This window comes from Cupressus sempervirens, chromosome 11 (genome assembly GCF_028749045.1).
Source record: "Cupressus sempervirens isolate cs-2001-9-10 chromosome 11, ASM2874904v1, whole genome shotgun sequence".
NCBI classification, from domain to species: domain Eukaryota; kingdom Viridiplantae; phylum Streptophyta; class Pinopsida; order Cupressales; family Cupressaceae; genus Cupressus; species Cupressus sempervirens.
This window is the reverse complement of record NC_143128.1, coordinates 109,359,960-109,504,138: the sequence shown is the minus strand read 5'-3', so window position 1 is coordinate 109,504,138 and position 144,179 is coordinate 109,359,960. Positions and strand designations below refer to the sequence as shown.

Sequence of the window (144,179 nt, the reverse complement as noted above, 5' to 3'; positions counted from 1 at the left end):
GATTTATCAATTAGGACTATAGATGATTAATTAAATTAATCAACTAGGGGATGACAAAGGATTAATTAAATAGAAATTTAATTAATAATGCCTTTTTAGATAACTAAATAGGATTACTAAAATAGTGTAATCAAATTTAGGTGTCTACAAGTACATTATTATATGTTCTATGCAAACCTCTCAATTCAGTGAGATTTTCATTTATCAAATCCTTGATTTGAGGAGGGTTTTGAGGGGGTAGAGGATCATTGTGTGGACGATTTTGTGGGGGTACTAGATCGTTTGGTGGGGGGTTACGAGGAATATTATTCCCTGCCTCAGTGTCATCATTCTGATCAGCAATTCTTATTGAATTGCAAAATGTAATATATATTTAAAAAAAACCTTAATTTTAACCTTTTTTTCAAAAAAACCCTTGATTCAACTAAAAAAAACAAAATCATGCTAAAATCTATTGAATTTAGAGCAAAAATTAGTTTAAAAAACAAAACAAAAAATACCTTAATATCTGATATCCCATCTTATTTATGATATCCGGTTGCGCGCTAATACTGGCCCCCAAAATGTGAGAAATAAGGGCCCACGGGTCTGGTTTTTTTTTTATATGTAATGTTACAGATATCGGATATCCGATATTGAATCGGATATCCAATCGCCCGCATATCTTATATTTTATATATAAGATATAACATATATAACATATAACATATAGCTTTGAAATATTATATTATATTATATTTTATCTATTTTTATATTATATTTTGTATATATTATATTACATTAATATATATTATAATATAAAATATTATATTATATTATTATATTATTATAATATAATATTATTATTATTATTATGTATTATATTATATTATATTATTATAGTTTATAATATATTATACTTTTTTATTATTATATTATATTATATATATATATTATATTACGTTACTATATATTATAATATTAAATATTATATTATATTATTATAATATAATACATTATAATATAATATTATTATTATAGTATAATATTATACAATTATAATATAATAATAATATTATTATTATATTATATTATTATTATTATTATTATTATATTATATTATATAATATTAAATAATATATTAAACTATTATAATATAATGTTTTTATATTATTATAATATTATAATAATAATGTCATATGATTATCGGATATCCGATAATATTGAATATATCAGATATCTGATATTAGATCGGATATCCGATAGGTACCTGGATAGGTGGCAAAAAGTCAGAGCAGATTTTGAAGCACTTTTAGAAGTGTTCAAACTCTATTTTTTTCACATCGCACTTTTTGGGACACCATGATCCTGCACATACCCATAAGTGGATCAAATATAGAGTTTGGATATGTAATGGACTATTTTTATAGTCTATATTTTTATATGCATATGAAAGCTCAAAGTAATACCATTGGCATAAGACCATGAAATTACATCTTGCATAGGAAAGTATATGTGAAATGATTCAAATCTATTTCTATGCTAGAAATTTATGCTTCTTCCTTTCGATAGATATGGATAGTTTCTTATATTCTTATGTAGAGACATGGGATAGGGTCATAGGGGGTGGTGCCTCTTGTATCAACACAACTAAAATGTCTATCTATGGCAAAAAAAGGTAAATCAAACAGCAATGAAAATTGCATCATAAGCTTCATAGTAGTTCTGTATTAACTAAAATTAGTAAATATTATTAACCTTAAAGACAACATTATCTTAACTTCATTTTCCCCATAATTTTTATTCCAAACTTGAACATATCATACCAAACTCAAATAATTTTTAGAAAAACAATTCCACTGATTTCTATGTAAATTTCTAAAATTAAATTTCAACATCAAAGAAGAACAACTTCCTTTCTCCAAACAATCATGCAAAAAGAAGAAGTTATGATAATATGATTAGTGGGTGACCAACGTACCTAGTATGTTAAGTAGCAGATGACCAGGTTATAGTGATAATAGCAAGTTAGTTTCAATACATTCAATCTATAAGCTCAATAGTTAGTGGGTAGCAAGTCCCTTGACTCCCCCCCAATGTTAAGAACACCTTGTTTCCCTCCCCCTTTGATACCTAGATAAAAAAACCTATCCTTGACCCTACCCCTAACTCCAAGTTTATGTAGGTATCTTTTATGGAGGCTGCCAAGGACACTGTTGGTCCGACATTTGGTGGGCTACTAGGAAAGATGAAAGAGAAGGTAGAGAAGCAAGAAGCGACATTGTAGGAGTTAAGAAGAGAGGTTGGTAGCTTCATGAGGATTAAGAACTCCAACGAACTTGCAATCAAAGTCATGCATGCTTGTTTTGTGACATTGAGTGTGTTGCATGGAAAGATCTCTAGGTCAAAGTCAAAGACTGACAAAGACTATAAGGATGTATTCCAATTCCTAAAAGAAGAATGAACTTCCACACTGCTTTCTAAGTAGTTGGGAGGCAATTAAGTTTGTTAGTCTTATGGTGTTGTAGTACTTTTTAATTAAAAACCATGATGGCTTTAGACCTTTTATTACTTGCTCTATGTGGCTAGATACTATGTTTTTATTATTATGCTAGAAGACTCTACTTTTAATAATTGACTATGAGCTATTCGGTTATTGCTTTTTATAAAGGAAAACTATAGGTTGTTATTCTCATGATAAAGTGCTGGTGCTATTAATGTGCTATTAATACACTAGAGTTTGTTTTGGGCCTGCACCCTCTTATTGGATTTAATGTTCACAAAATTATATAAATAAATATTAAATATTGTGTTTATAAACAAATTCATTATTATATTCACATGAATTTTAACTTGATTACAATATACATCACACTCCACATATAATCTTCTTTACTCTTTAAATAACTACATTAATCATTAAACTATACACACATCATTTTGTCTATATTGCTAATACATATTGTAAATCACATTACTAATAATTTATTTCACTTTAATTATATACTTATATAATTGCATATTAGTATTTTTCATAATCTTATGTAACAAATACATATAAACTCATACCTACTATTTATAACCTATTTAATTGTGTGTGTGTGTGTGTGTGTGTGTGTATGTGTCTGTGTGTGTAATTAGTGGACAACTTATTATACTTCTAAAAAAATATCATTTACTAATTATTATAAATATAAATTTTTAATTGCTAATATGTAATGGGCACCCTGGAAATGCCCAAGAACTGAACCAACCGCTAATAAAGATTTTAATGTTTTTGCATAGATTTTGAAACCACATAACATAAACAAGAAGGAATTTATGCAAACTGAAGATTGAACTACTGCTGAAGTAACATTAGTTTTCAAACTAATAAAATTAAATACATGGCAAACTCACTAATTACTCCAACATTATAACATGATATTCTTGTAATGACTTCCCATCTTGCTACTATAGTACTATGAATAGTGTTGTGCTACAATGTTGCTATAGTAAAAACTACCTTCAATCAGTCCAAAACCCTCATAAAATCATCTCTCCACAATGGCATAAGTATCGGACAAGGAGTGAGAATGATATTAGTGAACACCCAATCTGCATATAGCTGGAAAAGCACCCATGTTGCTTGTTAATGAAGCTAATAGCAATGAATTGCAAAGGCCAAACCCCGAGGGAATGATGTCTAGAATGTCACAAGAGAGGATAGACATTCTCTAATGCCCAAAATAGATCTGTAACTCACACATCTATTTTCTTCTCATATCCAACCTACCTAACAATAGCCACATGCTCTCCTTTTATTCCTACTTCATAGGGTCGACCACTTTTCACAAGAAATGTGGGATAAATAAAATAAAATAAAGGAAAAGGCTAATGGTCACGCAATTGGACAACTAGTGAAGTGGGGACATTATAGTCTAACCCCTTGAAATTGCTTGTCCTCAAGAAATCTCAGTCCTATTTGTTATAACACCTACTCACTCTCCCAAGTAGCATCTTCCTCTGGCAGGTCTCTCCATATGACTAAATATTCTTTAATCTCCCTATTCTGCAAAGTCCTCTCACTAGTATCTAGAATAGCCTCAAGAATCGATACGAGCTTCCCCTCCTCATCTAATGGTGGAAAATTTGCAAAAGGCACAACTCTCTAACCAATGGCTTTCTTAAGCCTCGACACATGAAACACATTATGCACCTGATTGCCCTCTGGAAGCTCAATCTCATAGGAAACCTTGCCCACCTTGCGAATCACTTTGTAGGGACCATAAAACCTAGGCTTCAACTTCTCTGCTCCGCTCTTCTTGAGTGATGATTGTCTGTATGGTTGTAGCCTCAAGTAAACCATATCCCCAACCTCAAAGGTGCACTCTATTCGATGCTGATCGGCATACAATTTTTTCTGATTTTGGGCTTGTTGTATATTCTCCTTGAGCACCCTCAAAATATCTTGACCATCCTGCAAGAAGTTTTTGGCTTTGGGAACTCTACTATCCCCCAAAACTAGATCCATGAAAGTAGGTGCTTCATAACCATATAGTGCCATGAATAGAGTCATCTTGATGGACATATGATAAGTGGTGTTATAACAATACTCTCCCATATGTAGCCATTTGACCCAAGCTCTCTGTTGTGCAGTCACATAGTTCCTCAGATATCCTTCCACCCATTTATTCACAATCTTTATGTGCCCATCTATCTACAGATGATAACTAGTGCTAGGTCTAAGATCTGTTCCACACAATCCAAACAATTCCTACTAAAAAAACTCATAAATTTACTATCCTGATCACTAGCATGTAGGGCCCATTTGCCGTTACACCAAAAGCCATGACTGTTAGTGAACATGGAACACCACATAATTAACCACCTGTGGGCAGGGGAGCGCGTCGCATCACCCAACAATCTCCCCCTCGACGTGCATACCAGGTGCTTACGCGGGTCGAGAAGGCACCGGGGAGATTTGAACCCATGACCAGGCCAAAACCAGGCTCTGATACCAATTGTAGGGCCCATTTTCCGTTGCACCAAAAGCCATGACTGTTAGTGAACATGGAACACCACATAATTAACCACCTATGGGCAGGGGAGCGCGTCGCATCACCCAACATAGCAATGACACTAGGTAGCCCATGTAACCTAAATATCTTTCTGAAGAAAAGATCGACCACTTGTGTTGTTGTGTAGGTGGATGGAATAGAAAAGAAGTGAGAAAATTTTTTCAGCCAATCAACTATCACATAGATGCAATCTCTCCCCTATACTCATGGTAACCTGGTGATGAAGTCTATAGAAATACTTTCCCATTTCTTGTTTGGAATGGATAAAGGTTGTAACAACCTTGCAAGATATGTGTGCTCTCCCTTATCCCACTAACAAATCACACACTCCCTAACATGCTTCTAAACATCATCCTTGAGCCCTTTCCATGTGAAGCTCTCATGGATCTACCTGTAGGTCTTAATGACCCCTAGATGTCTAGCTGTAGGTGCATCGTGAAATGCCTTCAGTATTACCTCCCTAAATTGTGATGAAGGAATCAAAATATCTTACCTTGGAATTTGATCAATACATCCACCACCACATAATGATCATCCTGTATGGTGCCTACAATCACTTCAAAAGCCTAAGTGTCCCTCACATACTTTGTATTAATCCTATTTCTCTAATCTCTGGTAATCTCAAATAGAGCACAAATATGAGGTCTCTGGGATAAAGCATCTACCACCACATTCTTCTTACCTTTGAAAAACTCAATGTCAAAGTCATAGACCTGCAACTTCATAATCCACTTATGTTCTTTATCATTCAAATCACACTAGCTCATGAAGTATTTGATGTTGTTGTGATTGGTCTTGATAACAAACTTCCCCCCAATTAGGTAGTACCAAAACTTGGCCAATGCATGCATAATAGCCAACATCTCTCAATCGTAGATGGAATAGCTCCTCTCCACTCCATAGAGCTTCCTACTATCAAAGGTAATGGGATGCTTCTCCTACATCAAGACTGCCCCAATCCCATCACTTGACGCATCACAATGGAGTTCAAATGGCTCCGTGAAGTCTGGTAGCACTAATACTGGACATGATGACATCACCTTCTTGAAATGATCAAATCTTTGCAAAGGCCCCTTTCCTAGTAAGGTCTATCAAGGGTGCAATGATCTATGAAAATCACTTAACAAATCTCTTATGGAACTCATAGAGACCAAAGAAAACCTTAAGTTGTGTAAGGTTTGTAGGAGTAGGCCAATTGACAATAGCTCTAATCGTTTCATGATCTACCCAAACTCCATCTACATTGATGATATGCCCAAGGTATAGTAATTCAATCAACCCAAACTCGCACTTAGATTTCTTGGCATATAGTGACTCTTTCTCCAAAATGGCTAACACCATCTCAAGATGTTGTAAATGCTCCTCCGAAGTCTTACTGAAGAGAAAAATGTCATCAAAGAAAATCAGGACAAATCTCCTAAGTTGCCCCTTGAATACTTGTTTCATGCAACTCTAGAACATAGCAGGGGCATTGGTTAGCCCAAATGGCATGACCAAAAACTTGAAGTGACCATAGTGACACTGAAAATTTGTCTTCTAAATGTCCTCCTCCCTCATCCTAATCTGATGATACCCTAACTATAAATCAATCTTCATAAAAAAAATGCACCATGCAACTCATCAATCAACTCATCTATCCTTGGGATGGGATATATGTTCTTGATAGTCTTCTTATTTAATGCCATGTAATCGATGCACATGCATATCATCCCATCCTTCTTCTTTATCAACACTACTGCTGAAGTAAAGAGGCTCTTACTAGGCCTAATATGCTCCATCTCCAATAAATCCTTAATTACCTTTTCTATCTCATCCTTGTGTTTCTTAGGGTGATGATAGGGAGTAATCATAACTAGTTTGGCTCCCTCCTCAAGTTCAATAAAGTGCTGCATCCCTCTATCAGGATGAACCCCATGTAGAATCTTGCAAAAAAATTTAGCATGCCTATCAAGTATCTCATAGATCTCTAGTGGATGACTCTTCACCTGTGGTTCCTGTGAGGTTGGCATAGTAAAATATTCTATTGCCCATTCTACATCATTATCCTGAAACAGTCTCTGCATTCTCCTCAAGGAGATTACTCTATAGCTCACATATGAAAGTCCTCTAAGTACAATAGTTTTTCCCTCATACTAAAACCTCATCTCCAATTTTTCTAGGTTGAGTGTGAACTTGACTAGTGAGGCCATCCATGTCATGCCGAGGATGACATCATAGTCTCCCATGTCTACTACATAGGACTCATTCTCCAACTCATAGCCATCTCCAAACCTGATGTGAAGATTAGATATCTTCTAAGTGAATAATAATTTATCACCATTAGCTACCATGACTCTAAACCCGACATACTCCTCGGTCTGTAAACCTCTCTTGGCTGCCAATTGTGCATCTATGAAATTATGAGTAGCTCTAATGTCAATGAGTGCAATCACTTTCTACTCCTAGATAGTAACTCTAACCTTAAATGCGATTTCCTTCTAAGCCCCCATTAATCATGCCTATGACTTCTCACCTCATAAATGCTACTCTCCTCTATAGTGCTATCCTCATTTGAATCAGAGTGTTGATCATCCCTCTTTGACTGTGAATCCTCTACTGAGAAATACTCCATTTGATTTTCCTTAACCTTGAGAGGACACTTATGTGATAAGTCCCAAGGCTCTCTACAATGAAAACATAGCTTATTCCTCCTCAACTCATTTAGGGTGTCATTATTTAACTTATTATCCCCTTTTAGCTAAGCATCCTTGTGAAAAGATTTTGTGTCCTTCTCCTTGTACTTTTCATATATGAATCCCTGTGCTGAAATATGCTCCTAAAAGAAGAAGGTGCTAAGTTGTGAGCCTTTTTAGTGGCCTCCTATAATGTAGCTGGGTCATGCCCCTTGACCCAACCCCTCAAGGGATCTGATCGTTTATCCATAAAAAAACACAACTAACCTCCTCTTTGAAATATCTATTACCAACATAGCTAACCTCTAAAATTCACTAACATACATCTCAACTGATCCCCACTGCTTGAGTTGTGCCAATTCCTTAAACTACAACTTAGGATTTTTGGTATCAAATCTCTGTATAAGTCTCTTAGTGAACTCCTCATAAGAAGTGATTTGATTATGTCCTAGGGTTACCATGCCATGGTGCCACCACTCATGCATTGGAGCATCCAAATGAATAGCCATATACTTGATAGCCTCCTCCTTAGGCATAGGATATAGCTAGAATTATGTATATACCTTCTGTACCCAAGCTCATGCAGTCATCTTCCTTGAAGCATCATAATAAGGTAAAGAAAGTTTCCCAACTTTCTTTCTCAACTCAAAGTTTTGATTTCTCCCTCCTGATTTGGGCATGTGTCTCATCCATAAGTCCACATAATCTCTGAGGGAAATATCTACTTGAAACTCTGATCCACTAGCCTCCCAGTCCCTCCTGAACTGATTCTGTAACTCAGTAATATGCCTTTCATTAACTGGTTGAACTAGATCTTTGGGTAGGAAGGTGGGTAGAAGAGGTCTCGAGCTCGTTATTTGAGTTGTGCATGCAACATGTCTAAAGTTATCAACCTCATTCCATTGTTGCCATGTCCCTTATTACCATTAATGTTATTCTCATGACAGTTGTTGTTGCCTCGACCTCCATTATTATCATTGCCCCTATTGTTATCGTTTCCCCCATTATTATTGTTTCCATTGTTGACATCACCTGGATTAATATTGATGCCCATCTGTCTAGCCATAAGCTACAACATCATATCCATTTTCCTATTTTGCTCCTATTGCATGTGTTGCCTCTCCTCTAACATACACAATAATTGTTTGAACATTGCCTCCTCTTGATCTGGACCGGTATTCCTACCTCCATCTATTCTTGTATTCCTGTCATCTTGGTCACCCATATTGTTTTCTTGTTCAAAGATTATCTCCTCTGTGTCTATATGACTGGATTGTATGTCCCTCTGCACGGATGAACTAGATTGTTGGCTCTACAAATCTGAATTCCTACTTTGTCTTGCTCTGGTATTGCAGAAATTATAAAGCCCTTATCACATGCTCAAACATATATGCTTAGCTTTTTTAATTTCTTCTTTTAGTGTTTTGACATTTTGTCAAACATTTTTCCTTCTATCTAGTTGTTCTAAATTCCCTATAAGACCTCCATAGGATGACATGACTAATAGTTCTAATACCACTATAATGGGCACCCTAGAAATGCCCAAGAACTGAACTAACTACTGATAAAGATTTTAATGTTTTTGCATAGATTTTGAAACTACATAACATGAACAAGAAGGAATTTATGCAAATTGAAGATTGAACTACTTCTAAAATAATATTAGTTTTCAAACTAATAAAATTAAATACATAGCAAACTGACTAATTACTCCAGCATTATAACATGATATTCCAGTAACAACTTCCCATCTTGCTACTATATTAATATGAATAATTCCATGCTATAGTGCTGCTACAGTAAAGACTACCTTCAATCAGTCCAAGAGCCTCACAAAATCATCCCTTCACAATGGCATAAGTATCGAGCAAGGAGTGAGAATGATATGAGTGAACATCCAATGTGCCTATAGCTGGAAATGTGCCCATACTTCCTATTAATGAAGCTGATAGCAATGGATTCCTAAGGCCAAACCCCAAGGGAATGACATCTAGAATGTCACAAGAGAGGATAAATGTCCTCTAATGCCCAAAAAAAATCTATAACTCACACATCTATTTTCCTCTCATATCTAACTTGCCTAACAATAGCCACAAGCTCTCCTTTTATTCCTACTTCATAGGGTCAACCACTTTTCACAAGCAATGTGGGATAAATAAAATAAAATAAAATAAAGGAAAAGGCTAATGGTCACACAACTGGACAACTACTAAAGTGGTGACATTACATAATACACTCAAACTAATTCACATGAATGATTTAGTGTATTATCACATCGAATCAATGGTAGATTATAGTAATTGTAGAAAAAACATTTATCACATGACATAATGTGCAATAAATATGTGAATACAGACAAATACATTGTGGGTATTTATCTATTGAGTAAGTGTAAGGAATAAAATTTACAATGCAATAGAGTATGTGATATGATGCGTGTGACAAACATTTATAAATGTGAGTGAAAGATATGTATAGAAAACAATGTAGTTGTCATTATCATACTGATACAAGGATACTTCAATGTATATAGATCTACATATCTAATGTTTGCAACATTGTTCATACTTCTTATTTTATCTCATTCAATTATACTGTAACTTTATCAATGTAATATATTGAAACCTTTTTTCTCTTTACCATGTTTACCTGCTTAGGAGCCACTTCCTAGTCTAGGGATGACTAAAACTTGGAAATATCTTCAGTATCCATATGTTACCATGTGCCTTTCACTTAGCCACACACTAACTTGCCACATGTACCTTCCATAGTGTCATATATTTTTGTCAAGGCATTTGGAACATTGGTGAGATAATTTCCAAGGCTTTACCTCATTTCAACATATTTCTAATAATGTTCATAATCTCATCAATGCTCCAAATGTCTTGGCAAAAATATATTTGAATGTCCAAATGTTCCAAATAGGTTTGACAACTTATGGAATACATGTCTTCCAAATCATAGCCAAAAGCTTGGTTACCATGAAAATGCCCCCTACTCAAAGGTAGTTAATTATTTTTCTTCCACTTGAATGTTGTTCAAACAGAGGAGAAGTAGAGAGCTAAACTACTAACAACCCCCTCCATTTCAGGAGAAAATATTCTAGATGTAATCCTTTTAAGTTGAACAAAAGAATAGGAGACTAAAGATCTAAGCATTATGATTTTAATATTGACCTTAACTTGAGAATGTTGCTATCCTGCATAGATACAGATCGAAGTGACTCCAAGTCCAGTTACTTAGAATCTAGAGATGAACAAGAAACAACTCCCAGTATCTCATGTGAAACTATTTCAGATGTGATCCTTTGCTCTTTTCATCTCCGTTGATCAAAGTAGTTACAATTGCAATGATTCTCATGTTAATTTGATAATAGCTTATGGCTATGTGGATTCTAACACTTTTGATTGGTGGTTTTATATAATTTGTCTTTAAAGATGAATTATATCTTTTCAAATATTTTTTTTGTCTCTCTTTTTTCATTGAAATTTTAGTGCAGCCATAGTAATATTTTTCAATTAAATTTTAGATGTAATGTCAAAATCATCAGATTTATTTATTTATTATTTACTTTTTTCTCGAGTTCCATTAAAGCTGAAATAGACTGTTAGGTATATGCTATCTTGGGGAATCTATTTCTTATAAATCTTTGTATGATGTCTGCTCATACACACAGGCTAATAAATATTGCGCATGTTCGAATCCCATAGCATTCAGCTGCGCAACTTGCTTAGCTGCCATGTTAAACAAAGCCACAACTTCATCTTGCTCATTTCCTCCAAATCTCTCCAACCCAGTTAAAGTTAACTACAATGACCTCACCATTAAAGAACCCTAAAACGTAACAACACAATAACATAAATCAAACCAAATGGGTCACTCCAGAACCCCTCAAATCACATACCAGAGCTTTCAAAACACAATCCTTAAAAGCAGCTCCATGTGAAAACACTCTATTCTCGGCCAAACTTCTAAAACTTGCAACTTGCTCACAATTTTTGTCATCATCAGCATCATCTAGCATAGCATAAGCCACAGTCTCAACCAAAATTGCTATGTAATCCTCCTCCTCATCTGCAACATAGATAATTGTCCACAATTCTTTGGTCCCATCATCTTGTTCTTCGTCATGTCACCAAGAAAACTAGAGGGAAGCCAGACCTCACTGTCGTCCAAATTAAGAGTAGTAGAAAACCCAGTCTTGCCTTGAACTTCCATTAAAGGACACAACCAGAGCACTAAAAAACTTAAAGTAGTTCAAGTTACATCTTCCATTGGCACCATAGAGATAGACAATGTACTGATCTCTTGCAAGACCTCTAATATAAACTTCAATTTATTGCCTCAGAAGTTTCATTGACAATTAGAAAACTAAAAAGTTATTCCACACTTATTAAACATAAAGGCACATATTTATTCACTAACAGGGAGAATCCATGTAAATCGCCGCCATTATGTAGTAATTACATCTAGGTCATACGGTTTGGTGGCAACATGACAAATACCAAGAGGCAACATAATCCAATCAAGCTCCATTTGGCAGTACAACTCGATCCTTGTTGGGTAGATTAGACATATTTATCAGTTGCCTGAAAACCATTTTTAGAAAGTTGTTTAATGGTGGTGTGAGACAACTTCTGGCTGGAGGTAACTCCAGAAGGAAAGCCTATTGGCTAACTAAAAAAAACTATCTATACAATACTCAAATGAATTATGGAATTCTAATTAGTTTTAATAATAATAAATTTTATTAAAGTCAACTAAATAGTGATTTGTTCTCAATAAAGATTTTTTTTTTTTTTAACATTATTTATAAATGTAAATATAATGTTATAATATATTAAAATGAAAACTCAAAAAATATAGTTTTAGAATATATATAATTTTAAAAAAATTATATAGTTTTTTTAAACTTATGTATCCTACAAACTTAAAATATGTATATAACTTTATTTATTTATAGGAATAATTATATTTTATACTTGTTTCATGAGTTTATACAAATATTATAATCTTTATGTTTCTAATCTATTATATCTTTAACATGAATATCTATTTATGATCAGGTAATTTATTCATTATATTTTTAATTATATATATTTATAATCATATTAAAAAAACTACCACTAGTGACATTTATCAAATGATTATAAGATGTATACATCATATAGTTTATATATATATATATATATATATGTGTGTGTGTGTGTCATTAATGATATTGAAAGATTTTTTCTATAGAATAATAGAAAGTTTATATAATTAGAACCAATCAATTCAAGATTATAAGTTACCATGGTAATCAAAATATCATAATTTTTAAATAATAAATAAGATCTAGATTTTCATTATATGGCTAGATTTTAACTTATGATAAATCAATTGTTGAAACTTTTATTTTTGAACTCTTATTGAATTAATCTTTACATTTTCCTAGAGATGAAATTTCTTTTTGGAACTTGTATCTATAAAGTGTTGTTTGAAGTTCTCATCTCCTAGATTTTGGGGATGTAAAATTTTCTAGTGTGTTCATTTTTTGAATATTTAAAATGCTATTTTTTAAAACCAAAAGAGGGGTAAAAATATATTAAGACAAAAAAAGAAAAAAAAAGGAGAGCTCAACAAGGAGCTCTATCCTGAGCAAAAAGGTCATCTAACTCACGAGACAGATCCAAGGGTAGTTTCTCCCTATCCACAATATTCCAATCCTAAACATGATCAGAAGCCCATTTGGCTAGACAATCAACAACTCTATTCCACTCTCGAGGAATGTAATTAAAACTAACGTACTCTAGAGAAGTACAAAAGAGAAGAGTTTAATTAACAACTAAAGCCAATTGCCAACTAACATCCTCAAGCAACTACAAAGTTAGCAAATTCACCATCACTTGAGAGTTAGATTCATAGATAAACTTGCGTCATCCACTCAAACAACATATTGATGCAGGTGCATCCTAGATTTTAGGGTAATCCTGCTCTTTTGTTCATTTTGGCATCTATCACCAAGTTTGTAGTGGTAGCCAGTAGTGTTAACCAAGCATCAACAGTGTTAACTGAGCACCAATAGTGTTAACAAAGTACTTGTAGTGTTAATGTTAACCAATAGTGTTAGTGTTAACTGAGTTTCTATGCTAACTAAGCTATCCAGTGTTGACTGAGTGGTCCTTTATTTGCTAAGTGAACCCAATATTTGTTGATGCTTGGGTCCTTCTTTCGTTGAGTTTGTCTATGACTGGTTCTTTGTTTCCAAAATATTTCCTCTCAAAGTTCCCACTCTTCCACATCTCTAGAAGCAAGGGATTCTAGATCCTCCAAGAAACCAAGATCCCTAACCTATTTGATCATGATATCTAGATGCTCCTAAGAGAGCCTCTTCATGGAATGAAGGTTTCCAAAACAATCTCTGTTTCATCTCTTAAACTTCCTTTTGACATATTGAAGTTTTTTAGAAAAAAGAAACATAGCAGTACCAAAAGATGGGGCACCATCCCTCCACTAACAAGGAATAAGATCATGAAGAGAGCAGTCCTAAAGCCACATGAGCTAAAACTTAAAAAGAGGACTCTTAGGTATAGTTACCCTAGTAGTAGAAAATTTAATTGGCCAATGATCAGAATCCCTCCAGTCCAAAATTTCAGAAGAGAGAGTGAGGGCACCACTAACCCAAAAGAAAGAAACTAAAAATCTATCCAGATGCTCTAAGATAACATCAACTCCAATCATTCTATTACTCCAAGTAAAGAGACCATTAGTGGGCTTAATATTATAAAGATACAAAAGATCTATCTTTTGAAGAAGGAGATTAGAGGAAGGCCCTAACTGAGGCAACCCACCCCACTTCTCGTCTAGACCTAAAACTGAATTGAAATCTCCTACAAACACCGAAGGATGGTAAGGATGGAAGTTTCTAACATACCAAATATGCATCTAGAGTTCTACCTTTCACATAACATTGACATGTGCATACACACTAGTAATCAAGACGACCTCACCAAATTCCAAAGAAGAAGCCACCATAGAAAGAGCTAAACAACAAGACACCCAGCTAATGGGAGAAATTTTTTGAGCGTCCCAAAAGATAGTCAAGCCACCAATAGTCTCCATAGCCCCAACACATTGGCATTGCCCATGAGGCCAAATACTAGAGGAAAACTAAACCATAGACTCCACTAAAAGCTTAGTCTCCTGGACACTAAAAATGTTTGGAGAATGACCAATCACCAAATCGTGAATAACCTTTTGTCTAGGGATTCTACTCAACCCCCTAACATTCCATGAGAGGATGATCATCACTAAATAGAATGGGGGAAATGAGCATCCAAGGGTTTCACAACCCTAGAATCTATTAGCATATCTTGTGCAAATCTGAGCTTCTCCTAATTTTTTTTAAAACATGGAGCTCTTCCCCACATAAAATGATTCAGATCCCATTACATGCATGTTCGGAAAAGAGACATGCATATTTGATAAAGAACCATATGTTACCACTAATGCAGAAGAAATTTTAGACCCATGATGCCAACTAGATTGCTGATCATTGTTGTTTGGTGGAGTCGTAGATGCTACCGTAGCTTTGGCACCATCAGATTCCATAGTTTTCCCCAATGCATGTGGTTGATCCGTCAACACTCTTTGCCTGGTTGAATCTGGCTCAAAACTACCTCGTTCTTTGGCTTGTTTCTTCAAGTTATTCAAACCTACAACCATTTTTTCATTCTCCATTCTTCATTCCCCTAGATCTACACTCTTTGATATTACTTCTTCTTTTTTATTTTCCTCTTACACAAACTGAACTCTTATTGATGCTATGAATACTATATGTTTTTTCTTATATTATAAGCTTAATAATATATTAATAATAATATTATACTAATTTATTGTCGTTTTTGTAAAAAAAAAAAAAAAAAAAATTTAGTTATAACATTTTAAACAAATCTTCTTCAATATATAAAGATATTATCTTTATAGATTAAAATTCACTTAATTAGTTTGCATTAATATACATTTTAGAATTCTCTATAAATAATATAAATAGTCAACACCCATAAATAAAAAAAATGTCTACTTAAATTTACCACTTAAACTTATATTTACAAATCTATGAATTATCATTTGTCTAAATTAAATTCACTAATTTTTAAAAGCTTAAAATATATAAACTTCTATTAATAATACAGATTTATAATTAAAAAAATTATATGATAATTATATGCCACAATTGTGTATAAAGTGTCGAAAAGAATTGCATTTTGAGCTATTTAATATATTTGTGACTGTTTCTCTGTTTTTAAATCTTTATTTCAGATTCAATTCAATTTATTTAGATTTTCAAATTGTACATTTAAAAATTATTATTTTAAAAATGGAACAGCGATAATTGAAGAGAAAGTGACCGAAAGAACTAGGCTACTTCTTACACTGCATAAGCTTTTGCACGCAACCTTCCATGTGACTTCATCTTTTGAGGATCTAGCATTTACACGTATGTCCATACGTCAGCCATGCAATCTTCTTTGACATAATTCTTTTCACATTGGGATTAAAAATAGCATATTATTACTAAATCTAATTGGTGTGGTCACTGGTCAGTTTTCTTGTAATTTAGTCTTTGTAGCTTTTATGTGCTTTGATCAATATATTGAAAAAAAGGTTGACTATTTAAAAAAATATATATTTAAGTTGAAAATATTAAATAATCAAAATTAATTTATTTTTCTAATTTTCAAATTAAAAATATTAAATAATCAAAATTAACTTACTTTTCAATTTAATTTATTCTTTAGTATATGATATTTAAGACTTGTTATCCATATCTTCCTTATTCTCTTTCATAGGTCCACATGTTTAAGAAATAACATATGGTTCTTTACATATTCATTATATAAGTGTTTTTTCACATATTCTAATTTTAATTTCTACGTAAACTCTGTACACAAATTTCTTGAAAGGATACATATGGAGGCGTCAGGCGAGTTGAATTGGCCTTTTTTATATCTCTAATATTAGTAACTCTATTATTAAAAATCTTAGGAGGCGTGACTGTATGTTCAGCCTCAGGTACGGCTGGCTCTATGTACCCATAACTCAGAATAATTTAGTATTAAAAAATATTTAGGTAGGCAACTGCTTTGACTTGTATGCAAGAGCCTTTTCCAATCACAACAATATGTTATCTTTCATGCCTTCACATTGCACACTTTGTTACCATGCCTTTCTCTGTGTTTTTCCTTGATTTTATCCATCTCAATACTCAATATATATTTGTGAAGCCAACACCCTTGCCCTCAAAAAAGCCTCTGAAGCGCTCACCTTCAACCTCTTTGATGTGGATCTGCAGCTTCAGCTTGCCAAGCTTTGCCATGAAAAACAAATTGCTGATAACTATGTTGCCCGAGGAGCTCAAATCAAAGCCCGTCTCCACTGGTTGGAGGTTGGCGACAAAGCCTCGAAGGAGTTCTTCCAGGCTCTCTGAGCCCATCATACCAATATTGGGATTAAAAAGATAAAACAGGGAACTGATGTTCTTTCCAGTCTACCAGACATCCTGCAAGCTTTTGTTCTTCACTATGAGAATGTTTTTGCTTCGCAAGGCCAATCGGTTGCTCAGGAGGAGGCTCTCAGAAAGTGTATTTCTATTACTCCAAACTGCCTCACGGTTGAGCAACGTGCTTTCTGTGAGCAACTTCTTTCCCTCCAAGACCTTAAAGAGGTAGCTTACTCCATGGCGGATGACAAATCCCCTGGGTGTGATGGATTTCCCTATGAATTTTACAAACATCTTTGGGAGCAAATTGGTCCTGATCTGCACAAAGTCTATCTTGAAGCATACCATTCTAAAAGCTTAGGAGCGATCATAAATAAAGGCAATATTAAATTCATACCTAAAGCTGGTGATCTAAGGACATCTGCAACTGGAGGCCCATCACCCTCCTCAATGTGTCTTATAAGATCATTGCTAAGGTGCTCTCTCTCAAAATCCGCCATATGCTACCTCTAATTGTGCAGCCTGAACAAACTAGCTTCATCAAATCTAGGTATATTCTTGACAACATCATTGCTGTCTGGCAAGGTATGGAATGGGCCCGCAAGTCCAAGCAGCAGGCTATCTTTTTAAGGATAGATTTTGCTAAAGCCTATAATCACATTGAATGGCCTCTCATTTTGGCTATGTTTCAGGCTCTGAGTTTTGGTCCCAATTTCCTTCAGTCCATGGAGATGCTCTTTGGTGACGCTAATGCTTGCATCACCATCAATAATTTGCAATCTGAAGCTTTTGGACTTTTTTGTTCCATCAGACAAGGTTGTCCGTTAGCTCCTGCGCTTTATGTCCTTGCTGTCGAAGGCTTTGGTTATTTACTTGCTCACTCTGTGTCTTCTGGGTTGGTCCGTGTCATTTCCTTGCCTGATTCTTCCTCCCAGTTAGTCAATGGTCATTTTGCTGATGATTCTTTTCTCACTCTTCTTGAAGATGAAGAAAACATCAAAAATGTGTTAGATTGTCTTGAGACTTTTTGTCAAGCCTCTGGCTCTGCCATTCAATGGCATAAAACGCTCTGTTACCGACAGTCTTTTTTGCCAGCTCCACCTTAGCTCAGTCAATTTCAATGGAAATGAGTTACTCATGGAGAAATTTTTCGCTTTCTTCGCATTCCCTTTGCTTTCTAGGCTTCCCCTGTGGAACTTTGGAATGCTGTGCTTACAAAGATTACCAAAAAGCTTGATTATTGGATCTCTAAGCCACTTTCTCTTGCTGGTAAATTCCAGATTTGTTCTAAGATTTTGGCTACCACCCATGTGTTTTATTCTTCTTGTTGGGCTCCCTCCAAAGCTTCATACCTCAAATTAGAACGTTTGCTCAGAGATTTTCTTTGGGCCTCTGGTTCTGACCATCATGGTTTTCATAGAGTTGCTTGGGATTTCTATTGTCTACCGAGGGAATCTAGGGGTCTCAGCCTGCTTTCCACTTGGAAGCAGGGCCTTGCCCTCTGTGCTAAATGGATTATTAGAGCTATTTCTGGAGATGAAGCCTAGAAAATTCTTGTCAAACATTGCATCTCTTAAGTCTTCCCTGCTAATAGACCGGCCTGGAAGGGAATTGGTTTTCAGACCCTTCTCACTATGCAAGAACCAGTGGTCATACAGGGCTCTTTCATTATAAAGAGCATCTGGAAAGCCTAGGAAGCTGTTAAACCTTGGCTTCGTTGGGCTGGTAATGAGTTTCGCAATGGGCTGTCCTTAAATCAGCAGAACATTTGGTGGTCTCCCCTGTTTGCCTTCCAGGGTATTCCTCTTACCAAGACTCAAGGTGCCACTGCTCTGCGTTTCTACAAACGTGGCATTCACACTACTAAGGATATTTTTTCAAGAGTCACCATGAATTTCAAGTCTTGGGAGGATATGCAAGTTCAATACCACCTTGTACGTGCCGATCGCTAGACTTATGAGCTTCTGTTGTCTTCCATCCCTGTGCACTTACTTCATAAAGTGGGGATTCAGTTTGTTCGACCTTGGTGGTATGATTGGAAGTGGTTTCCTGCCACTCCATTTACCAATTATAAGCCCAATATGGGATACAGATGGCTTTCGCCCCACCTTCCGATGGTGGAAACGCTTAATCAATGGTGGCATTTGCATTCTTCGCTTTCTTAATGGAAAAAATGGTTCGACACCATTTGGAGTGCCATTACAGAACCTAAGATTGTTCACTTTGCTTGGTGCCTTGCTTTCCAAGGTCTTCCCCTGGGGCCTCGGCTCAAGCACATTGGGGTTCCTGATCCCAGATGCCCCTTCTGTGGCCAACCTGAGTCTTTTTTGCATATTTTTTGGTTTTACAAACATGCTCAGAATTATTGGCACTAGATCTATGATTTTTTCAAGCCTTTCAGGCTCGAACCTTTTTCATGGCACATGATCCTTCTGGGTGATTTCTCCAAATTTCCTCGGAAGTTTTCTCAGATTTGGCATACTTTTAGGATGAAAATTTTGTTTTCTCTATGGAACGATAGGAATGCAGTTTTATTGACTCACAGTTTTTTGGATGTTAACATTGCAATGTACACTAAGGCATGCATTTGTAACAATGTCATTATGCAAATACAGGTGCAAGCTAATAAAGTTGCCCTGGAGGTTGTCCACTTACAAGAATTGTTAAACCACTGGGGCAATGCTCCTTGTACCATTGCCAGAGTGCTTGCGGATGTCTCGACTGATGCTTCCTCATTTCGCGGTCGCCGTTCCAGAGGCTAGTCCTCTGGCCGCCATTCGCACACGCCGCGCTCCCAGGGTCCCCGCCATCTCTCTCCCAGTGGTGGTCATGGCAGTTGGAGGCGCCGCTCCGCTTCCCCACCATATGGTGGTTCTGGCTGGTCCCCGGCCCCCCCCCCCTAGGCGGGCTTCTGGCTGGTCCCCAGCTCCTCCCCTTGGACGGGCGCACTCTGGCAAGTTTCTCCAGCTAACCTTGGCAATTTCTCCTCCAAATCCAGACAAGAAGGATGCGGAGACTGCAACTACCCCAGATCCTGTAGATGTTGCTGACGGCTGGACTATTTCTAATCCGCCTCACAATCCCACTGATGCGTGGGGATTTCATGATAAAGATGATCCTCCTCCCTCTGCTGGTACTGCCTTGGCAGCATGAGGTTGTTCTAAATTTTTTTTTTGATGAATAGTTTATAGTTGTTGGCTGCAGCCATGTTGTTTGCTCCGGCTTTGGCCGATTGAACTCATTCGTAGGGTGATCCTGTATCCCCCGACCCTTTTTTGTGAATTGTAATCTTAGTAAATTTTATTTATTGAAAAGGACTATTCATCAAAAAAAAATATATTTGTGTGTGCGCTCATTATAACATATCTACAGTCATGGACATAACAATTTTTTTGATGTCCTTTACCCTGGTAGGAGCTACCACAGCCATAGTTATTATTGTGGCAACAATTATAGTAAAACACAATGGAGAAAATAGGACCCATCTTCCTCCAGGCCCTAGAGCTCTTCCTGTAATTGGCCACTTTCATCTTCTCATAGACAAAACCAGGCCAATTCATCAGATTCTAAGTTCACTTTCAGCACTATATGGACCTGTTATGCATCTCAAATTTGGTAGCTGACCTGTTTTAGTGATAAGTTCTTCAGATTTAACCAAAGAAATTTTCACAGTAAATGACAAGTCTTTTGCATCTCCCCCTAGGCTTGCACAAGGTCAACATTTGGGCTACAGTTATTCTATGCTGGGTTGGGCTCCTTATGGCCCCTACTGGAGAAATGCTAGAAAGATATGTGTGCTTGAGCTCCTCTCTTCCAAAAGAATTCAATCATTTGGACCCAAGAGAATGCAAGAAATCAAGAAATCGGTATACTGTTTGTTTCAGCAGGCACAGGTGGAGGGTGTTGTAAAGATGAGAAGTGTTCTTTCAAGATTGACTTTTAAAGTTCTAATGAGTATGATTATAGATGAGAGGTATTTTGGAGAGGCATCAGCGATTTCGGAAGATGTAGTGACCCATCTGATTGAAGAATCATTTATGCTTCATGGAGTAATTGATATTGGAGATTTTATTCCCTGGTTGAAGAGGCTTGATTTGCAAGGGAATGTTAAGGCTATGAAGAAGGTATCTGAGAGATTAGATTCGTATATGCAGAGGATTGTGGAGAAGCACAGAGAGAAAAAATTAAAAGATGGGGCAGAGATGGAAGACTTTGTTGATGTACTCATCTCTCAGGCAGAAGATAACGGTGAAGCAATTCCTGATAAAGATGCATTTATCAAGGCAACTGCTATCGTAAGCGCTTCTTACTTTGACAGTTTTTTCACGTGTTTGATTTATGAGTTTTTATGTGTCTCATGGAGATCAAGATGGTACCAAGCACTAGGACTGTCTGGACTTAGCTATTGAACTTATATTAGAACTCACATAAGGTGCACCTGATTAATTAGTCAAGACGCTAATCTTTTTTGTGTTGAAATGTGATTAGCTTGATAAGTAGGAGATATTTTTCATAGGAAAATTATGATAGCAGTGGAAGATATTTTACATAGCAAGTAAAATTATGATGTTGCTATCAGTAATCAATTATGGTGTTCGAGTCAAACTTATTGATTCTATTGATCCATGTTTCATGAGTAAATGACTCACAAGAACCCATCTCTTCTAAGAATGGAGTAGTACTGGAAGGGTAAGCTCAAGAAAGGTCCAATACTTCACAGTTCTCTTCTGCGAGCTAAATTTAGATGTTATCTTTATACCCATTTTCATCAAAGGTGAGTTCTTGTGAAACATTACTCATAAAACATAAACAAACAGATTTGAGTTGAATACTATATAGATGAATTTTGATAACAATATAATTTGACCTTTTGATGTATGCTTAGTTTGGCTTTGTTTTGCCAAGATTTTTAGTTCATGTACTAGCTCTTCAGCTTGCAGATATATTCATCATACACCATATATTAACATTCCTCTGCATGCTTTGGCTTTTTTTTCCAAGGTTTTCAGTTCATGTTTTAGCTCTTCACCTTGCAGACATATTTGAACATTCCTCTGTATGCTTTGTTTGGCATTTTTTTTTCTAGAATTTCAGCGCATGTACTAACTCTTCAGCCTGTATGGATATTTGTCATAAATGATATTTGAACACTGAACAGTAGCAACGTGCATGATTGATGGATTTCTTAAATAGCGGTTAAATTTATAAGTGTTCATACATTTATGCATTTTTTTTGGGTTGAAACACCATGAACTCTATTTCCTAAATGGCTTTTGTCATCTTCTAAGTTTCCTTTTCTGGCACTGACAAATACTTTGATCCAAAGACCTATTAAGTCTTGAAATTTAGCAATGATAAATAGTATGATTTATAGAACTTTTGATTTAGAGGAGAGATTAAGGGATGACCTCGCACCAATTTAGTAAAAGATCTCCTTGGACCATGTACTAATCCTCTCTCCCAATATCAATTTCCCTTGGATAGAGACATAATGTCATAAAGCCTTTAGCTTTCTTCAATCATCCAGTGATTAGAATATGAAAACCACTCGATAACAGTTTGGGCAAGCGAAATGTTAGCATTTAGAAACACATGGTTTTTTTTGGCATCCGTACCCAAAAGAACACTTGAAGAGTAAATATGTTGCAAGCAAGTTTTGGTTTTATCTCTCTTTTTCTTGTTATTAAAATTCCTGGCATTGCAGGTTATGTTTAGTGCAGGGGGCGATACAACTTCAGTTGCCCTGGAGTGGGCATTATCATTGTTATTACAACATCCAGATGTAATGAGGAAGGCACAAGAGGAGCTTGATTTTAATGTTGGACGGAGCAGATTGGTAAAAGAATCAGATATAGCCCAGTTAACATATCTTCAAGCAATAGTGAAAGAGACCTTGCGCCTTCATCCACCAGGGGCTTTGCTAATGCCGCACAAATCTAGTGAGGCTTGCAAAGTGGGAGGCTATCATATTCCTCAAGGAAAAATGCTGATGGTAAATGCATGGGCAATTCATAGAGACCCGAAAGTGTGGAATAAACTTCTGGATTTCATACCAGAACGTTTTATGGAGAAAGGCATAGAGATGGACAACACACAAATGAAAGGGACTGAGTTTGAGATGCTTCCATTTGGGGCAGGGAGAAGAGGATGTCCTGGTACTGCCTTGGCAATGTGCTCAGTGCAAACAACTCTTGCAATTTTATTGCAGAGCTTTGAATGGTTTTTTCCGGATGGAAGAGTGATTGACATGAGTGAAGGAGTTGGCTTGACAAAACCAAGGGCAGTGCTTTTGGAGGTTATCATCAAGCCCCGCCTTTCCCATCATTTATATAAAATATAGATATAGTGTTGGTGACTAATTCTATCTATATGTGATGCATGATTTCTGTTTCCAACTCTATGTTAAGTCTGTTTTTTTCCCTATTTTACGGATATGTAGTTGTTTAAATTCAGCTTTAACAGTGGATAATTATCCACATGCATAACTCTCTATTGAGAACAATAGATCAATCCTAGGATCATTTCATAGTTAAAAAAATAAAATGAATGTTTTAGATGAAGTTCCACAGAAAATTGTGTCAATATTTTTCCAACAATGACAATTACCAACCCTACTAATATATTCTTAGTTACTTGTAAAATTGAACATATAGAATCTTAGGGAGTTTTAGAAAAAATATTCAACTTAAGATTCATCATAAATGAAATAGCTAAATGATTATAAAAGAACCAATTTATAAATATTATCGTTGAATTCTTGAATTGAAGACTCTGCCTTGATTTGAATCTATACCATCATACACCTGATTTACAAATCAATAGTTATAAGTTTCAAATCAACCTAAAGATTATTAAGACAAACAATTATTTTAGATTTGAATATGTAATTAGAAAGTCTAAATAAATAAAATATAAGATATTCATATAAGTAACTAATACGACATACACATCAGGAGTGTTATATCAATATATATCTAGTTCATATTTTGTTCACTTTATTTAAATTTTACAATTCTCAATAATTAAACAGTCAATCATATAAAAAACAAAATATAAATAACTGTCCTGCATTAATTGCTTTCAGTTATCTAGCTTTGAGGCAATCTATGTTATCACAGGTTTCAGGGGACAGGATAAGAAATTAGGTTTTCAGGATGGATTTTTTCTTGAAGCAGGGGACTGCAGTAGACAATTTAAAATACATTGAAAAAATTTAAGAACTTATATGAGAATAGAAGTCAAACAAATGATCAAATTTTAAATATTAATTTAAAAAAAAACAATTTCAATATATTCAAGTATACATCATAATATTTCTTATAGAATATACAGATAAGCAATCATGGACATCAATTTCTTAGTATGCGTTATTCTGTTAGGATCCTCCACAGTTTTTCCTCTGGCAGAAATTACACTAAAAAGACAATGGAAATCATAAGATCAACCTTGTGCTGTAATTGGACCAATTCATCACATTTTAAGTTCATTGTCAACACTATATGAACCCATTGTGCATTTTAAATACTAGAGCTCCCCTGTTTCAGTGATAAGTTCTTCAGATTTAGTCAAATAATGTTTCACAGGAAACAATAAGTCTTCTGAGTGCATCTCGCCCTTGGTTTGCACAAGGTTGACATTTGAGCTCCTCACGGCTCCCATTGGTGAAATACCAGAAAAAAACTATGTAAAATTAAGCTCTTGTCTTCCATGAGAATCCAATCAATCTGACACCAGAGAATTCAACAAAGTAATAAAGCACTATTTTTTAAAAATTTGTTTCAACAGATACAATTGCAGGGTATTGTAAACTGAAGAAGTGTTCTTTCAGAGTTGAATTTTGAAGTTCTAATGACTATGATTAGGGGGTATATTGAAGGGAGATCAATGTTTAAGGACTAATAAGTTTCCCGAATGCATCGGATAAATTAGTCAACCACCTAATGCACTAGACAACATAATTGCAAGACAGGTGAGATGAAGTTTGTGTTCAAAATATCAATGGGCTATTTTTAACTTCCTAAAAAATTTCATATGCATAATTGTCATTTATTTTTCCCAAGTTTTTCAACTTACTTTGCAGAGATATTTGTCATGTATTATGTTTGAAAAAGCAGTAAAATTGTCTGCTAGCGATTTCGTAATTATAAATGTTCGAAAGGATTTGTACATACGTATATTTCTTGGGCTAGAACATCTAGTATTTAACATAAAAAAATGCATCCAGCCTGACTTATAGGTCAAGATAAAGATAATATATTTTAGCCCAAATGATAAGTTTATATAGAGATAACATTTAAACACTCAAGTAGGAAATATTGCATTGTTATTGATATTTCTGCACTATAGGCTATGTTTAGTGCAGAGTAAGATATATCTTGAATTTCCATTATATGCTTTTGTTAATGGCCTTATCTTGGATAATAATGCTCATATGTGCATGTAAAATATGAAAGTTTCTTTTTCTTGCTGTACAAAGATCCTGAGAATTTTTTTCTATCCTGAATACATTCCCTGCTGATGGAGCTTTCAATAAGACATACATTTATTTTTTCATTCATCCATAGACGTGTTTAAATTACACATTTATATTCAATTCCATCAACATCTGACAATATAAGATAATTGCAAGGACTGAAAAGAACATTTGATTTCATACTAAATTTCCAAAACTAACCAAATTGGAAGGGATATGTGTAGAAGCATAAAGTTGAGATAGTAGTGAAGTGTTTTGAGAAATGGTTTGGAATTGACTAAAATGGAATATTTTCTTTGGTAATTTGAGTAAACAAGATAAGAAAATTAGTAAGAACAGAAACTCAAAACAAGCTGCAAGAAGGTACTATGCCAAATGGATACAATATAGTCATTTTAATTAGCATTGTGGAAGCTCAGTATATGTGGAAAAATCATCAAGGCCTGAGATCTTATTCACTCAAGCAAGAACATAGTACGGTAGAATTTATTCTTACTAGTTACAAAATAGCTTTAGCAGTAGCAACGTTGAGTACTTTATACTGTATAAAAAGATGAACGGACAAAGATCATATTCTAATTATATATTTGTTTGTCATTTTAAGGAGTTATAAAGAAGGAATATAACATAATTAATTTATAAAATCTTTCAATTTTTTTTTGATGAATAGTCATTTTCTATTAATAAATAATATATTTAGTTACGATTCACAAAAAAGGGGCCGAGGATACAAGATCACTTTGTGAAAGTTCACACGGTCGTAGCTGGAATCAACAACTATTCATCAAAAAGAACACTTATAAGAAACAACCTTTAGGTTGCCAACGCAATGCCAGCTGAGGGGGGTGGTTCATCTTGATCATGAAATCCCCAGCCATCACTGGGGTTGGCAAGCAAGCTAGGAACAGTCTAGTCGTCAACAACATCATTGGGGGCTTGGTCTTCATCTTTGTTATCAGTTTGCAGAGGTGAAATAACTAACTCCAAGTGAAAGGGCCATTTACTAGAAACAACACGCCAAGTATTAGGAGGGGGAGCCACCAGGCCCAACGACCAGCCTATGTCACCACGGGGTAGGGAAATCGAGCGGCGATGCCAACCACCGTCACCACCACTGGGAGAGTGGTGGCGGGAAGCTTGCGAGTGTGGCGTGTGTGAGTAGCAACTAGAAGAGCTATGCCCCCGGTGGCAGCCACTGGGCGGAGTAGTATCAACCGAAGCATTAGGAGGCACTCTAGCAACCATACATGGAGAATTACCCCAATGATTGAGAAGCTCTTGAAGATAGGCCACCTCTAGAGCCACCTTGTTGGCTTGTACTTGAATTTGCATCATTACATTGTTACAAATGCATGCTTTAGTGTACATAGCAACATTTATGTCAAGAAAAATGTGAGTGAAAATAATAATATTTCTATCTTTCCACAGAGTAAATAAAAGATCTATTCTAAAAGTATGCCAGATCTAGGTAAATTGTCTAGGGAACCTCTAGGAGAGTCACCCAAAATAACCATATGCTAAGAAAAAGGTTCAAGCCTAAATAGCTTAAAGAAATCATGTATCTAGTGCCAATAGTTTTGAGCATGTCTACAGAACCAAAAAATTATGTAAAAAAGTTTTTGGCTGCCCGCAAGAAGGACACCAAGGACCTAGAACCCCAACATGCTTAAGCCAAGGTCTAAGGGGAAGACCTTGAAAAACCAAACATCAAGCAAAGCGAGCAATCTTGGGCTCCGTAATGGCACTCTAAATAGTGTCAGAACACTTTCTCCACTGAGAAAGGGAAGATTGCAAATGCTAGTGCTAGTTGAGGGTATCCACCATCAACAAATGGGGAGAAAACCATCAATACCCCAAACATGGCTTTTAGCTAGTGAAGGGAGTGGAAGGACACCACTTCTAGTTTGTCCACCAAGGTCAAACAAAATGAATACCCACCTTGTGAATTAAGTGATTTGGAATTGCAGAAAGTAATAGCTCAAAAGTCTATTAATCTGAATGGGCAAATTGGAACTTGACTTGCATATCTTCCCAGGATCTAAGACTCATAGAGACCTTGGAAAAGAGGTCCTTAGGTGTCTTGATGCCATGTTTGAAAAAAAATAGAGCACTAGCACCTTAAGTCTTGGCCAGAGGAACACCTTAGATGGAAAACAATGGAGAACACCAAATTTTCAGCTAATTTAAAGAGAGCCCATCATGGAACCCATCATTGGACCAGCGAAGCCAAGGCTTGACAGCTTCCCAGGCTTTCTAGATGCTATTGATAACAAAAGAGCCTTGTATGTGCACAGGTTCTCACATGATAAGAAGGGTTTGAAAGCCAACCCCCTTCCATGTAGACTTATTAACAGGAAACCCAAAAGAAATGCAATGCCAAACCAAAACTTTCCATCCTTCATCTCTAGTAATGTCACATATAATCCATTTGGCACAAAGAGCAAGGCCTTGCTTCTATGTGGAAAAAAGGCCAAGGCCTCCACACTCTTTGGGGAGACAATAAAAATTTCAAATCACTCTATGAAAGCCATGATGGTTAGAATTAGAAACCCAAAGAAAGGCATAGAGCAATTGCTCTAATTTTAGAATTTTAACTTTGATAAATTCAAAAAATCATATTAATAATACTAATATATCACAAATAATCAAAATGATTTCATTATAATATATTAATCATAACATTTTACTAAAGAAATGTCAAATAAATTTGTAAATTAAAAATATTAACTATAATTTGAGATATATATATATATATATATATATATATATGGTTATAGTCAACTTACAAAAGAAAAGTTGAAAAATCAAATGTTTGCCTACACTGTTTTGCCTCAACTCTTGTGAAAAAATAAGCCTTTATAATCTCCTATCATGCACAAAAGGAAACACAAACTTCAGAATTGTATTAACCCCCTTGATGTATTTCATTCTCCACTTCTCTCTTACTAAAAGCAACAACACTACAACTATCACAAAGCCTACTCCATATGACCATCCTACTCCAATTTGATACCAGGGAATCTACTCGCTCTCCTCTTCTTCTTTATCTTTATGTTCAAGAGGAGGAGGAGGAGAAAATGTTCACCATTTGTACTTCTTTGGAAGTGGGCATCCTTGCAAATATGGGTTTCCAGAGTATGATGTGTTATCAAATGTGATCATTTGTCCACCTTATGGTATACTTCCAAAAAGATTGTTGTTAGATAAATTTAAATTTAACAAATAGTTCAGGGATTGGAACTCTGAAGGAATGTTTCCTTGAAACTTATTTGAGGAAAGGCACAATGATTCAAGTTGACTCATATTCCCCAAACTCCATGGAATGATTCCAGTGAGATTTTTCATGGATAGATTATAAAATTTCAGCCCCTTTAACTTTCCAAAATTTGTTGGGATAAGGTCACTCAACCTTACCATGATTTATTGTTTTATTTGTGCTTTCATGGAAAGTTGCTAAATAACATTGGATTCTTCCACAAGAAAAGACTTAGAGTAGAAAAACAAAAAGCTTCTATTTTTTGGTGATTTATTCTATTATACTTTATTTTTTATGCAAGGGTCGTGCATAAGGAAGTTTCTAAAATAAATTATAGATGCATTGAATGTAGATGCTTTAGAAACTATTTCCTCTTGTACGAAAACTCTATAAGTACAAGGCATTGTTGTAGAGAATTATGAGAGAGAGAGAGAGAGAGAGAGAGAGAGAGAGAGAGAGAGAGAGAATTGTTTGAAGAGAATCATTATGTTGTTGGAATTTTTGTAGATTTTATATCACTTTGTAGATTGTCTTGTAATTGTTTTTGCTGATAATACAGTTCAGTTTGGCTTTGGAATGGTGGGTTCTTTCTTGAGAAGGGTTTCCCCTGTATATCTTGTGTTCTGTGTTTATGAGTTGAATATTTCTATATGTATTTATTTAGCTTGCAATAGTTTAAGGTTTTGTGAGATAAATTTCAACATCATCTTTCCTATTAGATTTAGCATTTGGAAGCATTTCCACACTTAGGCTTCCTTTCAATTGGTACCAGAGCCTTGCCAGCTTTGTTATTGTTGTTGGGTAGACAGGTTTTTTGTGCTGATCTAGTTTTAGTGGGAGTTTCGCAGAGGTTTTTTTCATAATCTTATTTCAGGTTAGATATGGCAAGCACATCTAGTAGAGTAGAGATGGATAACTTCAATGGCAATAATTTTGAGTTGTGGAAACTTAAAATGGAGGACATGCTTGTAGATAGAGATCTATGGGATGCCTTTTTTTCAAGAAAACCTCAAACTACATTGCAAGAAGACTAGGATAAGGCTGATAAAAAAGCCAATGGTTTGATAAGACTCTGTTTGGCTGATTCTGTACTCTTGAATTTTCATAAAGAGAAGACTGTAGCTAGCCTTTGGAAAAAGCTTGGTGATATTTATCAAGGAAAATCCTTGGTAAATAAGTTATTTCTAAGAAAGAAGTTGTATTCTTTGAGAATGGATGGAGATTCTATTGTTGATCACCTAAATGCATTTAATAAGTTGATTTCACAGTTGAATTTAGTTGGTGATAAGATTGATGACCAAGATAAATGAATGCTTAAGTTATGCTCTTTGCCAGATTCATGGGATCACCTTGTTATGGCTTTTGGAAGCACAACAATCACTTTCAAATTGTAGGATGTGGTTGATTCATTGATATCTAAAGAGATGTGAAGAAAGTTTTTTGAGATAGCTAAGGAGGCCCTTGTTGCTCGTGGTAGAACAACACAAAAAGGCAAGAAAAAATACAACAATGAAAAATTCAAGTCTCCTAGGAGATCTAAGTCAAAAAATCTAAGGAAAAATGTTGGAACTATAGGAAACCTGGTCATCTTTGAAGAGACTACAAAGAGGAGAAGAAAAAGAATGGCAAAAAGGAATTTTTTGATTCAGATACTGATAAATCTTCGCAAGATGATGTAGATTCTTTTGTTGTAGCCTTGATAACACATACATCAGAAGATGTTTGGTTGATAGATTTAGGCGCTTCTTTCTACATGACATCTTATAGAGATTGGTTCTCAAAGTATGAAGAGTTTGATGGTGGAAAGGTGGCAACACATATATAAGAAGATGTTTGGTTGATAGATTTAGATGCTTCCTTCCACATGACATCTCACAGAGATTGGTTCTGAAAGTATGAAGAGTTTGATGGTGGAAAGGTGTATCTGGGTGATAACTCCCACCTGAATATTATTGGTCATGGTACAGTCAAGATTAGATTCTTTGATGGTAGAGTGAATGGGATTGATGGTGTACTGCATATCCCTAGTTTAGCAAGAAACCTACTTTCGGTCAACAAGCTTGGTGATGTGGATGTGCAGATTATTTTCTTGAGTGATGGATGCAAGATGAAAAGAGGATCTATGGTGCTTGCTAAGGGTGTTAGGATGGGCACCTTGTATAGGCTGGATACATGCATGATCCAGTGCAATAGTGCTTCTGTGAAGTCCAAGAAAAGGACTTTAGATTCTTCATCATCACCAATAGATCAAGAAAAGAAGAAGACCATTGTTTCTACATCTAATGGTCGTTCTTTTTGGGTATCTAAGGGTGCTAATACTTAGGAGATGAAACTCACTGCTAAGAAGACAATGTTATGGCACCAAAGACTTGGTCACATTGGTGAGAAGGGTCTTAGAGCCCTAAAAAAAAGAGCCTTGTTGAAGGCCTTGATGATTGTAATATGGAGTTTGACATTTGCGAACATTGTATTTATGGCAAACAACGCCATGTTTCCTTTTATTCTAGTTCTCATAAGTGTTTTGGGGTTTTGGATTATATTCATTTAGATGTCTAGTTAATGTTCCTTCGATATCTAGATCTTTGTATTTTGTCTCATTCATAGATGATTATAGTAGAAGGACAATTGTGTATTTCCTTAGAAGTAAATCTTAAGTTTTTAGCAAGTTCAAGGAATTTAAATCCTTTGTTGAAAATCAAATTGGTAGAAAAATTAAGTTTTTGAAGACTGATAATGGTGGTGAGTTTTGTTTAGTGGAATTCGACAGGTTCTGTAAGGATCATGGAAATGAGAGCCATAAGACAACTCCATACACTCACAACAAAATGGAGTTGTAGAGAGGATGAATAGAACATTCATGGAGAGGACTAGGAGTATGTTGAGTCATGTTGTTCTTGAACAAAAGTTTTGGGCTGAAGTAGTAACCGCTACATGTTATTTAATTAACAGGTCTCCTTCTTCAACACTTGTTGAGAAGACACCCATAGAAGCGTGGTCTAATAAGAAGCCCTCTTTGAGACATCTTAGAGTCTTTGGTTGTGACGCATATGCTCATGTGCCAAGTGTAAAATGATCAAAGTTGGAGAACAAGGTAATTAAGTGTATCTTCATTGGCTATGGTGTCAGTGTAATGTGATCAATGCTAGGGTAGACCAAGGAACAAGGTAGGAATCTTATATTAATTGAAGTACTTTGACAACATTTAAATATGTCCAAACAAAAGCCCACTTGCACATAATTACTATTGTTGTTGAACAAAGGAGGATAAGCCCTGCTGTGAGGAAAGTTGTAGTTGTAGATTGTCCCCTCTTAGGCTACAAGTCAATTGAAATGACACATGGAGGATAGGACCCACTTATCAAACATTGTGGAACCTAGTTATTACTCTTTAGCTTTGGACATTTGATCCAATAGAAACATACACTGTTCATCTTTATAATTATGTGTTCTTGGATCCTCACATCAATCGTTGGAACACAATACTTGGCATGACCTTGAGCTTCCCACAATATTGACACGACCTTCCCACAATATTCAAAAGTAAAGATGAATTGACTTTTGGGAAAGTTTTATTACGGAGTGTGGAGTGGTTGAAAAGTGTCATTTCAAAACACATATCTTATATCTTATATGTTCACCTCTGAATAGTCGCACACCAAAAACCCCAATACTTATAATTAACAGTACTTGTAATTAAATGTCCTAGTAGTCGTTACGAAATTGTTCAAATAGTGATAAACAAATTGATCAATCACCTAAAAAGTTAAAAAATGATCGACTATTAGTACATGTGGGATCATCTATTAAAAGTATCTATGATAAACTCTATCACAATCGGTTACTGAGTCTCTTCTCTTATCATGGTTTTCTATTAAAGCTCTAATTTTAATCTCTTCTCCTATTCTGGTTTTCCATTAAAGCTCTATTTTTGATGTATTTGATAGATTTTTAATTAAAAACAATTGAAAATTGATTTTTTAAAATGGTTTTTTCCTATTTGCAATCTACCTATCATGGCCTTCCCTTTAAGCTCTAGTTTAAATCGAATATTTCAATTCTATGATCCATCATCGCAAAGAACAAAAATTAGATTTATGCGGGTAACAAAATTCATTTAAAAATATTGAAGTTTAATGCAAATTCAGACTAGACACTTCGTACGTACTACATAAGATGGCTTATCTAGTCTACGTCTCAGAATCCAGGTAACAGAATTCATAATTTCCGTGAGTTAGATGATATTTCGAACTGAAAGGGGTTTCCTCATGTTATCTTTGATAATTAATTTTATATATTCCGGAAACATTCAATCTGAAATTTCAGAATTAAAGAGTAGATTGCAAATTGATTGAGGTTTAGGGCACCCAAATAAATGGTTCTGGAACCCCGTTCTGTAGGGCTCTTCTATTCTTTATTTAATTCACCCCATAAATATTATTAAAAAATATATTTATAAATCTCCTTGTAATCTTGACAGCTTCTGGATTTTAACAGTTTTATCTTTTCCAATTAACATTTCTAACCATTAACCATTGACCATTACTAATATGGACAATAATGAACTGTAAAAATTTAGCGACTTAACATTCTTCGAGAAAGAAAAGGTTCGTAGTGATTTAATGTTAAAAATAATATTTATTATAGTAGCTGGGCATTTAATGCACAGTCCAGAACTTTCTACTTGGAGCTTCTCTCTTTGTGCAAAATGTGAATTTAAAATTATGTAGAAATCTTTAGAGTGCTTCCTTTCTTGAAGCTTCTCAAGAACCCTCTAGAAATATGTATGAGCTCTATAAATAGAGCATTCCTCCCAGCTGTAATAACATGAAGAAACTTTATAGCTCTTTGATATATTTGAGTTTTGTTTTTTGCTGCTCTGTTTTTTAAGCTATGTTTTTATGCTCTGTTTTCATTCTTTGTGCTGCTATTTTAATTCATCATGGTATCAGAGCATTTTCAGTTCTTTGGGCTGTGAATATATGATGCTTTTGGAATGAATATATGTGTTTTTCTTGTGTGAATCTTTACATTTGCAGGCTGTAACTAAGGAGTGAACAGCAGTTTGGTTTGGGACAAAAAAACTACATCAAAGGAAGGATATTGCAGCAAAAGAAAAAGTTTTTTCTTCAACAAATTGGTGAGATTTTTTTAGTTTCAAGCTTGGGTGTTCAAGTTTTTAAATATCTTTCATTCTCATCCAAAAAAAAAAAGAGGAGAGAATTTAACAATGGAATCACTTGGTGTGACTTTGCCTACAGTTAAATTAAATGAAAAAAATTATTACGATTGGGTATCTCATGTTGAAATTACTCTAACCCTTCAAAATTGTTATGATATTGTGACTGGTAGTGAACAAAGGCCTACAAATCTAGGAAATGATCAAGATAATTAGGATAAACGGGACAAGAGGGCAGCAGTACTAATCAAGCTTACACTTTCAGAAGAAGTTTTTTCAGAAGTTCGTAATGAGAGAAGTGGAGTCAAAGTTTGGGAGATTTTGAAAGATTTATATCAAAATTCAGGTGATGTATGGATCTTATCTCTCACAACTGAATTATACAATTTGAAATTATCAAGCTCACAAGAGATAGTCCCACATTTAAGTAAGTTAAAGGAAAAGAAAAATGAGCTTGCTTCTCTTGGAAAAGATATAGATGATAAAGATTTTGTGCAAATTATATTACAAAGTCTTCTAGGATCTTATCAATCATTTATAAGGGGTTTAGATACTACAGATAAATTAAAAAGTATTAAATCAAAAGAATTGTGTGCTAAGTTGGTTCAAGAAGAGAAAATATAAGTTAAAGAAAAAGAATCATTTGATGGTGAATCTCAAACATTTGTAATGAAAGGAAAACAATATTATAAGAAGTCACAAGAAAATGAATCTAAAGAAAGAAATTGGAAGAATGAAAATAAGAGTATTTCATATATAGATCATAATAGAAGTAAATGGAAATGTCATTATTGTGGTAAAATGGGTCATAAGGCAAATGAATGTTTCAAGAAGAAAAGAGATGTAGAAAAGAAAGTAAATAATTATCCAAAATTAGGAGATTCTAAAAGAAATGCATTTTGTGTTGCATTTAAAGAAAATAATACTTTCAAAGAAGATTGGGTTATTGATTCTGGTGCTACACAACACATGTCTCATAATGAGAATCAATTTGAATCAATAAGTGAAAATAATATAGAGAAAATATATTTGGGGGATAATAGTGCTTTAGAAGTTAAAGGGACTGGTAATGTCAAAGTTGATAATGGTGTTCAAAAATGTGAAATTAGTCCCTAAATTAAAAAAAAATTTGCTTTCAGTATCTCAAATTACAAGTCAAGGACATAAAATAGAATTCTACAATGATAAGTGCTTAATCAAGGATGTCAATGATAATTATATAGTCATTGCAATTGGTAAAATGGAGAATGGATTATATAAATTTCAAGAATTTACTTCTAAATGTGGAGATAAACATATGTGTGCTATTGCCCAATATGATGATATGAGCAGGTTATGGCATGAGCGTTTGGGGCACATCAATTTTCAAAGTCTCAAGCTTATGGAGAAATTACAAATGGTGCATAGGCTGCCAAAGATATCATTAAGCCCTAAGGTGTGTGAAGGATGTGCAATGGGAAAACAACATGTGGAAAGTTTCCCTCAAGGTAAATCATGGAGAGCAAAAACTTCTCTACATTTAGTCCATAGTGATGTAATGGGTCCTTTCAAAACATCATCAATTGGAGGATCAAGGTATGCCCTCACTTTTATAGATGATTATAGTAGAAGAATTTGGGTGTATTTTCTACAAAAGAAAGATGAAGTGTTTCAAAAGTTTAAAGAGTTTAAAGCTTTGACTGAAAAACAAAGTGGAAAGTACTTAAAGATACTAAGAACTGATAGAGGGACTAAATACATGAATAAAGCTCTTTTAGATTTTTGTAAAGAACATGGCATTAAAAAGGAATCAACTGTCTCTTATTCACCCCAAAAAAATGGTGTTGCTGAAAGGAAAAATAGAACTATAATAGAAATGGTTAGGTGCATGCTTCATTCTAAAAATCTAGAAGCCAAATTTTGGGCTGAAGCAGTTCATACTGCCGTATATATCTTGAATAGAACACCTACTAAGGCAGTTTTGAACATAACACCAGAAGAGGCATGGAGTGGAAGAAAGCCTACCGTATCTCATTTTAGAATTTTTGGTTGTAAAGCATATGCTCACATTCTTGATGAAAGGAGGAGCAAACTTGAAAGGAAAAGCGAGAAGTGCATAATGGTTGGATATAGTGAGGAATCGAAAGGATATAGGTTATACAATCCTAGAACTAATGAAATCTATATTAAAAGAAATGTATGGTTTGATGAAGATGTTAAGAATGATAATTCTCCAACATTATCTTTCTTTCCAATTTTGATTGATGAAGAAAATTCTACTTCTACCAATAGTCAAAGTCAAGGTGTGCAAACCACTACATGGGATGAGACTCAAGTTGAAGAATCAAGTGAAAATGAAAATCCAAAGAAATTTAGAAGCATCAAAGAAATTTATCAAGAAGGTCCTAGATATATATTTGCTAACTATGCTCTTATGACTAAGGTGATGCAGGTTGACACTCCAAAGGCATATGAAGAAGCAAAAGGAAAAGAAGAATGGGAAGCAACTATGTAAGAAGAATACAATTCTTTGATGAAGAATGGAACATGGGAACTAACAACAATGCCAGAAGGAAAAAATGTGGTTGGTTGCAAGTGGACCTATAGAACCAAATTCACATCAGATGGAGCTATTGAAAAATACAAAGCAAGGTTAGTGGCTAAAGGTTTCTCACAAGAAGAAGGTATAGACTATACTGAAACCTTTGCTCCAGTAGCTAAGATGACTTCCATTTGTACAATAGTTGCTTTAGCTGCAAAGTTTGGTTGGAAAATTTTTCAAATGGATGTAAAAAGTGCATTTTTGCATGGTGACTTAAAAGAAGAAATTTATATGCAACAACTACCAGGATTTATTAAGTATGGAGAAGAGAATTTGGTGTGTAGATTAAGAAAATCACTCTATGGTCTCAAACAAGCACCAAGGGAATGGTACTCAAAAATTAATAAGTACTTCCTAGAAGTTGGATTTAAAAGAAGTAATGCTAATCCAGATGTGTATGTAAAATATTGTGATAATAAGGTTATTATCATTGTATTGTATGTGGATGACTTGATTATTACAGGAGATCACACACATGATATTGAGATAACTAAAAATCAACTCAAACAAGCTTTCGAAATAACTGACTTAGGACTAATGCACTATTTTTTGGGTATGCAAGTATGGCAAGAAGAAGGAAGAATCATGCTCTCTCAAACTAAATATGCTCTTGATGTACTTAAAAAATTCAATATGAGTGATTGTAAACCATGTAATACACCATGTGAAATAGGAGTAAAGTTAAGTGCTAACTCTACTCAAAAGAAAGTGGATAGAAAATTATATAGGCAGCTTGTTGGAAATCTTTTGTATCTTACTATAACTAGACCAGATATTGCATATGTAGTTGGTATTGTATCGAGATACATGGGAGATCCACACATTGAACATTGGAAAGCGGCTAAAAGAATATTAAGATATATTAAGGGTACTTACCAGCTTGGCATTGAATACAAATATGGAGGAGAACCTACTTTAGTTGGATATACGAATTCTGATTATGCAGGTGACATTGATGATAGAAAGTCAACTTCAGGATATATCTCCCATCTTGGATCGGGACCGATTTCGTGGAGTAGCAAGAAGCAATCAATAGTGTCACTCTCATCTACAAAAGCTGAATATATTGGTTTATCAAAGGCATCTCAAGAAGCATTATGGCTTAGGAGGTTACTTGAAGAATTGCATCATCCACAAGACTCTCCAACAACAATATTTTGTGATAATCAAAGTACTATCAAGCTAGCAAAAAATCTGGTATATCATGCAAGGTCCAAGCATATAGAAGTGCATCATCATTTTGTTCGAGATCTAATTGAAAGACAAGAGGTGGAGCTTCAATTTTGCGGAACAGAAGATCAACTTGCTGATATATTTACAAAAGCATTGTCTATTGTAAAATTTATGAAATTTAGAGATCTATTGCAGCTCAAAGATGTTTCTACTCTCTCCAAATAAACATTATGGGGGGGGGTGTTAAAAATAATGTTTATTATAGTAGCTGGGCATTTAATGCATAGTCCAGAACTTTCTACTTGGAGCTTCTCTCTTTGTGCAAAATGTGAATTTAAAATTATGTAGAAATCTCTAGAGTGCTTCCTTTCTTGAAGCTTCTCAAGAACCCTCTAGAAATACGTATGAGCTCTATAATAGAGCATTCCTCTTAGCTATAATAACATGAAGAAACTTTATAGCTCTTTGATATATTTGAGTCTTGTTTTTTGCTGCTCTATTTTTTAAGCTTTGTTTTTATGCTCTATTTTCATTCTTTGTGCTTCTTTTTTAATTCATCATTTAACATTCTTCAAAAAAGAAAAGGTTCATCCACAATGCCAGTCATGTGTTTATAGATCTATTTATTCTGACTGGAATATGAGACTGCCCTCTGTTCTTACAAGATCTTAATATGAGAATAGAAGTCAAACAAATTATCAAATTTCAAATATTAATTAAAAAAAAATTAATTTCAAAATATATTCAATTATACATCATAATATTTATTATATAATATACAGGTAAGTAATCATGGACAACAATTTCTTAGTTTGTTATTATGTTAGGATCCTCCACAGTTTTTCCTTTGGCAAAAATTACACTAAAAAGATAATGGAAATCATAAGATGCACCTTGTGCTGTAATTGGACACATTCATCTTTTCATAGATAAAACCATACCAATTCACCACATTTTAAGTTCATTGTGAACACTATATGGAACCACTGTGCATTTTAAATACTTGAGCTCCTCTGTTTCAGTGATAAGTTCTTCAGATTTAGTCAAATAATGTTTTACAAGAAAGAATAAGTCTTCTGAGTGCATCTCACCCTTGGGTTGCACAAGGTCGACATTTGAGCTCCTCACGGCTCCAATTGGTGAAATACTAGAAAAAAACTGTGTAAAATTAAGCTCCTGTCTTCCACGAGAATCCAATCAATTTGACACCAGAGAATTCAACAAAGTTATAAAGCACTATTTTTTTTTGTTTCAACAGATACAATTGCAGGGTATTGTAAGTTTATATAGAGATAACATTTAAACACTCAAGTAGGAAATATTGCATTGCTATTGATATTTCTGCACTGTAGGCTATGTTTAGTGCAGAGTAAGATATATCTTGAATTTCCATTATATGCTTTTGTTAATGGCCTTATCTTGGATAATAATGCTCATATGTGCATGTAAAATATGAAAGTTTCTTTTTCTTGCTGTACAAAGATCCTGAGAATTTTTTTCTATCCTGAATACATTCCTTGCTGATGGAGCTTTCACTAAGACATACATTTATTTTTTCATTCATCCACAGATGTGTTTAAATTACACATTTATATTCAGTTCCATCAACATCTGACAATATAAGATAATTGCAAGGACTGAAAAGAACATTTGATTTCATACTCAATTTCCAAAACTAACCAAATTGGAAGGGATATGTGTAGAAGCATAAAGTTGAGATATAGTGAAGTATTTTGAGCAATAGTTTGCAAAAAAAAAAAAAAAGTTGAGATATAGTGAAGTGTTTTGAGCAATAGTTTGGAATTGACTAAAATGGAATATTTTCTTTGGTAATTTGAGTAAACAAGATAAGAAAATTAGTAAGAACAGAAACTCAAAACAAGCTGCAAGAAGGTACTATGCCAAATAGATAAAATATAGTCATTTTTATTAGCATTGTGGAAGTAGTATATGTGGAGAAATCATCAAGGCCTAAGATCTTATTCATTCAAGCAAGAACATAGTATAGTAGAATTTATTCTTATTAGTTACAAAATAGCTTCAGCAGGAGTAGCGTTTAGTACTCTATACCGTATAAAAAAATGAATGAACAAAGATCATATTCTAATTATGTATTTGTTTTTCATTTTAACGAGCTATAAAGAAGGAATATACATAATTAATTTATAAAACCTTTCAGAATTTTAACTTTCATAAATTCAAAAAATCATATTAATAATAGTAATATATCACAAATTATTAAAATGATTTCATTGTAATATATTAATTATAACATTTTACTAAAGAAATTTCAAATAAATTTGTAAATTAAAAATATTAACTATATATATATAGAAAGAGAGAGACATACATATATATATATATACATGGTTATAGTCAACTTCCAAAAGCAAAGCTGAAAATCAAATGTTTTCCTGCACCATTTTGCCTCGATTCTTGTGGAAAAATAAGCCGTCATAATCTCCTATCACACATGAAAGGAAACACAAACTTCATAATAGTATCAACCCCCTTGATGTATTTCATTCTCCACTTATCTCTTACTGAAAGCAATAACACTGCCACAATCACAAAGCCTACTCCATATGACCACCCTACTCCAATTTGATACCAGGGAGTCTACCCACTCTCCTCTTTATCTTTATCTTTATGTTCAGAGGAGGAGGAAATGTTCCCCATTTGCACTTCTTTGGAAGTGGGCATCCTTGCAAATATGGGTTTCCATAGTATGATGTGTTATCAAATGTGATCATCTGTCGACCTTGTGGTATACTTCAAAAATGATTGTTGTTAGATAAATTTAAATTTGACAAATAGTCCAGAGATTAGAGTTGTGAAAGAATGTTTCCCCAAACTTTGTAGAATGATTCCAGTGAGATTGTGCATTGACAAATTCAGAAATTTCAGCCCCTTTAACTTTCCAAAATTTGTTGGGATAAGGTGACTCAGCCTTATCACAATTTATTGTTTTATTTGTGCTTTCATGAAAAGTTGCTAAATAAAATTGGGTTCTTCCACACGAAAAGACTTGGAGTAGAAAAATAGAAAGCTTATATTTTTTGGTGATTTATTCTATTATGCTTTATTTTTTATGCAAGGGTTGTGCATAAGGAAGTTTCTAAAATAAATTATAGATGTGTTGAATGTAGATGCTTTAGAAACTGTTTCCTCTTCTAGGAAAACTCTATAAATACAATGCATTATTGTAGAGAATTATGAGAGAGAGAGAGAGAGCAGTGTTTGAAGAGCATTGTTATGTTGTCAAAATTCTTTTGGATTTGATATCACTCTGAAGATTTAATTGTAACTGTTAATATTGATAATACAGTTGATTTTGGCTTTGGAGTGGTGGGTTCTTTCCCAAGAAGGGTTTCCTACGTATATGTTGTGTTCTGTGTTTATGAGATGAATCTTTCTGTATGTATTTATTTAGCTTGCAATAGTTTAAAAGGTTTTGTGAGATAAATTTTAGCCTCATCTCTCCTTTTAAATTCAGCATTAGCATTTGGAAGCATTTCCACACTTAGGCTTCCTTTCAATTGGTACCAAAGCCTAGTTAGCTTTATTATTGTTGTTGGGTAGATAGGTTTTTTGTGCTGTTCTAATTTTAGTAGGATTTTTGAAGAGTTTTTTCATAATCTTATTGCAGGTTAGATATGGCAAGTACATCCAGTAGAGTAGAGATGGATAAGTTCAATAGCAACAATTTTGAGTTGTGGAAACTTAAAATGGAGGACATGCTTGTAGATAGAGATCTATGGGATGCAGTTTCTTCAACAAAACCTCACTACATTGCAAGAAGACTGGGATAAGGCGGATAAAAAAACCAAGGGTTTGATAAGACTCTATTTGGTTGATTCTATACTCCTGAATGTTCATGAAGAGAAGACTACAACTAGCCTTTGGAAAAAGCTTGGTGATATTTATCATGGAAAATCCTTGGTAAATAAGTTATTTCTAAGAAAGAAGTTGTATTCTTTGAAAATGGACGAAGGAGGTTCTATTGCTAATCACTTGAATGTATTTAATATGCTGATTGTATAGTTGAATTCTGCTGGTGATAAGATTGATAGTCAAGATAAATGCATGCTTATGTTAATATGTCCTTTGCTAGATTCATGTGATCACCTTGTTATGGCTATTGGAAGTACAATAACCACTTTCAAATGGGAGGATGCAGTTGATTCCATATTATATGAAGAGATGCGAAGAAATTCTTCTAAGATGGCTAAGGAGGCCCTTGTTGCTCGTGGTAGAACAAAAGAGAAAGGCAAGAAAAAGGACAAGAAGGGAAAATCCAAGTCTCCTGGGAGATCTAAGTTTCCTAGTAAAAAATCTAAGGCAAAATGTTGGAACTGTGGGAAACCTGGTCATCTTCAAAGAGACTGCAAAGAGGAGAAGAAAAAGAAAGAAAGAAATGATTTCTCTAATTCTGATACTAACATATATTCTCAAGATGATGTAGAGTCTTTTGTTGTAGCCTTGGCAACACATACATTGGAAGATGTTTGGTTGATAGATTCAGGTGCTTCTTTCCACATGACATCTTACAGAGATTGGTTCTCAAAGTATGAAGAGTTTAATGGTGGAAAGGTGGCAACACATACATTAGAAGATGTTTGGTTCATAGATTTAGGTGCTTCTTTCCACATGACATCTCATAGAGATTGCTTCTCAAAGTATGAAGAGTTTGATGGTGGAAAGGTGTATCTAGGTGATAATTATCACCTAAATATTGTTGGTTGTGGTAGAGTCAAGATCAGATTCTCAAATGGTAGACTGAAGGGGATTGATGGTGTGCTACATATCCCTAGTATAGCAAGAAACCTACTTTCAGTCAACAAGCTTGGTGATGTGGGTGTGCAGATTATTTTCTCCAGTGATGGATGCAAGATGACCAGAGGTTCTATGGTGCTTTCTAAGTGTGTTAGGATGGGCACCTTGCATGATTCAATGCAATAATGCTTCTATGAAGTCCAAGAAAAGGGCTTTTAGATTCTTCATCATCACCAGCATATCAAGAAAATAAGAAGACCATTATTTCTACATCTAATGGTCATGCTTTTCGGGTATCTAAGGGTGCTAATGCTTTGGAGATGAAGCTCCTTGTTGAGAAGACAATGTTATTGCACCAAAGACTTGGTCACATTGGTGAGAAGGGTCTTAGAGCCCTAAAAAATAAGAGCCTTGTTGAAGGCCTTGATGATTGTAATATGGAGTTTGGCTTCTATGAACATTGTTTTTATGGTAAACAACACAGTGTTTCCTTTTATTCTAGTTCTCATAAGTCTTGGTTTGGTCTAGTTAATGTTCCTTCGATATCTAGATCTTTGTATTTTGTCTCATTCATAGATGATTATAGCAGAAAGATATTTGTGTATTTCCTTAGAAGTAAATTTGAATTTTTTAGTAAGTTCAAGGAATTTAAATCCTTGGTTGAAAATCAAATTGGTAGAAAAATTAAGTGTTTGAGGACTGATAATGGTGGTGAGTTTTGTTTAGCAAAATTTGATAGGTTCTGTAAGGATCATGGAATTGAGAGATATAAGACAAATCCATACACTCCACATAAAAATGGAGTTGAAAAGAGGATGAATACAACATTCATGAAGAGGACTAGGAGTATGTTGAATGGTGTTGGTCTTGAACAAAAGTTTTGGGCTGAGGCAATAGCCACTGGATGCTATTTAATTAATAGATCTCATACTTCAATGCTTGTTAAGAAGACACCCATGGAAGTGTGGTCTAATAAGAAGCCCTATTTGAGACATCTCAGATTCTTTGGTTGTGAGGCATATGCTTATGTGCCAAGTGTAAAAAGCTCAAAGTTGGAGAACAAGGAAGTTAAGTGTATCTTCATGCCAGCTATGGTGTCGGTGTGAAAGGTTACAAGCTTTGGGATCCAGTTGCAAATAAGGCACTCTATAGTAGAAGTGTTATATATCGTGAGCTGAAACCTTCCACAGTTCTTTTGCAACCAAAGAAGGAAGATAAGCAGAAAAAGGAAGTAGTTCATTTTCCTACTACCTTTAACGGAGAAGAACTACAAGCTCTTGATAGACCTAAGAATGAGGAAAGCTTAAGAAACTTTGAAAGTTTTGAAGATGATAGACAATGACCTGATAGATTTGGCTATTCACTTGAGAGGTTTGGATATTTTTTGTTGTATTCAAATTGTATATTTTCTTTGATTTCTAACACTGATGAGCCTAGGACTATTAGAGAGGCTATGAGTATGAATGATGTAGATTCTCGAATAAAAGCCATGAATGAAGAGATGGAAACATTGAAGAAGAATGCTATATGGGATTTGGTACCTTTGTTTGAAGGATGAAAACTTGTCGGATGTAAATGGGTGTTCAAGAAGAAAGTTGGTCCAGATGGCAGTGTTGGAAGTATGAGGCATGATTGGTTGTGAAGGGCTATTGATAGGTGAAGGGAATTGATTATGGTGAAATATTCTCTCCTATAGCAAAGCTAACATCCATTTGATTATTGTTATCATGTGTAGAAGCTTATGATTTTGAAGTTGAGAAAAAGGATGTGAAGACAACATTTCTTCATGGTGATTTGAAGGTGGAAATTTATATGTCACAACCAGATCAATTCGTTAAAGAAGGTAAAGAAATTCTTGTTTGTAAGTTAAAGAAATCTCTATATGGTTTGAAGCAGTCTCCTAGAATGTGGTATCAAAAGTTTGACACCTATGTGTTGTCCTTGGGATTTTTGAGATCTAAATGTGACCATTGTGTGTATTATAAATCTAAAAATGGTCACATTTTTATCATAGTTCATGATATTTCATTTATTGGGAATGGTGAAAGAATGATTTCAGATTTGAAGTCTTAGTTAGTAGCACAATTTGAGATGAAAGATCCAGGTGTAGCTAGATATCTTCTTGGCACTGAGATCATTGGAGATAGAGCTAGTAGAAAGCTTTGGATGAGCTAGAGGAAGTATGTTAACTCTATGTTGGAGAAATTCAGCATGATAGCTTCCAAGTAGTTAGTTGTTCCAATGTTATATGGAATAAAGCTATCTAAGGAGGATTGTCCAAAATCTTCTACAGAGATGGAGGACATGTCTTGAGTACCTTATGCGAGTGTTGTTGGCAGTTTGATGTATGCTATGGTCTATACAAGACCATGGATTGCCCAAGTAGTGGGAGTCCTTAGTCAATAAATGGCTAATCCTAGAAGGGTGCATTAGGATGTAGTTAAGAGAGTGTTCAGATATTTGAGAGGCACATCTGAGTATTTCTTGTGTTTTCAAGGTAACTCTTCTGTATCTCATTTTTCTATTTGCATTTGTAGATATGTGGATTTAGATTGGGTAGATGACATTGATAGCAGAAGATCCACCAGTGGATATATTTTTATGGTGTTTGGTAGTACAATTAGTTAGATGAGTAAGTAGCAGGCTGTAGCTGCTTTGTCCACTATGGAAGTAGAGTACATTATTGCTACTCATGCTTTCTACTCATGCTTCTAAGGAGGCCATTTAGCTTAAGATAATATCTTCTGATATTGGTTTTTTTCCAAGACAAATTACTATCTATTGTGATAGCCAAAGTGCTATATATTTAGCAAAGAATGCTACTTTCCATGCTAGAACAAAGCATATTGATGTACAATATCATTTTGTTTGTGATATGGTGGAAGATGGAAAGGTGAAGTTAGAAAAGGTTGCAACTTTGGAGAATTTTGTGGATGCATTGACAAAGCCAGTGAACATTGAGAAGTTCAGAAGGTGTGTTGATTCTATGGGCCATGGTGCATGTGTTGTGATATAGTAACTCCTATAAGGTCTTCATCAAGTGGGAGATTGTTGGGATAAGGTGACTTAACCTTACCATGATTTATTGTTTTATTTGTGATTTCATGGAAAGTAGCTAAATAAAACTGGATTCTTCCATAAGAAAATACTTGGAGTAGAAAAATAGAAAGTTTTTTTTTTTTTTTTTGGTGATTTATTCTATTATGCTTTAATTTTTATGCAAGGGTTGTGCATAGTTTCTAAAATAAATTATAGATGCGTTGAATGTAGATGCTTTAAAAACTATTTTCTCTTGTACGAAAACTCTATAAGTACAAGGCATTGTTGTAGAGAATTATGAGAGAGAAAGTTTTGTTTGAAGTGCATAGTTATGCTATCAGAATTGTTCTGGATTTGATATCACAACTGAATACACTTGGAGAGTTGTGGCTTTGTAGATTGTATTGTAACTATTGTTGTTGATAATACAGTTGAGTTTGGATTTGGAGTGGTGGGGTTTTTTTTCTCGAGAAGGGTTTCCCATGTACATCTTGTGTTCTATGTTTATGAGTTGAATCTTTCTGTATGTATTTATTTAGCTTGCAATAGTTTAAGATTTTGTGAGATAAATTTCAGCATCATCTCTCCTATTAGATTTAGCATTTGGAAGCATTTCCACACTTAGGCTTCCTTTCAAAATCAAGAGGCACATCTCTACTCAATTGATTGTTGGACAGATCTATGCCAATGAGTGTTGACCAAATATATGGATAGTATAGTTATGTACCTTTGGGAGTTATATCTAGCCCACCAAGTGAAGAGTTCATGATATCATCACCTTGTACTACTTCACCTATTTGCAACTCGTAGCCTTCACCTCTTGCTATAGATATTGTTTCCAATGATACAATGTTGTGTGGAATAGAGCTTGGTAAGCTGTTAGACAAAAAGTCTAAGATTTGGAGAAGCTTCTTAGATAACCCAAAAGAGCATTTTAACCTTTTATTTATACTAAAAACTATAGTGTTGAGAGCATATAAATCAATATCAATCGAGTACAAATTAATTTCTTCCTACTTCTTAGATAACCCAAAAGAGCATCTTAACCTTCTATTTATACTTAAATACTATAACTAACTAGTTTAGCTTATTGGCCACTTCCAATGGAATTGGATGTAGCTATTACATTAAAACATAAATGAGAAACTTTCTCAATAAGAATAAAAAGTAGTATTGAGCATATCCATAGAAGAGAATATAAGGTACCTACTCCCTATATTTTACCGTTAATTAAAACATCACTAACTAATTGAAACAAAAAGATAGGTGAATTAGTTTGGTCTTCAATGTTGTATTGATTTATCTCTTTACTCTGAATGACTTGGTCCAAGAACTTGATGTAATATGCTAGATTCCTATTGGGTCATTCCTAATTGTTGACATGTTCCTATAATGAGGGGTTAGAAGGCACAAAATGTGTAGATATATTTATTTCCATAATATAGTGCATTCATTAAACCTTGGATCTAATGAATATGCATATATTGAACATGGATACAAGAAAATAATCTACTTGACTACAGGAACGCATTATGTTGCAATCATTTGCAAAGGGCCAAGATAAAGATACCTATGATTCAAACTATCAAGTATTTATCTAAAAATAAGGTATGCACAAGATCATGGTATGCCAAAAAGTGGTCATGTGAAAAAAATCCTCCTTTCACTCATCAAAAAGTGCACTAAAAATCTTATTGACTTTTTAGTAGGCTTGGGTGTTAGTAAGCTCGGTAAAAGAAAATACCAACCCACAAGGCCAATTCAATACCCAATGTTTACCAATCAACATTTTTTATAAACCTACATCCCATATTCTTAGTTCTCATTGTGTAAGTGCATGGACGACAGTCACACTTAGGGAAACTAGGGAGAATCGACCAAGTTGTGCTCGATTGAGTGCGACTTGACCAAGTCCACCTGGGTGCCATTTGGCACCAATGTGTCATGGGGGACTTGATCAAGTCCCACTTGAATGAGTCGCCATCACCTTATAAATATTGGTATGTGTACTTTAACCCCTTATTTGTGCACAAATGGACTAGAAGACCATCAGAGAGAGGCTACAAGGGCATTTGGCCGAGTTTGAGGTAGGCCTTGTTAATTTTTTATTTTTTTTGTTGTTTAATTTGATTAATGTAATAATAAAAAATTAATTTTCCAATTAGAACTTAATTAAATGTATTAACTTTTACTTATATCAATTACGAAATAGGTAGAATGTTAATTTTTACTTTTAAACTAATTAATAGTGTTATTTAATAATGTTAGGTAGGAAATATATAATTTCTTAATAGTTTGGTTTTTAAAAACACTAGGAAAACTTGAAATTTTTTTAACTTAAACTTATAGAATAACATTTGTAAGCTTATATAAAAAAAAAATCTAGTTAAACTACATGCTTAAACACTTAAAATAATTATACTTGAATAGTTAAACTATACATGAAAAAATTTAACACTTAAAACATTATGCCTTTAGTTAAACTACATGCATAAAAAATAAAAATACTAGAAAACATTTGAAACCTCAAACTCTCCCTCCTCAGTATTTCTCATCACTTTGTCTCTTGTCCCTTGAGCTAGATCTCTTCATGCTCTCTTGAGCAAGTTTTCTCTCGCCTTTATTTCTCTTTCTTCTCACTTTCTCTCTCAACAAGTTTTTTAGGTCTCCTCATTCACTTTCAGGTCTCTCTTCCCACTTTCTATCTCCTCATTTACTTTCCTCAAGTTATATCTCTCCTTGAAATTTTTCTCTCTCCTCAAGTTCACTTTCCTCGATCTCTCCTCACTCTTTCTTGTCAAGTTTTCTATCTCCTCATTCTCTCTCTTTACTTGAGTTGTCCTCATTATCCCTCTCCTTGAAAATTTTCTCTCTCCTCAATCACTTTCCTCTCACAAGACTCATTCTCTCTCTCTATCCTCAAACTTTCTCTCTTCTCACTCTCTTTTATGTGTCTCATCTTGTGCTATCTCTCTCCTTGAAAGTTTTCTCTCTTGTTAGTCACTTTCCTCTCTCCTTAAGCTTTCTTTTTGGACTCACTATCTCTCCTCATTCTCTATAGATCCCATTTCTCTCTCCAAACTAATGTTCAAGCTCTCCAAGCACTCTCTCTTAGTCACTCAGGTTACTCTCTCTCCTCATTTTCTCTCTCGTCATTCTCTTCACTCACTTTCTGTCTCATCGTTATGTCCTCACTATCTTTTTTTATTTAGATTCTAAGCATGTTAATGTAAAGATGTATGATTTTAAATGTTCATGTCTTAAAGGGATATCTATGTTTAATTTAATCATATTAAATTAGAAAAATATGATTTTACTATCTAATGCTTTTAAGTTTAGATTATGTTTAATTTTAGATGATTTGAATGTATATAGTTTGAAGGATGTAATTTGTACACATTATATATATGCGAATGTGGGTATGTGCAAGATCATGGTCAACCAAACTATGGACTTAAGTGGTAGTGAAAAATGAGAAAATTAGGGTTATGCCAACTTGACATATTATTTTAGAGTAGTTAGGATGTTAGATAAACATGGCTTAACTCGTGAGGTGATTAGTCAAATTGTCTGGTGATCAGTCAAATTCTAGGTGCTAGATAAAAATGGCTCAAACACATTTTTTGAGTTGACCAAATAGGCTTGGTAAATATCAAGCCTAATTGGGTACTTGAAACCAGACTAGGTACCTAATTAGTGGCAAAAAAAGAAAAAAATTTAAATTTTAGGAAATTTGGGACCATATTATACATTTAAAACAAAAAAGTTTTACAAGTTACATATATAAATATGTTTGGTAGTTCAACATAAGATATAATAATATGTAAAATTGATATTTCATATTTTATTATTATATATTACATAATAAATATTATTATTATAATATTATAGCTTGTATTAAATATAATTACATACTATATTAGGATCATAGAATTATATAGTATTACATAGTACTCTATATTATCTAATGAAATTGACTAGATTAGATCATAATTTTTTTTTAAAACTCGAGAATGACTCCACCAAAATGAAGCAAGATGGTCTTATCATGGATAATTCTCAAAAGGCATTTTGTAATGGATGAAACATTCTTATTCATAATTATATTCATCTTGATAAAAGAATAAAAAGATTCAATATGCAACATTGATATCCTTGAATATAACATAATACCAAAAATTTCAAGTAAAATTCTACTTTTAATTATATATATAACTAGTCCTTTGCACATTTATTCCCATTCTGCACATACAACATGCATGTAGTACAGATTTGTACATAAATGAAATTTTTTAAAACATCTTTCATATTCACCCATGTAAATGTTATTTCATATATTTGGTACAACATCTTTCAGATTCACCCATCTAAATGTTGTTTCATATATTTTCATCGCATCCTCACTACGTGTGACAATTTTGACCTCCGTTCCTTCTTCCTATCAAACTCCATTCTTAGTCATTTGATACCTAGATTTCCTATCAAAAGATGAATTAGCTAGTATTAACCTACCTACATGCTCACTCGATCATCATTTAGAGTGGAGAGTACATTTCAATCAGATACATTATTTTGATGCAATTGATTAGATTAGATCATATAAAAAAGATTTCAACCCAAGAATGAGTCCAACACAATGAAGAAAGATGGTCTTATTATGGATAATTCTCAAGAGGCATTTCATAATGGATGAAATATTCTTAATCATAATTATATTCATCTTGTTAAAAGAATAAAAATATTTAATATGCAACATTGATATCCTTGAATAGAACACAATACTAGAAATTACAAGTGAAATGCCACCTGTAATTGTATATATAACTAGTTCTTTGCATATTTATTCCATATATGCACATACAACGTGCATGTAGTATAGACTTAAATAAATGAAACCTTTTACAACATCTTTCATATTCACCCATCTAAATGTTGTTTCATGTATTTGCATCCCATCCTCACTACATATGATAATTTTAACCTCCTTTCCATCTTCCTATCATACTCCATTCTTAGTAATTTGATACCTAGATTTCCTATCAAAAGATGAATTAGCAAGTATTAACCTACCTACATGCTCCCTAGAACATCATTTAGAGTGGAGAGTACATTTAAATTAGATACATTATTCTAATGCAATTGATTATATTAGATCATACAAAAAATATTTCAAGTCAAGAATGAATCCACCCCAATGAAGCAAGATGGTCTTATAATATATAATTCTCAAGAGGCATTTCATAATGAATGAAACATTCTTAATCATAATTATATCATCTCAACAAAAGAATAAAAAGATTCAATATGCAACATTGATATCCTTGAATATAACAGGATATTCAAAATTTCAAGTGAAATGCCACCTGTAATTATATATAACTAGTCCTTTGCATGTGTATTAATTCCATATACGCACATACAACATGTATGTAGTACAAATTTAAACAAAAATGAAACCTTTTACAACATCTTTGATATTCACCCATCTAAATGTTGTTTCATATATTTGGTACAAAATCTCTCAAATTCACCCATTTAAATGTTGTTTCAAATATTTGCATCCCATCGTCACTATCTGTGACAATTTTAACCTCCCTTCCTTCTTCCTATCAAACTCCATTCTTAGTCATTTGATACCTAGATTTCCTATCAAAAGATGAATTAGCTAGTATGAACCTACCTCCATGCTCACTGGAACATCATTTAGAGTGGAGTATACATTTAAATTAGATACATTATTCAAATGGAATTGATAGATTTGATCCTACAAAAAATAATTTCAACCTGAGAATGACTCCACCGCAATGAAGCAAGATGGTCTTATCATAGACAATTCTCAAGAGGCATTTTGTAATGGATTAAATATTCTTAATTATAATTATATTCATCTCTATAAAAGAATAAAAGTATTCAATATGCAACATTGATATCCTTGAATATAGCACAATACTAGAAATTTCAAGAGAAATGCCACCTTTGATTATATATATAACTAGTCCATTTCATATTTATTCCATATATCGACATACAACATGCATGTAGTACATATTTAAATAGAAATGAAACCTTTAACAACATCTATCATATTCACCCATCTAAATGTTGTTTCATATATTTGGTATAACATCTTTCAGATTCACCCATCTAGATGTTGTTTCAAATACTTGCATCCCATCCTCACTATGTGTGACAATTTTAACCTCCCTTCCTTCTTCCTATCAAACTCCATTCTTGTTCATTTGATACCTAGATTTTCTATCAAGATGAATTAGCTAGTATTAACCTAGGTACATGTTGTATTGGCTAAACAATCAAATATTTGCACTAGCTTGAAGCTAGTGCCATTACTTCCATCACTTCTCCATTAGCATCAAAACATGCAAACATGTGTCAATATCTATTTTTTATATCCTATGTATTTTGTGAGATTGTACAACCAAGTTGTAGAGATAGCTTGTGTGGACTCCACTTATCTTTGAGTTATCAATTCAAAGCTCTCATAAATTCCTCCTTTCCTTCATATCCTTGTGATAAATTTTACTCTTTCACCATAAATGGTGAAATTGGTCAAATAAATTAGGGGTTAGTGGTATAGTGCTTTTAAATTTTTTATTTTTTTTGATGAGCAGTCCTTTTCTATTAATAAAATATACAAAGAATAAAATTCACAAAAGAGGGGTCGGGGGATACAAGATCACCCCATGAAAGAGTTCACATGGTTGAAGCCGAACTTAAAAACACAGCCTTAGCTGAAAACAACATCTATTCATAAAAAAAAGAATAAACAACCTCAAGCTACCAAAGGTAGTGCTAGCCGAGGGAGGAGGATAATCTTTATCAGGAAATCCCCATGTATCAGTGGGATTGTGGGGCAGACTGGGAATAGTCCAACCATCATCAATAGCAGTAGGATTAGGGGTAGCCTCCACATCCTTAACCTCTAGCTGCAGAGGAGAAATCACCAAAGCCAAGTGAGGAAATTTCCAAAATTGCACTTGCTGAGGCCCAAGAGGAAGAGCCGGGGACCAACCAGAACCACCATGGGGCAGGGAAGCAGAGTGGCACCTCCATCCACCATCATCACCACTAGGAGAGCAGTGGCGAGAAGCTTGGGAGCGCGGCATGTGCAAGTGGCAGCCTAACGACTAGCGATGAGAACAGTGGCCACGAGGCGTAAAGGCATCAGCCAAGGCATTTGGAGGAACTCTGGCAATGGTGCAAGGAGAATTGCCCTAGTGATTTAACAATTCTTGTAAGTGAGCAACTTCTAGGGAACCTTTATTAGCTTGCACCTAGATCTGCATAATCACATTGTTACAAATGAATGCCTTAGTGTACATAGCAATGTTAACATCCAAAAAATTGTGAGTGAACAGAACAAAATTCCTATCTTTCCACAGAGAAAACAAAATTTCCATCCTAAAGGTATGGCAAATCTAATCGAATTTTTGAGGAATTCTGGGGGAATCAGCCAACAGGATCATGTGCCATGAAAATGGTTCAGGCCTAAAAGGCTTGAAAAAATCATGAATCCAATGCCAATAATTTTGAGCATGCTTACAAAACCAAAAAATATGCAAAAAGGACTCAGGTTGACCACAGAAGGGGCATCTGGGATCAAAAACCCCAATGTGCTTGAGCCGAGGCCCTAGGGGAAGACCTTGGAAGGCAAGGCACCAAGCAAAGTGGGCAATCTTGGGTTCTATAATAGCACTCCAAATGGTGTCAAAACATTTTCTCCATTTAGAAAGCAAAGATTACAAATGCCACCATTGGTTAAGCATGTCGACATCAAAAGATGGGGCGAGAGCCATCTATACCCCATATTGGGCTTATAATTAGCAAATGGAGTGGTAGGATACCACTTCCAATCATGCCACCAAGGTCGAACAAAGTGAATCCCCACCTTATGAACTAGGTGCACAGGGATGGAAGATAGTAGAAGGTCAAAGGTCTGTTGATCCATACTGACAAGGTGGTACTAAACTTGCATATCTTCTCATGACTATAAACTCATGGTGACTCTTGAAAAGAGATCCTTAGGAGTTCGGGTGCCACGTTTAAAAAAATGCAGAGCACTGGCACCTTGAATCTTGGCTAGAGGAGTACCCTGAATTGCAAACAGGGGAGACCACCAAATGTTTTGTTGATTCAAGGAGAGCCCATTGCAAAACTCATCTCCAGCCCAACAAAGCCATGACTTAAGAGCTTCCTAGGCTTTCCAGATACTCTTAATAAAAAATGAGCCCTGAATGGCCACTAGTTCATGCATGATGAGAAGGGTTTGAAAACCAATCCCCTTCCATGCAGGCTTGTTAACAGGGAAGCCGAAAGAAATGTAGACCAGAATCTTCCAGGATTTGTCCCCAAAAATAGCTCAGATAATCCATTTTGCATAGAGAGAAAGGCTTTGTTTCCAAGTGGAAAAGGCCAAGACCACCAGACTCCCTTGGGAGATAATGAAAATCCCAAGCAACTTTGTGAAAACCATGATTGTCAGAACTAGAAGCCCAAAGAAAATCTCTAAGAAAACATTCCAACTTGAGATAGGAAGCTTTGGAGGGTGCCCAATAGGAAGAATAGCACACATGAGTGGTGGCCAGAATCTTAGAACAAATCTAGAATTTACTAGCAAGAGAAAGTGGCTTGGTGAGCCAATAGTCGAGCCTTTTGCTAATCTTGGCAAGCACAACATTCCAAAGCTCCACAAGAGAGTCCTGGAAGGCAAAGGGAATGCCAAGAAAGCAGAAGATTTTCCTGTGAGTAATCCATTTCCATTGGAACTGGCTGAGCCAAGGTGGAGCTAGCAAAAAGGACTGGCGGTAGTAGAGCATTTTATGCCATTGGATGGCAAAGCCAGAGGCTTGACAAAAGGTGTCCAGACAATTTAAAGAATTTTTTATGTTCTCTTCATCCTCAAGAAAAGTAAGAAAGGAATCATCAGCAAAATGACCATTGACTAACTGGGAGGAAGATTCAGGTAGGGAAATGCCATGAACCAGCCTTGAAGACACAGAATGAGCTAGCAAATAGCCAAAACCTTCAGCAACAAGGACATAAAGCACTAGAGCTAGAGGGAAACCTTGCTAGATTGAACGAAAAAATCCAAAAGCCTTAGATTGCGACTAATTGATGGTAATGCAAGCATTAGCATCACCAAAGAGCATCTCCATGGACTGAAGAAAATTGGGACCAAAACCCAGAGCTTGAAGCATAGCCAAGATGAAGGGCCATTCAATGCGATCATAGGCTTTAGCAAAATCTATCTTTAAAAAGATAGCCTGCTGCTTCGACTTGCAAGCCCATTCCATACCTTCCTAGATAGCAATGATGTTGTCAAGAATATAAATAGACTTGATGAAGCCAGTTTACTTAGGCCACACAATTAAAGGCAATGTGTGCCTGATTTTGAGAGAGAGTGCCTTGGCAATGATCTTATAAGACACATTCAGAAGGGTAATGGGCCTCCAATTGCATATGTCCTCAGGATCACCAGCTTTAGGTATGATTTTGATATTCCCTTTATTTATTATCGCTCCTAAGCTTTAGTATGATATGCTTCGAGATAGACTTTGTGCAGGTCAGGACCTATTTGTTCCCAGAGGTGTTTGTAAAATTCACAGGGAAAGCCATCACACCCAGGAGACTTGTAATCTACCACGGAGTAAATTGCCTCTTTAAGGTCTTTGAGGGAAAGAAGTTGCTCACAGAAAGCATGTTGCTCAACCGCAAGGCAGTTTGGAGTAACAGAGATACACTTTTTGAGAGCTTCCTCCTGAGTAACCAAATTTCCCTACGAAGCAAAGACATTCTCATAACGATGAACAAATGCTTGTAGGATGTCAGGGAGATTGGATAGAATAGTCGTTCCCTGTTTGATCTTTTTAATCCCAACATTGGTATGATAGGCCCAGAGAGCCTGAAAGAACTCCTTTGAGGCTTTATCGCCAACCTCCAACCAATGGAGACGGGCCTTGATTTGAGCTCCACGGGTAGCATAGTTGTTAGCAATTTGCTTGTCATGGCAAAGCTTGGCAAGGTGAATTTGCAAATCCACATCAAAGGGGTTGAAGGAGAGAGCCTTAGAGGCTTTTTTGAGGGTGAGGGTGTTGGCTTCATAAGAGCATTTCCTAAAAATTTTCAGTTGGCGCCCATAGATGCGCAAAAATTGAACAGTTCTGGTAATGGCATCATTCCACCGTTGAATCCATCTCTGTTGGGATGGTAGACGTGGCTCTAAATTCTAGACACCTTGGATGTGTGAGATGGTGGAAGCATGCAGCAACACAGACGTGTTGAGGAAGAATTGAGACTTGGCCACCTTGGGGATAGCTGTTTGCCAAGAAATGAAAAAATAGCTGGGATAGTGGTCGGATAATGTCACATTTGTTACGGGAATGACAGGCAAATCTTGATCTTCAAGAAAAGAGAAAAAATATTGTGCAGAGATCATAGCATGATCGAGACATTTTAAAATGCGGTCAGAGCCAGCTCAAAAGTTGGATCAAGTGTGCCAAACCCCACTACCCTGGTGGTGGTTCGTATTGCGATAAAAAAGGCCCAATTTATTTCACATGTATTACTAGGCTTCTCTTTCCCTAGTTGTCCACTGAAGGGGCATAATGTCATCTTTGTTAGATGCCACTTCAACCATATTGAAGTCCCCACACATGACCCAAGTAGCAGGAGGCAAGTTGTTAGCTAGCCAAACCCACATCTGGGACCTTTCCACAACATCATTGGAGGCATAAACATTAATGACTCCAAAAGAATGATTGTGAATGGAAAGTAAAAGCCAAAGAATTCTATGTGTGGAGTCAAAATCGTGCAAAATAATAGCAAAATGAAGGCAAGGTGACAAGAGAGTAACTATACCACCTAGACTAAGTTCATGTTGAGAGGAAAACATAATGCCATCTTTCCAAATGATGCAACATGCAGTAGAAAGCATGAAACCAGAAATCTTAACTTCTTGTAGGTAGAGAAAATCTAAATTACCAAGTCTATGATGGGAGTCTCGGACATAGAATTTTTTGGGGAGGTCTATAAGAGCTCAAACATTCCAGGAGAGGAAGTTCATGAGACCTCTTTCATATCATCCTCATCCTCAAGAGAGGAGTAGCTATTTTGCAAGAAGGTAGAAACTGGGTGGAAGTCAAATGAGAGATCCTCTAACCTTACAGCCTGCAGTTTCACTTATGGTATCTCCACACATCTAGGAGGACTGTGAGAATGCCTTGTCACTAATGGCACGATGGAAGAAACTACAAGAGGAGCACGAACCCTAGCCAAGGTAGAAACCCTAGCAGCTGCCTTAATCCCCTGCATACTAGCAGGGTTTGGAACCTACGAAACCCCCAAAATAGGCACCGTGGAAGCCGCTTGTGTCCCCATGCTAGCCGGTGTGGATGCTCCTATGGGAATGGGAGGAACCGTGACGACCACCACATAAGATTTCTTGGGGGACAAGGGATTCAAGGGAACCTTGCCCTTGCGTCCAACATTAACCCATTTTTCCTTTTGTCCTTTGGCCTATTTGGCAGGTGCTTCTTTAGGCATGGGCTTGACCCTAGGCATAGCCAAAGGGAAATCCTTGATCTTGTGTTTCGTGGAGTGGCACCTATAACAAGTGTTAGATAGATTCAAGTAAAGCACCTTCTGGGAGAAGGTTTAAGCTCCAATCTGGATTTCCACAGAATCCTTGAGATCCTTGAAAAGATCAACTTCGATGCAAACGCGTCGTTGTGGGTGAGAATTAAAAAATTTCTCAGGCTCCTTGGTGACAACTTTACCAAGGGCCTTGACAATGGACTTAATGAAAGGCTAGCATGGCAAGGGAAGACCTGGAAACTCGACCCACACAGGAACCCTAAGCTTTTTATCATTCGAGACTGTGAAGTCTTGGGACCATTTTTGGAAAAGAAAACCTTTGGTAAGGTTTTGCACAACATCAAGGCAAACTCCATGAGGATTCCAACATTTTTTAACCCAGTCTCGAAGCATAGCTTCAGGAGGAGTCCTACCAACAAAATAACCTATCAAGGTATGTTTCTCTAACTAGTCACAAGCAGCATCAAATTCTTGCAAAGGAAGGATAATGTTAGGATTACCTCGTGAAAGATCTTCGGGACAAACTTGTGTGGGCATTTTTTCTGAGGCAGCGCCATGGTAGTCTGAAGTAGCAACGTGAATACTAGAAACAACTAGTTCACTGCTAGTTGGAGCCATAATATCCTAACCTAAAAGCTCCTGTAGTAAATGTGGTTTGACAAATGGTGCCTATAGAAGGAAAGCTCAGACGAAGAGTCGTACACAAGAAAACTAAAAGTTCGCATGAAGCAAGAAACCCTCACCGCTCCAACTTTTACAACTTTCCTTAATTTAATTTTTTTATTTTCACTTTGTAGCATTGTGTATAAGAGCACAAAAACATTTTCTATATAATATAAGTTTGCTTTTTAAAATTAAAACATAGGTATTTACTAGTATGTTTTACAATTCATCAATTTAAAAAATATTTTTTGAATCTTTTTTTTTTTCAATTTAGAATATTTTTATTAAAATAAATACATTTATAATAAATGAAAGAATATAATTTGGTATTTATAATATTAAACTTGGAAATAATTTTAATATGTTCAACCTATTTTATAATTCAATTTGATTTTATAGGAGCATATATTTGTTCATTGCTTAAGAATTTAAAATGTGGTTTATGTTTAATTGCCTATAAAAATATAAAAAAAGAAATACATTATTTAATATTATTGTAATTAATACTTTATACAATAATATATTATTTTTAATTTATTTAAATATAAGATTTTAATGTATTTAAATATAAGATTTTAATGAAAAATAAAAATGTAAGAGTTAAACAAATTTACATTCATAATTATAAAAAATACCCAAACATCACTACTATTGGCCATAAACATATGTTTAAAATGTCTCAATCTCTACAAACATATGTCCCTATCCTGTACCCTTATCTAATGAATTTTTATGACATACAAAATAATAATAATATAATTAAAATATTATTATTGAAATGTAATATTAGTATGTAGATTGTTAAGATAAAATATACTAGTGTTTAGATTTAAAAAAAACTTATTTTGTTAGATAATTTGTTTTATAATGTAAAATGGTACTTAAATATGGCATATGATTATTTTTTTATCCATCAAGACACCCTCTATTTTCATAATAGTAGCCTTGTATAGTGTAGATAGATAATTCATCTTATATTTTAGAGATTGTCTTATAGGACACTCCCTTCTTATCATTTGGATTTCTCTAGATAATTGAAATTATTTGTACTTGTACATTATAATTGGTACTTACACAAATATTATAAAGTTAATTCTATATAACATGTGTGATGACATATTAAGAATTCTAACAATGTTGAAATAAACTAAGATAAATTAAATTAATTAAATATATAAAAAATTATTATAAATTAAAAAATTTTAACTGCAAAACAAAATTATATTTATATAAAATCAACAATATTATTAAATTGAAAAATAAGTATATTGAAATATTGTTTAAATTTAATAAATTTTAATTATAAAATTAAAGTCTTTTATTTATTAAAAATAAAATAGATCTATTTCAATTGAATTATTCTAAATCAAAAAACAATTTATATTAAAATTATTTTTACCTTGGTTTAAATCTATTTTTTTTAATGATTAGTATAAAGATATTAATACTAATATTAAATAGAAGAATTATGTAAAATAATTATTTTAATAAATTAAGAGCTTTAAAACAAAAAAAATTACGATTTAAAGAAAAAACATCATATAATTTATATTTTCAATAAACTATGCTCTTGGTATAAATGCTTGGACATTACCATATAGAGCATGCATTCATTTTGTACTGGCATAGGATGAGCATAAATATAAAAAATGAATGATGTTAGAGGTCTGAATGTTTTGTTGGAAACATAGAATGAAAGTAATGGCACTAGCTTTAGGCCGATACAAATATTTGACTATTTAGCCAGTGCCCCTACATGCTCACTGTAACATCATTTAGAGTGGAGCATACATTTAAATTAGATACATTATTCTAATGCAATATATTAGATTTGATCTTACAAAAAAAGTTTCAACTTGAGAATGACTCCACCACAATGAAGCAAGATGGTCTCATCATAGATAATTCTCAAGAGGCATTTCATAATGGATGAAACATTCATAATCATAAATATATTCATCTCATTAAAAGAATAAAGAGATTCAATATGCAACAATGATGTCCTTGAATCAAACACAATACCAAAAGTTTCAAGTGAAATGCCATCTATAATTATGTATATAACTAGTCATTTTCACATTTGTTTGATATATGCACATGTACAACATGCATGTAGTACAGATTTAAATAGAAATAAAACCTTTTTACAACATCTTTCATATTGACCCATCTAAATGTTATTTCACATCTTTGGTACAACATAGATTTCAGATTCACCCATCTAAATGTTGTTTCAAATATTTTCATCCCATCCTCACTACGTGTGAAAATTTTAACATCCCTTCCTTCTTCCTATCAAACTCCATTCTTAGTCTTTTGATATCTAGATTTCCTATCAAAAGATGAATAAGCTAGCTACATGCTTGTTGGAACATCATTTAGAGTGGAGAGTACATTTAAATTAGATACATTATTCTAATAGAATTGATTAGATTAGATCTTGCAAAAATGATCTCAACCTGAGAATGACTCCACCACAATGAAGCAGGATGGTCTTATCATGGATATTTATCAAGAGGCATTTTGTAATGGATGAAACATTCTTAATCATAATTATATTCATCTCGGTAAAAGAATAAAAAGATTCAATATGCAACATTGATATCCTTGAATAGAACACAATACTAGAAATTTCAATTGAAATGCCACTTGTAACTATATACATATAACTAGTCATTTTCACATTTATTCCATATATGCACATAGAACATGCATGTAGTACACATTTAAATAGTAATGAAACCTTTTACAACATCTTTCATATTCACCCATCTAAATGTTGTTTCATATATTTGGTACAACATCCTTTAGATTCACCCATCTAAATGTTGTTTCATGTATTTGTACCTCATCCCCACTATGTGTTACAATTTTAACCTCCCTTCCTTCTTCCTATCGAACTCCATTCTTAGTCATTTGTTACCTAGATTTCCTATCAAAAGATAAATTAGCCAATATTAACCTACCTACATGCTCCATGGAACATCATTTAGAGTGGAGAGTACATTTAAATTAAATACATTATTCTAATGCAATTGATTAGATTAGATCATGCATAAAAGATTTCAACTCGAGAATGACTCCACCACAATGAAGCAAGATGGTCTTATCACAAATAATTCTCAAGAGGCATTTTGTAATGGATGAAACATTCTTAATCATAATTACAATCATCTTGGCAAAAGTATAAAAAGATTCAATATGCAACATTGATATCCTTGAATATAACACAATACCAGAAATTTCAAGTGAAATGCTACTTGTAATTATATATATAACTAGTCCTTTGCACATTTATTTCATATGTACATACAAAATGCATGTAGTATAGATTTAAACATAAATGAAACCTTTTACAACATCTTTCATATTCACCCATCTAAATGTTGTTTCATATATTTGTTACAACATCTTTTAGATCCACTTATCTAATTTATTTTTCATATATTTGTATTGCATCCTCAGTAGTGTGACAATTCTAACCTCCCTTCCTTCTTCCTATCAAGCTCCATTCTGAGTCATTTGATACCTAGATTTCCTATCAAAAGGTGAATTAGTTAGTACTAACCTACCTACATGCTCGCTCGATCCTTAATTTCACAAATAAGTAGGGAATCATGTCAACACTTTTATTTTGATTAACATCTATGCCAATTTTGTGTTAAATTACATTGCATTTCAAAGATAGAAAAAAGGTAAAATTCTAAAATTTATCACCTCTTTGAATGACACAATTGCATCACTACTTTTACTAATCATATTAAGCTCTTTCAAGCACCATTGACATCATTTTAACACTAATTAATTAAATAAATTATTTTAAATTAATTTATTAGATAGAAATCTAACTTCCAGTATTCTCCATCAATGAAAATTCAGTGAAACATGTTATATCTATTTGATTAAATAAGAAAAACCTTTAAATTCTAATATAATACCTATTAATAAGATGATAGGACTTTATCAATATGCTAAATTTAAAATAAATAAGATTCATCAAATCCAAAATAGACCTAGTCATAAAATATATTCATCCAAATATGAAGTTCAACAACCAAATCAATCCCAATCCTACATGCCAGCTAGCTTGACTTGACTCTTGACCTGACTTAGTGAAAGTAAAGGGCCAAATACATTGTCTACTTTGAATTGAAATCTTTACTATGACCTTTTACAAATAATTTTCAGTCCTAACTCTAAGAAACCTGTTCGTATTTCTATTTGCACGTGAAATATGAAGTATTTTCTATCGTAAAAGGACAAACTTTGTATCTGCATTGATTGTTTTGTAGATGGAGCATATTGTTAGGCATAGATTGCTCTCGTTTCCTCCTCAATCTCTATAAAATGGATTACACCACTCTATTTTTCGAAGCAGCCATGGTAATCTCTAAAGCTATTGAAATGACAAGAGCTCCACAAAATTCTCTGTTGAAGTTCATTATTGTTGCTTTAGTGTTCACTACCCTATCCAACAAGCAAAATCTATGTCTCTGTAGATGCCTTGATTATGAGTCTGAAGCTATTTTAACCTTCAAATCTTCCTCGAACGACTCTAGTGGGAGATTCAATTCATGGATGAATGGAACTGATTGTTACACGTGGGACAAGATTGCTTGCAACAACATAATGAACCATGTAAAATACATTGGTGCCTTTGATTTTTCCCTTTCTATCCAAGTGGGCATAATTTCTGATACTTTATTTAACCTCCATTTTCTCAAAACTCTGGATTTGGATGGCAATGGCTTAACATGCACTCTTCTTTCCTGCTCAGGCAAACCTTCGTACCTACAATTTATGGGTTTAGTAGGTCATAGGTTGAGTGGGGAAATTCTTTCTACATTTTGTGAGTTCACTTCGAAAGATTTGTGTGGGAAGTTGAAAGTGGTAATTTTGGAAGCCTTTGCATTTTTTGGTTGATTGGTTCTTAAGAAGGCTAATATCAAGGCGTGGTCTTTGCTAGATGCATGATGTTTGTGTGATTGTGTGCATGTGAGTTGGTATTTGATTGGAAATTTAACTATGGCTGGTGAGATGTCTAATCTTGTGGTTAGTGAAAAATTGGATGGTTCAAATTATGCTAATTGAAAATGTGAGATGAAGTTAATTTTACAAATGAAAGATTTATGGGAAGTAGTCACAGAAGAGGAGGTAAAGGATCAAGATGAACTTAATAAATGCAATAAAAAAGATATGAATTCATGTGCTACAGTTAAATTGTGGCAAATTAGTCCAAGGATTAAGCCTCATGTTCAAGCTTTAACAATAACAAAGGCAATATGGGAAACTTTACAAACAATGTATGAAAGAACAAGTAAGTTAAAAGTAATGGATATTAAGAGGCAATTAACTCATTAGAAATGAAAGTAGGAGATAGCATGAATGACCATATTGCTAAATTGAAAAATTTAAGAAATCAACTTGCAATGATGAAGGTTGAGTATAAAGAGTGATGAAATCGTAGAATTTTTAATTAAAAGTCTTCTAGAGGAGTATAATAATTCCATTCATACTTAGAATTAATTGAAAATTTTGAAAATATAAAACTGGAAGAAGTATATGGTGCTTTGTTAAATAAGAAGAAAGGCTTCACAAGTTTACAAGTGAGTCTAGCAAGAGTCAAGCATTTGTAGCTAGAGGAAAATACACGAATTATTATCAAGAAAGAACATATCAAAATCAAAGACCTAATCAAGGGAATCAATATAGAAATAATCAAAGACAATGGTGTAGTGCCTCTTCCATTTGACTTCTATAAGTCATCCTGATGGATGCAACCTTGTTGATCTTTCATTGAGAAGGGATCATGATTATGACCATGAGTGGTCTACACCGTTGAGGTGATTGGATTTATGTTATTGTATCAATTGTTTTGATTATGCTTTGGCTAATTTATGAGATTATAATTTGATTTATGGTTTACTAATGTTTGTGCTAGTGGTTACTGGAATCGATGTAGTATCGTGAGGTTTTTTCGTGATGACCTTGAGATGTGTGCATATATTGCACTATGTGCTATTACCATGCTACATTGGACTAGGTTCCTATAGCAGTGGTTAGTAATGTTTATGACTATGTTCACTTATATATTTTAAGTGCCTTTTCATGTTGTTTTAATAGCTATTATTAAATGCTTTAATAATTAGAAATGGATTGTCCATGTTGGATTCATTGGTTATGTGCTACAGATATTTACCTTGTTATATTTTGATCTGAGAGATATTTTGTTACTCCTATTGTGTTTTACATTTGAGATGACCTGAGGGTTAGATGTTATACTTTGATTTCAGTATCATACATGTTAGATTACTATGCTGTTTATTTGATCATATTGCATGATGATGCCTTTTTGAGATGGCAATGTGTTTTGTGATGATATTTGGTTATCTGATATTTAGATATATATGTTATGTGGTGGATTTAATGCTATGGTTATTTACTTCATTCTTGTGTTGTTATGCTTTATGCGTACATGAGTGATATAAATAGATTATTTTGAGATAATTAAACAAATGATTAAATTAGGTGATTTAATGCATTTATTGCTTTGGCTATGTTATTATATGCAATTACACTTGATCATATTGTTTAGTGTGTAAGATTTATATCCCTGGCAGTGGCACATGGAGTTAGTGATTCAACCATTCATATTTTACCAATGTCATCCTTGTATGGTTGACGTACCCTTATTTTAATTGTTTAATTAAACCTTTCGATGATTATTAAATCCAAACTCATTTGCATTATGTGATTAGACCGGTGAGCATGTCTATACATTTAGAGTTTTGCACTATCTTGAAAGTTGTTAAGGAAATTTTTTTGTTTTTGGGTTTTCGAGTTTTTAAATTAATTTATTTTATTTTTTAGAAGCCTTACCATAGATGAATTCCTATTTCTAGGAATAGCCTATTTTCATTTGGGTCAATTCAGAGTTTAACTAGGTTGGTTGGTTATTTGCCCTAAGTGATTATTCACTAGAAAAATAATAAATATCCGAAAAGGAATTTAATTCCTCACTTCTCACTTTTGAATTTGAATGTTTGAGAGTAAAACCCAAAATCTTCTTCATGAGGATTTACTATTTTGTTCATTGTGGGAGCTACAGGCATGGGATCATCACGAGTTTGAGCTCGTTGGATCCAGCTTGGGGAAACCTTGGATTGTACTGATTTTCAGTTACTTCTATGGGCTATTTATTTTATGTTCTGATTTTTATTTTTCCCTTTTGGTTGTGAGGTAGGGCTTTCCTATTTTATTGTTTTGGCTTTTGTTTTTGGTAGCCATTTGTTTGGAGGCTAAGAACTAGTGTTTTCCTCTATTTCTATATGCTAGTTTTACCCAGTTGGGCAGATACGAACATTTTCCTATTTTTTGAGATGAGGGTTTGGAGTTTTGCACCGTTATGTTGGCCATTTTTGCATATGGTGTCCAAACTCAGTTATTTTTTATTTTTTGAGGTTTTTGTACCCAAAGGTCAAATGGATTTTAATTTTAAAGTTTTTCAAAATTTTGGGGTTTTTACCTTATTTTGCATACTACCCTATTTTCTTGGGCTTTCTTGGTTCACTATTGGTTGTTGACTTGGATCATCTGTTTGGATGTTAGTTAGACCATTGTTGCACTTTTGTGTTTGCATGGGATGTGTGTCACATCCGTACTACCAACTTTGTGTTTGGTTGAGTGATTTTATATTTGGTGTTATGGTTTCCTTTAGACCTTTGTTATTGTTTTGTGGACACTAGGATTCGTGTAGAATCCATGCTCCTAGATTGAGGTTAGTTGAGTGAGTTCATGATGTTTGGTCTTGTTGCATCATTGGGATTCGTGCAGAACCCAAAATCTCAGATTGAGGTGAGTTGAGTGATTTTATGATGTATGGTTTTATTGGCTTTGGGATTCATGAGAATCCATCCTATTGAGTTGATTTCGATTGGGTGTTATTTTGCATTGTGTTCTCATCTAGTCCTTGTGTTATGATCTTCGTGATGGTGGTGTGCCACACACAAGTACATATGCATACATTTTTTAAAGGACTTGCGGATCTCGACCTTCTATGGTACTTCCAGAAGTTATGTTCATTGGGGTTGGGATGGGAGTATGCATTCTCATGGGCACTTTTCGTAGGATGAGCATGGGTAGAATAGGGTAGCATATAGAGTGGGATTCTATCTCTCAGCTTGGTGATTATGGGGCCAGAGGTTGGAAAAGGAAGTTTTAAATAAGTGATAACTAAAGAAAATGTGTTTGTTAATAAAACTTAAGATAATAAAATGTATGTGTGAGAGCCTTTCCGTTGAGGGATGTTGTATCTGCACAATCCAAGCTTGGGCTTGTCGATGCCAAGAGACTCTCCATGATGTCAACCCCTACTTAGTAGTCTTATGAGTGTTTGAACATGGCCTGTACCACTTGCATTGTCTTAGGTTCTTGGTTACAACCATCATATTGTCTAGTGTGAGTGTTAGCCATGGATGTTGTTTTTGTGTGTTTGTGGTTAGATCATTATCTCCATACCACTACTAGGGACCGGTGTAGAGAGATGGTCTATTGTTCTAGCGCGATCATTGTTGGATGTTTTCACTTGGTACTTCAAGTTCTGGAGTATGCTTTCTTGTGATTTATGCTTTCATTGGAATGCTTGGATATCATGTTTAGATGATGTTAGTTTATTTGATGCATTCCCATATTATGATGTTTAACATGTGACTAGATGATGTGAATTGTTGTATTGGATTATCTATTGCTTATTGGTTTAGCATGTTAGATTTTCTTATTATGATGATTCACATGTGAAAGGTGATGTTATTTACTTGGAGGATTATCTTATTCTTTACTACTAGTATGTTATATTTCCTTATGCTTATATTGTAGCATGTTTTCGTAGTGACATCCCTATTACAATAGTACCGATGATATGATTGGTAGCTTGGGATGCTACGTGTGGGGGATAGCTAAGATCTATGATGGTCTTATGATGCTATTGATAGTAAGGAGGAATTGTGCACTTAGTTTGGTTGTTTGGTTATTGCTATGTCATTTTCTATACATTTCGATGTTATTTTTGTACACTGTGATGTTGCTTTCAATAGGTGCTTTTGCTGCTATGGCTTAGATGGATAGATATTCCTCTTTCTTGTTTATGGCATCTTGTTGTTTATGCACTCGAGTGTTCACTCCTTGATCTATGAGGATTCAGTACTCCCTAGTGTGGAGGTTTGTTTTCCTGTTTCATTCTTTGTTTTGGCCTTTAGAGTAATTCTTTCTTTCTTTGGACAAGCATGCATTAGCATTGGTTGATACTTTAAAGTATCGCACGTCCATAAGAGAAGAATCTTGTGATACTAGAAAGTATTGCATGCCCTTGTTAACTCTATTGTGCGACACTCTATTGTATCGCACACCTCTTGGAGAAAGGTCATGTGATACCGGTAAAGTATCACATGCCTTCTTGGGAAGTGTCACCCAATCCTCAATTGTATTGCACACCTTCATTAGAAAGGTCATACAATACTAGAAAGTATCATACGGTGCTGATCTAAAGTATCACTTGGGTTTTAAAAAAACCTATCCAGGGGGATAGTGGGCACTTTCTAGTTTGTTTAGATGTTTTTCTAAGATGTTGTGGATACCCATTATGGTGTTCTCAAATACCTTGGGATTGCATTTCGAATTTGGTATGTTTTGGTTTTGTTTTTGTTTTCATCCTTCCATGGTTCATCATTTATGTTTGGTTGTGATGTTTGGAGATTCATTGGTTGCTCAAATTTTTGATGGAGTCTTCCGTTGCAATTTGTGTGATCCCTATATGATGTTGACATGTGCATTCATACTTGTAAAAAAAAAAAATCTTTGCTTGAATTGAATCCTTGTTTCCAAGGATCTCCAGACAAGGCATTACAAATGGTCTCAACAAAGAGATAATCAAAATAGGAAAAATTATCAAAAGCCACAAAATGAATGGAGAAATTACAATAAGAAAGGAGCAAATACTATCAAATGTTTCAATTATGGAAAAGAAGGGCATACAAGTGATCAATGTTTTAAGAAATGGCAAAAGAGATTTAATCAAAGAAGACAATCAAATTTTGTTCAAGAAGAGGGTGATCATCATATAATGATACCTTCTTTGGCCACTTAAGAAGATTCAAGTAATGTATGGTATATTGATTCAAGAGCTAGCCAACATATGACTCACAACAAAAATATCTTTCCCTCTTTAGAAGCAACGAGAGGTGCAAAAATATTTCTTGGTGATGATAGTTCACATGACATAAAAGGAATAGGTATGATTTCAATGAAAGGTAATGATGGTAAAAATTTGGAAATAACTAATGTGAATTTTACACCTAGGTTGGCCAAAAACCTTCTATCAATGAGTCAAATAACACAACATGGTTATAAGGTTGAGTTTTATTCAAATAAGTGTCTAATCAAGAATATTAATGATGGATACAAAATAGTGGCTAGAGATGTTGAGAGTTATGGACTATATAAATTTCTAGCTAGTGTTGATAAGAAGGTTTATATCATTACAAGATCCATCCTTAAGTGAGTTATGACATCAAAGATATGTTCATTAAATTATCAAAGTTTGGCTATGCTTTCAAAGATGAATATGGTTGATGGATTACCTTGGATAAAATTAAATACAAATGTGTGTGAAAGATGCATGGTTGGTAAACAACCTATAGAAACTTTTGAGAGGTCTACATGGAGAGTAAAGAAAAGTCTAGAATTTATCCATAGTGATTTGTGTGGTCCTATGAATCCAACATCAAAGGGAGGAGCTAGGAATATCTTGACATTTATTGATGATTTTTCAAGGAAAGTTTGGGTTTATTTCCTGAAACAAAAGGATGAAGTGTTTAACAAATTTGAAATGTTTAAAGCTCTTGCGGAAAATGAAAGTCGAAATAAGATCAAGAGAATTAGAACTGACAATGGTGGAGAATATGTAAACAATAGGTTCAAATCATTTTGTGAGCATCATGGGATCAAAGGAGAAATGACTATTAGATATACTCCTCAAAAAAATGGTATTGTTGAAAGGAAGAATAGGACTTTAGTGGAAATGGCATGTTATATGCTACAATCTAAGAATTTTCCTTTGTTTCTATGGGCTAAAGCTATTAATACCACATCTCATGTTTTGAATAGATCTCCCATAAATGTTTTACAAAACATTACTCTTGAATCTTGAAGAAGCTTGGAGTGGAAGAAAACCTAATGTTAAGTATTTTAGAGTGTTTGGATGTGAAGCCTATGCCCATGTACCGGACGAGATTAGAGAAAAGAAATTTGATAAGAAAAGAATTAAGTGCATCTTTGTGGGGTATGATGACCAAAGGAAAAGATATAGGTTGTATGATCCTAGTGGGGAAGATTTGTTTACAAGTAGGGATGTCAAGTTTAATGAGGGGTTTGATGATATGCCAATATCCACTCCTATTCCACACATGGCCATTGAGAATCATGAAGATCCTAATGATTTTGAAATTGGTGAAAGTTCTAAGGAACCCTTCGACATGGATGAAGAATCTAATCCTCCTCCAAAGACTAAGAGCATTCAAAAAATTTATCAAAGGACTCATCAAATTAATTATGCTTTAATGACCACCATAATGAAGACTAATGATCCTCAAACATATGAAGAGCCCAAAGGAAAACATGAATGGGAAGAAGCTATGAAAAATGAGTATGATTCCTTGATAAAGAACAACACTTGGGAATTGATAGAGTTGCCAAAAGGTAAGAATGTGGTTAACAATAAGTAGGTTTATAAGACCAAGTTCAAGTCAGATTGGAGTATTGAAAAACATAAGGCAAGACTAGTGGCCAAAGGGTATTCACAAAAAGAAGGGATTGATTACATAGAAACTTTTGGCCCAGTAGAAAAGATTAGTACTGTCAGAGCTATTATAGCATTAGTAGCTCATTTTAAGTGGCCTCTACACCAAATGGATGTTAAAAATGCATTTTTGAATGGTGAAATTGATGAAGAAATTTATATGACTCAGCCACACGGATTTGAAATTCAAGGGAAAGAACATTTGGTTTGCAAATTAAGGAAGTCTTTATATGGTCTCAAACAGGCTCCAAGGGCTTGGTATGCTAAAATTGATGAATATTTTCAAATTCAAGGCTTCCATAATAGTCCTCATGATCCAAATTTATACGTGAAAAAATTTGATAGTGGTGGTATCATAATCATTGTGCTTTATGACAAAATAACAGAACTCGTTTTGGTTGAACTTATGTGGCTGGGCATGTATAAATGTCAAAAACTGATCTTCTTGTACATACACTCAACAGGAACACAGAATGAAGTCGGCGAGGCTGTTACATTGGAATATGATGCATATGCCATTGGAGATATGTTTAATACCCTTAAATGCAAGAAATACACTCTGAATCTTGCACAAGCCTTAGGCCAGGCAACAATGTTACTGTCATTGGGAACTAAAGGTTGCTGTTACACTCAGCCTGGTACTGTGGTAAAATTGCACTTGCCAAAAGCGATTCCCAAGGGTGGTCAATCTATTGACATGTGGATAAGGGAAAAAGAATTGGTAATTGAAATAGATATATTCCTCAAGTTTTTGTTCCAAGGAATTGGCAAAACCAAGGAAGAGCTTGCAAATGACCTTGTAAAACAAAAGGTATTTAATGCAGAGTATGTGATTCAATATGGAATTGTTGATAAGATAATGAAACCTGAAAAGGCTCTCATGGATGTAGAGGAATATGATCTAGTTAGTTATGAAGGAAAACTTCGACAGATGAAAGCTCGCAGGGTTAAGCGAAAGCAACATAAAGATTCAGCAATGGTACATTAGTGTAGATGCCGGTCGCGTTAGTTTTTCTAGTTAATGATTTTTTGTACACACATTTGTAGTCCCCAAAATTGTTAGTAAAAAGGACAATATTATAATTCTAGTATTCTTAATTTTAATTGCTTGTTAGCTAGGATGTATCATTTTACTAGTCATCTCATCTACACAAAAGTATTGTGTATTAGCGAAGTTGTACGAGAAAATGTTCAAGCTTCTATTAGTGTGGTACCCCACATAGCAAGCAATCCTAGTAAATGTTAATCTGTAGCTTTTAAAATTTCTATTTAACAATCAGTGATCATAAATTTCACATTATTATAGAGTATTGGAAAGTAAGTATATCTTGTTTCAAATGCTCTGATACCATGAAAAAGAACACTGGAGTGTTTAAGTGAAGTCAAGTTTGTATCTCTTCGACATCTTTTGGACTTAAGAGTAGTGACATAATTGTCTCATGGTTGTCATTCAGAGATTCTTGTGAATTCCAACCATTGTATTTAGGAGATAACTGATTGTAAATGGGTACCTAACAAGGCTTTAGGCCAAGACCCATCATATGTAGATTATGGGGAGATATTTAGATAGTTAGTAGATATTAAGTATAGCTATTGTAATTAATTTAGGAGGGATGTTAAAGTAAATTAATTACTTTTCCAATAGTATGGTTGACAGAGACGTTTCTAAAAACAAGCATTTAACATGCCCTCCAAATAAGAGGTTTCAAGATAAGGTCCACAACCGTCCATAGCCACCTCGAGTTGTATTTTTCAACTACTCTCATTAATAATACACCAAAAAATAGTTTAGATATTTCTGTACATTTATTACAATTGCTGTTATAAATGGAATGCATGAGCCTGGTGTTTTCAACGCTCAAGTTTGGAGTAATCTTCTCTATATTGCATTTTTGTATTCTTGGAACAATTCCTCCCAATTTGGTGAATTCTCATTATTTTCTTTGAGTATTGAATTTGAGAGGTAATAGTTTAGAAGGAACGATACCCCAAGAGTTTGACAACCGTAAACTCTTCTCCTTGGTCATTAAGAATAATAAATTATATGGAGTGTTTCCCGGTTCAATCCTAAATTTTTCAAGATTAAAGGTTCTTGATATTGGGCATAACTCCTTTGAAGGTCAGATTCCAAAGACGATTGGCATTCCTTCGGAGCTTCGAATCTTGATAATGAAGGGAAATCTCTTTAGTGGTAGCATTCCTCTAGAAATCAGGCAACTGAAGCAGCTTCAGATGTTGGACTTTCCAACAATTTGTCTGGCTCTATTCCATCAAGCATTGCATCTTTGCAAGCAATGTCTGTGCTAGCAAAGGATAGAAATATCTTGCAGTAGGATGATATGGAATTTTTTGGTCATTATGGCATGGGTTCCTATCAAGATGATTTGAATAGGAATCCCAAGGTACACATCTATACTTATTAATACCCATATATTCTCTCCACACTGATCAGCATAAGTCTCTGCGACAATCAATTGAATGGAGACATTCCACTTGGTTTTGGGAAGTTGAAGACGTTGAGATTTCTGAATCTATCCATGAACAATCTTAGTGGAGTGATTCTGCATAGTCTGGGGGATATGACTCAACTTGAATCATTGAACCTTTCTTCAAACAAATTTTCTGGAGGTATTCCTTCAAAACTTTAATCTCTGAATTATTTGGTATATTTAAATTTGTCCACCCACAATCTATCTAGAAGTATACCATAGGGAGTAAAGTTAATCACATTTGAAAATACATCATATTTAGAAAATACAAATTTATAGGGATGCCCACTTCCAATGAATTCCTCTTGGCCAAAATACAGACCTCCTCCTCCAAACAGTGGTGGAGATGGTAAAGATGAAGATGACAGGGAGAAAATACCATGGTATCAAATTGGAGTAGGATGATCATATGGTGCGGGCTTCCTTATTGTTGTTATCTTGTTGCTTTCAATAAGAGAGCAGTGGAGAAAGAAGTACTTCAAGGGGGTTGATGATGTTTTAAAGTTTCTGTGTCCTTCCCTACGCAATAGGGAATTTTAAAGAATTATTTCTTCACATCTTTTGAAATTATTTCATAAGTTTAATATATGTAGTATAATTTTTAAATCTGGAAAAAAATTAAACCATTTTTATCATCTTTGCAAGCGCACAATTACTAATGGCTTTCTAATTACTTTGTCATTTTATTAGATGATTATACAAGAAAAGTTTTTTAATTCATTTGTTGTAAAACACAAAATTATAAGGCTTTTCTAAATTTAAATTACTCAATTTTTTTACATTGTTAATTAGATTGGAGTCAAGATTAAGTACTTGAAAAGAGACAATTGAAGAGAATTTTGATCTCCAGAATTTAATAATTTTGGCAGTTCTTGGTAATTTTTGATAGAGCTTGGAATATGCTTCTCTAATATCAGATTGGGAAAGTAATTTTGATCTTAGGCACGTAATACAACTATATGTTGAATCAACTGAAATCTTTTATCTCATTTTAATTTTGACGTTTTGAAAGAGGAATGGTAGGGAACAACAATCTCTTATACACATATCTGGCTCTTTTGGTGTGAAGCCTTTGCACATGTCTCTAAAGAAAAGAGGACCAAATTGAACACCAAATCATAAAAGTGTTTTTTTTGGGTTAAGAATCATTCCAAATTTAAAGAGGACCAAGTTGAACACCAAATCATAAAAGTGTTTTTTGGGGTTAAGAATCATTTCAAATTTAGATTGTAGAATCTAATTCTCAATAATGTTCAAACATCCATGCACAATCTACTAAGAATGTAATTTCTTCTCCCTCTCAAATTAAAATTCTAAATAATTCTTAGTAAGTTTTACTCATTTAATCTAAATGAATTTGGACACGATTCATCCCCATCAAATCTAAAAATCTCTCTTACCTCAAGCTATTTTCAAGTGTAAAAATTAGATATAATTCAAAGCCGTTCAATATGATTGTTGAACAATCAAATCCATCCTCTCTGTCCAACAAGTTAAAATAACTATAACTTCATTATCACTACATGCAAATTAATTAATGTTAAGAAAATGGATGACAGAAAGAGAGAATAAATATGACAAGAAAGTTATGATTTTGGTATCCACTGGACTGTAATGCTTCCCTAATCAGCTAATAAATTCCTCAAAACATTCAACAAATTGACTTTCTAAAGGCATTGCTAATATATATGTTCATGTATGTTAAGTGCACCAAGCAATCTACAAATGACACTGATGATAAAACCAAGCAATCTACAAATGAAACTGCTGATAAAACCTATTTTTTAAAGAAACAATTGAATCGCATTCACTCTTGCAAGTTATATATACATTTTGAAAAAAAAGGTTTTAATTTTCAATTATTTTGATGAGCACATGAACATGTATCAAAATTTTAAGATGTAGTCTATTCAATAACTCATAATCATAAAATTACAGAAAATAACACAACTTCTAGATATGACTCTTAACTATCATTCTACCATAGGGATATGCAAAATATTAAATATAACTATATCTTTTGTGTTGTACATGTAGAGTTTGACCCACCTAATCTTATCTATTTTGTAAAAACTCTAGTAGTTTAAAAAGTAGATTCAGAATACTACAATTTATATATTTTACGTATTTTGTCATTTTTAGTAGATAACTCTCAAATGTCTCGACCAAGTTCAGGTTTACCTGATTTTAGAAAAAAAGTGCCCACTTATACCTCTCTTTGTACACCATCTTGGTGCACGTACGAGTGCACCAAGTTTGTGTACAAAAACGTGGACACTAAAAATAAAATAAAATAAATTTCAATAACCCGATTGGGTTCTCAATAACCCGATTGAATTTTGAATAACTTGATTATGTTATTTAAAAGTGAAATGCAGGCCAGACTTGGTATTCAAGCCCGACCATTATACTTTGAAAAACCTAATCGCATTATTAAATCATATAATTAAAAAAAATTGATCAGGTTTTGGGACGTATATATATTTTTTCCTACTACCCACATTTGAGGGTATTTTTATACCCTCAAATGACAACAACATCATAGAGTGTAAAGAAGAAGGTCAAAACCTGATTGGGTTTAGGAGAGAAATTGATTTTTTATTACATTTCCATCCATGGCGCCCTGCGTAGATCTTCATCGTTTATGTATTTTTCCATCAAATTTTATAATGTGGTTTTGTACTTTATAATTTTGTAATTATTTTAATTTTTTTATAATATAGATATATCAAGAATCCAAAAAAATGAGGGAGAGAAGAAAACCACCTCCTACATAATCAAACCCTCCACCGGTTGTGGCACAACCACAAAACACTTCGCCTATTGTGATACAACTACAAAACCCTCCACCTATAGTGACACAACCACGAAACCCTCCACTTAATGTTCCCGTTCAACAACCATCGCCTCCTATAAACCCTCTACGCATACAATTACATCATTTTACCACTACACAAGAGGACCTCACAAACCACCTTACACAAAATAGTGCTAACATTACCCAAATGGTCGATAGGTTGCAGTCATCTACACTTTCTCACCACTCAACCCTAGCGAATACAACAAGTGACCCAAAATGCAAATGAGATGTCTAGAGAGTTTACAAAATAATGAGGTACATGGGGGGATAGGTGTTGTACATTTTATGCTGATGGGTTATCATATCAGCAAGTGAAAGATAAAGACATAAATAAAGGTACTATATGTATATATAGAGACATTTCTAAATAGTTGTTGATTTCCTTTGGAAGATTCTAACTTAAAGCGTTTGCTCCGATTTGAATCTATATCACTTATCTTAAACTTCCTAGTGTAGACACCCAATTCACAGATCATTAATTGTAACTTGTAAAATAACCTGAAAACATTATTCAGATAAACAACTATTTTAGATCTGCAATCTGTAATTAGAAAGTCTAAATAAATACATTATAAGATATAAATATATGTAATTGATTCTGATATAAAAATAAGGAGTATTATATCAATAGTTCAATTTTTTTTCACTTCATTTAAATATCACACTCCTCAATAGTTAAACAGTCAGTCATATAAAAAAATATAAATAACTATCCTGCATTGCTTCAGAGTCAGTCTATGTTGTCACAGGTTTCAGAGGACAGGAGACAAGGAATTGGTTTTCTGAGGATAAATTTTTTCTTCAAAGCAGGGAACTGCAGTGGAGATAGTTATATAAAAATAAGGATAATTGAAGAGTTTTCAACAGATACAATTGCAGAGTTTTGTTAAACTGGAAAAGTGTTCTTTTAGAATTGAATTTTGAAGATCAATATTGATGGATTGGGAGTATTGTGAAGAGGAACAAGTGATTTCGGTAGATTTACTAACCCATATAATTGAAGAATCAGTTATGCTCCTCGAGGTAATCGATGCGGGGAGTTATATTCCCTAGGTGAAATGGTTTGATTTGGAAGGGTATGAGAAGGCCACGAAGAAGGTACAAAAGAAATTATATTTCTATTTCCAGAAAATTGTGGAGAAACAATTTAAAGATAAGGAAATATAGAAGACTTGGTTGATATTATGATCTCATAGGCAGAAAGAATAGTGAAGCAATTCCTTAAAAAGATGCCAGAACCATTGTAAGTGTTTTGACTTGAACAGTTTTTGATATTTTTGGTTTATAAATTCTTGTGGAGATGTTGCTAGGATAGTCTAGAGACTAGATTATTTTACCTGTAATAGGACTCGCTGAAGTGTCCCTAATGCACCTTATAAATTAGTCAACTTAATACAGGTGACACTGTAATAGGACTCGCTGAAGTGTCCCTAATGCACCTTATAAATTAGTCAACTTAATACAGGTGACATGAAGTTTGTATTGACAATTATCAAAGGGCCATTTTTAACTTCCCAAGAAATTTTGTATGCTTGTTTTGCCTTTTATTTTCCAAGTTTTTCAACTTATTTTGCAGAGATATCGGTCATGTATGATGATTGAACAAGTAGAAAAATTGACTATTAGTGAATTTCTTAAGTACTAAAGATTCACTTAAAGATTTGGAAGTATTTGTACAAAAATATATTTCTTGCGCTAAAATATCTAGTATTTAGCATCAAAGATATGCAGTTGGCCTGACCTGACTTATAGGTCAAGATAAAGATAACAATTTAGCCCAAATGATAGGTCTATAGAGAGATAACATTTAGACGGTCAAGAAGAAAATATTTAGCATTATTAATATTCTAGCATTGTAGGCTATGTTTATTGCAGGGTTGATACATCTTTATTGTCATGATTACAAATGTTTTTGTTAATTTTCTCATTTTGGATGATTATGCATATACGTGCATATAGAATAAATTTGCCTTGGCTTAGCTGTACCCAAATCGTGCAAACTTTTTTGCTGTCCTTCCCTGCTGATGGAGCCTGCGAGATGAGATTTTTTTTATTCATCCATCCACAGACGTGTTTCGATGAAACATAATTTATATTCAATTCCATTATAATAAATATAATCAAAATAGCATTTTATTTCATAATAAATTTCCAAAACTAACCACATAGTAAGGATATGTGTAGAAGCATAAAGTTGAGCTAGTAGCAAAGTGCTTCTAGCAATAGGTTGGGATTGACCTCTGGTAATTTGAGTTAACAAAATAAGACTATTACTAACAATGGAAACTCAAAATAAGTTGTTAGCACACAGTATGCCAAATGGATACAATATAGTCTAGTATTGAAGCAATATAGTCATTTTTTATTAGTATATGTGGAGAATTCATTAAAGCCTGAGAATCACACAAGCAAGAACATAGTACAATAGAATTCATTCTTATCTCTTACAAAAATAGGTTCAACACGAATAGAATTGAATCTATATCGTATAAAAGATAAATGAATAGAGATCAAATTTTCATTTCACATTTGTTTGTCATTTTAAGGAACTGTAAAAAAAATCTGAGATAACTAATTTGTATGATCAGAGGAGAAAAAAAAACTTAACAATATAAAATTTATAAGACCTTTCTAACACAACTTTTCAAATTATCAATGCACAAAAAACATATTAATAATACCAATATATCACAAATTACCAAAAGAACTTCATTACAACATGTTGATAATCATGATATTTTAATAGAGAAACCAAAATCTTATAAATATTAAAATATTTGTATATCTAGAAATAAATCTATTAAAAAATATATATTACAAATATATTTGTACTTCACTTTAGTTTTGTAAATCCAATCTTAATCTAATAAATTTATTATACCATATAAAATATTTTAATAAATAAAAATATTATATAGTTATAATATTTTAATAAATCAAAGATGTGTGTTGGTAAACAGATTGGTTCTTTTTAATTTAACTCTCAAATGCTCAAATTTGAAAGAACAACCCGATACCAATAGTTGGATAATCTATCATCAAGTTGATAGACTTCATCTGAGTTGAAAGGTACAGCTCCCTTATCAAATGATATTCAATGGATCTTGTTTGTTCCTAAACTAATTGGGTTCGTAAACCAAGCTAGCACTAGACAAAACTAACTCAGGCAGATTTTAACTCCTAAATCTAGCCGACACCAAGAACCCACAATTCCTATGACTTCTCGATACTCGTAATGCAATATGAATGTAAATTATGTAAGTGTAATGAAACTAAAAGAAAAGAAGATTAAACATTCTAATCTTTGCAATAGAAACAGTTGAAAATACTCTGATCTACAACCCATTTGCCATTCGACTCAAGATGCAAAAAAGTGCTCAAAACTGAATACAACCATGCTCCGATGGACTATAATCAGGAAAGTAATTACCAAATTCTCTGATTCAACATAAAACCTCTTTTCACATTGAACACAACAAATAAGAATACTCCAACCTTATTTGCTTACAATCCTTTTGTCAAATCAATTACAAAAATTAGAATACAAATCCCTTAAGTACATGAAATGAAATGCATGAATGAAACTACTGTCTCCCCCTACTCCAACAATCCTACCCTTTTCAGAAAAGAAGAACCCCCCTAAATGAAAGAATTCACAATCAATAATGGCCTTCCATGACTGTTCTGATTCTTCCATAACCATTTGGTTCACCTCTTCTCGTGACTTTTCAGTTTTCATGGTGGCCTTTCAGCTTCATAATTGATTCTTTTTGCCTTTTCAATTTTCTATTTAATAGAAAACTTTTAATGGAGTAAGTTAAAAATCATTCTTTTCCTTACTTTAGTGTCTTTGTTCCTCTATTTTGTATCAAGACTTTAGCTAACTGAAAGCAATGTATTAAATGCATGTCCTTTTGACATATGACATATGATTAAAGCTCTTTTTTAAGTCTCGGTGTCTTCCATGCTGTCGGCTTTCTTACTCGCTTGTTGTCTTGATTGTGTTTAAAAATTACCATGAGCGTCTTCGACATGTCTTCAGGTCCACTTATAATAAACAAAGGATGCCTATACGTATCCTCTGAGCTTCAAAGGTAAAACCAGATGCTGATGGTCGTATCATATGTGGTGGACTTTGAGGGCTGATTCATTCCACTCATATCTTCATCTGCAAATGCGATGATCACTGTTGCTTTGGTCACACTGTAAAGACTCATTCTAGGCATGGGTAACCAGCCTTCCACAGATGCTTTCACTACAACCCTCCCATTTCTTCAGCGCAAATGGGGAAGAGCAAAGAATGTAGGGTACACGCTCTCCCAAAAGTTTATATTCATCATATATGCAAATCCTGAAGTATCACCCGCCTCTTCAAACAGAAAACTCTGGCCAAAACCACTATTATTCACCAAATGATCCAAGTGGCCATATTGGATAATGGTGTCATCGATGAATCTCTTGCATTCTTCTTCCTTCACCACGTCTGCAGCCATAATTGAAACACTTCTGGCTCCTAAAGATAGAGCTCTATCTCTCATAGATCTCAGCCTCTCCTCCCTCCGAGCTACTAGTACTGGATTGGCTCTCCTTTTTGCATACTAATACACAATTTGCTCACCATTCCCAGATGAAGCTCCAGTTATAACAACCGCCTTTCCTTCCATATTCTCGCTACAGATGGCGTGAAGAATCCAATCACAAGTATTAAGAAATGCCAAGGAAGGCCATGCAAATGCCAATATAATCATTCCCGCAGGGGGTACCACTAAATTCAATTCATCAACTTCATCCTCTTCTCTTCACCTCACCACTGTAACGAACAATCAAAATCAGCTCAAAGTTCAAATTTTTGGAGTTCTACAAAACAAAGCCTCGTTATGTTCGAAAAATGTGCGAGCTTTGCATTAATAGAATCAGTAGTAAAGGTGGTAAAGAGGCCAAAAGATAATGATGGCATCAGAGATTCGATGAAGGAGGAGATGTATGTAAGAGGTGATAGGAAGAAAACACATTCAATCGAAATTGCCAAGTGGAAGACATGTGCACTCTTTTCTTCTAATGCAAATAAATTCCCCCGAGATAACCACAAGCCATGAAAATTTGAATTTTCGTACTACAATGGGAAGTTTGACCTTTTCATCCTCTTGTTTGAGAGGTGAGATTACCTCAGTCCCATCCTCTTGCAATAGAAGTTCATCATTGTAATTTGGATCCCAGTCTCCAGGATCTGGTGGTGGTGAATTACGTTCCAATCCCTCAGAAGCCAACTCTGTTGAGGTGAGAAGAATACCCAATGAACCAGAGGCACGTGGGTCGGCATTCTTTTCAGCATTAGATACAACTGATGTTGTATTGGTTCCATTTCCACCTCTTTGTTTTCAATGTTGAAGATGAGCATTTCCTTGACCACCACGAGGGGAACCCATATAACCACCTCTAGAAGTCCCATCTGTAGAGTTAACAGCACCTGCTTCCACATTTCAGTGAAACTGGCTTGATGACGCTGCCAATGTTGTGCTACATTTTCTGAGGTGGCACATGCAAACTGATAAGCATCCCCAATCCCCTACGTTTATGATACTATCCTACGGCAGCTACTTTACCCAAACCTATCACATGGATGTCACTCCTTGCAGGTGATGTTGGACCATACCTATCAGGGGAACCTATTGGTGGGCGAGATGGACCTTGCATCTAAGAGCTTGGAAGAGTAAACTGAGAGGGACTGGCTCCCAATAACATTGGTTTGAACATGGCACTGGAGGGACTTACACCAAGTGCATGCGCAGGAACAACTTGTGACAACCTCCATCTTGTGTCAAGGCTTGTTCCAAGACCGGTACTACCATGGGTATTATGAGTCTGACTCAAAGTAACAAGAATCGGAATCGGATCGAAATCGGCAAGGCCAAATCAAATCGTGAATTGGCCATGAATCGGAAAATTTAAAAAACCCTTCAAATTTAGTGAGTAACTTATTTCATAAACCCTTTATCGCTGATCCGATTCACCGATTCACAAAAAATCGTTTGTCTTGAATCGAATCGCTGAATCGCGTGAATCGCATGAATCGCCGTGATTCTTGAAACTATGGTCTGACTATTGATCCCAACCGCAGTTGGCCGGTACCCAGTATAAATATTATTGGAGTCACTGTAGCTATTGGCGGGTTTTCACATAAGCACTTCGACTAAGTGCCATAGTATACGTTTTCCACCTTGGCTTCATTAGAGTGTTTTCGCTCTGTTATGGAGGATTCACAGGGCCACTTTTGGTGAGACGAAGCACATAAATAGATTTATTTTGATAGCCATGCTCTTTGCTATGAATTTGATGTTTGGTGGAAAATGGGAATTTGGCTTCTCTAGTGGAGAATATCAAAATGGCTTCTCTGGTGGAAAATGAATATGGGAGGGCATTTTCTGCCAAAACAACTTCTTCGTGCTCGGGTCGTTCAATTTGGTATTTTAGGTGCCAGATTTCAGTGCTGATTCTTGTAATCTTCAGCTTCATCTTCTATGGGTGTCATGGTCTCCTCACTAATATTGCTTTGGCAAATAGCACCATCTTCACAATTCTTCATGCAGCATTCATCTACGAGTGATCCATCATCCATAATTGGATCCAATTTCAAATCAGATAATCGATTACTTTCTTGTTAATATAGTGTCTTTAAACCCTTCATTTCAAACTCTTTTCTAAGAAACTGATTTCAGATTTTATTATATTTAATTTCTGCCTCTATATTGGCCATTTGCAACTGACAAACTTCTACAAGCTTTTGAAAAATCCTTTGTTCAACAAGGTCTTCATTTTCTTCAGCAACACAATAGCCCTTTTTAGTTTCCTCCATTTGGCAACAACCAGTTCTTTATCAACTAGTTATTTATCAGGCATGAAGGCAGATAAGTCTATGATTTTGAAGCAACTGTACTTTTCATAAGACACTAAGATAAATTGCAGATGCCAGACTGGAGAGTTTGAAAGTCGGATTTGTAGGGTCTAGAATCTCTTTACAAACTTGTGTTATGATCTGTGGAAGAGATTCAACACCAGTACCAATAAGAGATTTAAGACAGTCATCCAATTCTGTATTTTCCATACTTGAAGATGAACACCGAGGAGGCGAATTTTAAAGTTTAAAAATGGTGTACTAAAAGTGCACCTACAATGTGTTGAGTTGTATCAGTGCAAGGATTGATTAGCTGGTTGTGCTTGGAGTGTTGGACACAATCAATCCTGCAGAGGCTATCTTCGTGCTTGATGTTGTCAATACTTTGCTTGTAGGAGAATGAGGAAGTGAGGCTATAACCGCTGCAAAAATCTTAATTGGGTCAATTTTCTCTGTATCTTGAGTTTCTTCCTCAGTAGCCTCTCGCTCTTGTTCCTCTTTATTATCAATGTTGTCAAAATGTGTTGTCTCTTCATTTTTTTCTTCTTTATCATCATCATTATCATCTTTGTCACTTATAGTGATTTGAAAATCACCTAGTTTATGAAGAAGATATACATTCTTCCATGTATTTGTTGCATTCTTCACAACATGCTCTATGTTTTTCATCAATACAAGGAAAGTGTTGAATTTCAAGGTTAGCTTTTCTTCATTCTTCATCATGGATTCCTTCACTTCCTTGTCAGTTAGACTTGGCATAAGCTACCTTAGGGTTTTCTCATATATATCTTTAGCAGTTTGCTTTGCAAACTCCCATCTTGCCTTAACCTTATCCATCAAAACACTAGGAATCTGAAGTGTATGCTAATCAGGTAAGTATTTCCACTTACCCATTTTATCCATCACCAGATCTTCGATCTGCTTTAGTCTTGATCTCATACTTCAATTTCTTGAAGTTGGTTATGTCAGCCCCTGACTATAAATTCTTCAATCTATCCTAGAAGGTGGCTGGAGGTTTCTTGAATATTATGTCTTCTCCTTGTCTGATTTCTTCCTAGAGGATCTCTTGGTGAACACTACAGTGGATGGCTTAGTAGGCTTGGTAATGATTACCTTGCCCTTTTTCTTTAGTGGCTCTTCCTCTAATTTTTCCTCATCCTCTGCTTCTTCATCTTCACCTTTCCCCTCAGTTAACAAAAGAATAGAACTTGTTTCCAGTTTGGCAATTCTCTTCTTGCCTTTATTTATCGCCTAGGGGAGTTTTATCTCCAATTCTATCCTGGCTTTGGCTTCATCTTATGTACCAAAATAGGCTACCTTAGGATCAACTGGTTCATTTATCAGTGCCTCAATAATATCTTTTGTTTCATCAATATTAACCTCATATCCAAGAGGTTTCACCCATGCAATTCTAGGCCTAACTGCCTGAATGTATACTTTATCACTATCTACCATAAAGCATATATCATCCTTGTAATCCTCAACTAGTTTCTTAGAGATTCTAAATCTATTATTCATTTTCTCCTTGAATGCATCAAAATAATTATCCATAATACTATTATAATTTTCACCCATCTAAGCAATGTACTCATTAATTTGATAAAGTACAGGCACATGTTTTCTCCATACAATAGTGCCTTTTGAAGGGAAGAATTTTTTAACATAAAAGAATAAGCATTTCAATAGAGATCCAAAACTACATGGATTTTTCTTTGATGTTCTGATGCTCTCCATGTTCTTGTCAATTTTTTTCAACTGTAGCTTGGCAAGGTCAAGAGAAAGGTTGTTCTTGACAACTTTGAATGCCAGGTCAACTGCTTCACATGACACACTATTCAACCTACTTGAATTGTAGATTTTGTGTGCAATGATATGGATGCCAAACTTCAATTCTATATTAGTTACATTGCTTATTTTCATACGTCTTCCATCCCATTCTACTAGGATTTTCTTCTCTAGTTTAGCCTGACTTAGGGTTTTGGTCATCTTAGCTTTTGCCAGTATGGGGAGACTGGTGATCCTATGAATCATCTTCTTTGTGATCAAAATTGGTTGCTCCAACCATGGTTGTCCATTATACATTTGACTGAGAATAAACCTAATCCATTTCACTTGGAATTCATAGGGCATGTGAGGAATATGGGTTAATCCTATAGCCTCAAGATGTTGATATTTGGGTTTCAAAATTCCATTCACACATAGCATTTCCAGGGTTTCATCCATTTCTACTGTACTAATTTCTTGAATTTCACATTTAAAATGAGAACAAATGTTGTTAATTAACAGTACCTTGGAAGGAATTTGACATTGTACTCCACTCGGGTCTAGGGTTTAAGTGATTGCAGGAGTGAGCTTGAAGTATGGTGCCTTCCATTCCACACCACGAACTAGCATGTCTAAACCTCACTTTACCTTGCTATTGCTAGATGCCATCTTCACTCGGTAGGGTTTGAGAGAATTTTAGGGTTTTGTCAATAGTTCACTCAAATCGCTTAAATGCCCTTGAAGATTGCACTGTGCAATGGCTCTTGAAAATTTCATAGTAAAAATGACTTTGATTTCATTCCTTTTATCAAAATTTCACCATAAATACTTGGTACAAATGTTAGATCAAATTGACAGACTATCATCCACTTCCTTTTATTGAATACTCAACGAAGTCTTCATGACTCAGTGACTATATGTATCTCGATTACTTCCAACCTTGCTCGGTAGAGTTTGTAACTGATTCTTGCTCGGTAAGACAGTAACCCAGCCTTGCTAAGTGATAACTTTTATTTGTTACTCAGTGATCCCTTTTGCATCTTGAATGCTAGTTTGGATCTTTCATCCTACTAACTGGAATTGATATATGATGTCTCATTTAGTATCATAATTCCAATACTTCTTTAAAAGATCAAGTAGAAATGGTGGAGTCACCCAATTCTTGAGTGACTTGTTCATCATTGCTTGGACTTGTATTCTTGGTAGACTTTGGAACCTATTCTTGTCTCATCTATTTTCTCATGTTTTCAGCCTTTGCCTTCTCTTCATCTTCAATTCTTTCAATGTTCATGTAGTTCTTGATAAGATGACCAAGTTTAGTACAAATGAAACATCTTTTAGTAGTATCTCTTTTCCTCAAATGATGCTTTACACAATTCATTCCAATGTGTCCAAATTCTCCACAGTAATGACATCTGCACTAGGTGTTGTAGTCCCAACCAAATATAGCTTTCACAATTTGTTCCACTAGATTTAATATCTTGATTTTGCATTCTGATGATTTGTGCCCCATGCTTCTTACATTTGTGACATTTTCCTTCAAATCTTTGTTTCTCTTTGCATTCATTTGCTCTATGACCATGTTGATTACACTTGTAACATTTTCTATTGAATTTTTCCTTCCCATTGCTCTAACATTTATTTGAAGTATGACCTATCTTACCATGATGATTGTAAGTAGGTCTTTGATTTTTTTGAGCTCCTTGCTTGGATGATTCTCCTTCTTTTGTATATCCTATTCCCGCTTTTTCTTTTTGTCTATAGAGATTTTTCTCATTCAATTGATTCATGTTTGCTTGGGATTTCATCATTCTTTCATTGATTTTCCTTTCAAAGTTTAAATCATTCTACAATCTTTCATTCTCTGATCTTAGGTTCATGATTTCTTCATTTCCATTGGTGAGGTGTTCAATGAAGTCTTCTTGTTGAAGGGATAGGTGTTGGATTCCATTGTTCTTTTTTTCTATCTCTTCTCTTATCTTGTTTTTCTCCTCCATAACTTCACATAATCTTAATGACTAAATTTCTTGTTGTCCTCTTAGTTTTGTTACTTCTTCTTGCAATGAATCATTCTTTTCTAGGAGTTCTTTGATTGCTTCATTGACTTCATTTGGATTTCATGAATGAAGGTCTTCAATTCTTTCTTCAATGTAGAGATGATCATTCATTTGAATTGCAATATCTTTTATTTTTTTAGGGATTGAGAGAGTTTCTCCTTTTCTTTCTTGAGTCAAGGGAAATAGCCATTTCCAAATCTAGCTTCTCATTGTTAGCCTTGTCAAGTCTGAATATCTCCATGGCCTTTGATCTTTGCTCAAGCTGTTAAACTTTTCTCTAAGAACCACAATGCTCTGAAACCAATTGCTGGAAATATTATTACAAGCTAAGTTACTGATAGGGGAGGGGTGAATTAGTAACTTCTAAAACTTTCAACCCAATTAGCAATTAATCCTTTATCATACATATCCTTGTTATTATTCTCTTATTCATTATTGCATGTTTTGCATTTGAGAAGTTCTTTGTTGAAATCTTCATACTTTAGCTCTCTAGTTTTAATGGTGGAAAAATTTATGTTGTAAGTTTAGTTTAAAACCCACTCGGTTTGGTCTTTACCGAGTCTTTTTCATTTTCCTTCATCAAGTTCTCTCTCTACAATTATTATTAAGTCACTTGGCATCCTCTTTTACTAAGCACCACTTTGTAGTGGTTGCTGAGCTCACTCGGTATATACTTGCGTTAAGTTGCCCTTTGTTTTTTGAGTTCACTTAGCTTCCTCTTGTACTGAGCTTACTCAATGAGTCAGCACCCTCCTGCCACTCGACATCCATTGGTGCCGAGCAAAACTGCCACTCAACACCTTCATGTGCTGAGCAAAACTAGCATTCGACAATAGTTGTTACCGAGTGAAACTTTTAGGGTTGTGATTTATTTTTCACATTACTTTACATAATTCTTTCTAAGTTAGGATGAAAAATAGCATATTATTGCTAAATCTTATTAGTATGGTCAATTTTCTTGTAATGTAGTCTTTCTAGCTTTATTTGCTTTAATCATTAAAAAAAGAAGTTGTCTGGTTATCTCTCAAATATCTAAGTTAAAAATATTAAATAATCAAAGTTGACTTAGTTTTCTAATTCTTAAGTTAAAAATATTAAATAATCAAAATTCACTTACTTTTTTCAATTTAATTTATTCTTTAATGTATCATATTTATGACTTATTGTCTATATCTTCCTTATCCTCTTCCATAACTTCACACCTATAAGGAATAGCATATCACTAAATAAATGTTTCTCTTCAAGTTTAAGGAGTAATATATCAATATATAAGCTCTGCAACTGTTGACTCATTACTGCCTAGTTTTGAATTTGAATTTTGAATTGATTCCATGGTGGGTCCTAAGCCTTCGGATCCTCCTCCTTGCCCAGATCTGCAAATGGTGCTTGCATTATGGGTAAGTGGACAGAGTTGTGGTGCCAAAAGGGGGGTATAAGTGGACACCTTTTTCTTGAAATCAGCAAATTCTGGACTTCAACAAGAATTTGAAGATAGTTACGTTCAAAATTTTAAGATATGACAAAAACAAAAGTCCTAGTCCTTTGAATCTAATTTCTAAACTACTAATTTTTTTCCAAACTGGTTTAGTTTTAGGTCCTCAAAAAAGGGGGCCACAAAAAGTGGTACTGTTTATTCCAAAAAAACATAACATAGTACAAAGTGTGAACCCCCTAAAATTTTAACTTTTTTTTTGAAATTCTTTAATCCCTCCAGTCAAAAGTTACCTAACACTATGTAGTTTATCCCAGATTTTTTGGGTAATTTTATAATGTGTATTTTTTTTTAATGAATTTTTTAATTAGACCCATCCCAAAAACATGAAATATCTGTGTGCTCCCCCTAGAAATCATTGAAAACTAATCTAAAATCAAAACTTCTTTTTTTTCAAAGTGTGTAGAATGGAGTCTAGTTTCTAAAAAACTAAGTTGTTACAAAATTCGATGAATGAGCTAAAATCTACAGCCCAATTAGTACATGGTGATTTTTGACAAAAAATGAACATACATTCAAAAGAAATTATAGATCAAAGACTTAAAATAGTTCAAATTAAAAATAAATTATATGGTTAGATAGCTAACACAGAGACCTATAATGTTATGTAACCTGATCTTATTGATACCCAACCACGAGGAATCTTGAAGGGGAGCACACAAGAAAAATCAATCATTTTTTGAATGTTTGCTAGAAAACACGTCTCATACGTGTTTATAAACTCCAAACCTTTGGGTTGGATCTCCAAGGCAAAACCAAGCCTTAGGCTTGGTTTTAATGCAAAGCTTTGAATAGCACGTGTGCCCTATAGAGCGCACGCGCTATTAAAATGCTATTGAATTCAGTGCGCACGCGCTATAGTGTGCACGCGCTATAGAGACCTAAATTGAAAACCAAAACCAAAAGAGAGCTAGGGGGGTGGGGTAAGGGAATGGCTATTTGTGTGTGTGAGAGAGATAGAGAGAAATTAGGGGATGGGAGAGGGGAGAGAGGAAGTGAGAAAGAGTAGGGGTGGCAGAGAGAGTATAGGATGGGAGATAGAGGAAATGTGAGAGAGTAGGGGTGGCAAAGAGAGTACAAGATGCAAGAGAGAGGAAGTGTGAGAGAGAGTACAAGTTGGGAGAGAGAGATTGAGAGTAGGGGATGGGGGAGAGAGAGAGTAGGTGGTGGGAGACGAAGTGGGAGAGGAAGAGCGAGAGAGAGGAGGATGGGAGTGCATGTGTGTGAAAGAGAGAGAGTAGGGAATGGGAGAGGGAGAAGATAGAGTAGCTTGAGAGAGAGTAGGGGATGGAAGAGAGAGTAGGAAATGGGAGAGGGATTGGGAGAGGGAGAGAGAGAGGGGGGATGGAAATGTGTGTAAGAGAGAAAGAGAGAGAGTGTGAAAAGGTGAGAGAGGGTAGGGGGTAGCAGAGAGAGAGTAGAGAGGGAGAGAGTGAGAGAGAGAGAGAGAGAGAGAGAGAGAGAGAGAGAGAGAGAGAGAGAGAGTGAGAGTAGGCAGTGGGAGAGGGAGAGCGAGTGAGAGAAAAAGTAGAGGATGGGAGAGGAGAGAGGGGGGATGGGTGTGTGTGAAAGAGAGAGAGTAGGGAATGAGAGAGAGGAGAGAGAGATAGAGAGAGTAGGGGATGGGATAGAAAGAGAGTAGGTAATGGCAGAGGGAGTGGGAGAGGGAGAGAGAGGATGGATGGAAGAGAATGAGATTAGGCAATGGCAGAGGGAGTGGGAGAGGGAGAGAGAGGGGGGATGGAAGTGTGTGTAAGAGAGAAAGTAGGGGATGGGAGAGAGTGTGAGAGTGTGAGAGAGAGTAGGGGTGGCAAAGAGAGAGAGTGAGAGTAGGGGATGGGAGAGAGAGGGAGAGAGTGAGAGAGAGATCGATAGTAGGCGATGGGAGAGGGAGTGGGAGGGAGAGAGAGAGAGGGGGAATGGAAGTGTGTAAGAGAGATAGATTTGGGGATGGGAGAGAGTAGGCAATGGGAGAGGGAGTGTGTGTGAGAGAGAGAGAGGGGGGGGAATGGGAATGTGTATAAGAGAGATAGAGTAGGGGATGGGAGAGAGTGTGAGAGTTTGAGAGAGAGTAGGGGGTGGTAGAGAGAGCTTGTATAGGATGGGGGTGAGAGAGAGAGAGAGAGAAAGTAGGGGATGGGAGAGAGTGTGAGAGAGAGTAGGGGATGGAAGAGAGAGACTAAGAGTAGGGGATGGGAGAGAGTGTGAGAGTGCGAGAGAGAGAGAGTAGGTGGTGGCAGAGAGAGCTCATACAGGATGGGAGAGAGAGAGTGAGATTAGGGGATGGGAGTGTGAGAGAGAGTAGGGGATGGGAGAGAGAGAGAGTGAGAGTAAGGGATGGGATGGGAGAGAGAGAGAGAGAGTAGAGAGGGAGAGAGAGAACTTGAGAGAGAGAGATCTAGTAGGCGGTAGGAGAGTCAGAGGGAGAGAGATAGGGGGGATGGGAGTGTGCGTGACAGATGTAGAGAGTAGGGGATGGGAGAGAAGAGAGTGGGGGGATAAGAGTGTGTGTGTCTATGAAAGAGAGAGAGTAGGGGATGGGAGAGAGTGTGAGAGTGTGAGAGAGAGTAAGGGGTGGTAAAGAGAGAGTACAAGATGGGAGAGACAGAGTGAAAGGATGGGAGAGATAGAGTGAAAGGATGGGAGAGAGTGAGAGAGAGAGTAGGGGGCAGCAGAGAGAGAGTACGGGATGGGAGAGACAGAGTGAAAGGATGGGAGAGAGTGTGAGAGAGAGTAGGGGATGGGAGAGAGTGTGAGAGAGAGTTGGGAATGGGAGAGACAGAGAGAGTAAGAGTAGGGGATGAAAGAGAGAGAGTATAGAGGGAGAGAGAGAACTTGAGAGAGAGAGATAGTAGGTGACTTGGGAGAGGGAGTGGGAGAGGAGGAGAGAGAGGGATGGGAGTGCGTGTGACAAATCTAGAGAGTAGGGGATGGGAGAGAAGAGAGAGGGGGGATGAGAGAGAGAGTGTGTGTGTTTCTGTGAAAGAGAGAGAGTAGGGGATAGGAGAGAGTGTGAGAGTGTGAGAGAGAGTAGGGGGTGGCAAAGAGAGAGTACGAGATGGGAGAGATAGAGTGAAAGGATGGGAAAGAGTGTGAGAGAGAGTAGGAGGTGGCAGAGAGAGAGAGTATGAGATGAGAGAGACAGAGTGAAAGGATAAGAGAGAGTGTGAGAGAGAGTAGGGGATGGGAGAGAGTGTGAGAGAGAGTTGGAGATTGGAGAGAGAGAGAGAGTAAGAGTAGGGGATGGGAGAGAGAGAGAGAGTAGAGAGGGAGAGAGAGAACTTGAGAGAGAGAGAGATAGTAGGTGGTGGGAGAGGGAGTGGGAGAGGAGGAGAGAGAGGGATGGGAGTGCATGTGAGCGATCTAGAGAGTAAGGGATGGGAGAGGGGAGAGAGAGGGGGATGGGAGTGTGTATCTGCAAAAGAGAGAGTTTAGGGGATGGGAGAGGGGAGAGAGAGAGTAGCTTAAGAGAGAGAGAGAGAGAGTAGCGGATGGGAGTGTGTGTAAGAGAGAGTAGGGGATGGGAGAGAGTGTGAGAGAGAGTAGGAGGTGGCAGAGAGAGAGAATGGGATGGGGAGAGAGAGAGTGAGAGTAGGGGATGGGAAAGAGTGTGTGAGAGAGAGTAGGGGATGGGAGAGAGTGTGAGAGAGTAGGGAGAGGGAGATAGAGAGAGGGGGATAGGAGTGCATGTGAAAAATCTAGAGAGTAGGGGATGGGAGAGAAGAGAGAGGGGGGATGGGAGTGTGTGTGTGTGTATATGATAGAGAGAGAGTAGGGGATGGGAGAGAGTGTGAGAGTGTGAGAGAGAGTAGGGGGTGGCAAAGAGAGAGTACAAGATGGGAGAGACAAAGTGAAAGGATGGGAAAGAGTGTGAGAGAGAGTAGGAGGTGGCACAGAGAGAGAGAGAGAGAGAGAGAGTGCGAGATGAGAGAGATAGAGTGAAAGGATGAGAGAGAGTGTGAGAGAGAGTTGGGGATGGGAGAGAGTGTGAGAGAGAGTTGGGGATTGGAGAGAGAGAGAGTAAGAGTAGGGGATGGGAGAGAGAGAGTAGAGAGGGAGAGAGAGAGATAGTAGGTGGTGGGAGAGGGGAGAGAGAGAGAGAGTAGCCCAAGAGAGAGAGAGTAGCGGATGGGAGAGAGGGGCGGATGGGAGTGTGTGTAAGAGAGAGTAGGGGATGGGAGAGAGTGTGAGAGAGAGTAGGAGGTGGCAGAGAGAGAGAATGGGATGGGAGAGAGAGAGAGAGAGTGAGAGTAGGGGATGGGAGAGAGTGTGTGAGAGAGAGTAGGGGATGGGAGAGAGAGAGTAGAAAGTAGGGGATAGGAGAGGAGAGAGAGAGGGGGATGGGAGTGTGTATCTGTAAAAGAGAGATTTTAGGGGATGGGAGAGAGAGAGTAGTAGATGTGAGAGTGTGAGAGAGAGTAGGGAGATGGGGGAGAGAGAGAGAGAGAGTAAGAAGTGGGAGAGGGAGGATGGGAGTTTGTGTGAGGGATCTAAAGAGTAGGGGATGGGAGAGGAGAGAGGGTGAGAGAGATAGAGAGAGTAGGCGGTGGGAGAGGGAGAGTGAGAGAGAGTAAAGGATGGGAGAGGGGAGAGAGAGAGAGTGTAGGGGATGGGAGAGGGGAGAGAGAGTAGGAAGAGAGAGAGAGTAGGGAGGGTGGAGAGTGATGGGTTCTCACATAGTGCGTATGCGCTATAGCACATACACGCTATGTGAAATCACCTAAAAATGGTCAAAAAACAACTTTGGGGCCCATTTCATTCATTCTCTGCTTTTGTTCTGTTCTACACTCTGTTATCCCAACAGAAATTGCGTGTTTCAACACAACAAACACTCTTTCAAGGTGGCAAACACTTTTGGAAGCTAGCAAACACCAAATTCAATCATTGGATACATGATTTGAAGACTTTTTGAATATTCCTTGTATAGAAAAGGTTAGTGCAATCTATTTTAAATATTGTTTGTTGATATATAGATACAAATTTGATTATAATTTGACATGTTTAATATATAGTGAATTCATTGAAATTTGTATGTTTCAATGAAATGTTATTTCGAAATGGTTAGAAATTTGACAAGTCATTTTATATATATTGTGTATTCATTCAAATAATTATAATTTTTATATGTATTTGAATAATTTGTAATTTACACATTTTAAGTAATTCAAATGTTTGAATAATTTGACATGTAGAATTCATCATCATGCCAAGGAAGAAACCAAAAAATCAAACAAATGAAGATAGGGAGAGAGATTTGGCAATTAAAAGAGACAAAATGAAATTACTACGCGAGCAAAGAAAATTGCAAAGCAATAATGAAGAATTGACTTTCAAAGAGGATCAAGAACCACCAGTACCAAGAAACAAAGAGGAAGAATTGGAAAGACAAAGAGAATGAATGAGACTGTTATGCTCAAGAAGACAATTGAATTGTGAAGCTACACCATCTTCTAAAGTTGGAGTCATATTGTCCACTACACCATCTTCCAATGTTGAAGTCATATCATCCTCTCATGTTGAAGAGACATCGATTTGTAGATCCGACGATATACACACTCCATCATGTCATGTTGAAGGCACAACATCAACACATCAAGTAGGTAATATTCCATCTTTTGCATCTTATTGCCAAGACACATCATCTTTGGTTCAAGGTACGCAATAACTCAACCTTATGTTGATGTTCAAAATGTTGAGAGAATTGAAGAGATTATAACACCTTCTAGAATTCGTTTTAGAAGACCAAAATATTTGATTGATATTGATAGTAACATTTTGAAATCAATGCCTGACAAGATTATCAAGCGTACTTGTCAAAGAAAAGTTAATCGTATGTGGAGATTATTTTTTGATGAATTAAATATTACAAGTCAATGTCAATTATTTGTTGAAATGATGAGGAATTTAAAATTTAGGCCTATCATGAAGATTCTTGGGCTAAGAACGATGGATGATTCAAATGAAAAAAACATTGTAAAGAATCTAATAAATGCTTATGACAATGTGGGTTGTAAATCATGCACCAAAGATAGTAATATCGCAAGATGAGTACTTACATCGACAATAGTAAGTAGCCAAATGAAGAAATCTCGACTCATGAGAAAGACAAGAAAAACATTAAAAATTGGTAGAGGTACTCTAAGGAGAGCCATGCTAAGGTGTGAGAGATTGGAAGATCCAACAAAAAATGAGTTATGAACATTTAGCGATAGACTACCGTGAAAGGATAAAGAAATTAGTGAAGCCTTGAAATCATTGATCGAAGATTTTTGAAAAAATAACACACGTGCTTCCCCTAATCAAAGAGATGTTGTAAGAAGGAGGATTGGTAGCCAAAATCGCGAGCCACATGCGAAACATTTTTTGGACACAACTCAGACACAATTTTTTGCAAAATTTATTGGTATGTATCCTCAAATTCGAATAAGTCAAAGATTTTTTGAGATGGGTAAACCTTTTTATGTGAAGATAAATCACACACGCACAACTTGTTGTAGGATACATATTGAATTTTCTAACCATTTTGATGTTTTTAGGCATATATGCGTAATTTTGCATTCTCAGTTTGTTTTGTAGGATTTTGACATAAATGAGCCACCAAGATCTTCAAGGGAATTCATATCCAACATTTAATGTGAAATAAGGGACGGCCAAATTTTACAAGACATCATGCTTGGATGGTACGTGCTTATTTTGTGGTTCTTTGCAACTTTTATCAACTTGTCAACATATGGATAGTACACATGCAATTGGAAATGAAATAGTAGATTAAAAAAAATTTAAGACAGTGACATATGCTCTAAAATATGGAAAACATGGTAAAAGATGTGATTTAGTCATTGAAAAGATTCCAGTGTATGAGTTCATGAAGATTTTTCATGAAAACATTATTTATGAGTATGCAAGGCATACCCATAGAGCTCGATGGCTGGATTTGCAATTCAAGTTGTGCAAGGATACGTTTCCATTGGATACCATTGTTTCGGTTGTAGATTTCACAGAGAACTACACACTACAACCACAAAATGAGGTGCAAGCAAAGTATTATACTTCTCAACAAGTTTCCATATTTGTTCACATAACATTCATGCATTCACCTACAAGTACAGAGGATGACAGGAAGATTTTGAGGGAGTACCATTTTTACATCAGCAATGATCGATCACATTCTACAGAGTTCGTACATGGTTGTTGTCAACTATTTTATGGAGATTTGGCTAACAAGGGCATCACATATCGTCAGCACATTATTTGGTCAGACAATTGTGCATCTCAATTCAACAATGCATGGATGTTCTATTGGTTGAGCAGGATGCACAAGTTATGTAGAATTCAATACATGTGGAATTTCACAGAGGCTGGTCATGGAAAGGGAGAGCATGATGGTGCAAGCGCATGCATCAAAAGAGCCTTAGCTCATGAAGAACTAAAGTACAAAGATGGAGAAATATTGACAGATGCAAAATCCATCGTCCAATGGTGTAACGCTACAATGGGTCTAGGTAAGGAAGGTGAGTCTACGGTTCGTAGATTTTTTTGGTTGATAGATAATACTAACATTGCACCATATCAGGATTGTTGCACACTAAAAGGATCTAGTGAGTTGCACTCTTTTAGAAGCTCTGATGCAGGTTCATGGAGTATCCACACATGAAAAATGGCATGCTATTGTCCATCATGTGCAGAGGAAAATTGGGATGACTGTGAGTCGACTGAATGGGTGGACAAATGGGATATACGGGTTTTGGACCCAATTGACACCTATCGTCCCCCACAAGCACTGGAAATGGTACAGATAGAATTTTCTATTGACTTTGACCGCTTGTCTGCTCTCGTGCAACCTGGTAATATATATATATATATTTATATATCTTTGTAGTTTCAATATGTAACTTTATAACTTTTACGCAAGTATTTTCTGAATTAATGACCACATTTTGTACATTTGTCACTGCAGGCCATGTTTTTGCTATTATTGCACCTGAAGACAATGAAGAAGGGACAGATTATTATTTGTGTCGTTGTGTTCAAGCCAAACAAAAATTGGATTACTCGGTTATAGATGGTGAAGGTTTAGAGTACCTTGGGAGCAATCACATACCCCTTTTTATGCACTCAAATTTTAGGGAAAACTATGCAAATACTTCTTAAATGGTTTCGAAACTCAACTTTTTAGATGGAAATGGTTATTATAGACTCAAACCAACAAGAAAAATCCCAAACTTGAGGTTTCTCAACACTCAACAATCAAATTTCAAAACTGTTACCAGAACTTACTACTAGGACAATTTCTAGTTTTAACGGTCAAACTCCCAAACCATACAAAGGACCCCCCACTATTTTTGTATTTTTAAACACTATTTTTGGAGACCTACAATAAACTCTCTCACTTTTTGGAGATCACACTCCATTTTCATTTTACGACACCATCTCGGGTGATGCTAAAACTTGCAATGTCGGCTAGTACAAAGTTGCCAACTGCCAATCTCTCTCACCTTTCCTCGTGGGATCGAACTGTCTACTCTATTAGCTTTACGTGGCTAGGTAAACCCTATCCTGAACCTCATACTATCCCCTTCAATTCTTGAACGTTCTCAGGCACGCTGAACCCGAATGTCCCTAAGGGTCACTAAATGCCACAGGGCTGTGATCTTTGATGGGGCATATCTCGGAGCTCGTGTGAGATATGGATGAGATTCCAATTCCTACAGGACCATGTTATAGAGACCTACAATAACCTCTCTCACTTTTTGGAGATCACATTTTATTTTCATTCTACAATGCCATCTCAGGTGATGCTGAAACTTGTAGTGTTGGCCAGTACAAAGTTGCCAACTGCCAAATCTCTCTCATCTTTCATCGTGGGATCAAACTGTCTACTGTATTAGCTTTGGGTGGTCGAGTAAACCCTATCCCCAACCTCTTCCTATCCCCTTTAGTGATCGAACATTCTCAAGCATGCCGAACCCGAATGTCCCTAAGGGTCACTAAATGCCACAGGGCTACGATCTTTGATGGGGCATATCTCGGAGCTCATGCGGGATATGGATGAGATTCTAATTCCTATAGGACCATGTTATAGAGACCTAAAATAACCTCTCTCACTTTTTGGAGATCACATTCCATTTTCATTCTACAATGCCATCTCGGGTGATGCTGAAACTTGTAGTGTTGGCCAATACAAAGTTGCCAATTGCCAAATCTCTCTCATCTTTCGTCGTGGGATCAAACTGTCTGCTCCATTAGCTCCAGGTGGCTGGGTAAACCCTATCCCCAACCTCTTCCTATCCCCTTCAATGCTCGAACATTCTCAGGCACGCTGAACCAGAATGTCCCTAAGGGTCACTAAATGCCATAGGGCTGCGATCTTTGATGGGGTATATCTCGGAGCTCGTGCGAGGTATGGATGCAATTCTAGTTCCTATAGGACCGTGTTGTAGAGACCTAAAATAAAATCTCTCACTTTTTGGAGATCACATTCCGTTTTCATTTGACAATGCCATCTCGGGTGATGCTGAAACTTGTAGTGTTGGCCAGTACAAAGTTGCCAACTGCCAAATCTCTCTCATCTTTCGTTGTGGGATCAAACTATTTGCTCCATTAGCTTCGGGTTGCCAATTAAGCCCTATCCCCAACCTTGTCTTGTCCCCTTCAGTGCTCGAATGTTCTCAGGCACGACGAACTAGAATGTCCCTAAGGGTCACTAAATGCCACAGGGCTGTGATATTTGATGGGGTATATCTCGAAGCTTGTGTGAGATATGGATGAGATTCCAATTCCTACAGGATTGTGTTGCAGAGACCTACAATAACCTCTCTCATTTTTTGGAGATCACATTCCATTTTCATTCTACAATGCCATCTCGGGTGATGCTGAAACTTGTAGTGTTGGCCAGTACAAAGTTGCCAACTACCAAATCTCTCTCATCTTTCATCGTGGGATCAAACTGTCTACTCCATTAGCTTTGGGTGGTCGGGTAAACCCTATCCCCAACCTCTTCATGTCCCCTTCAGTGCTCAAACGTTCTCAGGCACGCTGAACTAGAATGTCCCTAAGGGTCACTAAATGCCACAGGGCTGCGATCTTTGATGAGGCATATCTATGGGCTGTCAATACTTTGACTATACTTTAAGTCAACGATTATCAATATGTGAAAACATGGAACTCATTGTATTTTGAAGTACTGAGAAGATGGCCTTGCCCTTCCCCAGGAGTTTCAAAAATGGGAGACATTAGCTAAGAGAGTGAAAATGTTACTATCGCTTCAATGCACATGACGCAATTGGAAATGCAAATTTTGATGGTAATCATTTTGTGATAAGGGAGAGACTAGGGATGATCATTGTTACTATCTCTTTAGTAGTGGAATTTTGTTTTCTCTTGAATTTGGTGGTGGGGGATCAGTGGTAAGTCTCCTTGGATATTCCTTCTTATGATGTTAGTGACAAGTGTTACTCTTTGAAAACACTTGTACAATCTTTTTTAAATTATTAGATAAAAATAGAGAATTGTAAGTGTTAAACATGATTAGCCTTTAGTTCCTAGAAGATCTTTATTTCCCCATCAATGCATTTAGAAAGTTAAGTTTTAAGAAGATCATAAATAGAAAAAATTAGAGAAGTGATTTAAACATTTATATTGATTGGAAACACGCGAGTCTTGAGTTTCCTCTACCTTTTAAGTAACGCTCCTTAGCTAGCAGACCTAATTCCACATTCCATAAGACTGTCATTGCGCTAAAGATTTAGGAAACCAACTGCTCTAAGATAAAGCTTCCTGGTCAATAATAATCTAGCCTATTGAGGAACATAATACTTCTCAATTAAAATTGTGTTAATTCAGTATTAATTTTGTAATTAACTACAATTTCAGTATCTGTGTACAGGGGGTGACTGAGAAAACTATTTGAGGTCCAATTTGAAAATATATTTGTAAGGATCTTGACCAAGGTTCGCAACTTCAATGATTAATACATTCATTCAAGCCAGAACCTCACTACAAAATAATAATATATAAAAAGGGTAGTGAATAACGTCATTTCTAGACCCAAATCAACCAATGAAAGTCAAATTAGCATAATGTGGAACAACAATATATGCATTGAGTGGGTTGTCATAAAAAGGCTTCATAATAAAATTCATGTCTAGAATGAAAAGACCTTAAAGAACATTTATGCTTGTAACATAAATGGCCATTCAAAACTGAATATGATTACAATATGTGAAATAGCATTACAAGAACTTGTAATGCTCTTGTGAACATCGTGTTAATTCTTGTAAGAATCCCTAAGATGCTTTGTTATACTCAAAATTTTGTTGAAATTGAATTAATTTTTATCCTGTCGGTTAATTGGCTTAGGGTGATATATGCTTCTTGGATGGAATAATGAGTTCATGATTAACTCTGTATTAAGATTCATAGCATCTTCTAGTTATTTGCAAAGGAAATTTATAAATTACTTGCTAATGTCATATGGCTTGCTTGAGAAAGATGTCCGTGTTCTTATTGATGGGTACTAATGACTATCCACATTTAGTTCTTCAATATCCTATTTGACAACCTTTCCATAGACATTTCTTTGCCATACTAAGTATTTTTGAAAACATATTTGAGTAGAAGGACTACAGTAGATACTACATGATGTTTTAACAAATAAAGTAATGGGTTAAAGATTATTATTTCCAAGGTATTATGTCATAGTATTTTAATTGTAATGATCTTAGACTAATGATATTCTTGAAGGTAACTTCGACATGCAACAAGAAAGACAACCTACAGCTAAGGCTATATTGTGCCTACAACCAAAGCCATAAATGCTCATAGCCAAAGCCACTAGTGCACATAGCCAAAGCCATCGATGCTTATAGCCAAAGTTACAAGTGTTCATAGCCAAAGCCATGAGTACATGAAGTCGATGATCACAATTGTTTACAACTATTCACCAGAAACAGCTTCTTTGCAGTTTTTGAGAAATACTAATAAAGCAAAAAAGAACATCTACTAGTTGGTCGACATAATGACAACTCTCTAGCAATTGAATTTAATTTCATACATGCACATATCTAATTTAATGTCATACACGAACATATCTAATTTAACGTCATACATGAATAAACATATAATATAAAATGATAACCAATAATGTCATATACATTAACAAACACATAATATATTATGATAACCAATAATGTCATATATGAACAAACATATCATATATTAACCAATAATGTCATACATCAAACATGTCATACATCAAATATAGAATGTCATATGTGCATCAAATGTGTATCGAATATGTCTCTCAGATGCCTATATATATACATGGGGAAGGAAACAAGTCTCTAAATATATGTATCAAATATCTCAACTACATCTTTTCCTTCCCACAAGGGGAAGGAAGTAAGTCTCTCGACGTCCTCTGCCGTCGTGTGGAGGGAGATAGTGGAGATGATGGGGCCCTCCTAACACACTCACTTGACCTCTTGTTGAGGGTCTTCTCCAGGTCCAACTGATACAAAGAAAGTAGATATGAATCAATATTTATTATACATTGAAATCAAATATATGTACTCACAAAATTAATTATTTTCTTACCGCCAACAAATAGTCACTCTGTAAGTCCACCTTAAATGCTCATGGATGATCAAGTGTGACAAGACCCTACAAAAATTTAATAAATATAATCACTTATAAATAACATTAGAAATTTTGAGATTAACTATTAAAAACAACAACTAAAACGAAGAAAATTCTTTCATACCTCTGTCAGTGGCTGTGAGCTAGCCACAGTTGCGGCCACTCCACTATCAACAGACTGTCGCAGATGAGGAGGTGTGTCCAACATCATGAGCTGCATGTCATACAATACATGTTATATCTAACATGAAACATGGAATAAATATAATCAAATGAATTAAATTAACATGAAACAACTGTACCTGTGTGAAGCTCATATGATGTCTCTGCTCTGCGTCTGTGGTAAAGGTTGAGGGTCTTGTGGAGAACTGATGCACATGCATATTTTTTTTGGTCAATCCTTAATATGATTACGTAATAAATATATGTATTAATTAAAATGATTAAATTGATACATACCTCAGGACTTGTCGAAGGGACAAAAACTGGGCCTAGAGGATCGCTGCTAGGCTCAAGAACACTTTAACCCTAAATTTTGAACAATGTCAATAAATCCTAATTAATTAATCATTCACTATACATATGAAATGTGATCAAATTAGTAATTTACCTGTGTGTCAATGCCAAATGTCTAGTTCAGGAACTGATCGGTGAGAAGCCCATCATCTGCACCATCTCCGACATGAGTGCCAAATGTGCATAGGGATCCGAATGAAGTTCACATGTGATCACGACGTATAGAAGGCTCCCCCTCAACTAATGGGTTCATGGAATGGATGAGGGTCTGCGTCAAAGCATTAATGGTCCCTAGTGTGCTGGCCTCTACATGTTCCTTCACAACTGAAGGAATAATCACATGCTCACGTTGTGGATGGACCACGGCTGCCCTAACTACATTAGGGTCATGATGTGCTCTTGGCCTCTCAAATGATGACCCCCCACCTCTACCCTGGGAGTCTAACATATCAAAATAATTGGGGATCTCCCCAAGGACAAACTCACAATATAATTTCTTCAAAAAATACATGGGGACCTTGTGATTGTTGCAAGGAGGGGCATCAAAAACCATCTACCATCTATCCCAAAAATTATTTCTAATAGAATCATGTATGCACTAATGGATGGGGAATTGTTTAGTACCCTCTCTAACAGTATTTTGCTCACCGGGTTTTCTAAATAATGCACATATACTACCTTTTGGTATTTCCTTTTTTCTAACATCTTCATATGACAATTTATTTGCATAAAATCTTTTTTGTTCATCCCTCTTAGCCCGCCAAATATCTAACTGACCACTAACTGAGGCTATCTGAGTGTTAATGGATTCGAGGGATGATTCCAATTGAGCCCTCATTGGATTGGTTTGTCCGAATTCTTTCAACCGAGCAATGATTCCTTCTAATTCAGTTTTGCCTCTCTCTATTTCATTTGTTAGATTTTCTTGTGTACCTGGTGGAGGTCTTGCAATTGGTTCGGATTGTGGAATTTGTTCTTCTTCTTGAGGAGGGTTTTGGTTTTGGGGTTCTTGAGGGTTTTGATGTTCTTGTGGATTTTTCTGCTGATTATGAACATTTCCTGATAAAAAATCAATTAAAATTCAAATAAATAAACAAATCTAAATGAAATTTGTAAAAAACCTACAAAAGAATATAAAAAACTTACAAAACAATATGAAAAATATATCAAACAATGCAAAGTTAGGTTTATATCACTTATGGCATCGTCGTGGGTGCGCTTGTGGTCTTGGATTTCATCGATGAGGAGGCATTTTCGCAAATGGTGAAAAAATGTTGAGTCTTCAACTCGCGTACGCGCTGCTCGCTGTAGGAGTAGAAGAAAATGTTGATGAAAATGATGGGCTGTGGGTTTGCAGCCCATCATATATACTTTTTATTTTTAAAAAGCGCGTATGCACTATAGCACGCACATGCAATAGTGCGTACGTGCTTTTTAAAATAGGAAAAAAAAATTTCCTTGTCACCTTTTTGGCACCACAACTTGGTGCATATGCCCTTATGTAGGGATTTAGGACATGACAGATAGATTTGGGTCCATGGAATATGTAGGGAAGACCAACACTATTGCTTTGGGTAGTGTTGGTCCTATAGTAGTGTTGGTCCTACTAGTTGTCCTCTGGATGGTGGTCAGAAGCTAGTAGATGGGAACCCAAGTGGATGGAAGAATGCGCTTATGGGTTCCTTAATGGTTAATGTCCCTATGAAGGATCCCATAATTGCCCATGGCATAGATGGTCCTATGATCTCCCTCCCTAATAGCTTGGTGGAAAGTGTGACCTTTGGCCTCAAAATTTGTGTTGTAGGCAGATTCATTTCCTTTAGACCCATAAACGAGATGGTTCATAAATGGGTGAATCATAAATGGAAAGTTAGGGGTAGTGTGGGAATTTTTGCTATGCCTAGTGGCCTCTTCTATTTCAAAATCATGATAGAGGAGGCTATCAATCTCATACTTTTAGGGACCTGGTATTATGGGAAACATTGTCTTGCCTTAACTAAGTGGTATCCAGGCTTTGATACTAGTGCAGAGTTAAATAAGCTAGCTCCAATCTAGGTTAGATTACCTAAATTGCCCCTTGAATTTTGGGATGAGAAGATCCTAAGGTGGGTGGGGAACTCTTTTGGTCATTTTGTCATAGTGGACAAAGTGACTATGAAAAAATCATGACTAGTTTATGCCATATTCTGTGTGAATGTAGCCTTGAATTGAGCAATCCTAACTGTGGTTACTCTAAAGACCAATTGGGGTGAGAAAGTCCAACCCATTGAATATGTAAATGCGGGCCTATTCTATCAAAAATGTGGTCAATTTGGACACCTTATGGTTGATTGTAAGGTCCAAATACAAAAGGATAAAAAAAAGGAGGGCTCCCCAGGTATTGTTATGGAATTTGTGGGAGAACTGTCGAAAGTCCCAAGATTGGAGGAGGGAATTACTGAAACATACATTATGAAGGATACCCTAGAGCTATCCACCCTAGATAAAGGACCAACAGAGCATATTGATACCAGGGAGGGGGAAGCTTTAGAGGATAAGAAGAAATTGAAAGAATACCCTTTTAGATAGGAGTTGGAGGAACTATTGAGTTCACGCATGGGGGGAGTTAAGGAAGGAGATTTGTTGGAAGAAGGAAAAATAGTAGTTTTCCACCCCCTTCCTTGTTCCCTAGCAAAACAAGTAAGTAAGAACCTACAGGAACTTATGGCCACAGAATGTGACACCCAGGACAGGGTTTGTACCCCCCTAAGGATGGTTAAAACTTCCCCAGTGGAGATTGCAGCTAGAGTAATGAAAAGCATTGACAAGGCTGAAAAGGAGCTTAGCCCCACCTCACCATAGGAGGGGGATAATGGGGAATGGGAGGTTTAAAAAAAGAAGAGAAGGGGGTAAAAAATCTAGATATGGGGGCATCTAGGATAGCTAGAAGACTATCTAGCAGAGCAACTAGGACAAAAACAAGCAGCAAGGGATGTGGCTAGTGGTAAGCAACTTACATTGGAGACCATAACTAGAGGTAAGAAATGAAATTCCTCTCTTGGAGTTTAAAGGAGTTAAATAATCCCTAGAAGCAATATGCTCTAAAACAATGCATATATCAGGAAAAAGTTGATTCTGTGTTAATACAAAAAACTAAGATGTCTAGTGCTAATTTTGATAAAATTGTTAGCCATGTTTGGCTGGGTGCTACTTATATGCATATGGAAGCGGAAGGAGCCTCACAGGCTATTGCTATGCTATGGAACCCATATTCCATGATGGGAGTTGAGGTTTGGAAGGACAACTTTTTCTATAATAACTGATTTCCAAACTAGTATTTAACATTGGGGGCTCATCAATATTTATGCTTCTAATAGCAAGGTAGGGAGAAAGGAAACATATGATAAGCTGGTCAAGATTTTAGAAACAATGAAGGATAAACAAGTAATGTGTATGGGAAACTTTAATACCCTCCTTTACCATTCAAAGAAATTAGGAGGTAATAGGGACTTCCCTAAAAGCTTGTAAGATCTTAATGATTTTATGAGCAAGATGGACTTTACTGATGTGGAACTAAGAGGGAATCCATTTACTTGGACCAATAATAGAAAGGGGAGAGACCTTATCCAGGTTTGAGTTGATAGGTTAATGGTGACAGGGAACTAGAATCGAATTGGCAATTCCCTTCTGGAGAACCTCACTAGAACTGCTTCTGATCATTCCCCCTTAATCTTTCTATGGGAGGATGGTTTTAAAAATGGGTCACATTTTAGATATGAAAAAATATGGTAATCTCACCTAGAATTTAAAGACACAGTTTAGGAATGGTGGAATATAAGGATAGACAGTACTACAATGTATAGACTGACCCAAAAACTTGATAACATAAGGAGAAATGTTAAGGGCTGGGCTAAGAGCTCCTTTGGATTCTTGTTTAAAGTCAAAGGTGAAGTGGAGGAAAAAATGAAAAAACTCCAAGGGGAGATTGATGAAGGAATTAACCTAAAAAGTGCTACTCAGGAAGAAGAGGAATATAGAAAAAGGTGGAAGGATATTATTTTGAGGGAGGAAATTTTTTAGAAACAAAGATCAAGAATCCAATGGTTAACTGAGGGTGATAAAAGCACTACATTTTTCCATGGGTCAACCTCTAACCATAAAAGAAGAAACACAATCAGCAAGTTGGAAGGTGAAGAGGGAAGGATTTATATGGATCGAGAGGAGAAGGGAAGACATGCAGTGGAATACTTTAGCATGGCTTACATTAAGGACAATAAAGTAGGAACTCTGGTGATCAAAAGAAGCTTGATTAATACGATCTTGTAGGTGGTAGGCGTGTTGGAAAACCATCACATTCTAGGAAACATCACAAAGGAAGAGGTGAAATGTGTGGTATTTTCTATGAAAGCATATAGGGCCCCTAGTCTGGATAGTTTCCCTGCAGCTTTCTTCCAACATTTCTAGGAGGTGGATAAATCTAAACTGGTTTGGGCTACTAGAGATTTTTTTCAAACTGGGAAGATGCTAAAAGGATCAATACGACTTTTATTGCTTTAGTCCCTAAAACTCTGACACCTTTGAGCCTTTTGGATTTTAGACCTATAAGCCTATGTAACATTGTTTATAGGATGTTTGATAAAGTCCTAGTTAATATAATAAAGCCTTTTTTGGAAAAAATTATTGGTGCTCCACAGAAAGGATTTGTTTTGAGGAAAAAAATCCTAGATGCGGTGATAACCAGACATGAGATCATTCGTTCAATGGAAAAAAATAAAAGACCTAGAATGGCCTTCAAACTAGATATCTCCAAGGTCTATGATAAGGTTAAGTGGTATTTTCTATATGATGTGCTTGAAAGGGTGGAGTTTAATGACAAGGTACCAAATTTGATTAAGATGATGGTTGGCTCAGTTCAGTACTCTGTTCTTCTAAATGGTTCCCCCTAGGGAAATTTTGGAGCACAGAAAAGTCTACGATAGGGTGACCCACTTTCTCCCTACCTTTTCATTATGGTTGCTAAGGTCTTAGGGAGGTCTTTCTCTAAACTAGTCAATATAGGTTGTGTCAAAGGGGTGAAGCCTACTACTACTGCGGATACTAAAGTCTTGCAACATTTTGTAGATGACACATTCATTTTCAAAGAATCTTCAGTTATCAAGGCTGAAGCTTGGAAGACTATTCTTTGCAATTATGAAGAGATCTTAGGTTAGCAAGTTAATTAGAACAAGAGTAAGATCCATTTCTTTAATACTAATGCTTCATTACAAAGTAGGATTAAGAACATTTTGGGTTGTCAGTCTACCAACCTCCTAGATACTTATCTTGGCCTATTGCTAACTACTAAAGAGGTGACTAATGACTTCTAGAATACTATAGTGGAAAGAATTTGGAAGAAACTTACAAGCTAGAAAGGGAAAATTTTAAGCAATGTTGGCAAATTACAATTGCTCTCGGCAGCACTACAGGGTATTCCTACTTACTTCCTATCCCTATTCAAAATCAACCAAAATATGGCTAACAAGATTGAGAGCATACGAAGTAATTTTCTTTGGTCAGGAAAAGAGGAGAAAAATAAATTGAGCTTGGTCAACAGGGAAGAGGTTTGCAAGCCATAGGAGAGAGGGGGGTTGGGAGTAAGAAGAATTTCTGACCTTAATAAGGCCCTCCTTATGAAGATTGGCTGGAGATGGTAGAAGATAATACAGATTGGGGTAGTATTTTGAAAGCTAAATATCTGTTAAATTCCCCTTTCAATTGGAATCTCTTCAATAATGGTCTTCTAGGAGGCTCCAAAATCTAGATGAATATTGTTAATACTAGAGGATTATTGAGGGAAGGGACAAGGTGGATAGTGGGGAATGGTCATAGCATCAGATTCTGGAAAGACAATTGGATGGGAGGGAAACTGCTGGTTTTTAGTAAATTTAAAAGACTAATGGGCTTACTAAAGGAAGACATGGGAAGGAAGGTGGAGGACTATATTGATTAGGCGAGGAAGTGGAGGAAATTATATAAAGATACTTACTCCCAGGAGGATATTCAACTTCTCAAGGAGTTGGAAGAGCTGATAAGAGCACAAAGACCCCCAATTCTGATCCACAAGGATGCAAGAGTTTGGGACTTAACTTCATGTGGTAAATTTATAGTCAAATCAACTTACAAGAACCTCTATCCACCATCATGGAGTAATGTATGGATTAATAAACTTCTCCCTAAAATTAATTTCTTTTGGTGGATGGTTCAACATGGTAAAATTTTAACTATAAACAATTTGAAAAGAAGGAGTTTTTATATAACAAACCGATGCTATCTCCACAAGGAAAAGGAGGAGAGTATTTCTCACCTATTCCTTGAGTGCTAGTATGCATTAAGGTTATGGGCTATGGTGTGGGAGACATTTAGTCTAAATTGGGTTATGAAAGATAAATTATGTCAATTCATGAAGAACTAGTGCTACCCCTTCTACCACCCAAAATTGGTCTTTCTATGGAAAATTGTTCCGCCATATATTTGTTGGCATATATGGAAAGAAAGAAATAACATAATATTTTGGGAGGAGGAAAAACCAGTGGAGGTGGTTTTTGAAATAATGGAGAAATTGCTGAGGGAAAATATCAAGGTTGCCAAATGTAAGATACCAAAGGAAGAACGAGGTAGGCAAGAAGGGCAATTTGCTGAAAGATGGGGTATTCATGAGGATTTTTATCTTTTTGATAACTCAAAAATGTTAAGGAGACAAAAAATGAGATCAAAACTACTTACCCTTACACAATTCAAACTAAATTTCAATGCTACCGCTAGAGGAGGTATAGGAGCAGCGAGTGGAGTGCTGCAGGATGAGAATGGTGATGTGCTACTATTCTATGCTAGGAAGGTGTGGAATGGAAGTAATAATTTGGTTGAGGCAATGGCTTTGCTTTTCAAGCTTTAGTTAATTAGAAAAATGCAACTTAAGGAAATAAACATAGAGGGGGACTCTAAATTAATTATTGATTTGGTTAATGGAGTGTCCCAATTGGGGTGGAATATGTGTACTCTCATTATGGACATTGGGCATATTTTAGAAGGGATGGAAAGTGTCCAGCTGTAACACATCTACAGGGAAGGAAATAGGGTGGATGATGCGGTAACTACCATGGGGTTTAAATTAATGGTAGTCACGTGCTGCAAAAATATGGAAAATCTAAACAGGGATATTAAGTCCTTGGTATGGAAGGAAAGAGAGGAGAGTATCATTTAATTAAGGCTATTAAATTTAATATTGGGGCCAAATTTGGCAATCTTTTCCTTGGAGAATCGAAGCGCGCTAAATTTAATAAAGGTTTTAGGGAAATAAGGAGAAGACGTGGCCATACTAATGGAAAAATAAATGAATGCAATTTAAGAAGAGTGTCATTTCACCATTATGGTAACACATTGCAAAATTCAAATTACTTCCCTTTTGAAAATATGAAGGATATCATTGTTCAGATTGTCAAAGATTTTCGGGGTGTTAAAATTATGATGATAAACAAATGTGATTCCCATAATGAATTCACAAGGGATTTTGAAGTTTATCGAGCATGGGCTTGTACAACCTTTTTGGTCATAGTTGAGAGACTCAGGGATGATAGTATTCATGATGTTTTTGCAGACAAGGAGGTTCAGATGCGAATCACTGAGTTGGGGGAACTGGAAATTGGCGGGGAAGATATGGGTGGAGATTTGAATAAGCTGGAGCCCACAAAAATTGAGAACTTCAAAGACAAGATGGCTACCTTGTTTCTTTTAAAAGAGGGGGGTTTTCTACCTTACATGTAGTTGATGGTGAGGTATGACGAGAATTATGCCCTCCAGTTCGTCAATCGGTGGAATGACCACAAGGAAACCATTAATGGAATCACATTTCAAGTTAATGAGGAAGTAATTGCCATGGCTACTAGTCTTTCAATGAAGGGGGAAAAAATGGAGAAAGGTCACTAAAACTTTTGACGAGGCTAGTATGAGTAGTTTTTTTGTGGAGAATGAGGAATTGGTGCACTATAGAGGAGGATTTAAGAGGGATAGGTTGCCAGCTCCATGGGATGATGTTTGCTTGGTTCTCATGAAATAACTCACACTGGAGGGTAGTTTTGGTGTTTACTACTACTACCATTTTCCCTTATTGAAGCATTTTAGAAATAGGGATTTTATTTCTATCCCATTTTTTTTGCTACATTCTCTAGAGGATATGGTCATTAATGTTACATAAAAGAGGAATAAGGGGCTTAACTTCACCATTATCCACCAAGGCCTAATCTTTCGCCTATACCAATTCCATCTTGCCCTTTTCCCCCTTAGGGTGGTGGTGGTTGATAACCAGCACCACCGGAAATATTCACACCTGAGTACCAATGCCAGTACCAAAATTCATACCCCGTGACCCCCCTAGTTGTGAAAATAAGAAAATGAAGAAACCTGATATGACTGTGGAACAAAAGGGCAATAAAAAAATTAAAGTGGAAAAACCTATGGAGGTCGAAGAGGAGGGCTCAGAGGAGGAGGCAGGCAGAAAGGGTAGGAGGAGATCAGGAAGACTTGCCCAATCTCAAGCATGATGCAAGAAAAAATCTAATAGATTCAGGGTTGAGGAGATGGAAGAGGAGAGCTCAGAAAATAATGAAGAGGAGAGGGAGGAGGAGGATAACTCTAATTCCAAGAGAGAAAAAGGGAAGGAGGAGGTTGAAAAAAGTGTTAACTCTAAGGACAATTGTGTTGATAATGCCCAGATGTCTGCGAAAAATACTCAGCTGCCGGTTGGAAATGCTGTTACCACAGAGACTACCCATGTGTTGGCCAGCTTCGCCTTACAACCCATTAATTTTTGTGAAGATAGTAGTACAAAGTGGATTCCTCCCCCATTACCATTTCCTCCCCGATTGAGGAAAAATCTAAAGTTTTAACTAACCCAAAGGTTTTGTAGGTTGATAACCAAGTGGAAAAATCTAAAAAAGAAGCGAAAAAGGTAGGAATGGAAAATAAGGAGGAGACTAAGGAGCAATTGGAGGGGTATGCCAAATTGGGAAAGCAAGTTAAAATTTTAGAAGAAGGGTTCACCACCTTCTCTAAATTTTCTCTAAAGGTCACTCACGCTACTGCAACCATCCTCCAACTACTAGGACATGAGAAAGAAGAAGCAGGAATGGACATGGAGGATCATAAGCTTCTTTTTAAATTCCTTGCTGATGATTGGACTCAGGTTCTTCTAGCTGGGAAGGGAAAGGAAAAAACTGAGAATTAAGTTTGTTAGTTTTAAGGGATCCTTGGATCCAAGTTGTTTTATGTTAATTTATTAGTACTTGTTTTGCTGGTATCCAACTGTTGCTCAGACTTGGGTTGGCCTAGTTGTGCCAATAGTTTTTATGATGAACTTAAGTAGTATAGCAAACATTATAGACCTCTACTATAGTTTAGTTGTTTCTATTCATAGTAGTATGTTGGTTAGTTACTTGCATAGTATTTTTGTGGCTAAATTGAACTTTAGTATGTTTTTACTTTAGTAGTGTTCATTGTTGGTCTCTACTGGTGATGTGCTGGTTACCAGCATTTTGGTTGTAAGGGCCGATCCCCTTGTTTTTGGTTTCTTTTTATTTCAAAAACATATCACTATATAATTTTTTTTTTACATATTCATTATATAAGTGTTTCTTTACATATTCTAATTTTAACTTTTGCATAAATGCTGTACACAAATTTAATGAAAGGATACATCATACATATGGAGGCGAGTTCTTTAAAAAACCCTATATGGAGATAAGTTATTCTTAGTCAATATTGGTAGGTTGAGTTGACCTTTTTTAATATTTATAATATTAGTAACTCTTTTATTAAAATCTCAAAAATGGTCGTGAGACTTTACAGTCTCGGATGATAAAAAGCTTAGGGTTCTTGTGTGGGTCGAGTTCCCAGGTTTACCCTTGCCATGCTAGCCTTTCATTGAGTCCATTTCCAAAGCCCATGGTAAAGTTGTCACCAAGGAGCTTGAGAAAAATTTAAATGCTTTCCTGCAACGATGTGTTTGCGTCGAGGTGGATCTTTCTAAGGATCTTAAGGATTCTATGGAAATTCAGATTGGGTCTCAAACCTTCTCCCAAAAGGTGCTTTACTTGAATATCCCCAAGACCTGTCATAGGTGCTAGTCCATGGAGCATAAGATCAAGGATTGCCCTCCGACTATGCCTAGGGTGAAGCCCATGCCTAAAGAAGCACCTGCCAAATAGGCCGAAGGGAAAAAAGAAGAATGGGTTACTGTTGGGCGTAAGGGCAAGGCTCCCTCGAATCCCTTGCCCCACAAGCAATCCTATGCTATGGTCACCGTGGTTCCTTCTATCCCTATAGGAGCATCAATTCCAGTCAGTGTAGGGATGCAAGCAACAGACAAAGGAACTACTCCCGAAGGTTCATAGGTTTCAAACCCTGCTAGCTCGCAAGGGAGTAAGGCAACTGCTAGGGTCTCTACCTTGGTTGGGGTGTGTACTCCTCTTGCTGCTTCTTCCATAGCACCACTAACAATGCGGCATTCTCACAATCCTCTTGGATGTGCGGAGATACCAGTGGTGAAACGTTAGGCTATAAGTCCAGAGGGTTTTTCGTCTGACTTCAACCATGTTTCTACCTTCTTGTATAATAGCTACTTCTCTCTTGAGGACAAATATGATATAGAAGAGTTCTCATGAACTTCCTATCATGGAATGTTCGAGGTCTCACAAACCTCCCCAGAAAGTACTATGTTTGGGATGTCTGTTATAGACTTGGTAATTTAGATTTTCTCTATCTACAAGAGGTTAAAATTTCTAGTTTCATGCTTTCTTCGACATGCCACATAATTTGGTAGGATGGCATGATGTTTTCTTCATAGCAAGAAGCTGGCCGAGGTGGTGTATTTGCTCTCCTATCAGGGTATGTGTAGGATAATGGTGTGCCAAAAAGTGGCAATCTAAAAAATCTATAGTTCTAAAATATCTCAAACAATTTCAAAATCTATTCCAAATTTTTTCCCACCCACCTTGATACTAAATGAAAACAAATAATATCTTTATAAGGTGTACTATATCTTTTGATACGAAACCTATATGGTCAACTTTAAAAAATCCTTAAAATGTGCTTTTGGCCTATTTTTATGTGATTTTTACTTCAAACATCTAGTTGATGACTTTTTTTTCACCAAAATTTGATGAAATGAAAAGGGTTTCTTAAGAATGTTCTTATCTTTCCATAAATGTAAGGTTTTTCAAATTAAGAGTTTAGTAAGTAATTATTATCTATTTTCTAATGAAGTTACATATAAAATGTTGACTGACACACTACCTAAAAAACAACTATAATTTTCAAATGGTACAATATTTTTTAAATCCAAAAGATGTGTCACATTCTATGTTTCTTTTGCTATAAGGGAAAAAAATGAAAATTTGAATTTTGTAGAGTTTTGAATCAGTTAAGGTGTTAAAAAATGAGAGTTTTTTTATTCCAAAAATACTAAAGTCAAAAATTAATTAATTATTGTTTATTTGAAATAAAAATACCCAAAAATATGTGTCACATCTAGGCATGAGACTACTACTTATATCTATAATATTATGAAAAATAATTATCATTTGATTTTGATCAAGGTGGTCAAACATATGTCTACTTCTTATTTTTGTTCTAAAATTTTTGTAATATTACATTAAAATTCAAAATTTTGACCAATCAATTTTTATTTTTTTGAAATAAGTCCTAGTAATATAGAAACTAGATTAATTTTGCTAGAGATTCTTTTCTCTCAACTTTTTGATATAAAGTTAATAACAAGTATAAAATTGCACATCAAGTTAATATAACTCTGATTTTCTAATTTTTTATTGCCACTTAAGAGCATAGTTTGGTTGACCATGATCCTGTACATACCCATCACCTCACCTTCATTCTGCTGTTATTTCGCAAGATTCTGACTCCAAGCATAGAATTATTTGGCTTTTACTTTCCATTAACAATCATTCTTTTGGAGTCATTAATGTTTATGCTTCCAATGATGCTATGGAAAGATCCCAGATGTGGCCCTGGCTGGCAGACAACTTGCCTCCAGCTACTTAGGTCATGTGTGAGGAATCTAACATGGTTGAAGTGGCCTCTAACAAAGATGGCATTCTACCTTTTCCTTGGATAGTTGGGGAAAGACAAGCCTAGTATTACATGCACAATAAATTGGGCTTTTTTGATCCCAATACCAACTGCCACCAAGATAGTGGGGTTTGGCACACTTGGTCCAACTTTTGAGCTGGCTCATACCACATATTAAAATGCGTCAATCATGCTATGATCATTGCTCAATATTTTCTCTCTTTTTTTGAGGATCAAGATCTACCTATCATTCCCTTGCTAGATGTAACATTATCTAACCACTATCCCATTTATTTTTTCATTTCTTGGTAAACAACTATCGTAAAGGTGGCCAATTCTCAGTTCTTCCTCAACATGTCTGTGTTGATGCACGATTCCACCATTTCACACATCCTATGTGTCTGGAACTTGGAGCCACATCCACATTCTCAAAGGGGATGGATTCAATGGTGGAATGATGCCATTACCAAAATGACTCGATTCCTGTACATTTATGGGTGACAATTGGCTATGTTCTAAAAATGGTCATATGAAGCCAACATGCTTGCCCTCAAAAAAGCCTCAGAGGCCCTCACCCTAAATCCTTTTGATGTGGACTTACAAATTTAGTTTTCCAACCTTCACCATGAAAAAAAAATTGCTGATAATTATGTTTCTTAGGGAGACCAAATCAAAGCCCATCTGCATTGGTTGGAGGTTGGCAACAAAGCCTCAAAGCAGTTTTTTAGGCTCTTCATGCCTGTCATACAAATGTTGAAATTAAAAAGATCAAACAAGGAAATGCTGTTTGGTCTAGCCTCATTGCCATCCTACAATTATTTTTTCATCACTATGAGAACATGTTTGCTTCGCAAGGAAATTTGGTTGCTCAGGAGGAAGCTCTTAGAAGGTGTATTTCTGTTACTCCAAACTTCCTAGTAGTTGAGCAACATGCTTTTTGTGAGCAATTTCTTTCCCTCCAAGACCTTAAAGAGGTAGTATAATCCATGGAAGATGACAAGTCCCCTAGGTGTGATGGGTTTCCTTGTGAATTCTACAAACACCTCTGGGAGCATATAGGTCTTGATCTACACAAAGTTTATCTTGAAGCCTATCATTCTAAAAGCTTAGGAGCTATTATAAACAAAAGAAATACCAAATTCATACCTAAAGGTAGTGATCTAGAGGACATATGCAATTGGAGACCCATTACCCTTCTAAATGTATCTTATAAGATTATTGCCAAGGTGCTCTCTCTCAAAATCAAGCACATGTTGCCCTTAATTGTGCAGCCAGAGAAAATTGGATTCATCAAGTCTGGATATATTCTTGACAACATCATTATTGTTTGGGAGGGAATGGAATGGGCTTACAAGTCCAATCTGAAGGCTATCTTTTTAAAGATAGATTTTTCTAAAGCCTATGATTGCATTGAATGGCCCTTCATCTTGGCTATGCTCCAGGCTTTGGGTTTTGGCCCCAATTTACTTTAGTTCATGGAGATGCTCTTTGGAGATGCTAATTCTTGCATTACCATCAACAATTTGCAATCTAAGGCTTTTGGACATTATTGTTCCATTAGGAAAGGTTGTTCGCTAGCTCAGACTGCACTTTATGTCCTTTTTGTGGAAGGTTTTGTCTATTTACTTGCCCATTCTATGTCCTCAAGACTGGTTTGTGGGATTTCCTTTCCTGAATCATCCTCCCAATTAGTTAATGGGCACTTTTCTGATGATTCTTTTCTTACTCTTTTAGAGGATGAAGAAAACATCAATAATGCTTTAAGTTGCATGGACACCTTTTGTCAAGCATCTAATTCTGCCATTCAATGGCATAAAACACTCTACTTCTGTTAGTTATTTTTACTAGCTCCACCTTGGCTTAGCTAGTTTGAGTCGAAATGGGTTGCTCACGAGGAAATATTTTTTTTCTTGGCATTCCTTTTGCATTCCAGGCATCGCCTATGGAACTTTAGAATGTTGTGCTAGCCAAGATTAGCAAAAAGCTTGACTACTGGATCACAAAACTGCTCTCCCTCAATGGAAAATTCTAGATTTTCTCAAAGATTCTAGCAGCCACTCATGTGTATTATGCCTCCTACTAGGTTCCATCCAAAGCTTCTTACATGAAGCTAGAAGGATTTCTTAGGGATTTTCTCTAGGCCTCTGGTTTTGATCACCATGGCTTCCATAGAGTGGCCTGGGAGTTTTGTTGTCTCCCAAAAGAGTTTGGTCATCTTGGCCTACTTTCCACCCAGAAACAAGGCCTTGCTCTTTGTGCAAAATGGATTATTAGGGCTATTTCAAGAGATGAAGCTTTGAAGATTCTGGTTCGGCACTACATTTCTTCTAGCTTTCCTATCAATAGGTCTTCTTGGAAGGGGATTGGTTTCCAAACCCTTCTCATCATGCATGAGCCTATGGTAATTTAGGGCTCATTTGTCATCAAGAGCATCTGGAAAGCCTGGGAGGCTATTAAGTCCTGGCTTCGATGGGCTGGAGATGAATTTGGCAATGGCCTCTCCTTGAACAAGTAGAACATTTGGTGGTCTCCCCTATTTTCCATTCAGGGTACTCCCCTCACCAAGACTTAAGGGGCCAATGCACTGCATTTTTTTAAACATGGCATCAGAACTCCTAAGGACCTCTTTTCAAGGGTCACCATGAGTTTTAGGACCTAGGAAGATATGCAAGTATAGTACCACCTTATCCATTTAGACAGACAGACTTTTGACCTTCTACTTTCTTCCATCCATGTTCACTTAATTCATAAAGTAGGGATTCAATTTATTCGCCCTTGGTGGCTTGATTGGAAGTGGTATCGTGCAACTCCTTTTTCTAATTGCAAGCCAAGTTTAGGCTACAAATGGCTTTCACCTCATCTTTTGATGGTGGATACCTTAACCATAGATGGCATTTGCAATCTTCTCTCTCTCAATGGATAAAATGATTTGATACCATATGGAATGCTATAAGTGAATCCAAGATTGCACATTTTGCTTGGTTCCTAGCCTTCCAAGGTCTTCCCCTAGGGTCTTAGCTCAAACACATTGGGGTTCTTGATCCTAGATGCCCCTTCTATGGACAACCAAAGTCTTTCTTGCATATTTTTTGGTTTTGTAAGCATGCTCAAAATTATTGGCACTAGATTCATATTTTTTTAAGCCATTCAGACCTGAATCTTTTTCTTGGCATGTGATATTACTGGGTGACTCTCCCAAATTTCCTTAAAAGTTTTCCTAGATTTGGTATACCTTCAAGCTAGAGATTCTATTTTCTCTATGGAAGGATAGGAATGTTGTTCTTTGCACATACAATTTTTTGGATGTTAACATTTCTATGTACACTAAGGCATGCATTTTTAATAATGTAATTATGTAGATTTAGGTGCAAGCTAACAAAGTTTCACTCAAAGTAGCTCACCTACCGGAGCTACTAAATCATTGGGGCAATGCTCCTTGCACTATTTCCATAGAGTTCCTCCTGATACCTTAGCGAAGACCTCAATGTCTCGTGCCACCATCCTTGGCACCACTCCTCTAGCCACTACTCACACACCCTATGCTCCTAGGCTTCCCACCACCACTCTCCTAGTGGTGGTGATGGTAGATGGAGGCACCACTTAGCTTCCCCACCACATGGTGGTTCTAGTTGGTCCTCGACTCCTCCTCCTAGTTCTCATCATGTGCATTCTAGGAAGTGGCCTCGCTTGGACTTGGTGATCTCTCCTCTCTGGCCAAAGGTTAAAGATGCAAAGGTTGCTACTGTTACTATTGTTGCTAAAGATGGTTAGACTGTTCCCAACCCACCCCCTAATCCTAAAGATGATTGGGGTTTTCAAGACAAAGATGATCCACCACCCTCGGCTGGCACTGCTTTGGCAGCCTGAGGTTGCCTTATCTGGTTTTTTTGATAAATAGTTTTTGTTTCTAGTTGTGGCTATGTTTTTAGTCCGGCTCTGGCCATGTGAACTCATTTGTGGGGTGATCTTGTATCCCCCAACCCCTTTTTTGTGAATTGTAATCTAAGCATATTTTATTAATAGAAAAGGACACTATTCATTAAAAAAAAATCTCAAAAGGCATGGTTGTATGTTCAACCTTAGGTACAACTAGATCTATGTGCCCATAACTCGGAATAATTTTTTATATAGGCATCTTCCCTATCAGGAAAAAAAATTGATGGTAGAATAAATTTATATATATCTTATTTTCAGTCAAACTAAAAAATGCGTTAACATTTCAAAGGTGACCTCATTAGTGAAAATAGTAAGCCTGTTAATGATGTTCCTTAAAGTAAGATTCTAAGTAAGACTTTTCTATAGTAAATTATATAATCTATTTCAAATAATAATTTCTATTAATATTTTAGTATGATTATCTGCAATATATTTATTTAAAATATTAAGATGTATATTTTATTATTTTAAAAGATGTGTTGAAAAAGCCAAATATATTCCAAAATATATTATGTGTTGAAAAACCCAAATAAACCTACTATTACAAAATGTTAAGCTAACAAATTGCTTTGACTTAGATGCAAGAGCCTTTTCCAATTGTAGCAATGCGTATCTTTCATGCCTTCACATTGCACACTCTGTTACCATGCCTATGCTTTGTGTTCACATTTTCCCTTGATTTTGTCCTCTCATCCACCTTAAGACTCGATATATATATTTGTGTCTGCATTCATTATAATATAGCTATAGTCATGGACATAACAATTTCTCTAATGTCCTTTACCTTGGGAGGAGCTACCACAGCCATAATTATTATAGTGGCAATAGTTATAGTAAAACACAATGGAGAAAATAGGACGCATCTTCCTCTAGACCCTAGAGCTCTTCATGTAATTGGACACTTTCATCTTCTCATAGACAAAACCAAGCCAATTCATCATATTCTAGTTCACTTTTAGCACTATATGGACCTATTATGCATCTGAAATTTTGTAGCTAGCCTATTTTAGTGATAAGTTCTTTAGATTTAGCTAAAGAATGCTTCACAGTAAATGACAAGTCTTTTGCATCTCGCCCTAGGCTTGCACAAGGTCAGCATTTGAGCTACAATTATTCTATATTGAATTGGGCTCCTTATGGCCCCTACTAGAGAACTGCTAGAAAGATATGTGTGTTTGAGCTTGTCTCTTCCAAATGAATTCAATCATTTGGACCCAAGAGAATGCAAGAAATCAAGAAATTTTTATACTCTTTGTTTCAGTAGGCACAGTTGGAGGGTTTTGTAAACATGAGAAGTATTCTTTCAATATTGACCTTAGTATGATTATAGATGAGAGGTATTTTTGAGAGGAATCAAGGATTTTGGAAGATGTAGTGACCCATCTAATTGAAGAATCATTTATGCTTCATGGAGGAATTGATATTGTGGATTTTATTCCCTGGTTGAAGAGGCTTAATTTGCAAGGGAATAATAAGGCTATGAAGAGGGTATCTGAGAGATTAGATTTGTATATGCAGAGGATTGTGGAGAAGCACAGAGAGAAAAAATTAAAAGATGGGGTAGAGATGGAAGACTTTGTTGATGTACTCATCTCTCAAGCAGAAGATAACGGTGAAGCAATTCCTGATAAAGATGCATTTATCAAGGCAACTGCTATCGTAAGTGCTTCTTACTTTGACAGTTTTTTCATGTGTTTGATTTATAAGTTTTTATGTGTCTCGTGGAGATCAAGATGGTACCAAGCACTAGGATTGTCTGGACTTAGCTATTGAACTTATATTAGGACTCACATAAGGTGCACCTGATTATTCACTCAAAATACGAAACTTATTTTGTGTTGAAATGTGACTAGCTTGATAAGTAGGAGATATTTTTCATAGAAGTAAAATTATGATATTTCTATCAGCAATCAACTATAATGCTCAAGTCAAACTGATTGATTCTATTGATCCATGTTTCATGAATAAATGACTCACAAGAACCCATCTCTTCTAAGAATGGAGTAGTACTGGGAGGGTAAGCTCAATGAAGGTCCAATACTTCATAGTTCTCTTCTACGAGCTAAATTTAGTTGTTCTCTTTATACCCATTCTCATTAGAGATAGGTTCTTGTGAAACATTACTCATCAAATATAAATGAATAGATTTGAGTTGAAAACCATATAGATGGATTTTGATAACAATATCATTAAATTTTATATGATTAATTTGACCTTTTGATGTATGCTTAGTTTGGTTTTGTTTTGCCAAGATTTTTAGTTCATGTACTAGCTCTTCAACTTGCATAGATATTCATCATACACCATATTTTGACATTCCTCTACATGCTTTGGCTTTTTTTCCAAGGTTTTTAGTTCATGTTTTAGCTCTTCACCTTGCAAAGATATTTGAGCATTCCTCTATATGCTTAGTTTGGCATTTTTTCCCCAAAATTTCTAGCGCATATACTAGCTCTTCAACTTGTATAGATATTTGTCATAAATGATATTTGAAGATTGAACGGTAACAAAATGCATGATTGATTGATTTCCTGAATAGCGGTTAAATTTATAAGTGTCCATACATTTATGCATTTTTTGGGTTGGAACACCATGAACTTTGTTTCCTAACTGGAATTTGTCATCCTCTTAAGTTTTTTTTCTAGCATTGACAAATACTTTGATCCAAAAACCTCAAGTCTTAAATTTTAGCAATGAAAAATACTTTGATTTATAGAAATTTTGATTTAGAGAAGGGATTAAGGGATAACCTTGCACTAATTTAGTAAAAGATCTCCTTGAACCAATGTATTAATCCTCTCTCTCAATATCAATTTCCCTTGGATAAAGATATAATATCATAAAGCCTTTAGCTTTCTTCAATCATCGAGTGATTAGAATATGAAAAGTACTAGATAACAGTGTGGACAAGAAAAATGTTAGCATTTAGAAACACATAGGTTTTTTTCTTTCATTCGTACCCAAAAGAACACTTGAAGAGTAAATATGTTGCAAGAAAGTTTTGGTTTTATCTCTCTTTTTCCTGTTATTAATATTTTTGGCATTGCAAATTATTTTTAGTGTAGGGAGTGATACATCTTCAGTTGCCCTGGAGTGTGCATTATCATTGTTATTACAACATCTAGATGTAATGAGGAAGGCACAAGAGGAGCTCAATTCTAATGTTGGATAGAGCAGATTGGTAGAGGAATCAAATATAGCCCAGTTAACATATCTTCAAGCAATAGTGAAAGAGACCTTGTGCCTTCATCCATTAGGGGCTTTGTTAATGTCACACAATTTTAGTGAGGCTTCCCAAGTGGGAGGCTATCATATTCCTCAAGGAACAATGCTGATGGTAAATGCATGGGCAATTCATAGAGATCTGAAAGTGTGGAATAAACCTGTAGATTTTATACTAGAATGTTTTATGGAGAAAGGCATAGAGATGTATAGCACAAACATGAGTGGGAGTGAGTTTGAGATTCTTCCATTTGGAGTAGGGAGAAGAGGGTGTCCTAGTACTACCTTGGCAATATGCTCAGTGCAAACAACTCTTGCAATTCTATTACAGAGGTTTGAATGGTTTTTTCTAGATGGAAGAGTGATTGACATGAGTGAAGGAGTTGGCTTGAAAATGCCAAGGATAGTGCCTTTGGAGGTTATCATCAAGCCCCACCTTTCCCATCATTTATATAAAATATAGATATAGTATTGGTGATTGATTCTATCTACATGTGATTGCATGATTTATGTTTCCAACTCTATGCTAAGTCTGTTTCTTTCCATAATTTATGGATATGTAGTTGTTTAACTTCAGCTGTAATGGTACATAACCTAGTCTCATTTCATAGTTATTCATCATGATTTCTTAAATGAAATGGTAGTTAAGATTGTATATATCAATGGATATGAACGCAAATTATCAATCAATCAATGAGAAAGAGATTTTTTTGTTTTAGCAGTTCTGTTTACTCTGTCCATTTTTTATCTACACTTTGGCTTCATTCTTTTAGCAGATTCTTAATTTATTTTTCAACTTTAGGTTGCAAAATCTTACATGGTATTAGAGTGTAGGGAGCTCAAAGAAGAAGTATCTAGGGTATTTATCAGAGCTTGTTTAGAATGGAATTTTTAATGTGCATTTTTTTTTGTAATCACAAACTGAGATAAAGTTCCATTTTGGGGGGAGATCAATGATGTCTAGTATTTATTTTCATCATTCTTTTGTCAAGCTAACATTAGAGAATTATTTTTCTTGGAAAAAGGGGATAGAGAATCATTGCCTGGAGCAAGATCTATTACCCTATCTCCTTAGACACATTTAGCCCAACAATTATGAATAGAAAATTGCATGCCTTAATTGTAATGATATTGTCTATGGACTAATATGTCTTACTATTTATGAGGATATTTTATATCATATAGAGCACACTATGTGCCCTTTCATTGATTGGACCATCATCTGATAATTGTATGGAGACAATGATTCTTCATCTGAAAGTGATGATTTCTTGGACAACCAAGCTTCTATGGGTGATACTAAGATTTCAGTTGCCTCATCTATGGATAATCAGTTTATTGATGACTATGGTGCTTCTATTGTTTCTTTAGAGATTAGAGTTGCTCTATCGAAAGCTTTCAATGTTTCTTTGCAACAGGATCATATGTGTCTTTTAGATTCAATTCATTGGGATAGATTTCTACCAAACATATCATTTTTGTTTGAAGAATCCCTCATTTCAAATCTAGATGATAGAATTGATTTTATTCATCTTCTCTTCAATAAAGGTGAATCTTTTTTAATTGTGAGGGAGCCTCATGACCCTCTTCTTCCTTCTCTACATAGTCATTCTTCATAGATTGATAGGAGTTTGGATACATTTACACAACATTCTGAGGAGATCTATTTGCCTTTTGAGGTGAAAAGTGTCTTTTGATTATGTTCTACAACAATTTCTAAAATATTATAGCCATTTAAAGATCTATACAAAGACCATGAAGCAGTTGTCAGAAGAATCATACATCTTGAGATTTCTTCCTACATATTCCTTTTAGGATTAGGGAGAATTCATTCATACAACTTCAGTTATGTTTCCTCCTAAAGGGAAGAATGTTGTTCAAAGATCATGGATCACCTTCTACACATAGTGTCGAGCATCTAACATTCACTACACACCTTAGAGGGATCTATCTTCTGTTCCATTTCACTTTCTCAAAGATTTTCTTAGGGTGAAAGAAATTGTAGTATGGTAGTTTTAATGCTTATTAACATATAGTTTGAGGGGGGCTTTTATTTCTTACTGAGCTTTCCTTCTTTCCTCTTTATTTTTCATAGATTTTTTTTTCTCCTTCGTTAGAATTAAGGGGGGGTGTTGGTGACTAATTCTATCTACATGCGATTGCATGATTTATGTTTCCAACACTACACTAAGTCTATTTCTTTTCGTAATTTATGAATAGGTAGCTGTTTAACTTCAACTTTAACTTCTTGATGGTCTATGTGTGACTTGGGTTGTTTGCCCTCTTGTTGGGAACATTAATGTGTCCCTCTAGTTAGTCAGGTGGTTTTCCATAGTTGTTTAAGATTCTCATTGATATATCTTTCTTGTCCCATTGTATAAGGTTTTAGACCCTTTCAAAACCTGTTTTTACTTAATCAAAACATTAGCTTTAACAATGAATGATTACCCACATGTGTAACTCTCTATTGAGAACAACTTATCAAACCTAATCTCATTTCATAGTTATTCACCATGATTTCTTAAATGAAATGGTAGTTAAGATTGTATATATCAATGCATATGAATGTAAATTATCAATCAATCAATGAGAAAGAGATTTTTTTTAGTAGCTCCATTTACTCTATCTTTTTTTTGATTTGCAATTTGGCTTCTTTATTTTAGTAGATTCTTAATTTATTTTGTAGCTTTAGGCTACAAAATCTTATATATAGATCAGAACAGTTGAACTCATCCTATGTTTGTTTATTATCTTTCATATTATACAAATAGGAGTTTATTTACTTTAGCTTAATGATAATGATTTAAATACCTCCAATGTTTTAGATTCATAAGATAGGCAGAAAATTATGTCTTAATATTTTCCAACAATGACATTTATGAACCTTACTAATACATCCTTAGTTATTGGTGAAATTGAATGAATAGAATCTTACTGAGTTAAAAAAAAAAATCAATGTTTTAGATGACAAAAATCTACAGAAAATTGTATCTTAATATTTTCATACAAAACAAATTTACCGCTCTGCAATGGCTGTACAACTTACCACCCAACTTTGAATTTGAATTTGAATTTTGAATGATGGAGGGCCCTACACCTCTGGATCTTCCATCTTTCCTGGACCTACAACTCATGCTTGCAGTGTGTAGGGACTTGGAGGACATGTTGGATGGTTGTGGGTCCATAGGGGTTGATGGGAAGATTGCTGACATAGTTGCATTGGAGAATGGAGGCCCTGCTGGTTGTCCTCTAGAGAATGGTCAAATGTGGGTAGATAGAACCCTAACATGTTGGAAGTATGTGCTTGTGGACTCCTCGATGGTCCCTGCAGAAGATCCAAAGATTACCCATGGCCAAGATGGTCTGGTGATCTCCCTCCCTAATAGTTTTGTGGATAATGTGACATTTGGCCTCAAACTTTGTGTTGTGGCAGATTTATAGCATTTAGACCCACTATAGAGATGGTGTAGAGATGGATGAGTTAGAAATGGAAGGTCAAGGGTAGTGTTGGTGATTTTGTAATGCCTATTTGCCTCTTTTGTTTTAAGTTTACCATGGAGGAAGATATTAACCTCATTCTCTCTAGTACTTGGTATTATGGGAAACACTATCTTGCCCTAAAAAAATGGCATCTAGGCTTTGATGCTAGTGTAGAGTTGAAAAAAATTTCCCTATTCTAGGTTAGATTACCTAGACTGCCCCTTGAATTTTGGGATGATAATATCCTAAGGTGGGTGGACAATTCTTTTGGTCATTTTATCATGGCAGACAAGTTGACTATGCAAAAAAAACAACTGGTTTACGCAAGGTTCTGTGTGAATGTCACCTTGAATTGAGCACTCCCTATGGTGGTTACTCTAAAGGCCAAATGGGGAGAGAAAGTATAGCCTATAGAATATGAGAATGCGGGCCTGTTCTACCAAAAAATGTAGTAAGTTTGGACACCTTATTGTGGATTGCAAGGCCCAAATGTGGAAGGACAACTAGAATGAGGATTCTCCAGGAATTGTTATGGAAAGATTGGGGGAATCTTCAGATGCCTCTAAGAGGGTGGTAGAGTTCACTGATATTCATACTTTGGAGACTCCCTTAGTGATTTCTACACTAGACAAAAATAAGGTCCTAGGGGAAGGGGAAGCTATGGAGGATAACATGAAAATGGATGAATACCCCTTTAGAAGGGACTTAAAGAAACTATTGAGTCCACCCAAGGGGGGACTAAGGAAGGTGAGTGGTTGGAGGAAGGAAAAATAGAGGTGTACTACCCTCTTCTTGGCTCCCTAACAAATCTAGGTGGTTATAGCCATCAGGAAATTATGGCCACAGGATGTGATACTCAGGAGAGAGTTTGTACCCCATTAAAGATGGTTAATGCCTCCCCAGTGGAGATTGCAACAAAAGTTATGGCAAGCATTGATAAGCCTGAAAAGGAGCTTAGCCCTACCTCACCACAGGATGGGGATAATGGGGAATGGGAGGTTCAAAAAAAGAAGAGGATGGGGGGGGGGGCGGGGGGGGGACCAGACATTGGTGCCACTAGGACACTTGGAAGACCATCTAGTAAAGCAACCAGGACAAAAAAAGCAGCAAGGGATGAGCCAGTGGTAAGAAACTTACATTGGAGATAGTTACTAGAGGTAAGAAATAAAATTTCTTTCTTGGAACTTGAGGGGGTTAAATAACCCCTAGAAGCAATATGCTTTGAAGCAATGCATATTTCTGAAAAAAGTAGACTGTGTTTTAATACAAGAAACTAAAATGTCTAGTGCTAGTTTTGACAAAATATTTAGTCATATTTGGCCAGGTGCTAAGTATTTGCATATGGATGCTGATGGTGGCTCAGGTGGTATTGCTACTATGTGGAATTTGAATTCTATGACAGGAGCTGAGGTTTTAAAAGATAGAAATTTTATAATTGTTGATTTCCATTCTAGTATTCATTGTTAGGGGCTAATCAATATTTATGCTTCTAATAGCAAATTGGGGAGGAAGGAAACATATGATAAACTTGTTAGGATTACTGAAATGATGAAGGAAAAGCAACTGATGTGTATGGGAGATTTTAATACTCCCCTGTACCATTCAGAGAAATTGGATGGTAATAGGGACTGCCCAAAAAGTTTGCAAGACCTTAATGACTTTATGAGCATAATGGACTTTATTGATGTGGAACTGAGAGGGAAGGCATATACTTGGACTAACAATAGAAAGGGGAAGGATCTTATCTAGGTTAGACTAGAAAAGTTATTGGTGACAAGGAACTGGAATGGTCTTGGGAATTCCCATCTAGATAACCTCACTAGAACAACTTTAGATCATTCCCCTATTATTATTCAGTGGGAGGATGGTTTCAAAAGTGGGCAAAAAACTTTCATATATGAAATAATGTGGTAGTCTCACCTAGAATTCAAAGAGAGAGTTCAAGATTGGTGGAATATAAGGATAGATGGTACTACTATGTATAGACTGACCCAAAAACTGGATAACATAAGGAGGAATGTAAAGGGTAGGGCTAAGAGTTCATTTGGAGACTTGTTCAAAATCAAAGGTGAAGTGGAGGAAAAGCTAAAAACACTCTGAGGGGAAATTGGTGAAGGGATTAACCTACATAGGGCAACTCAAGAAGAGGAGTATAGAAAAAAGTGGAAGGATATTCTCTCAAGGGAGGAAATTTTTTGGAAACAAAGATCAAGAGTACAATGGCTTAAGGAAGGGGATACGAACACTACTTTATTTCATAGGTCAGCATCTAACCATAAGAGAAGAAACACAATCAATTGGTTGGATGGTGAAGGGGGAAGGATCTTTAAGGATCAAGAGGAGATGGGAAGACATGTGGTGGAATACTTTAGCAAGGCTTATGTTAAGGACAATAATACTGGGAATTTGGTGATCAAAAGAAGCTTGATTAATATGATTCCACAAATACTAGGGGTGGAATCACATTCTTGGCAATATTACAGAGGAGGATGTGAAATATGTGGTGTTCTCTATGAAAGCTTATAAGGCTCCAGGTCTAGATGAGTTCCCTCCCTTGTTCTTCCAGCACTTCTGGGAGGTTATTAAATCTAAATTGGTTAGGGATACTAGGGGCTTTTTTAGAACTGGGAAGATGTTGAAGAGGATCAATAAGACCTTTATTTCTTTAGTTCCTAAAATCCCTACACCTTTCAGCCTGCTTGATTTCAGATCTATAAGTTTATGTAATACTATTTACAAGATATTTGCTAAAGTCTTAGTGAATAGAATAAATCCTTTTTTGGATAGAATAATTGGCAGCCCTCAGAAAGGATTTGTTCTGAGAAGACAGATTCTAGATGTAGCCATAACCACACATGAGGTTATTCACTCAATGGAAAAAAGCAAAAAACTAGGGATGGCATTCAAATTGGATATCTCTAAGGTTTATGATAAGGTTAAGTGGGACTTCCTCTATGAGGTGTTTGAAAGAGTGGGGTTTAATAACAAGGTTATAAATTTAATCAAGATGATGATTTAAAGCTCAGTTCAATATTTTGTTCTCCTAAATGGTTCTCCATGGGGCAATTTTGGAGTGGAGAAAGGTCTAAGATAGGGTGACCCACTTTCTCCCTACCTCTTCATTATGGTTGCTGAAGTCTTAGGGAGGTCATTCTATAAACTAGTGAATATTGGTTATGTCAAAGGGGTAAAGCCTGCCACTACCACTCATATTGAAGTCTTACAACAATTTGTTGATGAAACATTCCTATTTGGAGAATCTTCAGTTATAGAGGCTGAAGCTTGGAAGACTATACTTCACAATTATGAAGAAAGTTCAGGACAACAAGTTAATTATCATAAGAGTAAGATTTATTTCTTTAATACTAATGTCTCATTACAAAGGAGGATAAGGAATATCTTGGAGTGTCAATCTGCCAGTCTCCTGGATACTTATCTTGGACTACCACTAACCACTAAAGAAGTGACTAATGACTTCTAGAATACGATAGTGGAGAGAATTCAAAGGAAACTTGCAAGATGAAAAGGGAAGACATTAAGAAAAGCTAGAAAACTGCAATTTCTCTCAGCTACTCTGCAAGGTATTCCCATTTACTTCCTTTCCCTATTCAAAATTAACCAAAACATGGTAGAGAGGATTAAGAGAATACAAAGGAATTTCCTCTGGTCAAGAATAGAAGAGAGAAATAAATTGAGTTTAGACAATTGGGAGGAGGTGTGTAAACCAAAGGTGAAGGGGGGGTTGGGAGTAAGAAGACTTTGTGACCTTAACAAAGGTCTCCTTATGAAGGTTGGCTGGAGAATGGGAGAAGACAATATAGATTGGTAAGGGAAGGGACAAGGTGGATTGTGGGGAATGGTCATAGTATCAGATTTTGGGAAGACAAGTGGATGGGAGGGAAACCATTGGTCTTTAGCAAATTTAGAAGATTAATGGAGTTGCTTAAAGAAGATGTGGGAAGAAAAGTTGGAGACTATATTGATTAGGGGAAGAAGTGGAAGAAAATTTGCAAGGATACTTACTCCCAAGAGAATATTTTGCTTCTCAAGGAGTTGGAAGAGCTAATTGGATAATAGAGACCCTTAGTTCTACTACACGAGGACATTAAAGCTTGGGACTTAACTCCAAGTAGTAGCTTCACTGTTACATCAGCTTACTTACACCTGTTTAGCAAGGACCCCTACCCACCATTGTGGAGTAAGGTATGGATTAGTAACCTTATTCCTAAAATCAATTTCTTTTGGTGGATGGTTCAGCATGTAAATATTTTAACCTTAGACAACCTAAAAGGAAGGTAGTTTTATATTAAAAAAACCATTGTTATCTTTGCAAGGAAAAGGAGGAGAGTATTTCCCACCTATTCTTGGAATGCTAGTATGCCTTAGAAATATAGATTAGGGTCTGGGAGAGATTTGGTTTGGACTAGGTTATGAAGGACAACCTTGGTCAATTTGTGGAAAACTAGAGTTGTCCCTTTTATCACCCTAGATTGATTTTTCTATGGAAAATTGTTCCACCATATGTCTGCTGGCATATATGGAAAGAAAGAAATAACAAAATATTTAGAGAGGAGAATAAACCAATGGAGGTGGTTTTTGGAATAATGGAGAAACTATTGAAGGAAAATTTAAAGGTGGCTAAATGTAAAATGCCAAAGAAAGAACCAGGTAGACAAGAAGGACTGATTGCTGAAAAGTGGGGTTGTCATGACGATTTTTTCCTCTTTGATAACACAAAAATGCTAAGGAGACAACAAATGAGATGGAAACCACCTACCCTCACACAATATAAACTGAATTTTGATGGTGTTGCAAGAGGAGGTATAGGAATGGCAGGAGGAGTGCTACTAGATAAAAATGGTGATGCACGATTGGTATATTCTAGGAAGGTGGGAAATGGAAGCTAATCTAGTTGAGGCAATGGTGTTACTTTGGGGTCTTTGGCTAATTAGTGAAATGTAAGTTAGGGAAATAAAAATTGAGGGAGATTCCAAATTAATTATTGATCTAGTTAAGGGAATATCCCAACTAGGATGGAATATTCGAACTATCATTATGGATATAAGGAAAATTTTGGAAGGGATGGAAAGTGTCGACTTCCAACACATTTATAGAAAAGGAAATAAGGTGGTTGATGTGGCTGCTACTATGGGGTTTAAATCAATGGCAATCACATGCTACAGGAATATGATAGATCTTAATGAAGACATTAAGTCATTGATAACCAAAGAAAGAGACAGGAATAACACTTAATTATGACTATAAATTTCAAAGTTGGGACCAATTTTGGCAATTTGGTTTGGCGTTTGCTAAATTTAACAAAGGCTTTTTGGAAATGATTAGGAGATGTGGCCATATTAACAAAAAAATGAGTGAATGCAATTTAAGAGAGATGTCTTTTCACCATTATGGTTACCCATCATGGAATTTAAATTACTTACTAATTAAAAGTATGAATGATATCTTTTATTAGGTTGTTAGAGATTTTCAGAGTGTGCAAGTTATGATACTATAAAATCATGATTCCCATAATGAAATTGCATGGGATTTTGAAACTTATCAAGCACAGGACTATAAAATTAAATTTCTTATTGTTAAAGATCTCAGGGTGGAAAGCAGTTGAAGAGATTTCACAGAGAAGGAAGTTCAGATGCACACCACTAAAGAAGAGGAATGGAATATTGGTGGAATAGATATGGGAGGGGCCTTGAATAGGTTGGAGCACACAAAAATGGAAAAATGCAAGGATAGGGTGGTCACCTTGTTTTTGCTAAAGAAAGGGATTTTTCTGCCCTACATGCAATCGATGGTGGGGTACGATGAGAATTGTGCCCTCTAGTTTGGTAACAGATGGAATGACTACAAGGTCACCATTAATGGAATCACCTTCCAAGTGAATGAGGAAGTGATTTCCATGGTGACTAGCCTTTCAATGAAAGGGAAAAAATGGAGAAAGGTCACTAAAACTACTGATGAGCCCAGTATGAACAATTTCTTTGCGGAAGATGAGGAACCGGTTCGATATAGAGGAGGGTTTAAAAGGGACAAGCTGCCAGCCCCATGGGATGATGTTTTCTTGGTTCTCATGAGATATCTAATGCTGTAGGGCAGGTTTGTTGCTTACTACTACTACCATTACCCTTTGTTAAATCATTTTAGGAATAGGGATTTCATTTCTATCCTGTTTTTCCTTCTGCATTCTCTTGAGAATATGGTAGCTACTGTTAGGGAAAAGAGGAGTAAAGGGAATAATTTTACCATAATCCATCAAGGTCTAATTTTCTGCCTCTACCAATTCCACCTTTCCCTATGCCCCCCTAGGGTGGTGGTGGTTGACAACCAGTGCCACTGATAGAATTCATCCTTGAGCACTAGTACTAGCACTAAAATTCATACCCCCTATCCCTCCCCTAGTTGAGAAAACAAGAAAAAGAAAAAAACTGATATGACTATGGAACAAAAGGGCAACAAAAAGATAAAAGTTGAAATACCTGTTGAGGTGGAAGAGGATGATTTGGAGGAGGAGGCCAGGGGTAAGACTAGGAGGAGATCAGGGAGACTCGCCCAATCCCAGGCAAGGTGCAAAAAAAAATCCAATAGATGTAGAGTTAAGGAGGTTGAGGAGGAAAGCTCGGATAATAATAAAGAAGAAAGCAAGGAGGAAGAAAACTCAAATTCTAAAAGAGAAGATGGAAAGGAGGAGGTGGAAAAAGCGTTAACTTGGAGGATAATTCTGTTGAAAGTGCTCAAACTCAGGTGTTAGCTGACAATGCTGCTACCACGAAGATCACCCATGTTTCTGCTAGCTTCACCATCCAACCCATAACCTTTTGTGAAGAGAGCAAAAAATTGGACACCTCCCCCATAACTATATTATCCCCGGCTAAGGAAAAATCAAAGATTTCTACTAATCCTAGTGTTTTGCAGGATAACACCTAGGTACAAAAAACAAAGGAAGAAGAAAAAAGGGTGGAAATGGATTTCAAAGAAGAGATCGAGGAGCAGGTGAAGGTGTATGCCAATTTGGATAATAGGGTTAAAATCTTAGAGGAAGGGTTCTTTACCTACTCTAAATTTTCCCTCAAAGTCACCCATGTCGGGACCACCACCCTCCAGCTACTGGCTCAGGAAAAGGAAGATACTAGGATGGATATGGAGGACCATAAGCTCCTCTTCAAATTCCTGGCTGAAGATTGCTCCCAGATTATACTAGCTCCAAAGGAGAAGAAGAAAAAAGAAAATTGAGTTTTTTAGTTTACTGGCATCCTCAGATCCAAGAATTTTATGTTACTCTATTGTTTTTGGTTTTGCTAGTATCCAACTATATCTAAGACTTGGGTTGGCTTGTGTTGCCAACAATTATTTTGTTGAACTTTCATAATTGTTAGATTTTTTGGACTTTTATTTTAGACTAGTTGTTCTATGGTTCTATGATGTTTTAGTTAGTTTTTTGTTTGCTGTTGGTCACTGCTGGTAATGCGCTGGTTACCAACTTTTGGTTTGTAAGGGCCGACCCCCTTGTTTTTGGTCACTTTTTATTTGAAAAACAATGACAATCAGGAACCCTACTAATTATATTCTTAATTACTTGTGAATTGAATGAATAGAATCTTATTGAGTTTAAAAAAAAAATCAATGTTTTAGATGAAGAAGATCCATAGAAAATTGTGTCAATATCTTTCCAACAATGACAATTACCAACCCTACTAATATATTCTTAGTTACTTGTGAAATTGAATATATAGAATCTTACCTAGTTTTAGAAAAAATATTCAACTGAAGATTCATCATAAATGGAATAACTAAATGATTATAAAATAACCAATTCATTAATATTATCGTTGAATTCTTGAATTGAAGATTCTGCCCTAATTTGAATCTATACTGTCATACACCTGATTTACAAATGAATAGTTATAACTATTAGTTTCAAATCAACCTAAAAGATTATTAAGGCAAACAATTATTTTAGATTTAAATCTGTAATTAGAAAGTCCAAATAAATATAATATAAGATATTCATATAACTAATTAATATGACATATATATATATATATTTCATAGTTTGTTCACTTTAATTAAATTTTACAATTCTCAATAATTAAATAGTCAATCATATAAAAATATATATATATATATAAATAACTGTCCTGCATTAATTTCTTTAAGTTATCTAGCTTTGAGGCAATCTATGTTATCATAGGTTTCATGGGAGAGGATAAGAAATTAGGTTTTTAGGATGGATTTTTTCTTAAAGCAGGGGACTACAATGGACAATTTAAAATATTGAAAAAATTTAAGAACTTATATGAGAATAGAAGTCCAAAAAATGATCAAATTTGAAATATAAATTTTAAAAAATAAAAAATTCAATATATTCAAGAAGTATACATCATAATATTTACTCAGTTTTTATAGGGTTCAAGTTTTCGCTCTGCTAGGGTTTTCTTGCTTCATGTGAACTTTCAGTTTTTTTTTGCATACAGCCTTTCGCTTGCACTCCCCTTCTATTGGCACTTGTCATACCGCATTTACTATGGGAGGTTTAGGTTAGGATATAATGGCTCCGGCCACCGGTGAACCAGTTGTTTCTGGTGTTCACGCTGCTGCTTCGGACTACCACGGCGCCACCACCAAACAAATGCCCACGCAAGTTTGTCCCGAAGGTTTTCCATGAGGTAATCCTGATATTGTCCTTCCTTTGCAAGAATTTGATGTTGCATGTGACTAGTTAGAACAACATACCTTGATAGGGTATTTTGTTGGCAGGACTCCCCCTGAAGCTATGCTCAGAGAATGGGTCAACAAAAGCTAGAATCCTCATGGCATCCGCCTTGACGCTGTGCAAAACCTTACCAAAAGTTTTTTTTTTATTTCGCTTTGCCAACCCGTCGCAAGCTGACGCAATTTTTACCAACGACCCTTGGTCTGTACATTCCTCTCTGCTTGTTTTTCAGAAATGGTCCCAAGACTTCTCTGTCTCGGACGATAAAAAGCTTAGGGTTCCTGTTTGGGTTGAATTCCCAGGTCTACCCTTACCCTGCTGGCCTTTTATTGAGTCTATTGCCCAAGCCCTTGGCAAAGTTGTTACCAAGGAGCCAGAGAAATTTTTTAATGCTTGCCCTCAACGGCGTGTTTGCATTGAAGTTGATCTTTTTAAAGATCTCAAGGATTCTGTGGAAATCCAGATTGGTGTTCAAACTTTTGCATTGAAGGTGCTTTAATTGAACCTACCTAACACCTATTATAGGTGCTAGTCTGTGGAACACAAGATCAGGGATTTCCCTTTGGCCACGCCTAGGGTCAAACCCTATCTTAAAGCAATGCTTGTCAAGCAGGTTGAAGGAAAAAAAGAAGAATGGGTTACTATTGGGTGCAAAGGAAAGCCTACCTTGAATCCTTTGGCCCCTATGCCATCATATGCAACTGTTACCGAGATTCCTCCTACTTCCACTGAAGTGTCAGCGCCTGCTAGCGTGGAGATGCCAGCAGCTTCTGTTGCACTGGTTTCGGTTTCACATGTTTCAAACCCTGCTAGCTCGCAGGGGATTAAGGTAGTCACTAGGACCTCGTCCTTGGTTGGGGCTCATTCTCCTCTTGCAATCTCTTTCATAGTACCACCAACAATAAGACATTCTCGTAGTCCTCCTAGACGTGCAAAGATATCAGGGGTCAAATAGCAGGTTGTAAGTCTAGAGGATTTCCCGTCTGACTTTCACCCAGTTTCTACCTTTTTGCAGAATGGTTACTCCTCTCTCGAGGACGAGGATGATATGGAAGAGTTTTCATGAACTTCCTCTCTTGGAATGTTCGAGGTCTTACAGACCTCTCCAGAAAATTCTGTCCAGGATACCCGTCATAGACTTGGGAATTTAGATTTTCTTTGCCCGCAAGAAGTTAATATTTTTGGTTTCATGCTTTCTACTGCATGTCGTGTCATTTGGCAGGATAGAATCATGTTTTCTTCTCTGCATGAAGCTGGCCGGGGTGGTGTAGTTACTCTCCTATCACCTCGCCTTCATTCTGCTATTATTTCACACGGTTCTGACCCCACACACCGTATTATTTGGCTTTTGCTTTCCATTAACAATCATTCTTTTGGAGTCATTAATGTTTATGCCTCCAATGATGCCGTGGAAAGGGCACAAATGTGGGTTCAGCTTGCTGACAACCTGCCGCCAGCTACTTGGGTCCTATGTGAGGACTTCAATATGGTTGAAGTGGCCTCTGACAAAGATGGCATTCTGCCTTTCCATTGGATAGCTGGGGAAAGAGAAGCCTGGTTTTACATGCGTCATAAATTGGGCCTCTTTGATCCCAATACTAGCCACTGTCATGATAATGGGGCTTGGCACACTTGGTCCAATTTTTGAGCCAGTCCTGACCACATATTGAAACGTCTTGATCATGCTATGATCTTGGCGCAATCTTTTTTTTATTTTTCTGAAGATTGTGATATACCTGTCATTCCCTTGATAGATGTGACGTTGTTAGACCACTATCCCATTTATTTTGGCATTTCTTGGCAAACAACTATCCCCAAAGTGGTTAAGTCTCAATTCTTCCTCAACACGTCTATGCTATTGCATGCCTCCGCCATCTCCCACATACAATGTGTGTGGAATTTGGAACCACTTCCACATTCTCATCGAGGTTGGATTCAATGGTGGAATGATGCCATTACCAGAACGACTCATTTTTTGCGCATCTACGGGCGTCAGCTGGCAATTTTCAGAAAATGATCTTATGAAGCCAACACCCTTGCCCTCAAAAAAGCCTCTGAAGTGCTCACCTTCAACCCCTTTGATGTGGATCTTCAACTTCAGCTTGCCAAGCTTCACCATGGAAAGAAAATTGCTGATAACTATGCTGCCCGAGGAGCTCAAATCAAAGCCCATCTCCACTAGTTGGAGGTTGGCGACAAAGCCTCGAAGGAGTTCTTCCAGGCTCTCCGAGCCCATCATACCAATATTGGGATTAAAAAGATAAGATAGGGAACTGATGTTCTTTCCAGTCTGCCAGACATCCTACAAGCTTTTGTTCTTCACTATGAGAACGTTTTTGCTTTGTAGGGCCATTCGGTTGCTCAGGAGGAGGCTCTCAAAAAGTGTATTACTGTTACTCCAAACCACCTTGCGGTTGAGCAACGTGCTTTCTGTGAGCAACTTCTTTCCCTTCGAGACCTTAAAGAGGCAGCTTACTCCATGGCGGATGAAAAATCTCCTGGGTGTGATGGATTTTCTTGTGAATTTTACAAACATCTTTGGGAGCAATTTTGGTCCTGATCTGCACAAAGTCTATCTTGAAGCATACCATTCTAAAAGCTTAGGAGTGATCATAAATAAAGGCAATATTAAATTCATACCTAAAGCTGGTGATCCTGAGGACATCTATAACTAGAGCCCTCTCACCCTCCTGAATGTGTCTTATAAGATCATTGCTAAGGTGCTCTCTCTCAAAATCTTCCATATGCTTCCTCTAATTGTGTGGCCTGAACAAGCTAGCTTCATCAAATCTAGGTATATTCTTGACAACATCATTGCTATCTAGGAAGGTATGGAATGGGCCGGTAAGTCCAAGCAGTAGGCTATCTTTTTAAAGATAGATTTTTCTAAAGCCTATGATCGTATTGAATGGCCTTTCATTTTGGCAATGCTTCAGGCTCTGGGTTTTGGTCCCAATTTCCTTCAGTCCGTGGAGATGCTCTTTGGTGACGCTAATGCTTGCATCACCATCAATAATTCACAATCTGAAGCTTTTGGAATTTTTCATTCCATTAGACAAGGTTGTCCGTTAGCTCCAGTGCTTTATGTCCTTGCTGTTGAAGGTTTTGGTTATTTACTTGCTCACTTTGTGTCTTTAGGGCTAGTCCATGGCATTTCCTTGCCCGATTCTTCCTCCCAGTTAGTCAATGGTCATTTTGCTAATGATTATTTTCTTACTCTTCTTGAAGATGAAGAAAACATCAAAAATGCTTTAAATTGTCTTGACACTTTTTGTCAAGCCTCTGGCTCTGCCATTCAATGGCATAAAATGCTCTGTTATCGATAGTCTTTTTTGCCAGCTCCACCTTGGCTTAGCCAATTCCAATGGAAATGGGTTACTCATGGAGAAATTTTCCACTTTCTTGGCATTCCCTTTTCTTTCTAGGCTTCCCCTGTGGAACTTTGGAATGTTGTGCTTACAAAGATTACCAAAAAGCTTGATTATTGGATCACTAAGCCGCTTTCTCTTGCTGGTAAATTCCAGATTTGTTCTAAGATTTTGGCTGCCACCCATGTGTTTTATTCTTCTTGTTGGGCTCCCTCCAAAGCTTCCTATCTCAAATTAGAATGTTTGGTTAGAGATTTTCTTTGGTCCTTTGATTCTGACCATCATGGTTTTCACAGAGTTGCTTGGGATTTCTGTTGTCTCCCAAGGGAATCTGGGGGTCTCGGCCTACTTTCCACTCAAAAGCAGGGCCTTGCCCTCTGTGCTAAATGTATTATTAGAGCTATTTCTGGAGATGAAGCCTAGAAAATTTTTGTCAGGCATTGCATCTCTTTAGGCTTCCCTGCTAATAGACCGGCATGGAAGGGAATTGGTTTTCAGACCCTTATCACTATGCGTGAACCAGTGGTCATACAGGGCTCTTTCGTTATAAAGAGCATCTGGAAAGCCTAGGAAGCTATTAAACCTTGGCTTCATTGGGCTGGTGATGAGTTTCGCAATGGGTTGTCCTTAAATCAGTAGAACATTTGGTGGTCTCCGTTGTTTGCCTTCCAAGGTATTCCTCTTGCCAAGACTCAAGGTGCCAGTGCTTTGCGTTTCTATAAACGTGGAATTCGCACTACCAAGGACATTTTTTCAAGAGTCACCATGAATTTCAGGTCTTGGGAGGATATGCAAGTTCAATACCGCCTTGTACATGCCGATCACCAGACTTATGAGCTTTTGTTGTCTTCCATCCCTGTGCACTTACTTCATAAAGTGGGGATTTAGTCTGTTTGACCTTGGTGGTATGATTGGAAGTGGTTTCCTGCCCCTCCATTTACCAATTATAAGCCCAATATGGGATACAGATGGCTTTCGCCCCACCTTTTGATGGTGGACATGCTTAATCAACGGTGGCATTTGCATTCTTCACTTTCTCAATGGAGAAAATGGTTCGACACCATTTGGAGTGCCATTACAGAACCTAAGATTGCTCACTTTTCTGGGTGCCTTGCTTTCCAAGGTCTTCCCTTGGGGCCTCGGCTCAAGAAAATTGGGGTTCTTGATCCCAGATGCCCCTTCTGTAGCAAACCTGAGTCCTTTTTGCATATTTTTTGGTTTTGCAAGTGTGCTCAAAATTATTGGCACTGGATCCATGATTTTTTCAAGCCTTTCAGGCCCGAACCTTTTTCATGGCACATGATCCTGCTAGTTGATTCCCCCAAATTTCCTTAGAAGTTTTCCCAGATTTGGCATACTTTCATGATGGAATTTTTTTTTTCTCTATGGAAAGATAGGAATGCAATTTTATTCACTCACAGTTTTTTGGATGTTAACATTGCAATGTACACTAAGGCATGCATTTGTAACAATGTCATTATGCAGATACAAGTGCAAGCTAATAAAGTTTCCCAGGAGGTTGCCCACTTACAGGAATTGTTAAACCATTGGGGCAATGCTCCTTGTACCATTGCCAGAGTGCCTTCAGATGCCTCGGCTGATGCCTCCTCGTCTCGTGGTTGCCATTCCAGACGCTAGTCCTCTGGTCACCATTCACACACGCTGCGCTCCCAAGGTCCCTGCCACCGCTCTCCCAGCGATAGTCATGGTGGTTGGAGGTGCTGCTCTGCTTCCCCACCACGTGGTGGTTCTGGCTGGTCCTTGACTCCCCCCCCTGGGTGGGCTTCTGGCCGGTCTTCGACTCCTCCCTGGATGGGTGCACTCTGGCAAGTTTCCCCGGCTAGCCTTGGCAATTTCTCCTCCGCGGCCAGAAAAGAAGGATGCAAAGACTGCAACTACCCCAGATCCTGTAGATGTTGCTGACGGTTGGACTGTTCCTAGTCCACCTCACAATCCCACTGATGTGTGGGGATTACCTGATAAAGATGATCGTCCTCCCTCTGCTGGTACTGCCTTAGCAGAATGAGGTTGTTTTAAATGTTTTTTTTTGATGAATAGTTTATAGTTCTTGGTTGCGGCCATGTTGTTTACTCCGGCTTCGGCTGATTGAACTCATTTGCGGGGTGATCATGTATCCTCTGGCCCTTTTTTGTGAATTGTAATCTTAGTAAATTTTATTAATTGAAAAGGACTATTCATCAAAAAAATATATATATATTCTATAATATACAGATAAGTAATCATGGACAGCAATTTCTTAGTGTGTGTTATTCTGTTAGGACAAAAATGGAGTTTTTCCTCTTGCAAAAATTACACTAAAAAGACAATGGAAATAATAAGATCCACCTTGTGCTTTAATTGGACACATTCATCTTTTCATAGATAAAACCAGACCAATTCACCACATTTTAAGTTAATTGTCAACACTATATGGACCCACTATGTATTTTAAATACTTGAGCTCCCCTGTTTCAATGATAAGCTCTTCAGATTTAGTCAAATAATGTTTCACAGGAAACAATAAGTCTTCTGAGTGCATCTCACCCTTGGTCAGCATTTGAGCTCATCACGGCTCCAATTGGTGAAATACCAAAAAAAAACTATGTAAAATTAAGCTCCTGTCTTCCACGAGAATCCAATCAATCTGACACTAGAGAATTCAACAAAGTGATAAAGCACTATTTTTGTTTTTGTTTCAGCAGATACAATTGTAGGGTACTGTAAACTGAAGAAGTGTTCATTCGGAGTTGAATTTTGAAGCTCTAATGACTATGATTAGGGGGTATATTGAAGGGAGATCAATGTTTAAGGACTCATAAGTTTCCAGAATGCATTAGATAAATTAGTTAACAACCTAATGCACTAGAAGCATAATTGCAAGACAGGTGAGATGAGGTTTGTGTTCAAAATATCAATGGGTTATTTTTATCTTCCTAAAAAATTTCATATGCATAATTGTCATTTATTTTTCCCAAGTTTTTAAACATATTTTGTAGAGATATTTGTCATGTATTATGTTTGAACAAGCAGTAAAATTGTCTGCTGGCGATTTCGTAATTATAAATGTTCGAATGGATTTGTACAGATGTATATTTCTTGGGGTAGAACATCTAGTATTTAACATAAAAAATATGCATCCAGCCTGACTTATAGGTCAAGATATAGATAATACATTTTTAGCTCGAATGATAAGTTTATATAGAGATAACATTTAAACACTCAAGTAGGAAATATTGCATTTTTATTGATGGAGCCTTCAATAAGATATACATTTATTTTTTCATTCATCCACAAATGTGTTTAAAAGCTACATTTGTATTCAGTTCCATCAACATCTGATAATATAAGATAATTGCAAGAACTGAAAAGAACATTTGATTTCATACTAAATTTCCAAAACTAACCAAATCATCAAGCTGAGATAGTAGCGAAGTGTTTTGAGCAATAGTTTGGAATTGACTAAAATGAAATATTTTCTTTGGTAATTTGAGTAAACAAGATAAGAAAATTAATAAGAAAAGAAATTCAAAACAAGCTACAAGAAGGTACTATGCCAAATGGATACAACATAGTCATTTTTATTAGCATTGTGGAAGCAGTATATGTGGAGAAATCATCAAGGCCTAAGATCTTATTCACTCAAGCAAGAATATAGTACCGTAGAATATATTCTCACTAGTTACAAAATAGCTTCAGGGCTATCTTCTCTAAGCGGTCTTGAAAAGTTTTACATAGACAACTGCATTGGACTAAAAGAACTGCCAAGTCTTTCACATCTGCCTAGTCTGGAGCACTTAAAAAAAAACTCAGTAATCTCAAAGAATTGATGTTGCAAGAAGTCCCTATCGGTGGGGACTTGGATCTCAGGAGTACTATAGATTCAACTAATTTAAGTGATGTACAAGCAGCTGGAAGTGGATGACTAGCCTTAAAATCATGTATATTCACAAAGTGCCTCTGTCCAAGTTATTGCTTAGTGAGGAGATCTGTCCCAACTATTGGATGCTATATGTTTCACACATGTCGCAACTAATCGAAGTGGACATTAAGCTAGGAATGAAGATCAAGTGTCTTTAATTTACTAAATGTGACAGTTTTGAAATAATATCAGGGCTATCTTCTCTAAAGGGTCTTGAAAAGTTATACATAGACAGCTGCATTGGACTAAAAGAACTGCCAAGTCTTTCACATTTGCCTAGTCTAGAGCACATCGCATTAATGAATGTAAGAAGCTGCCTAGAAAATTTGAAACATTCAAATCTTGCCAAGAAAATCGACATAATTTAGAAGTCATTCTTGTGAAAACAACTGTAGTGAGAGTTGAGGAAGACTTCATGATTGATATGAAAGACTCCAACATGAACATAATGAGATCTTTGCATGATTTGCTGATGGATGAATTTTTCCACTATAGTTTTGTTGATAATAAAAACTCTTCCCTTGAAATGATCAATGGAAAAATTAGTTCTTCAAATTCTCTTGGGTTACTAAATTATCCTCACTGTAATCTCTGCTCTCCTATGGATTTTTTGACCATGGATATCAGAATTGAAGAGATTCAAATGAATGTTATGAAAGAAGATCATGATGAATTTGAGAGTAATGTGGGGCAATAGTGGAGTTTTACAGTGTGTGATGATCAAGGAATGGAAGAAATCTACAATTATTTCTTGATGGGAAATTTTATTAAGTTTGGAAAGGATTGTGAAATAGTTGCAAAAATGTCTTCAAATGTATAGAGACCTTGAAGCCTTAATGAGGCTATATAAATGCCTTATCCTTCATGTGATGTAATGGTTCTAATCTTCTAGCTATGTAATCAGTGACTTTTGTCATTTTGGGTTAATATTATAGAGGTTAATTAACCTCACTCAAATCACGTATTTGGGAAGTAGTTATTAACCATGAAGAGGTGGTTATTAACCTCTGTGTCTATATAAGGGCTCTTTTGGATTGTGTAAAGGAAACAAGGAACACTTATGCTCTGTTAACAAAGCAATTTTTGGAAAGTGTGTACAATTGTTGTTCTTGTAATCAGTTATTTCTTACTTTCTTGGTGCAAAGAAATAAAGGAAATACATTTGGCATTCTCTTTCTAATGAATTTGAATTTTTGAAGTGTTGATTCATTATATGAGTATTTTCATGGTATGGTGTGAGTATTCATGAATCATTGAATTAGCATTGTGTCAGTGATAGTTCTCAAGCGTAGTTCTTGATTGATTTCATTAATAATTTACATTGTTTTTATGGAAAATTTGAAGTTGTGTGGTGCATGTGTTCTCGGTGGTTTCCATTTTATTTTCTAAGTTCAATCCATCTTTATTGAAAAATCAAAAATTTCTTCTCACGAGGGAGCTGCCCCTCTAAACGTAGATGAAGGTCAGATATCTAAGGGTCTATCCAACGGTTGTGAACGGTTTTCCATATACACTCTGTTGGGCCAATTTTATGGTGAAAAATTTGTTTAACAATAGATTTTTGGTGACTCTACTAGGGAGACTGAACGAGAAAGGATTGACAATCACCTGCAATGAAACACAATGGTGCTACCACATAAGAACATTTTTCCAGTTCTCCAACCAAACCTTGGCTTTCAAGACACCCAAGAGGATATTATTTCAGATTTGAACACTCTAGCCTAGAGGTGTAGATGAAGTGCGCAACAATATCATCAATTAAATCATGTTCTTGAAGAAGAAGAAGAGTTCAGAGAAATCTTGTGAAGAGCTCCTATTGGTCACAACATTGTAATCATTGAAATGAAAATAGTTATCCCTAGAAGAAATAGGAAATATCTTAGTCCCATCCAAGACCAAGTGAAAAATAATCAATAAGATGGTTGATAAAAGGTACCTTCCCTAGAATGAAGGTCGGCGACTCTATTTTAAAGATTGATTTTTAGCGACTCTATTTGAAGGCGGAAATTTAGAATCATGGTTTGGTACAAGGGAAAAGTTGAAAGTGACAATGATAGCAATAGTGATGATGAATACTTTTCATATCCTAAGATACAAATTCCTGATGAGCCTCTGCAAGTTGAATTCTTGAAGAATTTCTATGGCAGCAGGAGACTAGATCCTAAAATGGTTCATCCCCATTTACTTTAGGTTTTCCAAAAGATTGAAGAAGAGGATGGAAAGGATTATGGTTTTCTTTTTCATGATCAAGAATCCTTCTTGGAAAAGGATTCAGCATATAAAGATAAAGAAGTCTTTGCTGAAAAATGTGCTTCATCTAAATCAGCAATGAGGAATACTAAAAATGTCTCTTATGCACTTGTATCTCAGAAAAAATAGATTTTTATTCATCCTAAGTAGGTAAGCTTTTTGAAGAGTTTCTATGGTGGATGGAAACTAGATAGAGATTCATCCATCTTTGCTCCAGACTTTGCAAAAGATAGAAGAAGAAGATGGTAAAGATTATCGGTTTTTCTCTCACAAGCCAAAACCATCTTTAGAAATAAGTTCTACATGTAATTATAAGGAGGAGTTTGATCATAAAAATGATTCATGTGAATCAAGGATGGATAATGGTGGTTAGAAAAATAGCCCAATGCTTGCACGTATTTCTCATCAAAATGATGCTCCCGTTGATCCTAATTAGGTTGAATTCTTAAAAAGCTTCTACGAAAATGCATGGCTAGATCTTGACAAAATACATCCTTCTTTACTTCAAAAACTATAAGAACTTGATAAAGAAGACCCTAAAAGAATTATTTTCTTGAGAAGAAAACATCACCAGATCCAAATGTCTCATCTAAATCTTCATGCATGAAAGAAGACAAAGATTCTATGGCTAATCAAGAAGATGGTCGAGATATGGTGCCTATAGAAGAAGAAGGGTCTAGTAATGTATCAAGGCATCATTGTGAAAATTGTCAAACCTAGGAGAAATTATTTGATCATCTCGATCCTAATGAGAAAGTAAAAGAAATATCAAAATCTCAAGGAACTATGCAACATATTATTGAAGATGAGGAAAATGTGGGGCGAGTTGAATTTCACACTACTTTCATTCCTACTCGGTGCCTCAATGCTTTAGATGATGACTTCCTATATGGAGAGGATCTTCATTCAAGGTGATGAATCTATTGATAACATCAATACTTCAGATACTATGGCACAGTCTAAAACCACTACCATTGATAGAGATAAAAGAACCAATGAACTACAAACATCTACTTTCCCTATGGAAATGGAGACCTTTGCATTTGACAACATTGATGGACTTGTGATTAGAAGATCGATTGGTGAAAAAGCTAAAAATCAGCTTGAAAGAGAAGAAGATAAACCATCTAGCCTTCATTCTTAATCATGCATGCAAACTTTCACATTTCATGAAAGATGTCTTGGAGAAGAAATGATGATTCAAAAGCGGATAGATATCATTGAATGTATTGAAGATGAAAGCTATATGGATATGACGACAAGTTCCTCTAATCCAATGGAATTTAAATTAAAAACCTATGGATCATTCAAAGGTCAAAGAAATCCTCTTTTTGAGCCTTTTCATCAAATAAGAAATCCTATGCCAAAGAACTTCTATGAGAAGAATAAGTTAGTAGTGGATCACTTGGAGGAATTTGATGAAGGAAATTCTTATGATGTATTTACTCCAAGCTTGTGCTTGAAATCATTAGATAGTAATTTCTTCTATGAAGAAAATGTTTCTTTAATCCTTTATTCTTAGAGGAAGGCATTTTTATTGATGATTCTCAAGTTGGTAGTCAAAGACAAGGTTCAGTGGTTATAACTCTGTAGGTTACTTCATTCTATAGATTGTATGAAGGCAATCCAATACAAAGTTTGGTATCTTCTTGTCTTAACCATTAGAACACCCTTTGGGTGGAAAATTTTGATATTAATGGGATGAAAAATGAAGTTATGGCCCACATTGTTGAAGATGGTACCCATGTAACTTAGAAGTGCCTAAAAATTCAAGATGATCTTTTGGAAGATAAGGAAGAATAAATCGATCATGAGAAGATTCAATATAACATGGATGTGCATCCTAGTTGGAATAATTTTACAGAGGATTCAACTATGATCATGCCCATGGAAAAGAAAGAGTGTCTAGTGTGAGAAACGAGTTCAAGACTTCATGATGATCAATCAGTGAAAATTCAACTAGAGGGCTTGCCAAGTAGAGGAGAAGATCAGAGATGCATTTAGAAACTTGAGAATCTTATACTTTAACTCTTTGAAAATGAAGTTATCAATGCCATGCCACAAGAACCAGATTTTATTTTGAAGCCTGAGAGTTTTGATGAAGCTTGGTTATTTGGATATGTTCTTTCATCTAGAGATGTGTGCCATGCTAGGAATTTTAGAGTTAGAATTCAAGGAGTGCACTTATATTTGAGCTCATGGAAGCTGAATTGAGATTTTTCACATGTTGGCATGCCACAATATTTATTTTCCCCAGCCAGTGAATGGATTTGCATGATTATACCTTAAGTCATTGGAGGTAGGGAAACCTGCGTTGTATATAGTCTAGTTAGGAGTTTTTGTTGTGTCTAGTTTTTCTTTTCAATTGTCCCTTTTTCTTGTGTCAGTTCCCTCTTTGCAAAATTGTCCCTCAGGTGACTCTATAGCCCCATGAATAAGGCACTGTTCTAGTTATTTTGGATTCAAACTTTGTCCTTGTCAATCCTTGTCCCCAGTTAGAGCTAGCTATTACTCGGATATCAAAATTGTCTCAATTTTTTATCTTGTTAATCCTATGGTTATTTTTGAAATATGCCTCATTTTAACTATTGAAATGGTTATTTCATCTCTGAGTTTTTTGAGAATTTTTTCCCTTCAATATCTCTGGCTCGCTCCCAGCTCTACCCAACACTTTGAATTTTCAA

The 144,179-nt window shown here is 35.8% G+C and overlaps 1 protein-coding gene and 4 pseudogenes across 1 annotated transcript; 4 read left to right on the top strand and 1 right to left on the bottom strand.

Moving 5' to 3' along the window:
- Window positions 1-20,563: 20,563 nt before the first annotated feature.
- On the top strand, window positions 20,564-23,535 carry LOC149528465 (cytochrome P450 81Q32 pseudogene; annotated as a pseudogene).
- A 33,388-nt stretch (window positions 23,536-56,923) lies between these two features.
- On the top strand, window positions 56,924-72,100 carry LOC149528464 (ATP-dependent Clp protease proteolytic subunit-related protein 4, chloroplastic-like). Its single transcript, XM_089808037.1, has 3 exons — window positions 56,924-57,071; window positions 70,087-70,772; window positions 71,882-72,100. Exons 1-3 carry the CDS (start codon window positions 56,924-56,926, stop codon window positions 72,098-72,100), a joined length of 1,053 nt encoding a protein of 350 aa, XP_089664163.1.
- A 122-nt stretch (window positions 72,101-72,222) lies between these two features.
- On the top strand, window positions 72,223-72,822 carry LOC149528463 (uncharacterized; annotated as a pseudogene).
- A 6,408-nt stretch (window positions 72,823-79,230) lies between these two features.
- Window positions 79,231-80,621, bottom strand: LOC149528462 (11-beta-hydroxysteroid dehydrogenase pseudogene; annotated as a pseudogene).
- A 36,662-nt stretch (window positions 80,622-117,283) lies between these two features.
- LOC149528461 (xanthotoxin 5-hydroxylase CYP82C4-like) lies at window positions 117,284-120,216 on the top strand (annotated as a pseudogene).
- The last annotated feature ends 23,963 nt before the right edge of the window (window positions 120,217-144,179 follow it).

Excerpts from the sequence above, each read along its gene's own strand:
- LOC149528464 (XM_089808037.1), top strand. The coding sequence starts at position 56,924 with ATGGAAGAAACTACAAGAGGAGCACGAACCCTAGCCAAGGTAGAAACC. Across the intron at positions 57,072-70,086 it reads TTGTGTCCCCATGCTAGCCG|GCTTCCATAATAGTCCTCAT; the intron begins GTGTGGATGCTC and ends TTCAAATTCAAG. Across the intron at positions 70,773-71,881 it reads AACATAAAGATTCAGCAATG|GTTCTTGATATTGGGCATAA; the intron begins GTACATTAGTGT and ends TCAAGATTAAAG.